Here is a 144,179-nt window from a genome sequence, read left to right as displayed (position 1 = left end):
TGTTTAGTACTCTGCATACGCTCATTTGGTTCCTCCACATGACAGAGTAGCAAAATAAAATAAATAAAAATATGAATATAAAATATTAAAAGAGATTTTTTTTATTTGAAAAACAACAACCGGAGCTCTTTTCCCTTAGTAGTATGCTGGGGGTTTTAAAAAGTTAGCTGCATGATTTTTTCATGAATTTCCATAACTGTGAAAGTTTACCTAAATGAGTGCATATCTGTTTGAGACTCCCTGTAGATATTCAAATGTCAGATTAGAGTGTAAGTGTAAGCAAATGGAATGATAGCTGAATTTCACGCAATTTGAAGACTTGTAAAGGCTATTGGTACCGTCAGAGATGGGTAATTTGGGTCCAGAGAGCAAAACTCCAGATCAAGATTTTTTTTCAACCAACTAGTTGAATGTAAAGAGTCACAGTCACAGAGCACTCAACTGGCTGGTTGAACCAAAATTTTGGTCCGGACTTTTTCTCTCTGGACCGGAACTACTCGCCTCTGGGTGCCGCTGATGTGTGTAATGATCCCAGAATCACGCAGCAACTCGTGCCCATAAGCCACCAGCTCCGCTGCCACCCCTCTGCTCCCGAGCCGTTCTGTGTTTTACCGAGTGTGATGCAATCACCGGGCGTGATAGTGTCACCGGAGCCTCTGCTGGGGCTGATTAGGAGCGGCTGATGGGGGGGGGGGGCAGCTTCATGGTGCAGTTTCTGCTAAGTAAGGCCCCCAGAGACCCCCAAGGGATGTCCTGCTCTCATCTTTTAGTGGGAACACGTTAAAAAAAAATGAACGACAGTAAAGCGCTTTGGAAGGGTAGGGATGTACGACTAGGTAACCTGACCCCTCCCTCCGTTTTGCCGTATTTTAAGCTGATCCCCCCGCGCCTTTTCTGCCACCCTTATAGGTTATACATTACAGACCGTGCTCTTCTTTTAGCCATTATGATTAATTATGACAAAGATAAAATCTGACTTTTCAGCTTTCATTTTTTTATATTGTCTACTGCACCTTTTATTCTCTATAGTTCTGTCACGCTGTCATATTTGTGTTGCATAAAATTATGTAATGTACAACATAGCATAGCCCATATTAGATGCCAGTCAGCATTGCCTAAAAATAATCCCCAGCCGAAACCTTAAAGCAGGTCAGCTGCAATGCACTGGGCATAATCCTTTTTTAACAATTTACATCAATTTAAATTATATAATATGTATACAGTTTAAGGTTATATGCAAATTTTAATTTTATAATCCTCATGACTGATTGAAAAAGTCAGCGCAGAAAGCTATGTATGGTTATTTATACTGATAATAAATTATATTTCCTCTTCTTTTAAAGTAATTCATTATAAGCTGTTTTGCATGTGATTTCTAACTGTTTGGATTTATTTATGCGTGATTGAGATCTAATTTGAATGTGATTTGGCCACGAACGTGGGCCGCATCTAGCTGCAGTGTTCTCAGCATCTGGAACACAGTTTTGCCCATCCAGCAGCAGGGAGGGGCTCCCGGGGGCCTCTGATTGGAGGGGGAGGAAACCAGGCTCCCAAGACACAACTTATTGACTTGGCAATCCATCAAGCGCTTGCATGTGCTGAGACGCGGCGTCCCCCTGCAGACGGCGGCGTCCGCATGAACACGCCGGCGTGCACAAACACACACACACACACACGGACACACGAGAGCATGCATGCTGTCATCGATGTTCCTTTGACAGCATCTCAAAACAATTGTGCTAAAATAAACACAGATGCACACACAGACATATTTTCTGTGAGAACATTTCAAAATCTGTCCCCATTACAACAGTAGTGAAAAACACAGACACACACACACGCAGACACACAGACACACACGCAGACACACACACGCAGACACACAGACACACACACAGACACACACACACGCAGACACACACACACGCAGACACACACACACACACACACACAGACACACACAGACACACACACGCAGACACACACACACACACACACGCAGACACACACACACAGACCAGCAGCCAGTCCCTGAGCTCCCGTTAAGCAGGACGCCCTGTCGGGACACCCTACCGCTGAGCCCTGTCAGTCGTCCCGTTACCCACAATGCAGTGCGCGCCCCTCAAGGGGAGCGAAAGCTGTTTTAACCCATGTCTGGGTAACTGCTTCAGCGGGATTCGGGAAGCTCCTACAATTTTTATTTTTCATTAGACGCACGGGTCATGGGTCCCAGGTCTCAGGACTCCAAGGAAGCAAATATATTCGTAGTCTGATTTTACAGTTTGCTGCACTGGGATTACACAGGTAGACAAATAGGAAAATAAACGAACAAACAAATAAATAGATGAACAAATAAATATAGATAGTGAGGTGTCTTCTTCTTTGTATTATTATTATTATTATTATTATTATTATTGTTATTGTTATTATTATTGTTATTGTTATTATTATTGTTATTGTTATTATTATTGTTATTGTTATTGTTATTATTATTGTTATTATTCTTGTTATTGTTATTAATATTTTCTATCCATCCATCCTCTATACCTTATTATCTGATGCAGTGTTCCAGGGATCCAGAGCCTATCCCGGAAGCTATGGACACAAGGCAGGGAACGTGTGCCAACCCATTGCAGGGCTATTATTATTAGTATTATCCATCCATCCATCCATCCATCCATTTATTGAAATCGCTTATTCTGATCCGGGTCATGGGGGGTCCAGAGCTATGGACACAGGGGAGGGAACAACCCAGAATTGGGCGCCAACCCATTGAAGGCATTCTTCTTCTTATACTTATTAGTAGTAGTAGTAGTAGTAGTACAGTCGTAGTAGTAGTATTGATTGATCTGTCCATATTGAATCTCATTATTATTACTCATTATTTTTATAACTATTATTATTATATTACCATCATTATTGTTATTATTATCTCTCTGCTGGATAAGTGGTTCTCTTTTCCCCACTTTTCAGTATTTACACTCTTACTTTCAGAACAAATAAAGCTTTACATGATAATTGCCGCTGGCCAATGGCTATTAAAAGCTCATTTCCATCAGCTGTGCCGCATGGGGGGGGGGGGGGGGCCCTCATGCGTGGCGCTCGCGTAACACAGATGTTGTGGAGTCAGCTGTCGGCTGCGCCTCTCCTACGGAGAGGGGAGAGCGACGCGGCCCAGCCCTGCCCCCACCCCGCCCCTCCGCGCCGGATGGGAATGCAAATATGGCGGCGTGGGCGGGGTGGCACAATGGGGGACAGGGCAAAGGCAGCCGGGCGCTGGGGTGTGACCAGACCCCAGTGGCCCTGGCCATTAGACTTGTAAATTGTCCATTCCCTGATCTCTCCCCCCCCCCCCCCACCCCTCTCACTCAGAGTTCAATTCAGTTTGCCCCACTTGACATCCCGGCCCTCTCCGCCACACCGTAGATGCCCCCTGTCTGAGACAGCCGTCCCGCCTGCTATGGCTCTGCATCCCAAGGACCGTGGAACGGGGGTGGAGCAGTTGGGGGGCGTGGAATGAATGGGTCTTTCGCCTCAAACGTGGCACAAATGGCAATCGGAGTCTGTAACCCAGCCTGGAGTCGGCCAAACACAATGGGGGTGCGGCCCAATGTGGCGGTCCCATTCAGAGCAGGGGCGGCTCCCCATACGGGCCCCGTGTCTCCCCAGAGGAAATGATTGCTGATTGAGCATGGACCCAGGCTGTTCCCGTATCACGCCGACATCAGAATAATGGATGATGAGCGAGCATCGGTCGTTTATTAATGTCTATCATCCGCAGTTTATCTAGCGTGATCCGTGGAGTAAAGCCGAGCGTGGCAGTTGTGGCGTGTGCAATTGATATGCTGATTTGTGGACAAGAGACACTTAGTTTTTAATGGTAATACTCCAACCGGGAAAAAAATGGCAGCGATAGCCTTTGATTATTCATTGCGGTTCTGCTAGTAATTTTGCATTTACACGCCAGTTAATTCAAGGATACGGTTTCATCTGTTAACTGGCCACGTCGAGCGGCATTGGTGCGGGACGCTGGCTCCCGTCTCGTAGGGGCGGAAGCAGACGAGGGCAGCCCGGTGTCCCGTTTCCATGAATGCGGTCCGGTAACATTACGCCACGCGGCAGCAGGCCGCTCCAATCTTGTTTGTCAATATCCCACACCGAGCACAGCGGGGGGGGGGGGGTGAAGGGGGGCGGTAAAACGATAGTGTGTGTAAATGGGAGTAACGGCGCAGAGTGGGGATACTTTTACTGTACGGCGGTGTCTATTAACTGAGCGTGCAGAGGGCCATTCGCCGACTGGGGCCTATTGCGCTTTTAATGGTCAGTACTGCGGTTAATAATACGCTCTACTCCGGCTTACCGCTACACTGCGTGATCTTCACTCTCTGCATTTATCAGTGAAGGCCTCACAGTCCAGGCTTCCTTGTGTGTTTCACATAAAGTTCTGCAAACCCCCCCCCCCCCCCCAACCTGCTGGCTGGGTGCTAGGGGGGTGGGATACAGACACGCGTGAGATTGATGGCCCCACGCTCTGTGGGACCGTAAATACCGCGGCCGCTGACTCAGCTTCTCCCTTGCTGTGCCACCGATTATCTCGTGCCTCGGGGCCCTCTGGATGATGGGGAGCTGGAGACAGCGTGGTTGCCGAGAAGCTGAACCTCATCCGGGGATCCAGTGGCCTGGTGCACTTGATCGGGATGAAGTGGGTTAGGGTTAGGGTTAGGTAAGCGTTTGGTTAGGGTTAGGGTTAGGTAAGCGTTAGGTTTACTTCCAATTGACTCATTTCCTCTGGCGTGTGTTATTAGGGATAGGCGAAGTGTCATTCCTAAATTGCTCCTAGCATGTTTGCCCTGCAATGGACAGCGATGGATCAGGCCTTAAGGTTCCACTGAGGATCCAACACGGTGATGTGTAGGCCTTAAGGTTACACTGAGGATCCAGCATGGTGATGTGTAGGCCTTAAGGTTCCACTGAGGATCCAGCATGGTGATGTGTAGGTCTTAAGGTTACACTGAGGATCCAGCATGGTGATGTGTAGGTCTTAAGGTTACACTGAGGATCCAGCATGGTGATGTGTAGGCCTTAAGGTTACACTGAGGATCCAGAATGGTGATGTGTAGGCCTTAAGGTTACACTTAGGATCCAGCACGGTGATGTGTAGGTCTTAAGTTTACAATGAGGAACCAGCACGGTGATGTGTAGGCCTTAAGTTTTCACTGAGGAACCAGCATGGCATGGTGTAGGCCTGAATTCCAAAGGTCATAGAGAGGACCCAACACAGTCATGTGTAGGGCAGAATTCTAAAGGTTATAGAGAGCATCCAACACGGTGATGTGTAGGCCTGAGTTTCAAAGGTCACATTGAGGACCCAACGGGCCAGAATTGCAAAGGTCATAGATAGGATCCAACAAAGTGATGTGCAGGTCTGAATTCAAATGTCACACTGAGCATTCAACATGGTGATGTGCAGGACTGAATTCCAAATGTCACACTGAGCATCGAACATGGTGATGTGTAGGTCTGAGTTCCAAAGGTCACACTAAGCATCTAATAATGTCCAAGTCTGACTCAGTACAACGATTAAAAAAAATTCTGCGGACTTTGAAACATTTTACTAAGTATATTTGATTGTTTTCATGGATGAATTTCAGTTCCAAAAACCTATAACATACACTGACTGGCCTAAAACTAGTTGCATACTTTAATCGCTGGACTGTCTTTAGCTTTGATTATGGTTACTATTTGATGCATTGTTTTCATGAGCTTAAGCAACATCTCAAGATTTTGTTCATTCAGAATTGCATTAATTTCTGGTGGAGATCTTGTATTGATGATAGGTGAATTGAACCAGTCTGTAAAGTCTTCTTCAATACATCTCAAATACTTTCAGTGGGGTTAAGATCAAGACTCTGTGGTGGCCAAATCATGTGTAAAAATGATTCCTCGTGCTCCCTGAACCACTCTTTGACAATTCGAGCCTGATGAATCTTGGCATTATCATCTCGGAATATGCCCATGCCATTAGGAAAGGAAAAATCCATTGCTGGGATAACCTGACCGTTCAGTAGATTCAGATACTCAGCTGACTTCACTTTATTGCTGCATAATGTTGCTGAACTGTAATAATGATCCAATCATTGGCTCTTAAGTACTTGCCGATTCAAATGGTGACTTTTTATTGGTCAGGTAGTATATGATGAGGAAGCCTGGCTTTAGGTCATTGGTGTCCTCATCTCAAACCCAACAAAAAAATCAACTGAGTAAATTTTTTAAAAATTTGCTCTTCATGTAAGAACAATCTGGACAGCTTGTATTACTACCTCTCGATTAGAGACTGACAGACCCCTCTCAAAGATCTTCAGCCCTGGTAAAAAAAAAAAAAAATGCAAGAACACAAAAAATGTACAAAACACTGTAGCACTGCTAACATGCTCACCTCCACTTCTAATCTCATCCATTTGTCATTTGTCATGTGACCCTAAAATTTACTTATGTATTCAAGAATAGTTTGTGAAAAGACTAATCAAAAAATTAGCCAAATGGCTGAGAAATATGTAGGTGGCTAGTGTTTGCTTGTGTTTATTTTGTAATTATGCAAAAACGTCCGTAAAGGAGTCACTGCGTTCCTCCAGTTCATGCTCAGATCCATGGAGAAAATAGCCAACAAAGGTCTCCGCGCAACAAAGGGGAGAGCATCGGCGTGGCGAGGGACGCCGGCAAAGGGAACGCACCAGCAGCCTCCGTGGGTCAAGCTCACACAATGAAAGGGTTAACACTGAGAGCTACGCTCTGACACACACACACACACACACACACAGATGCACATAGGCACAGAACAGGTTACAGCTGGGAGTGACACTGTCACGGCAGGAAGAGCTCCGGGGTCAGCAGTGTCAGGATAATAACAGGCTGGCGCGGTGTCGCCCTCCGCGAGCCTCACAGGGGGAAGCCTCAGGGGGCACTGGGGAGGGATCATTACTCTCTATTTACTCAGCAGGGTGTGAATAACAAGCCTTTATCTCAGTATTTGCTGATCCAATCAGGTAGCGGTTATTGTCATTGACTACGGAGAGCAAAGGAAGGAATATGATCCTAGATAAAGGCGAATAAGAATCAGATCTTAATCTCTAATTAGAGCGCGTACGTTTTTTGTTTTTTAATTTTATTTATGGAGTTTGCTCCTCGAGTGTGTAAACGACGGCGCGTAGCTGCACACTCGGGCTTGAGCTCTTCACGTCGTTCCGGAGAGCTTTCCTGCGTGAAAACATAAAGTGTAACGACTGGCAGGGTCATGCGTCGCAGTTACGACGACGCCGGCCCATGTCCTCCTCCTCGATTGCGCATTCTGCGGCCGAATAACCTTCTGTTCCCCGACCGAATTTCTGCTCCCCCGACCAGCGCCCTGGTGCGGAAAGGGCGTAGCCAGTGGCCGGACAGCGCTGTTAAACAGAGCAGAGCACAGATCAAGCAATTATTCACCAATTACGGTCATTATATGGTCCGAGCGGCTCAAAAATGTAACAGATGTCCTTTCGGGGAAAGAAGATGGCGACTTAGGTCTGAGGATGACCACGGCGCCGGGGAGGGAGGGTGTTTTAGACCCACTTGTTGACTCCTGATGTTAAACGCTGCTTTAATCGCAAAGTTCCCACCTCTCTAGTGTGTACCGTCACTGGGAGACCTGCTGAGGTCTCCTCTCACCGCTAAATATGGACACAGACTGGACCGCGACGCACAGAGCATTGAGGGTGATGGGGGCCCCTTTGACGTTTTTTTAGGTTGAAATCTGAGAGTCCTAGGAGCCTCCGATGCCCACTGGAGTCGTTCCGCCCGCTAATCGAAACCACGTCATTTCGGAATCTTTCTCTGCGGCAGAGGAACTTTTTTCCGTTGTGTCACGGTGGATCTGCAATTCTAGATTTGACAGTCCAGTCTTTTCTCCCCGGCTCCAGTAATCTTCCTTTCACAGTGCCTCCAGACGATTAGTTCCCCACGAGGTGATATTACACCTCTGCCGTCCGCCTGCACTCTCGGCTCATTTGTCGACCTGTTTAAAACCCCGTTTAAAACGTTTGCGGCAAAGTCCCCCAGAAACTTAACCTACAGCGCAGAAGTCAGTGTCCAGTCATAAATATTACACCCTGTGACAGGTTATGCTTTATGCACCATGATAACCTGCTAATATTGTCGATTTTTCATTTCTATTTCTACATGGCGGCATGCTAACCTAGAACTGTACATTAGCCAATCAAAAAGCTGGACATGATGTAATCAGGGTGAGGAAAACAAAACTGAAACTGAAATTAAAATCTGCTGCCTACCTTGGGCCGGACTCGAGCTGGTAGCACTGGGTGGGTGAGCAGGTTTTAACATCAGGTGCGGTCAAGGCCGGGTGTCCGTAACCCATACGGCAGAAAAAAACCCTAGTGCCTAAAGGAAAAGCAACCCCCCTGTCCCTCTCTGCAGCCATGCCTGTGTAGTGCACCCCCACAGCTCCCCCCCCCCAATCTGAAACGGTCAAGGCAGATCCTTTTTTTTGTCTGAGGTGTTCACCTGGAACAATTTCTCCACACTTGTTTTCATGTTCACCGAGATTACAGGGCCGCACAGCCGGCTTTGAAGCCGCCGTCCGCCTTTGTCTCTCGCCGGCGTGCTCCAGTAATTAACTTTGTCTTTCTTTCATTCGTTCCAGTCACTCGTGGTCGACTACGCTGAGCGTCTTCTCCCTGGAGTACCAGGTTGGAAGTTTCTCTTTTGTGGGGCCTGACAGGTGTCTAATTGAATGATGAATGTCCCTTTATTCCCCTGTAATTGAACTGCCAGATCTCTGATTGGTCGGGAGGACGCTCCCCGCGCTCCCGCTTCAAGAGGCCCGGGTGGAAGTCTGCCAATCCCCTCCATCCATCTGTCTAATAACATCTAGCCTCCGCTTATTTGGACCCGTAATGGATTATGCTAAAGCGTTATCATTCTGACAATAGTCATTTCCCCGTGTTGCGCCGGGCCGGGTGCTAAATGCCGGCTGACTCGCCGTGTCACCGGGCTCTCCGCGGCCGACATGGAGCTTGATGGATGACCGCGGCGGCCGCGGCAGCAAAGCGAACTCATTCATCACCCGGTGACACATGTCAGTCACGCCGCGCGCCTCCACCACAGCCGCCATTGTAGTTTTTTCCTTTTTTTTACTTCGCTCTCTGCCCTAGTCGCCCCCCCCCCCCCACACCGCACCCCCAACGAAATAAAAACGCCTATTGAATAGTGCAGGCGGAGGTGCAGCCGAATGGGTTACGGGCAGACCGAAAGGAGCAATGAGCTCGCCGATCCGTCGATGGGAGAGCGTTTCGCCTCCGTCCTGTCCTCCACCCCCCCGGCGAGGTCCCATCGATTCCCCCCCCCCACCACCGCTGGCTCACGCGCCAGTGTGCTAGCAGCCGCCCGGCTGGTTGACTTCATTATTCCGGGGCCCGGCCCGCTTTGCCATACCACGTGCCCGTGGGTAATTCCAAGCACACGTAACAGCTTTGTTGCAGCCGCGCCGTCCGACCTGATCGATACGGCAATCAAGGGGGACGCCTCTCCTTGCCTGCGCGTTTTGGTAATGGCCGCTTTGGAGCGAGTAGGACGATCGAATCGGGGCACTTTTATAGCAGGGCTTTGCCGGGCAGTCAGGCAGCGTGATGGCCTCTTGGTCCCCCCTACAAGATGCACCGCAGCCCCAGGGGTGTGCCTGGCGATGGACTGCGTCCCGTGATACCTTTGTGATCTTACACCTGCCAGGACTCCTTAATCTCATGCAGGAACTAACCCCAAGGCCGAATTAAGAACCCCCTCCCCTGGGTCTCACTCTGAAGGGCAGTCACCTGCTCACACCGAAGTCACACGCGTGTGACGTGTTAACGCCGGGAGACAACTGCCCCAATAGTGCCTAACTGCGCCCTCTCTGAGATAACACAAAACTCAAAATTCGGTTAATTTGAAGGACAGAAGCAATAAACCTGGGCTTCTTTGCTTATTAAAAGTGACCGTTATTATTGCTTGGAGACGTGGCTTTTGTAGAACAAAGAGAACAACCCAGCAAAGGCGGCCGCTGGCTGTTCCTGGCGCGGCCTACCGTCACGCGCGCCTCCTTCCCGTCGGCGGCTCGGCCTCGTCAGTCGCCGCCATCTTCCTGGCGACAGAGCTCGCCATCTGCCGCGCAGGGCGGAGTCGCCGGGGACGCGGACGTGCCTGGGCACGCCTCTGGCTCCATCTCACCCCGTGTCGCCTGTTGTTGTTCCCTATAATGAAGTGTATCCTTGGCTGACGGGCCCAGCCGCACTGGGCCACTGGTTCTGTCCCCCCACTCTCTCTCTTTCCATCTCCCGCTCCTTCAATCTCTCCCTCTTCCCAGCCCCGTTGAAATCCTCCCCGAAACCGTGAAATCCCCAGCCCAGTGTTTCCGCCCCGTCCCACTCTGTTAGTACTTACTGAAATTGGACGAGAGGTTCCGCCCGTTTGGGAGTGGGTCACGGCGTCAGTCCCCGCTGCCTCCAAGCAGGTGTGAAAATACTTTGTGATCCATTATCATAATTGATTTTCAGAAAAAAAGGCTCTGTAGGTCGCTAATTGTGAAATTACACACGATGATTGATGACGATGATAAATAATACAATCCGTAGCAGTCGAGTGCTTTTCATTTAAATGGATGTCACTCCGTAACTGTGGGAAGGGTGTTTATTCAAATGGGGGGGTCACATCAGAATGATTCTTAAAAAACCATAATAAACATAATGAGTAAATTAATAAATAAGGAAGGAATCTGCAGTGTTCTAAAACTGCAGTATTACAAAACTAAATAGTGACACAAAAATACTCACACACCTTGGGTGAACGTACTTAAACAGCGTAAATAGACATATTGGAATAATGCAGAAGTATGTTTTCCTTATGGCTGAGGGTGAGGTCATGCATGTGTGGGATGTAGTACGAAACTGATCCAGGTTCAGTCTGAAACTGCATGCTCCTTGCCGCCCTAATGTCATTCTAATGAGTGGCACTGAGGGTAAATTAGAGCATTAAGAATGCCCTGATGTTGCAAGTGTAATAGCCACTCAGAGTCCATATTTTATATTAATAAGAACAAATGGCACTCTCCTAGCCAGGATCTACCGCACATTTCAGCCAGTCAGCAAATGAGCCATCGTTGTCCTGTTAGGCAGTGACGCCTTAGCAAACATCAGGCCCCAGTAAACATCTGACCGATCGAGTCCTAATGTCTGGCACACGTCCTCACCACAACAGCACAGCTTAAAAAAGATCCCCCTGGCTCAACAGAGAGCAAGATCCTCTACAAACCGCTTAAAGCGCGAGAGCAGATCAGGATGCTAATAATTACAGGGGTTGCGGTCTTGGTGTGGGAAACCGCCAGGACGCTACATGCTCTTTATGGCGTGTGTAAGTGCCGCTGGTAACTGTGCACTCACCTAGCGTCTCTGCAGAAGATCACAGAAGAGATGCAACCATACAATTTAACAACAAGCTGAAGGCAAATTCATGTTACTGCCCCAATTACAGTAAGAGAAGGGGAAAGAATTGCTTTCCTGGCTTGAATCAGGCCCTCTTCCTGACAAAAGATAATAAATCAGCCACAGTGAGTTTGCTTGTTTACCGAGAGACCATTGTGTGACACCGCGGACATAACAGAGCGTAGATGATATGGAGAACCGGCTAAACACCAGTTTCCCCCCCCCCAAACTCTCCAGTGTGACCCATCAGCGCACAGCACAGCTGGCGTCCAGAGTAAACTCTTAAACAGCCCCTGTCTTTTTTTTCACCCTGGGATGAAGGGATGGGGGGGGGGTGCATTTTAAGATAAAAGGCTCCATTAAACTGGCCTTAGATGTTATACCAAATCTCATATTTACACAACTGGGTGTCAATATGGGTGATGCCTCCCAGATTGCTAATCACTGTAAATTACCATTGGGGGGGGGGGGGGGCATTTCAACCCCAGCTCTCTGCGGCCATCTCACTGCTTTTGTTTCGTCATATATATTTTGTTAGGAGTGGGGGAGCGATTTACCACTGCCCCCCATGTTATTCATAATATCAAAATGACAGCGAGAAGGTGTCATTATTCCAAGGACATGTGGTTTGATCCTCGTTCTGGTTCTGTGTACTGGTTCCAGGTGGATCCGTGTGCCTGCTTTCAAGGCCAGGCCATTGAAGACTTTTTTTTTTGGGGGCGGGGGGGGGGGGGGTGCAGTGTTTTCATTCCACCTAATGGAGCCACCCCAGACAGACCATGCAGGGCAGCCCTACTCAGCACCTGGTCCGGCTGGCAGGACCACGGATCTGCAATTAGGCCCCTGGAAGACCACCCAGCACTTAACTGTTGTTGGAGAGGGGCTGGGGAGGGGTGGGTGCCAAAGTTATTTCCAAAGCTGTTAACTTTCCTTTTTTCATCAGGAGAAACTCCCAGAGTTTGGTTTTCCTCAGACACAGAATGGAACTACAGAGGTGTTTAAAAATGGTATTTTCCTCATACATCCGAGATCTAGTTTGGTCGCTTCGAAACAAGCATAGCTGAGTGCAAAAATGCCTACTTTTAGGTACTTCTCGTTGCCCTCGACGACCGGCGGGAAGCCCTAGCCAGACCACGGGGCGCTGTGGGGTGATTCTGAGCCCCGTCTCCTTTCGCCGGCCGTAAATCCGCCCCCTCGTTTCGGTTTCTGCCGGAGCCCTGATCCCACGGAGCTGCTGCGTGAGCCTCCGGGACATGCGTGAGTGATTTAGCGCTGGCGCTGGGCGTGACATCTGCGTGACGCTGCCCCTCCGCACGCTGACCGCCGCTTCCAGCTTTATCAGTCGGCTCATAAATATTTGCTCAATTGCAAATAAAGGTAAAAGATGCCACAAAGGGGAGGGAGACAATTTCCTTTTGTTTTTTTATTGCCATCAGCTTAATGTTTGTCATCTTTGCTGGAGGATGAAATACAGAGCAGATCTCGCTTGTCAAAAACACACCATCTTTTAAAACGAAACAAATATCACAAAGGCAAGTAAAAACTAGTATAAATCCAAATAAAAACACCCAGCGGACATTTTTCTAAATTATATGTATTCATACTTTCATTTAGTTTTGAGATTTAAGCCCTGAATTACCGCACATACAGACAGATGTATGTACATACATTCATATCCCCAGAATATGTGCTACACATACAGAATACTGTCACTTTCTGCCTTAATCCATGGTGCAGTTTGTGTCACTGAGTGTGAAAATACACATTTCTGCTGTGAAATGACCTGTTCGTATGTTATAACCTATCCAACGGAATCTTTTAAAAGATTATGATTCATCTTTAGGCGATAAATATAATAACAGATAAATATTATTCCAGAAACATAAATTAATAATAAAAAAGTCAGTGCTTTGTATTTTTAGATTTTATTTATGTTTGCTATTAATTTATACTTAACTCTCTTGCTGAAATTAAAAAGAAATACAATTAAATATATATAAATATAAAATACAGTGGTACCTCGGTTCTCGAACTCACTAGAACTCGAATTTCTTGAAAGTCGAACAAACCAGTTTGACCTAGAACTGGATCTGAATATCAGAAGTCAAACCGTGAACGCTGACCTAATATAAACTGTATGCGCCAGGAAATGAGTCATACTACAATGCAATTCTGACCTGAATGCCTTCTTCACAGACTGGACGATTAACCAAATAAAGCAGCGCAACATTACAGTAACTAACAATAAATAAACCACTAACTTACGTGTACTATTAGAGCATTTATGTCATTTATTTAAACTTTATTTTACCAGGTAAATTAACTGAAAACCAGTTCTAACTGATTTACGTGATATTCGGGAGAAATAGCAAATTACGCACCGGAACTGCCTGGGATACAAACGTCATATGTGTAACTAAATTCTTAAGCCAATAAGGGCAAAGGTGTGTCGTCACGGAGGCGGTTCCAGTTTGTGCAGCCGGGTGAGAGGTCGCAATGCATCTAACCGTAATGCATTGCGTCAGGATCAGAATGCGTTTTTTTAAGCCAGCGCTGTAAGCAAGTCGAACGCACCCAATGACCGGACTGGGGAAACAAACTGAAACGCGGACTTAATACAGAGGACTAATGACAACAACCAGAAACAGCTGATCACATGGGGATCCCACACGGGGTTAACGAGGGGGCGTGGCACACGGAAGGAGCGGACGATCGGGGCAGGACAGGGGTAATGTTGGGATAAGATCTTCATCGTTTTGGAAGCCATTAAGAAAAAAATGCTCTTCTTGTTTTATCCTGTTCATTTTGTGTTTAAATGCTAAAAAAAAAAAAAAAAACATATTTAGGTGTAATTTTGGGGGGCCGGGAACCAATTAATTGGTTTTCCATTATTTCTTATGGGAAAAAAATTCGACCAGAACTCGAACTTTTTAGGATTCGATCCGGAGTCCGGAACGGATTAAGTTTGAGAACCGAGGTACTACTGTATTAAATATACTATATGTGCCTACAAATTCGTTAATTAATTATAAGGACATTTTCAGCCTACAAATTTGATTCCAAAATAATGCTCCTGTTAAGAAAAAATCTATTACTTCTTGATTTATCTACTCATTCACTTCTGATTCCACTGATGGTCACAGAGCAGAAATCACAGGGTCACGTCACCAGAGGCGCTCCTTTGTGCAGGAGTGTAGCTGCGGGTTCCGCAGCACGATGCTCATGTGCGCTTGCATTTCGGTGCAGTCACCCTAGCTATTCATTCTGTGGCTTTGGTCATGGGACTGTAACTGAGCCATGCACGGATAACGAGCTGTGATGCAGAGGGGACATTCTGGCCACGTGTCATCGATACGAGCGTCTGCCATCTGTTCCCAGGCCCTGAGACACCTACAGAGGACACTAACCCAGACTTCGCTGGCCACTGGCCTTTATGATGTCATAAACTATTGATTTTTGATCCTCCCTTCTTCACCTTTCCATTCACAAGCGCACGTCTGCACAGACAGTGGGCTGCAGGCGCGATCCCTCCGACTAGACGGGATCAATGCACAGCTTTCAAGTGGTTTTGTTTTCCAGATCCAAGGGGGGGGCGCAGAAATCCCAACAGGACGGATGCCGAGCTGTCTGGGCGGGGGCTCGTCGAAAAGGCAGCGCAGGGGGAGATGATCAGGTTTCTGCAGGTACAGGAGGTGATATCATCATTCATATCTCAAGGAGAGCGGTGGGGGGGGTGGGGGCTAGCTCGCCACGGTCACGTATCAGAGCTAAACGGTTATCGCTCACGTGCCACAATTAAATATCAGTCTCTGTTTCAGTTATTTTTTGCTGCCGTAGTGTAAAATTCCACAGTCGTGGTATCAGTCAGGCCGAGGGCATAGTGATCGAATGCTTAGCTTGAAAATATAGCACCTTTCTGGCACACATCCACGTACACACACACATTTACACACACACACACTTACACAAAGACAACACAAACACACACACACACACGTACACAAACACGCACACACACGCTCACACATACACACATAAATATATATTATATATGCATGTGTACACATGTATATTTAAATATATATTTATACTTATTTGCTTATTTGATTACTTATCATTATGTCCACAAACACTGAATGTGTATTCATGAGAATTCTGAGATGCCTCCAGGATTCTGGATTCAGAATTTCAATTGTGCGATTTATTTCCGACAGATGCAGGGAAACCGGGGTTCATGAGGCAGAGGGTTAGATGAGCAGGAAGGGACCCCCAGCGAGGAGGGTCACGCAGGGATTGGCGTTCCACGGCCGGGGCGGAGGCAAAATCGGCTCTTCTCATCTTTAGTGGGACAATTCATTTACGGGGGGATTCATTTGGAAGAAAATCGAACGGCGGCTTCCGCGGCTGCTGAGATTTGCAGAGCTGTCTGCCGCCGCTCGACGGGGCCATCCATCACGCCCTACGAGAGGTAAATCCCTCCAGCGTGTGTAAATGTTTTCAGATATTAGCCAATTTATATGCTCCGAGATTCATCATTGAATATCAGCAGCAGCGGGGGCTTGCCGTTATCTGCTCTTGTTTAATGTTCGCTTGAACTTCTACGCATGAGAGCCCCCAGCATGCAAAATAACACACACACACAGACACACACACACACACACACAAACACACAGACACAGACACACACACACAGACACCTGCAGACACACACAGACACACACACACATGCAGACATACACACACACGCAGACACTCGCATATGCACACACACACACAGACACACACAAACACATACACACCGACACATGCAGACACACACAGACACACACACACATGCAGACATACACACACACGCAGACACTCGCATATGCACACACAGGCACACACACACGCAGACACGCGCATATGCACACATACACACACACACACGCATATGCACACACACGCATATGCACACACACGCACACATATAGACACACGCGCGCACACACATACACACACACACGCACTCAAAAACAAGCCACAACCATATCAGGCCTAATTCTTTATATCTGTCCTCCTTCACAAATGTTCGCTTCAGTGCCATTTTTCCCCCTGAGATAATGACTTTTTCATCTTGGTGGTGAACAAAAGTGTTTATAAATCACATCCCTGAAGCTCCCGCCGCCGCTGCTTTACCTTCCCATTCTTTCATGAGCCCATTTTCCTTGATTTGAATATTTTAAAACACACACAGACCATCTTTCCGTTCAGCTTTCCCCTGGATATTTGACTAATTATTGGCTAATTATCATTAATGCATGAGGAATTATCATTATTGACAAGCTTATTTCCTGAACAGCCAGCCTTGCATGATGTGCCGGACACCGCTCGAACGACAGGAGGAGCAGAATCTCGGCCGGAAGGATGATGAAGACCAGGCCGCAGCCGTAATTAAGCCAGACCCACGATAGCGGGGTTTGGCGCGGTGCAGGCAAATACAGCGTCACACGTGTGCATGTCGGGATAGGTCCGGGGGGGTGGGGGGTTCAGAGAGTAGGCGTTGGCTCGCGACGCTGGCGGTAAATGCATGGCGACAACAGGATGCCAGTGCCGCTGTTATTTACTGCGGTATTTGCGGCGATGGCCGGCACCGGTGATGAACGGGCCCCGGGCCGCGGCTCATTTTAAAGCCGCCTGAGTTATTAGCAGCTCCTTCTCCATTTTCATCAGCGCCGCGCTCTACCTGCCTGCCGCAATGTCGCCCTCAAGGTCGCGCTGTTTACGCCTGTGTCAGCAAACGAAAACACGTCTGGCCGCCATTATTTATTTATTAAAAAGACGCTTTTTTTTTTTGGATGCCATTAGTGGCGACCGTGCTTTAGCGGTACGGACGGTGTAGCTTAACGGTCTTTCGTTATCACATACCGCGCGGGAGTTATGCATTTTCTTGTTTTTGGTGGTCTGTTTCTGACAGGCAGTACATTCTTGGGGTTCTGCTCCGTTATGGTATAACCACATTCCTTGATTTGGACCGGTCCAAAAGCTGACCGTGGATCACATGCTGCCTGAAGATGACAATTAGCCGCCGCGGGAGCGTGAGAGAGGAGAAGCCTTTAGCGTGTCTTGAAATGACACGTCGCAATGAAAGCTCACGACTCTGGGAGGAAAGTGACAGAAAGGCGGAGCGGGAGAAGCATGTGCCACAGGATACGGGACAGACATGTCAGCCGAGCACGCGGTTCATCAACCGGCGGTGGCTAAGCTAACCCGGACGGTGAACTCCGCCGAAGAGCGAGACAGCCTCTGGGGCAGCCACGACGGTAGAAGGGAGGCAGGAAGTCATTCCCGTGCAGAGCTTACCGGGTGGGGAGTCGAGATTTTATCCAGAAATAAAGAGTCACACCCCGAACCCAAACGCCAGGGTGGCTGACAGCCGGGCCGTAAAGATGCAGCTTGTGGCGGCTGAGGGGAACGGCAGCGGAAAGGTCCTGGTGAGACAGGAATTCGCTCGCAGCTAAAAATGGGATGACGGCAGAAGAATGAGTTCAAGCTACCTGGAGCTACGCTCGTCTGGAGTTCAGCCCGGGCTGCAGAACAAGAGGGTAACTGAGTGATGGGATGATGGCAGCTCTGCCTGCCCAAGGAGACTCAGCAGAAAAAAGAGGAACGCTCTTTCAAAATGCATGTCAAGAGTGACAACCATTTCATATTCCTGGCTACCGCAGTGTGTGTGTCCTACATAGAATCCTCATGTAAAATGCGACTAAATATTCGACAACGTTCAGCAGTTGTGTCAAATATTTACGTTATTTACACATTACTGATATTCAACATATCTTCCATAGGATTGGTAGTTATGCAATTATACAGCTCTAAAAACAAACAATGCCTTTAAAATAGGAAACACCTGATGCCTACACGAATTAGTTTCATTTGAACACATAAAACTAAGGGTGATAGTAAAATTTAAACCTGAATTATAATGTATTTAAAATGAGCCATTATAAATGGCCCCCACCACTGTTATTTGGGCTCCAGGGGTTTTGCTGAAACATGCTGAACCACAAACGAAAAACATATCTGTCACAAAAAGATGTTGTGTAAGGTGATTTGTTTAAAATCATTCGCCAAGTAACATTTACTTGCAATGGCTAAACAAGCATACTTCACAGCTTACTCCATGCATCAGGACAGGGTGGTATTTGCACGTGCAGGTCAATGAATCCACGCCCTACCAACCTCCTGCTTCTGCATTCCAGATGCTTCCATTAGGACACGAGGTACAATACAAAATCCATATACAGAGAGAGGAGTCAGCAGCAGGTATTGAGCAAAGTTGGGACTGCCTGCGTTAAGATGGGGGATAATCGCGCACAGCTAAGCTTCCGCAGTTCGCTGTGGCTCAGAACCATCTCCTCTGGGGGCCAGAAAGCCTTCGGTAAACCCACAGGATAGCCGGTGCCAGATCAGGCCTGGCGGCACCTGGGCTTTGGGTGGGTCCTGCTCCTCTCATCCCTCCCCAGAAAATCCTATGCTAGCTGGGTGAGGGAGGAGGCCTATTTCACCGCCCCCCTCCCAGCCTCACAGAGAGGTACGGGTCGTTGTCGACTCACGACCCGCGCAACGTACGACTGATCGATTTTACGACCGTTCCGAGACCACAGATATGGAGCCACGGCTGTGGCGCGTCTGCCAGCGAGAGTATATGCCGGCAGCAATGAACTAAGAAGATGGTGATAAAAAAAAGGCTAAAAAACACGAAACAAAAAATAAAATGATGATTTCATTATGCAGAATACTATCCATACGGTAATTTCTGCATATGAAAATAAAGGGTTAACTCACGACCAAATCGACTTGCGACCGATCAGTCGGAGCCAATCAGGGATGTAAGCTGACGATAACCTGTATAGGTGACAGAAAACATTCAACTTTGTGTTTCTCGCATCTCCGCTCTCCCGGAGGACATCATCCCCGGCCGGTGTGAAACACGGCCACCCCTTGGTGACTGGTTACAGTGTTTTGGCCACTGCAGACAGCACCACTGCATTTGCATGCAGACAGTGGACACTACCAGACCCCGGGCCCCTGAGCGGCACAGCACAGGGCCACACGCATACTGAGCACGGCAAGAGGAATATGCTCCAGCCTCACCTGCATATCTGCTTGGTTTTATTACTATTTTGAAACTGGGATGACGTGGCTGCCGCCCCCCCTGCAGTTAGGCTGACTGGCATTATGAAATTGCTCTGTATGATTCTGTGTGTGGAACAACAGCAACAGTCCAGGGTGTCCTCTGCCTTGTGCCCTGCGTTTCCTGAGATGGGGTTTAGACCCCATCGCTGTACTTGATAGGTGGCTGGAAGATGAATGGATGGGTGGACGACTGGATGGACAGAGTGTAAAAATGGAAGACCTGTAAGCACTTAACTTCAATGAGCTGTCTGCCCCTTTTAGACAATATATGCATAATACCTGGGAGATCTGTCATTAACCTAGACTTTTGTTACCATGTGTAGAGACACATAAATGATAAAATGTGGCTGCAGGGTGTATTCAACCCCAGTGGCAGGTCAGATGTTCCCAACACAAATACCAAGCGATTCAAGGACGAAAAAAAAAAACTGCCAAATCTTGCTGACTTGAAACTTTCACCCACCCACCTATCATTGTGTTGCCTCAGCAACCTGACTTAGGTGTCTTGTTTCCATAGCAACCTTTTTCACAGGTAAAATAGAACCTTTTGCCCCCCAAATTAGAGTTTTTGGAACAGCAGGGGGGGGGGGGGGGAACGGGGATACAAATTGAATGATGTCATTTAAATTCAAAAATCTCATTGGACACTAGAATTGCAATGTATGCCGTTGTTTCCCCCTATCGTTATGAAGACTGAAGCATATGGTAATAATTAACATGTATGCAATCATAATAAAATAACTATTTTTTCACTTGCTTTCTTTGGAAGATTTTGTCACCGGAAGCACTGCATGCTAAGGATGTGTTTTCCTGCCCTTGGTTTTTCACGTTCCTCATCTCGCCAGAGCAGCGGTAAACATCTAGGACACACGCCGGCCTTGTCCACGCCCCCTACTCCTCACTACTGATGCCATTAGCCGGGGGGTCTGTGTCTCTCTCCGGGGACTGGCTGATGGACGGAGGCCGTGCCCCCCGCCCCCCAGCCCCCGGCAGCCGTTTACCGTGGTGTTGCAGCCGGGCCAGGCGAGCAGAACATGCTCCCTCATCGATTGGGCCGACAGTGGGGCGGATACCCAATACCCCTCTGATCTTGGTATGTCCTCGTCTCCGATTAATATTTTATCACGTAAGAGCCTCACAAGGATCTGCGTATAACATTACTGTTAGATGTTCTCCGGTTTTTCCTCTTAACCTCTGCGTGTCACCGATTTGTACAGGGACATGGGTTGGCTGTCCATGGGGGAGCAGGGTTTCGCTTACAATACTACTTAGCTGAGACGCCATTTTGAATTCCTTAAGCACCATTTAAACTGGAGCGGGGCCCCCCCACACGGCAAGGGGAGTTATCCCTGAGACTCAGTTCCCCATGTGAATGAAATATTTCCTCGGGTACACGCCGTGACATTTTGGTACTACCCGGGTCAAGGTACTGAGTGGCCAGGTGTGAAATTATCAGAAACGGGGGCTCCTCTTTAATTCCCATTTGCTTGGTTGGCTGCAGAAGTATTCCCCACGTCTTGTGGGAGGGGTCATTTATTCAGGCCGGGAGCGCTGACCTTTTCGGGGGCGCCGTGGCGGAGTGTGCTAAAACTGTCACCGTTGGTACATGCGGCCTCTGGAAACGGCATCCCTGCCTAACAAATGAAGCGGAAATAAGGCGTCCCTCCATGGAAATGGGTCATTAATTTTAATCAAAGGTGGCGTGAAAAGGCACAGCAACACCAACTGCCGCACAGCCCCCCCAACCCCGACGTCCCGCCCCGCCTCGTCCGTTGGCTGCGGCTATGAAGCAGACCCTGGCACCGGGCTGAAATTGAATGACCCGACTGAACCACATCATGAAGGACATCAGCCGGAGCCGTGTCATAAAACGCAAGCCCTCCGACTGGCCGAAAATGGCTAACCGATTTCACAAAGCATCCCCCCCCCCCAATTATCTTAGCACATTCTTTCATAAGACCTCAGTTGTTCTGGTGGTCTATTAAATGGAGGGGGGTACAGCAAAGCTAACAGAAGCATGACAGATTATTGCAAAATGACTAAAAACACCCAGAAGAAAACACCACAAAATGATACCCTGACCAACATTATGCAGGACAAAATAACCATGATTAGACAGTCCGAGACTGGAGGCTTTCAGAGGGAGGGCAGCACTGTGGTCTGTATCGCTACTGGCAGGGCAAAATGACCAATGAGCTCTCAGGGCTGTGTCACATGGTAAGGAAGCAGCTGCTAGCCTTATCAATCACAGGAGCATTTCCACAACTTGCTGTTTCGCTGCCTGACATTTCATGCTTTATACACACTGATGAGCTCAAACATTAAAACCACCTTGCTAATATTGTAATAGGTTCTCCTCGTGCCACCAAAACAGCTCTGACTCATCGAGGCATGGACTCCGCAAGACCTCTGAAGGTGTCCTGTGGTATCTGGACTCCGCAAGACCTCTGAAGGTGTCCTGTGGTATCTGGCACCAAGACATTAGCAGCAGATCCTTTAAGTCCTGTAAGTTGTGAGATCTGGGGAATTTGGTGGCCAAGTCAACACCTTGAGCTCTTTTTTCATGTTCCTCAAACCTTTCCTGAGCAATTTCTGCAGTGTGGCACATTATCCTGCTAAAAGAGGCCACTGCCATTGGGGTATACCGTCACCAAGAAGAGGTGTTCTAGGTACCATTTTAAAATGACGTTAAATGAAGAATGAATTGAACTAAAATTCTAATTGATTTAGGAGCAATTTGACTTGAGTAGAGTTATTACTGAAAGCAGGTACATCTCACCTGATTTTTATATCTGAAAAAACTTGATGATCCTCAACTAAGTTTCAGTCGTGTCAATTAAATATCATCAAACTTGGCCAGTATGGCTCTGCATTACTCAGCATTACTCTGCATTACTTAGCATTACACACCATTACTCGGCATTACTCAGCATTAGCTTGAAAATTCCAGAGCAGAGTTGCCAAAGCCTCCCTTCCTTCCCTTTGACACAGTCATCCATCCTGTGGTAATCTGATGCAGGTCGTCAGCATCTACCAAACTAACACACACAAATGTGTTCTAATCTGGTGTCAGTAGTTGTTACTCAGAGATCACTATAGTACTGGTTTTCAGGCAGCCCAGGACAGAGGTATGTCTTAATGCTAAATGATGATAGGGCAATAGTAAGAGGGGATGAGTCTTCATTTGTATTAAATAGAAAAACAGTTACTGGCCTTGGTTCTATTGCCAGAAGTGTCAGATGAGTGTTTCAGGGGGTGTGGGGGTTGGTGCTCATAAAGTTGACTGCTCACTGAATACCCCCCCCCCCCCCCCAGACCACGCTCATGGCCCTGGACCATTCTCTTTCCTCTTCTGCTTCTGTGAGGGGGTCGGGGGGTCGGGGGTCAAAGGTTCACCGCTCTCGTTATAATAAAGTACTATTCTTGTAAATTGCCCTGATATCAATTTTTCCCTCACCATTCCCATTCTGTTCCTCCCTGGCTGATTTATGCTTGTGCCCTGTGTCATAACATTAACTACCCCACTACCCCCCCCACCAATTTTCTAAAATAATTACCTCAAATGTACTTTACAAGAAATGCTAAACATGTTACTTTAAGTCATTAAGCTGCAACTGTGATTGACTTTTTTCTTAACCGTTTCTGACTAATTTAACCACATAATTGAGCTAATTATACATTTTTAAAATCATTACACCCATTCAATAGGCTTGCTTTTAAAAGATGGAATGAAAATCAAACTATGTCAGACAAGAGCAATTATAATTTTTAGACTCCAAACTGTGTACAATGGCTCTCCCGCTCAGATTAAATCCGAACTAAATTTCAAACTCAGACCAAAAAAATAAAAATCAATAAGTCCCACTTTTTCCATCTATCTGTGCTCGTGGATAAGTTCACTGAATCCAAGTCACAGGGATGGGGATATTTCCCAAGAAAGGCAGGCCAAAAGACGGGAAAATCTTTAGACGGGACATGGGGTCATGGCAAGATACTCCGACATGCTAACTCTGCACTGAACAGCTGGTGTGTGGCCTGGGGAAGGGGAGCAGACCCTCTAGAGGAAGCAAAGAGGCAGGCGGGGAGACTTGGAGCCAGCGACCCGGAGCCGTGAGGATACAGCAGCATTTTAACTTCGGCCAACAGCATTTAATCCCTAATCCGCGATGCAATGAAAGTGAAACTGTACAGTCAACGCAGAAAACTTTACTCACGATAAATGATTGCGGATTTCCTCTTTAGAACAAGGCACACTGGGTCCAAAGTGACGTGACATCCGCCCGCATGCATGACGAACGGTTCCCAGCAGAGACCCCCGGGTGAAATCGCAGTGCGGTCAGGTCGCCTTAAACTCGTCTCCCTGCGCTAGGTCACGTACCACAGGCGTACGCGTGACCCATGTGACCAGGCCTGTTCCGACGCGCGAGGCTTGTTTGTCAAGGGAAATGAGTGATTTACACCCTGGGCTTGTTCTACTCCGTGTTCTGGATACCCCTTGGGCGGAAGTGACCCCTGGGTCGGGAGTGGGGGGGCATGCTCAAAGCACCCTCCTGCTCTGCCCAAGGTCATGCTGGGAAGTGTTTAATAACTCTTTAATCCTCACCGCAGCAGAAACGATAACACCTCTGTTTTTCTTGTCTATGAGTAGATTTATTTCGGGGTGACATGTGCCCAGGGGTGGGAAAGCCGCCTCTCTGTCAGGACACCAAAAAATGACAGGACCATGCTGGCCAGGCTGAAGAAAGCCTGGAATTAGGGGATATGGAACATTCCGGATAATCCTGTTCTTTGGTCATTTCCACAGTGTGACTGGAGTGAGGTGTGCTGGGCTGTGTGGGCGTATCCTTCCCATGGCCCCGCCCACCTCACACTTCAACACGCGGCATTCCAACATCCCGAAACGGCTCACTGACTGAATGCAGGGTTCGGATAGCCATCGGCAGTGAGAAGGTCGGCGCGAGGCGTGGAAAGAAATAAAACAATCAAAAACAGGAAAAAGACACCTTTGTTCACATGCCTAGGAAAGCTCGTGCTGATTAATTTAAAGGCTTCTTCGCTCTGCTTTCCGTCACGGGGCATTTGTAGATGAAATTCTCCGTATAGGTTCTGCACAGTTTGATCTCCACGAACCTGCTTTAGAAATTATGTCATAAAATATTAAGTTGATGTGACATTTTTAAATCATATCAAAAGGTCCCCCTGAGGATGTTTTTACTATCTCTCTTATTTTTACAGTGACTGCGAGGGCTGGAGGTAAAGTCACACTGGTGGCAGCCCTTAATCTTTGATGCTTATGTGAATGCAAAGATTGATTGGAATGTAAGGTAATAGAGGCAATTGGGATGAGTGGCACTGCAGCACTACATGGTAATAAAAGCCAGTAGATTAACCTAACATCTGCCATTGACAGAACCACTGCCGGCCCCCAGGAGAATGTGGAATATTCTATCTAAGCGTTTAGTCTTGGAAAGATGTGGCAGCTGAGAACTGGCCATCTCCTTTGGAGAACCCCTATTAGCATTGTGCAGCTAGTCAGAAGGTTAACCCGTGACCCATGACCCTGATGGTGCTGAATCGTGGGGTGCCCTGTTACCCAGTGTTGGCATGAGGGTATCTGTTCCCTACAGTCTCCATGGTGACAGCTGGGTCCGCATCCATCATGGGCCTGTCTGAATCCCAGGGTGACGTCCAGAAACCGCTCAACTCCCAAAGACAACCTACCCCTCCCCCTCCAGGAGGAACAATGGCGATGTTCAGAAACGGGTTTGAGAGAACAGGAGTGACATCAGCAGCAGGGGAGGGGCTACAGGGGCACTGGATCCAGCTGAAAGATGATTGGCCACTAGAGTGCCTCCTGTCCTGTCACTCACCAATTTAAAACACATCATTGGCTAATAAAAAGGTTGGCCCCTCTGAATGAGTTATGACCCCTCTTGTGCCCCCCACCTTAAAAAAAATCCTATAATCGCCCCTGATCAGCAGCCTCATGTTCCTGCCCTATTATCTCCACCCCCTTCTTGTGCTGGTCCTGGACCTGCCACTCGGCCCTCCGCCAATCATCCCAGTGAATTCTCAATGAATCATTCTAACCATGCCGTCTGGCCAATTATGCTACATCGCTTTTGACCTTTTCTGAGACTTCATTGATCTTTGTGGCTTTTCTTCCTCATATTTTTGCATATTTTCTAAGTGTTAAGCAAAGGAGAGAACCTCAGTGATTCATTCTCTGTCCTTGAGCACCATGAAAACATTACAAAGGCATAACAGTGAATCCCTCCCATCTAAACAGTAAGCTTGCCTAAACATTTACCAGGAAGTAATTGCTCTTAAACGTCCTGAGACGCGGAGAGTCTCTTCCAGAGGCTAGCATCGCTCTGCTGAGTCCCCATCGCCATCGATCTCCGCGCCTCTTGCCTTTATTATAGCCGGTAATTGGCTCAGCCGCATTCTCGGCACCGGAAGGATCCGCGTGATAATCAGTCACACGCTGATCAGCTTTGGGTGTTCATGGAGAAGGAGGGTAAGCCGAGGAACGCCACCCCAGTCCTCCACCCAGCCTCCGACACCAACATCACCTGCATCATCCATATGGACTACATGTGTGAAGAACAGGCATGGACAATAAGAAATGGCATTGGCATTTGATATGTGTATTTCACATATAAGCAATTTCTCCAGTAAAAATGAATTATTAACCTGTTGTTTTTATTGACTTATGACTGTCCGGCATCCTGCATGGGCTTGGCTCCAGGCTCCCTGCAATGGATGAATATTGTTATTATTTGCAAACTTTAAATAACTTGCATACTTTTGCGGTTTCATTTTTCTTAAAGGGCCAGCGGATGCAGCATCAGATTGCTATTGTATTACAACACAGGCAGGTAACGCTAAGAGCCTGGCTGGAGACAAGCGATGACAGACAGGCTGGGGGTGGGGGTGCTATAGGGTCAACGTCAGCCCCCTTAATGGGCACAGTTCAGAAGATCCCAGTATCCCAGCTCTACTGGGTCCCATTAGGCAGCCAGTGTCTCCCATGGGTTTCCGGGCCCTGCCAAGCTGGGGTGTCACTCTGGGAGTCACACTGGGAGTCACTCTGACCCTCGCATTCACCCCCCCTTCTCTTTTTTCGATGTGTATGGGGTCTCAGCAGAGGGATCATGCACAGTCAGTTTTTATATCAGTCCAAATACCAATAAAATAGAAATATTCTGATGGACTGTTTGCACAGTGAAGCCAATTTTGTGTTTGCGACTGTCAGCATTTTTAATTACGTGAGCCAGGGCGAGGCAGTCCGTTATTTCTAAAGAGTAGCAAATGATGAAAAGGGCAAGCTGGGAGCTAAATGATTAGACCCGAGCTGCCACCCTTTAAGACGATGAATGTCAGCCCCTAAAGACCACAGATGCTGGCTTGCCCTTGGACAGAGTTAATCAACTGTGGAATTTTTGAACTACAAATATGTCAGAGCTGAAAATCGCGGCCGTCCTAATGGACGGTTTGAAAAGGTTAAATCTGATTTTGGGGGAAAAAAATGTCAGCGGTTGCCTGAACGGCTCATTGTGATGTAATGGGGAGGAATGTCTTGTCCCGGCCTCAGCTCTCGACTTGGGTAGAGTGCAGCACGCTGTTCGCTTGACATGCCCGAGTGGTTGCCGTGGACGCAGGTATTTTTAGCCTGGTCATCGAGGGGATTCTTTTTCTCCCCGGTATTCCGCGGAACGTTTGCTTTGCGGCTCTTAACTCACTCACCTGTACCCCATAACGTTTGGCTCGTTATTGCACTTGTGCTGCAGCCAAATTTCTAAGTGGAACAGCATATGCTTAATGTGACGGGATGCGAGACTTTTCCCAACTCGCTCGTATACCGTTTAGCCATCGCCTAAAGTGAAGGGAATTTAATGCGTCCCAGTGATGGCAGCGTGCCTTATAGATCACACGCCCCACGCGGGAATCCTCCACGAGGAAGCGAGCCGATCGCCCCAATCGCAGAAGCCGTCGCCTGAGCTGCCGATTAATGCTTTCTCTTTCAAACGTTTGTGGGCCCGCGTGGCTGCGGGGGATGAAAAGAGCCTGACCCAATCATTTTTCTGCAATATAATATTTCATATTTTACTTCGGGAAAGATACGTTAATATCGGGGCAGTTTTAATTAAATAGGTCAAACTGAAATTAATTAAATTCCTTAATGGACTATATTTTCTAATGTATTCACTTTTTAATGAATATGTCCATCATATTGTTGCAAATTGAATGCAGAGCAGGCCAGAGGTACCTAATTAATAATTAATAATTAAGAGTTGGTTTATCACGGAAAGGCTTGATAGAGTTCAGCCTAGGGCATTTTGTCTGTGAAATGTAATTTAAGGTAGATCTGAGTGTGTGTGTGTGTGTGTGCGTGTGGATTAGGTTTATATTACATTGTGGGGACCAAATATTTCCCACAATGTAATAAAAATCTGATTTTTTGACATTGTGGGCACCATTTTTCAGGTCCCCACAAAGATCTGTGAATGCAATCAAAAAACTAAAAATGCCAAAAGTCTCGTATTTTGTTTGGTTACTTATAGGTAAGGTTATGGCTGAGTAGGGGTTAAGGTCGTCATGTTGGGATTAGAGTTTTCCCCATAGAGAAGAATGGAGAGTCCTCATATAATTAAAACCTGTGTGTGTGTGTGTGTGTGTGTGTGTGTGTGTGTTACAGTAGGTGTGGGGAGGGGGCGGGGTTTAAGGGAGGATCAGGCCACAGAAAGTGCCACCTGATAGGGGCCGGTGAGGAGGTCATGGCTCGCGATCACCCAATGAAGCAGGACTTTAGCGGCGGGCGGCACCCCAGCGCTTTTCCATCAGCTATCTGGGCTTCTCTGCTTTGCAAACATCTGTAAAATGATACCATGTAATGGGCCAGTTTGTGCTTAATGTCTGTCACTCACTTGCTGTTTCATTCAGCTTGTCTTACTCATCATGTAGTTACTTCATTGACTGCATTGTGCCTTCTGATGCCCATTTGCATATAGGATGGAATTTGAATTATAAATAAATTGTATACGGATATATACGCTACATATATTCATGTTGTGTAATACTTTATGTACTTTTGAGAAAAGTTTACACACACATTCAAATGTGAAAGATTCTTTCGTAATATTTGAAACAGGTTTGTGTTGAATTTATATATATATACACGACATTGACATATTATCCACTCATTTACAGTTTTTTGTCAGTTATAATTCCGGGGAAACTGAAAAATGTAAAATAAAATCCGTTTAAAAATATTATTCATACAGCATGAGTCGGTCATGATTTAAGAAAGAGGCGACCGGTGCCAAAGCCGATTGGCCGTTAAAATATTCCCATGAAGCGGCGAGAAGGACGGAGGATTGATGGATGAAGGCGCGGGGCAGGGGGGCGCCGACGTGCTCTTCAGGAGGATTCCTGCTTCTCCACAGAAGTTCAGCAAGCAGACGTGCGCTTTTTTTTGTCAGCCTTCAGGATTTATGCCGTGGAAGTCGCGGAGGAGCACGCTCTCGAGATTCTGACCTTCGGGGTGTCATTCGAGGCGGCCGGCTCTCGTCACACGGGGGACATGGGAAGAGGGGGGAAAAAAACGGCTTAGTAAAACCAGATTTAACAGCAGAATGTGACGGGAGAGGCCGTCCCCGCTCTTGACCCCAGCAAACACCCGAAACGATGTCGCAAAGCTCACGGTGGCCAGGTTGGGGGTTTGAATTATTCTCTCAACACAAAGGTAGCCTTGTGACAAAGACCGTGACTGTCTTGGACAAGACATGCCTTATATATTACAGCCGGGTGCCGATACGCACGCATATCGCTGTTTGTAATTTACTCTTACATCTTCTCTCCCTTCCAGGTGGCGAAGGTTAGTTTTAGTCTGAAGGTCTTCCTCGGCTTGTATGGCGAAATAAGTTTGTCGTGGCGCCGTAAATCGACGGCGGCCTGGAAGAGTGAGACCCCCGGCACCTCGCGGCCCTCCGCATGGTGGTGGGGGGGGGGCGTCCCGGGAAAAGGGGCCAGCCACAGGCATCCAGCACCAGTTATCCTGAAGGAGGTGTTGTCCTCCAAAGCACTGGGGGGATAATAGCACATCCCAGGTCATGCTAGATAATGGATCCCCCCCCCCCCCCCAATTCCAGCCTCTTAATTTTGTTCTAGCATGGCGGTGGGGGAGGTTGGGGTGGGCAGAGAGAAAAGATCAGAAAAAAGATCAGGAAAAAGCAGCTCTTTCTATTGACGCAGAAGGACCTTGAGCTTTGAACCCCTAAGTGGAGGGTCTCATCTACAAGGCCCTCGCTCACGGCCCAGAGTGAAGCATATTAAGGGGCTTAATTGCATGGTGAGAGGCAGCCAAAGAGTACCCAGCTCCGGGCAAATGATCCTTCAATCGTGCACCATGGGGCGAGGAGGCGCCCGGGCGGGAGTGGGGAGGGTATCCGGACCGTCCGCTGTGGCTCGGATGCGCTCGGCGGCACCGAAAACCATCCGCGCCTCCCTTTCCTGCCGTAAGGGTCTCCGGAGCACTGTGGCAGGAGAGAGGGCAGCGCAGAAGAATCCCACTCGCTTTCCGGGTCTCTCTCCGCTTCGGCGTCGTTTTCATATTTCTGAATCCCAGAGCAGCTTTTCGTTCCCTTGAGCTGTGGAACAGAGTCGCTCCTTAAGCCCTTTCATGCACGAAGCCCCCACTGGCGGACTGTGATTTGAGGCTATTTTAGGTAAATAGAAGCTACTAATCACTGGGTCCCTGGAAAAGCGCAGGTGAGGATGACTGAGTCTTAGCCGGCATTCAAGGAGTGTCAGCCAAGGCAGCCCCACCTACGGAATCTGGAAAGGCGTCGGAAAATCATCGGAGAAAATCGTGATCTTTGTTTTTCTGTATTTTCCATACATGAAAGTATTAGGACCATTTAAAATGTCTATTTTGAGAAACAATAGTTTGTACTGAACACACTTACACTGGGGCAAAATATGCATAACCTAGCATACACAAAATATGTCTACGTGCTGGGATATGTCATATCTTTTCCAAACGTGCTTCAAATGTGTAACAAACCAGACTTCAGACCATATTTTTATACCAAACATCTCTTTCCCTTGCCCTTCAGTGGGGGACTATTCATATTAATAAATCTACTTCTGTAGGAATTAGCACGTGCCAAATTGTTTTTGATAAGATGAGTCAATGCGGTGAATGCCCTTTTCTGAATGACCATGATGAAGCCCCCTTCAAACAAATCAATAATAACAGCTTTTAATGCTGGCACATTGAGTAAATACCACAGCAATTTCCCTGAGTACACGCCACACCAAACATCACAATAAACACTTGATGTTCCTGTCTCCTGTCCAGGTTACCTCACATTGTGGGGTAAAGAGTGAGTGCCCAAGAAAATCAAATGTCCCTGGAAAGGTGACATGAGTGAAAAAATGAACTGCTTCCTGGATTGGACAGCAAACCACTGACCAGCCTCAGATCTCATTCCTGATTGGCCAGGTAGCTTCTCATTGGCAGAATTTGCAGGGGGAATTCTGGGGAAATTCTGTGTGCTGTACATTTTGGTTTGGAAACACAGTCCTACATCAAAGCTGCAACCTCCGCGCCAGAAAGGTCACACCGCATTTTCACAGGGCAGCAGTGGTGGATCAGCGCAAGCCGGCCCCTCGATTTCCTCCCGTCCTGTGTTGGTGTGAATCTCAGTGATATGCTTCTGCCTCATCAGGTGCCCCAAGGTGAGGGCTGGGGCAGAGGTGTGAGGCTCCCATTAGGACACATTTCATCCCCTGTCTCGATGTGACCAGCATGGCCAGGAGCTGGCCTGGTGTCTTCCTCTACTGGCAGTTACCACCCAAAAACCCACGACCTGATATATGCCCAGGAAATTAATTCTGATCCTACTTCCTCAAAAAAATATTTATATCTGAGTTAAAATGTTGCTCAAACATAATCAATAACTGTCTTAGAGATGAGATAAAAACCCATGAGTGTGAAACAGATAAAAATAGACAAATGCCTGTATTTAGTTAAATCTATATAAATGACCTCTGCTGAAATATTCCCATGATATCCCACACACACACCTTTCGCGTATATAGGTTTATCTGTGGTCCTGAAATGCTTTTCTAGCAAATTTTCCATCAGTCTGCAAAGGCAACCTAAAGCTTTTATTTCACATAGAGTAGCAGAGAGCATTCTGGGAGGCGGCACAGAGATCAGCCTTTCTGAGACTCTGACAGCCCCCTCAGCCTTTGTCACCATGAGTGGGTGGCGGGTGGCAAGGACTAGGGGGAAAAACTAATAATTACTCTTCAATAATTGTTGTGCTTGGAAAGCTAGAAAGAAACAAACTTTCCAAGCAAGACTTTTCTCTCTCTGACAACAAAATGTCCGTCACGGCTCTCCTGGCTTTCCCGCTTGCCATTTTCTGTCCGTTCCCATTGATGGAACCTTAGCCTCCCACCCAAATGTTGTTCTGGATTTCAAGGGCAGAAATATTTTCCTTTTCCAACTGTGGCCCTTTAAATGATTGACTCTGGCTGAAACGGGGGGGGGGGGGTTTACCCAATGGCAGATTTTGATGAACTGCCCCCTCCTCTCACTCCTTTCTGAATCTGTGCTAAAAAGGAAACCTCTTCCTTTCTTCCCAGGTCCAGAGAGAGACAGCTGAAAGGGTTCTGTGAGCTTAACACTGTAATCTTTCCTGTAAGTGTTTGTTGCCTTTTCTGCTGGCCCTCCTTTCAACTTTAACCTTCCACCTCTTGCTGCATGGATCATCGTGAGTAATGCAGTGCAGCCTGTGGGGGAGGGGGGGGGGGGCTCGCTGTCCCCCATCTCAAAGTTAAACACTGACTTCTCCCAGACAGACTTCTAATGGGAGTCTGTAAACACTCGCCATATCGCTTTGCTTTTCATAATTACCGTTTTAACAGCAGAACAGAGGGGAAATACACATGGCAGATTGTGTTTGACAACCTTGATTTAGTGGCCCTGTCGTCGCGTGTCTTGGTTCATCACTTTGATTTTCTCCTTTCAGATGAAATGCTCGCTGGATATATCGCGGGCCGCGGTGAAATATACACGGGGCCTGCCTCTTATCGTCTGAGTTTATTCATGGCCAATCAGGGGCGGGAAGGCGATACGAAACTGCTCATTCGACCAAAACCTGTGTCTGTCTGAGACAAGAAGATAGTCCTTCAAGGGCCAGAGAAAATAACGGCCAGCAAACATGCTTCTAGAACAAATAAATGCCAGAAAAACACTTATGCTGACTCATTATGAAGATCATTATTGTTTTTCTATTTTGTTTTTAAAATGAAATAGATTATTACCCAAAGTATGGCTCACATGTTTAGGGAGTATTCTGATTGAGGTTAATGCCCTCTGATGCTGTAGTGAGAACAGGGTGACCAGCTATTTATGCTGATATTCTGTTCGCTTATCCATCGCCGTTTCAGGAGACGGTGCCCTGGACTCAGCGTGTACTCGCCGCTACGGACATGTGCTGTTTTATTATCCTGATGGGCCCAGTCCAAAGACAGGGGCCCTGGTCGGTGGAAGGAACGCCGTCTGCAGTCAGATTTATAACCAGAGATGTTGTGACTCCAAATACGAGCCGAGTTATTTAGTGGGAGCGTTTGCGGGGGTGTCCGTCTGTCCCGGAGTGTCTCCGCCTCGATCCCTACAGGGCGGAGTTTCTCGCAGACTTTGAGAGGAAAACGGCTGACAGACAGACTGACTGGAGGGAACGGCTTTGTCAGATGACCTCTGGGCAGACTGCAGAGGAACAAAATAATAATACCTCAAGAGGGCAGGAGAATTTGGGGATTACATCAACCAGACAAGGGAGAATGCAGATTCCTCCCAGCTGGTAGAGCGCTGGCTTTCTCGTAGATCTCAGTATGAAGCAGCTTTGAGGGAATAATTAGGTAACACACATCCAGGAAATTTCCAAGTTCAAGGTTCAAGTTTATTGTCACGTGAACTTGGTACAATGATGTACTTACTGTACACAGACGCCACACAAAGACTGCCAATTTAGAGCAAATTAAAGAGTGACAGTGGGGAACCGCATCAAACAAGAAGGACACGGGAACAGTAAGTGATGCATATCTGCGAATGACGCAAAACACTGCATCATGAAGCATGCTGCAAAACGATCAGTGGTGACAAAGTGCAAGTGTGCATGGTCAGAAGCTTCATCTTCAGGATCTAGAAGAACCTGCATCCACTGTGGCTTTTTTGCTAGTATTGTTGATGTTTTTAAATGTGCCACAACCTTCTTTTTAGGCACATGTAAAAATGTGCGGTTTGACATCTGTATTCACGCTAAAGTGCATCTGCTGAGCCTTTAAATCCCAGAGGCCGCGCCGAGTTTTCACACGCCGCTGGAAAACCACCCGCTTTCTCAACTCGCATGTCACACACATTCCCCCGCAATTAAAAGCCGCTTCGGAGCGGGACGTTCCTGGTACGAGCGGTGCCACCGCGGCCCTGTCACACGGCTGAACGCCGGCAAGCGGGCTGGCAATTAAAACATCACAGGTTTACAGCGGCACCCCATAATAAACAGAAATCCACTTCGACGGCGGGTACATAATTATCGTCGGAACACCTCGCGTGGATAATTGGAGATCCGAGTCAGAAGTCACCGTGCGGAAGCCGTGACAAGTCTGGGCATGCCCGCCACATAGATGCGACATTAACGCGCAGCCCCGCTGCAGAGCGGCACGGGTTGCAGAATAACTGTTGCATTTATCGATTATTTCCTCGTCATTCCGTGGCAGAACGTGGATCCGCATGCATCGCACAGTTAGAGGGTGATATCCCAGCATGCCGTTCTTTCTCAGTAGGTGGTAGCAGTATTAGCACAACAGGATGCCATCTTCGGAGTTGTGATGGCCATCTCTGACAGCTTGGGAGATGTTCTGGAGACTCACGGAAAGGGGAACATGAGGTGGCTCAACAGGTGGGCCTGTCCCCTTGCAGGTCCAACACTGGGAGTTTGAATATGGGCCTCCTCAATGTAATATTTGCACAAAAATGAGCAAACTGGAATTATTTCGTTTTCCCATAACTCAACTTGCTCTCCTTTGAGATGCAGTTATACGTATTCACATCGGATAACAAAGCCTGAGGTCCGAGAGCAAGGTAATCTGTTTGTCCAGCACCCCTGGAGGAGTTTAGGGAGGGTTAGAGCCTTGCTCTGGGAGGTGTGACTATTCTGCTGAGGCCGGGGGTCAAACCTGCAACCTTCCGATTCACGGGCCCTAACCTGCTGAGCCCATATGTGCCTTCGTACCTTAAGACCACTGGTACTTTCACTGGGAATCATCACTGGCGGATCCCCAATCCCGCATCTCAGGAACCTCAGCCATCTTCACCTGTCGGCCCCTGAATGGCAAAGCCACAGTATACTCATGCAGCACAAAGTATTGATAGGCCGATTACTGGAGAGGGGAAACCCAATCAGATGATGTAACTGGCAAGGAAAATAAAACTGCGAGAACTTTGTCAAGCTGTGTATCGCAAAACATTTAAGACAACAAACACTGCTGTGCATGTTAGAAAGGAATTTCCTCACAATTCTGTTTGCCATTTAAACAAAAAAAAACACTCCACAGAGTGAACAAAGAAAGGAAAATGATGGAATTGACATTGCCTCCAGCAACCTTGCACACCAAAGCTTATAATTTGATCTCTTTTCTTAGGGTTCTTTTTTTTCTAAATAGCAATTAATCTAATTTAGGCTCTATTTTCCTTCTGAAGTGAAACAGAGAGTTTCTGTTTTGTTCACATTGGCTTGGACTCCTCAGCTCTTCCTAGCCATTAAAGGCCCAATTACTGTCACCTTCAGCTGAAGAGTGCTCCTTTTTTACAGGGAATCTGCCAGTCGGCACTAAGAGGACTACCGTGTAATATGCATTAATTGCCCTGTTACACTGGTAATTACCCCTTTTTCAAACCCCTCAGTAAACTGTCATGCCCGGGCAAGACTGCCCTAAAACTGATTGCTCATTTGGGACCGACCCACGCGACGGGAGCGGAGTCGGGCCTTTGTCAATTACCCGCGGCACCGCTGACAGTCCCGGGCATCTCTAATCAACAGTCCGTCGCATCCGTAACTAACAATGAACCCATCTCCAACCAGCCCTCCTGTGGATCCATAACCAGCAATCAGACAGATTTGTAACCAACAGGCCTACTGACATGTAGTCAGTGATCCCGGAGATCTGTAGGAATCTCTCCCTTAGATCCGTCACAAACACTTAATGGATCAGTATCCGCCAAAGCCGTAGATCTTCAACCTGAAACAAATCTGTAATCAACATCACCTGAAAAGCCGAGTCAAAGTCACGAAGACCCTTGACCAGCGGTACTACAGACCCGTAAGAGATGGTCAAGCACCAGATCACTTCAGGGAGCCAAGGCTGAAGCATGAGCTGTGTGATTTACATCAAAGGCTGCATTCAGAAATCATGTCTTCTCTGCCAGCAATGGTGGACTTAAAGAAAATATCTTCTCTACTGTAAAGTCATAATCAACAAATATGAAGATCTGTAGATTTTCTCAATATTGTACAGAGCTCAACAAAATAGCTTCAGTCTCTGATTAATCAGGAGGCTGTGTAAAATGATCCAGCATAGCATTAAAAATTGCCCACTGTGGCCCTATCAAAATCTAGCCTCTTAATCATCCCTTGTATCTATCTTCTCTCCTGCCCATTCACCACCTTAGCCACTGTGTGGTGAGCGTACTGGTGCAGAATGGCTGCCGTTGCATCATTCAGGTGGGTGCTGCATAGTGCTGGTGGTTGAAGTAGCTCCTCATTGGTTCTATAAAGAGCTTTGGGTGTCTTAAGAGCGTTATATAAATGTAACATTCATTCATTCACTCATTCATTTATTCATCCATTATTTTGCCTCAATATACACGCCTCGTATAAAGGCACCCCAATTAAGTGATTTTTTTTAGAAGACACATTAGCAAACTTCCCACCTTCTCCTTGGCCAAGTATCTCTGCAAAAGAGGACAGAAAAAAAGCCGCCGTGAGCACTGTCAGGTGACAGGACAATCCCAGTAGACCATCTTCCACACTGTGATATGAGTGCGATGTACATGATGTTAGCTGAAGGTTCCCCTTAATCTTCATAGTTAAATCTGTTTTCAGGTTTTGATGATGGTGGTATCAGCCTAGACCCTGCATGAATCACCCTACTTCAGATGGCAGAGGGTGCCCTCTCAGTCAGATTTTAGCTGTTCCAACATCTGCTCCAGATGGGGTCCCATGTCAAAAACATCTCTGCTTACTCAGTGTGAGTCACCATGCGCCTCGTCTGCCGTACAGCCGCACTGGTTTGGCCCATCAGCATACTACGGTGATACTTCACGTTGAATTGCTGAGGTTTCCATAGCTCTGTGATCTGCTTTCCTCAAACATTTCCACTGATACCTCCACAATGGCCAGCCTCTAATTCTTTGCAAGCTCTGTTCAAGAGTTATGGCAGTTGGCATCAAGGTTTCCCTTTTTATGTTCTCATTCAGAAGGGATTAGAACATTAAACCAGATCAGGAATTTTGGGAGTCACACCAAAGGAACTGAGGTATGAAGTTAAAAATATCTGGCTAGAGAACTTGAACTTAAAAATATTACAAATATTAAAGAAGAAATATGTCTAAATTTCCATCGGCATGACAATGTGTAATCACATATCATAAATGTTTTAATCTATTTTTCAGTTAAACACATATATATATAAATTCCTGGCCAAACATTAATATGGGGTCTAGAGAATAACTCCTTGCTGGAAAATTAATTTGATAGCCTTATGTTTGCTAAAAAATGTGTAATAGTGACATGCTAAAATGTATCATGGTAAAGTAAAGTAATGTAAGTCAAACTAGGAAAACTGCTCTTTGGGGCTTTGGGGTTAAACTCAATCCTTTTATGATGTTAATCTTTATTTTGAATCAAATCTGTATGAATATGCTTAAGAAAAGGCTGCTTGTGCCTTGTGTGTGTGTGTGTGTGTGTGTGTGTGGTTATGTATATATTACATTGTGGGGACTATTTTTTCAGTCACCAGAAGGGGAGATTCAATTTTATAAAAATCTGTGACTGCAATCAAAAAACTAAAAATGCAAAAAGACTTGTGATAGAAGCCTGTTATTTTGATGTTCGGAGGACCATTTTTATGTCCCCCCAAGGATGCAATCAGAAGACTAAAAATGTCAAAAGTCTTGTATTTTGTTTGGTTTCTTATGGTTAAGGTTAGGGCTGGGTAGGGGTTAAGGCAGTCATGCTGGGATTAGAGTTTTCCCTATAGAAGTGAATGGATGGTCCCCACAAACATGCGTGTGTGTGTGTGTGTGTGTGTGTGTGTGTGTGTGTGTGTGTGTGTGTGTCAGACTTGTTGGCACTCCACATTGAATTTGATCTCCTTTTCGGGAATGACCCTGTTCCTACAAGAGCTCTGCATCCCTCAGTGGGACAGGAGTTCCCGGACAGAGCCCCTCCAGGTCTGCGGCCTGTTTACTGCAATGCAGACCTTCCTGCCGCCTGGTGCTGGCAGCCCGGGGGCACCAGGAACACCGGGGACCTGGAGCAAAGCCCCCACACACCCCGGATAGTGTTACAGTCAGAACTGTTGCTGATTACGGCTGGGGTTAGGCAGAACTTGTCACAAATTGGAAACATATTAGCAGCCAGGGTTAAAGGCAGGATTAGTCTAGGTTTCGCCAAGGTAGAGCAAAGAAAAATTGTAGGCAGTTTACAGGGGTATGGTTTCAGCCCCTGGAGAGTGCTTAATTATTGGCAAGCCGGCTGTGAGACCACAATATCACGTTAACAGCCCTGGTAACCCCCTGACACTGTTGTTCTGTCTGTCCTGGCCAATCCGACGGCTTCCCTTGCCAATGTCAGCTTAATTTCATGATTACGGCTCCAAGAGAGGGTAATTTATCACTGGGGAAAGCCCAGCGTTAGGGGCCGTTTACACGTTGATGGAAGAAAAACTTTATTAAGGACGGCTGGTGAGTGTGAATGTGCCTCGATGCAGATCATTTTCGTAGAATGGTACTAAGCCAGTGAAGAAAGTTACCATCTCATCACAGAAGATATCGAACAATTATACCTAGTATCCTAAAATCTGAGGTCTCGGCCTTGTTAAATCTGAAATATGTTTGAAAAGTTTTTTTATTAAAAGAAAAAAAAGGTGATACATCTTCAGTCTAACATAAAATTACCTGCCTATTTTAAGAATATGAAAAACATATTTGTAACACTTTACTTTAAGGCCATGTTTTTAGTAATATATAAACACATTCACAATGCATTATAATGCATGCATAAAGCATTATAAACATGACTATAAATATCACATGATAACCATGTGTATTATGCATTATGAATGCTTTGTGAAGCTCTCACCTATAATGCACTATAAATACCTTCATAATGCATTATAATGGACAGTATAAGCATTAATGATGCTTTTATAATGCATTATAGATGAGAGTTCCATAAGGCAGTCATAATAATAAACGTGGCTATAATGTGTTATGCCTTTTGATGAATATTTATAGTCATGTTTATAATGCTTTATGAATGCATTACAATGCATTATGAATGTGTTTATAAATGAGTTAAACCATGTCCTTAAGCAAAGTGTTATCAAAAAAGTATTTTTTCACACCCACACATTTTCCTCTGTGTAGCAGGAAGGGCAGCCTGTTGTACATACACAGGAGAGCACACAATGAATAAGGTTGGTGAACTCGGACTAAGTTCTCTGAGGGCCCTAGGCTGACATGGGTGGGGGGCGAGGGACTAAAGGGGGTCATTCGCACTCTATTTGGAGCCAAAAGACAAATGTGAGGGAATTAAAAATGATCTGTTAATCCAAGCATTTAGTGGCAGTGGTAGGACTTACGGATCAGGGTTTGGGGGGGTGGTGTTTCGGGGGAGGGGGATATCACGCCGGTGGGTCGAGCCGACAAATCGAAGAAGTTCCCTCATCTGCAATGGCCCTGTAGCCTGTGATAGCCTATGCCTTACTCTGCCACTGAAGCTAAGGTTAGTCTGGCATTTTTGCATGCATTCATTTAATTGTGTTTTCTCCAAGTGTTCAAAATTTGTCTATCACTCTAGCAGGGTAGAATCAAAGACAGGAGGTGTAATGTTAGGGTTCTAACGTTGCACCGTTTCCTTCTACTGTTGGGCTACTTTGTGTCAGTTCACTTAGCGGAACAAAAGACGGGAGCCCTCCACTAGACTCCAATGTGAAAAGAAAGATGGGCAGCCTGAAGTCTCAAAGTAAGAATAGTCCTTTAAAGCCTTTAAATAGGGTACAACTTTGTCTGTCCTGAAAACTGTCGCTAAAAATGCAAATAACAGACATGTGGCTAAAATTTAAATGATTCTATTATATTATATCCATAAATGTAGCTCCTGGAAATTCTGTCTCCATGGGGCCCCTAGTTTTTGGGGCCCCAGGTGGCTGCCTACACTTCCTTATGGTAAGTCGGCCCCTGGGTGAACTGGTGCACAGGATTATGCAGCAAACGTTCACAAACCACGAGAAGACCATGTTTGGACCACTATGAATTCTATGACCATGTGTGGTCTCTGTTTGGGAAGAGAAGGTGGTCTGGCTACAATGTTTCCCCAAGAAGTCAGACCATAAAAGACCCTTTTTTGCATCACAAACAAACCATTGCCATTCAGCACTTAGCATTAGCTCTGATTCTAAGGTTAATAAAGGGCTCATTTCCGAGCCATTGTGTGATTTTTTTCCTCCGGAGGAGATGTTTGATTTTGGTTTCGATTTGCTGTTGGACGGCTGATGCATGGGCTGCTGGACGCCAAGGACAGCCCCCCTCCTGCTGAAAACAGCCTAATCCCTTTTTTAATCTCGCAGGCTTCAGACGTTACACACAAGCGCTTGTGAATTTCCTTCCCTTACATACAGGGGGGTGAGGGGAAGGCACCACATCCTCTTTCACCATCTCACTGGGGAAACAGGGCATACAAAGTGTCAAGGAGAATCGCTGACTGCGGAGGGAGGGTTATTACCCTTTAAACGCTGTATCTCCCTGGTAATTATGGTGCCAAGTTGGTGTTCATTTAGGCTACCAGTCACTGATTATTCACTCAGCGTGTTTGTCTTTGACATACCTGAGCAGCTTCAGGCATCTCCATGGCAATTTAAAGTGCCGGTCCGCATTTAATAACTGGCTGTCTGTGCCATCCCAAGGTCCGATGGCCCGGTTCCCTTTCTCCCTGCATTATTTATGGACCGGCTTGTTTGTCTGGTTACGGTCACCGGGGTCTGGTCCAGCAGTGGGCGTCCCTGGTCACGCCCTCTCAAGTGCAGTGTGTAAATATGGAATCCGGGGGGCGCCATGTCATCAGGTCAGCGTTATAAAGCACCGAGCCAAGACGCTCGGAGGAGCCGCGCAGGTGTCATCCTGGGAACAGACCCTGAGCTGGGCCTTGAAACGGGCCGCCGTCGTAAACACCCATTAATCACCGGCCCGGGAGCACAGCCAGACGGGGTGGGGGCAGGGCACAGGCGGGGGGGGGGGGGGCGGTGACATTGGCGGGGACCTCGATGTTACAGCACAGCACACACACTCATGTACACACACACTTCATCAGTGTCGGAGAGGCAGTGTCGGCTGGCTCCCTGGTCTGGCGGGGGGGGCGGCGAGAAGTGCAAGCTAGCTAAACATTTACTGAGTCTCCCCAGCGCCGCGCTCGCTCCCCAAGAGTGGCCGGTGAGACAAGGAGCTCTCTGTCACGAGCTCGCAGACGACGCGGACGGCCTAAACGCTGCCACACGCACGGCCTCTCAGGCCGTCACCCGCCCATGTGCCTCCCAACGGCCGCCGCTGTCTTTCACTCAATCCCAGCCTCAGCCGGACAGTGGGACCAGTATGCTGCCAAACTGCACAGCCACCTCCCACCTAGCCATATCCACCCCCCCCCAGCCTAATCCAGACACACATACCCGTGTGCAGTAAGGGGAGAGTTTAACCCCTTCCCAAACGGATCCCACGTAAATGTTTAGATTTGGTTTCCATAACATTTCCATAAAAAGCGCACAGCCTCAAAGGGTCCTGATCTCCAAATGCTTTTTTTTTTTTTAACAAGGCCGAGGCCTGGCAACGCATGACTTTGGAGTGAACTTGCCCCGCGCACAGCGGGGGGAAACTGGAGGCTGTAAATCACAGCGAGAAAGAGAAAGCAGAGCTGAAACTGGGGGGGGCAGGTACCGGTTCAGTCCGGCCCACCCGACGGATGAGGGGGAGGCGGGAGATGTCTGCACTGTGTCGCTTTAGCTTCTAGTGGGTTTGGTGTTGAGTGCACAGAAGCCCGATGAACCCCCCCCCCCCCCCCAGCAATGGTTTGCCCGTAGCCCGGTGCTGCTTTTCCCCGAGGTTATGCCGGACAGCTGTGTCACATGGATTGTTCCTGGGCTGGCGGACGGAAGGGCCTTCGCTGCGGCCGCGATCTCCTACCGGTGATGGCGGTCATCGCCGCGGAGACGACACTCAGGGATATTGAGCCGTACTAAGAATAGTGTCCAGAGGAAACTTAAAAAAGGGTACGGGGGTGGGGAACATGTACGAAAATAGGAGAAGTGTCATTGTGAAGGGGAGCGTGTTTACCTTTCAGTGGGCAGGGTGGGCACGGGAGGAAGGGCGCTATAAAATTAGCTAGATGCATACAATTGTCTTTATCATTATTATGAGTGGTGGCAGTATTAGTAGCATTTGTAGTATGGGTTAGTGCTCCTGTGACTGGAAGGTCATTGGTTCAAATCACGTGTCATCAGAATGATCTCATCATCGGGTCCTTGAGCACGACCCTCAATCCCTGATTTCTCCAGAGCCTGACTGGCCCTGCTTTTCAAAAAATATATGGTGCGTTGGTTAAAAACAACAAAAAAACTGTATTATTCATATTGTCTTCTGCTTCTAGCGAACCCTCTACAACCTATGTTTATGCGTGCCCTGCTGCTGTGTGTGTGTCAGCACCCTGACCAGGAAATCCACACGGCACATGTGGGATCGCAGCTTTACTCACAGCGAGGAACGGGCTCTTCCGAAATACATCGCGGTCTAACAGGCCCCCGTCTCGACCCCCAGCTCGCGCGCGATTGGTCGGGCCACCCGTTTATGGAGGTCACAAGGTCGGACAGGTGATGATGGACATGCGGGGGCAACAGCTGCATGACCTTACGGTGCGGAGGGTAACAGACGGGAAGGAGGAAATCCAAGCTGGCCCCTTTTTACATTAATGCATCAGTATTCATTTTTAAAGACCATTATTATTTCATACTATCTATCAGATTTGGTCCAAGTGCTTAGGTACTAATCCTCCGGTGGGGTTGCCGCCGAGAGACAGCATAAGCAGGTGTTCTACTCCCCTCTTCCGGTTCCTTCCAGGCCGAGCCCTACATACATCACGCTGATCACAAGATCACTTTTTTTTCTGAAAAAAGTGATGTCAGTCCTTCTGGGACAAGACAACAATGGTCCAAGAGAAGTGATAAGCGGTGAGATGCAGAGATCCCTGAGGTCTGCCCCGGGTCTCTCCCGCCAGCGCGGGGTAATCACTGAGCCGGAAGCCGCGCTGGGCCCACTTCCCCTTTCCCGCGGCCGTAAGCTTCCCGAAACCCCTCCCACTCCCAGCTTGCAGGGGGACACCATTGTTGCGTGTCCTGGGGTCGGGCCGGAAGCAATCTGCTCGGCGGGTGCACCGTGAACTCGACATGACCCCCCGCAGGCCGAGGTCAGGCTAATTACCTTCCTGCGAATGAAACACCTTCCCCCCTGCGTGCTGGAATGGCCGGGATCCGAGCGCCGGCCTGGATCAGATCGGCCCAATAACCATGTGTGTATGCAGGCCCTCATTCCCTCACAGGGCGCAGACTCTCTGCGTTTATGTTCGTGGTCGGCGCAGTTAAAATGCGCCCCTGCAGCCAAATGCGGGTGTGTTTTTGTGATGCGACGGAGCACCCGCTCCTGTTTTATTCCCGATCCAGAGCGCGGCGTTCCTAACAGGGATCTACGGATGCAGAGCGCGGCGTTCCTAACAGGGATCTGCGGATGCAGAGCGGAGCGTTCCTAACAGGGATCTGCGGATGCAGAGCGGAGCGTTCCTAACAGGGATCTACGGATGCAGAGCGCGGCGTTCCTAACAGGGATCTGCGGATGCAGAGCGGAGCGTTCCTAACAGGGATCTCCGGAGCCAGAGCGGAGCGCTCACCCCCGCCGCCACGGTACCTCGTAAAAAGTGGACTTCACAGCCCCGCCTGGCTTTATAAGGCTGCCCCGACGCAGCCTAATGGGATAAACACAGGGGGGCTGGGGGCTGGGGGCCAGCAGCACGTTAAATGTACTCAGTGCCACTCAATGATGGGCCAACAGGGGACCGTTCCCCGAAAAGTGTATGTGGGGGGGGGGGGGGGGCACATTCCACTGGTGGAGGAAAGGAATAAAGAACAGACAGGCCATAATAAATTTCAAACGCCCCGCAAACAGGAAAGCTGTAATGATGGCTGTCTGTCTGTTGGTCCCACGCCTTCATGCCTTCATACCGGTGATTCCGTGGCAGCTGGCCGGCATGTTGTATGTTTGAATCCCTGCGGGGGTTCGGGGGGACATCACTGCAAGACACTTTTAGCTGCGTACGCAAATAGAAAAGTTTTAAACGTGCATTGTTAAAAGAGGGTGGTGGTGAACTGGGCAGCGGGGGGCAGCGGGCACAGGGCAGGGCGAGGTTGGCAGCGGGCACAGGGCAGGGCGAGGGGGGCAGCGGGCACAGGGCAGGGCGAGGTGGGCAGCGGGGGGCAGCGGGCACAGGGCAGGGCAAGGGGGGCAGCGGGGGGCAGCGGGCACAGGGCAGGGCAAGGGGGGCAGCAGGCACAGGGCAGGGCGAGCTCACGCTGACACTAACCCCCTCCCCCACTTCAACACCCAAACACAAGCCCGCTTTTTTGACTCACCTTTCTTTCTATTTTTGAGCATGACTTTCCTTCGGGGGCCAGTGTGATCCGCTCACATGTCCTGCCTCATCAGCAGTACGTGAACCTCTGATTTACCACCTTTACCACTCCTGACCTGTATTAAAAAAAGTGCAGTCGGTCACAGGTTAGTGGCGGCCCCGGTCAGGGCTAGTAATCAGAATTCGGCTAAGTACCTGCAGACTCGACAGCCTCCCCCCCCCCGATCCATGGCCCCCAAGAAGACGGGATGCCAAAAAAAGAGATGCATCGAGAAACAGCAGCAGGATGAATAAAGCAGTAAGGGTGGATTCGGAGGCTGGGACACCGCGCCTTCCTGCGATTGTTTTCCAAGATGGCTGTTACGCAAAGGTGAGCCGTGGCTGACCCCCGACCCAGGGCACCCACACAAGTGGCCAAACGTGCACGCCTGTTCTCAGAATGCTATCGGGGGGGTGGGATTTCCACGTCACCAGTAAAAATAAAAACGACTCCCCTTATTATTTCCTGGGAAGGCGGCGCATTCCTCACGCCGTGCCCCCCGTGCTGCACCCCCCGGCGCATTGTTCTTGTCACAGCGACGAGCCCACGTTCTTCCATAATAAGCCCTTGTGTCCCGAATGCTCATATCCTGCCGGTAGGATTCCCACCGCGGTCGATGCGTAACCTGATATCGCCCTCGGAAGGTTCCCTCTTGGGGTGACGGCGACTGCCGAAACAGCGCCGGTTTTCACCGGAGGGTCGCTGGCAGAATGTGCCAAAAGAGGCGGAAGGACAGTTTTGGACAAAATTAGTGAAGGTTGAAGCAAAGAACTCTGGGAAAGGCAGAGGGTCCCTGAAAGTCCTCCAATGACTTTGAAACCTGTTAGCTGTTATGCGCTGTAACAAACCCTCCATCTTGTCCACCCCTTTCCATTTGAGTCTCTTAACATTACTCAGAGCGCCCACTTTTACTGGGTTCCTGCTTATGTGCTGAACTCACTACCACTACTCTTTTCACAAATCTCACTATGAACCCCTACCCAGGATGCATGGCGCTCTCCCAGACCACCCTGTGCTCAGATCCGTCACTCCCACAGATACATAAATGGTGGAAACCTGAGCTGTGCTGGGAAGACTGTCTGCGTCCGTGCCCACAGATCACAGGCGACCTGAGTCGTCAGAGCCCAACCTCTGGGTCTCCCCGACAGAATGAGGATGAGCCATTTTTGGCAGCTGGCTCTGGCAGCAGAGACTTGGACCTGAGGAAATCTCTGTATTGAGGCAAAAGTTAAAGAAAAGCAGAAGAAAACCACATTCTGTGCTACTATTCAGGATAATGAAGGAACATGGTTTGCATGTGCAGAACTGCAGTTTCCATTATGGGAATTGCTGTTGTACCCTTAAGGGAAGTTCAGTAAGTGTTCAGCTGCATTAAGGGTATAAACTGAAGGATGCCTGTATTCTGCTGGCAGCCTGTATGGTGATGTATCGGCATGGCAACAACAAAAGAAAACAGTCACAGGTCGGGGTGTCACTGCCACAACGGTCAGACTGCGGCTGACATTTGGACCTGATGTATGCGACCCAGATTTTGGGGTGCCTGTCATCCTCGAATGCTCCCCCCCCCCCACATATACACACACAGCACCACCTCTGCCTACACTGTTGTGACACCCTTAAGATGTGATTATACTGATGAGTTAGGAGAATGTGATTTGGTTAGCTGGTGGCGGGGGGCACTAAGAAAAGCCTCACACATTGTTCTGGGGGGGGGGGGGGGACTTGGCGAGGGGTCTCCTGATGAGCTTCGTTTTTGATAGCAGAGACCTGATGTTCCCGGGACGGGTAGGGGGGGGGGGGCTCTCCTCCATACACCGGAAGGGTGGGGTCACGGCCAGGTGCCCTTCCGGCACATTCTACATGCGACGCATCCCCAGTGCTTCACGTGCCCCGGCAACAGCTGTACTCACACGATGCAGGCAGACAAAGCGACTCTCCTGTTCTAATTACTTGTCGGCTGAGCTCTCCCCTCCGTAAGGTGTGATACTCATAATGAGGACGGATCTCGCATGACTTTCCCCCTGAAAGATTTCTATTATTGTTGGTGATTGTAATTGCCTTAACGGATAACACTGTACTTAGTCTCTATGCCAGGATAAGGTCCCATGAACACTGCGTGTGTGTGTGTGTATGTGTGTGTGTGTGTGTGTGTGTGTATGTGCGTGTGTGTGTGTGCGCGCGTGTGTGTTTTTGTAATTATTACATTGTGGTGACCAGATTTCTCCACAGTGTGATTAAAAAATTGTAACTCTTCACCTTACAGGGAAATTTTTTCGGTCCCAACAAGGATAAGCTCAGTTTTATAAAAATCTAAAAATCAAAAAACACTAAAAATGCCAAAAGTCTTGTATATTGTTTGATTGCTTATGGTTAGGGGTAGTGATTAAGGTTGTCATACTTGGGTTTAGGGTAATGCCCATAATAAAGAATGGAGGGCCCCACGAATATATGAATATATGGACTGTGTGTGTGTGTATGTTGTGTGTGTGTCTATGTGTGTGAGAGAGAGACATAGAGACAGAAAGCAAACCCGACAGTACTGTAAATAACTACACTCCGCACTTTATCATGTAGTAAATGTGAAATCCCAGAGCACGGCAACAATATCCCCCATGTCACAGTCTCTCTGCTGGAGACCCCCCCCCCCCCCCCCCTTCTTGAGCAGAGCAGAAGCTCTGGGCAGGTTGCTTCGGTGACGGAGCTGAGCTGTCAGCATGGCTGGGCAGATCATTCCAGAACCCAGAGCTTGGCCACCCGTGGCCCTTGCCAGCCCAAGCCGAAGGTCAGGGTTCATTGGCATATGTCGAGCCGCGACGTGTATCGGGTCAGGAGGCCCGTCTCGGCCCGGTCAACAGGAAGTTCCAGTTCTGATGTCCGTGGTCAGATCCAGCTGGGTGTTTTCATGTGTATAACGTACCGTTCAAACAGCTGTGGAAGGTTCACCCAAAGAGTGCCAAGCACCGCGCCCCCTCCAGAGTCCCCATCCATGGCCGTTGGTAAACATGTGGCTCGTCCCATTTCATTTGGCCGATTTCATTTGCAGAATTATTCGCAGAATGCTACAATGTTATAAAATTGTACCGTTTCTTTGAACCTCACTAACTCATGTCAGTAGTTGCACTTCTGTTTTTATCAATATAAATTGAGCAAACATGTCATTTTTGTTTTATTTTTTAACATAATAGAGATCTCATTTAGAACAACTACTTGCATTCGGAAAACCAGACAGGTACTAACGCTTCACAAGCACCAAACGATCTTTCCTTTAAGTACTCCAGCAATAGGACATGCGAACAGTGTGTCGCTAATTAAATGCTTGCGTGCATCGCACAAAATGTATAAAGGTATATTTTACTTATTTAGCAGAACTGGACCCCCGCACCCGTTCTCGCGAGGAGAAATCCCCATCGACTTAACTATTTTAAATCTACAGTATTAGTTTGGGAACGATATTGGAAACTCTGCGAAAGTTTAAAAAACCCACGAAAAACGTCTATCTCCCCCAGTATAAGAACCATTAAGCTGGAAAACCGGCCGTGATATTTAATAAATGAATGTATGTTGAAATCGAAAAGCCAAGTTATTACTTTAACTAGGGCTTTCGTTTGAAATGGGCGCAGCTCTCAAGGCTAAGAAGCTAGTAAATAAACTGCGAAAATAAACACATAAATATATAATAAAACATATTTTAAAACCTCGCCCTGTGAACGGACCGGCGCTTTTTTTTTTGCAGCGGTAGTAAATTGCCTCTGACGTGTGGGGCCTTGGAAATATATTCAGAGGTAACGTCCTCTGCTTAGATACTCTTTCCCTTTCTGAAGTAAACTGACCCTTTTCCCCCCATGTCAAAACTAACAGCGCTGGAAACTGCTTCCATAATAATATTTTACTAAGGCTGTTTAACGTGAGCCTATTATTAATTAAGCAATAGCTGGATAATTTCAGCGTTACCGTATCTATATCGCTAAAACGATTAAATATAAATCCGATTTATGTCGTTTTGGTTGCCGAACAAAGTGAATCAAATAAAGACTATTATTTAGCTATTGTGTGAAATATTTGCCCGCGCTTATTAATTAGGCTAATGAGGCTACCTGTACTTGGATCGTAATAAATGTAGCGCCCAGTCAGACGGCGTGGAAGCTCGGCTTGTGGCCTCGGCGTGTGAGTAATACCCCTGGCCTCTCTGCTCCTGATGCGGGCCACAGTCACTTTCTTTGGGAAAATAAGGAGTGGTTTAACCGCCATTTGAGACGATAATGGTTAGTGATCCCATTCTTTCAGTCATAATCTTCAAGTAGTTCAAGATTAATGACAGGAGATTAATGACCATGAGTGCGCCGCTTCATTCTGAAAAAGACTTATGAGTTCAAGACAATATTGTTACCGCTCTTATGCTTTATATATATATATATATATATATATATATATATATATATATATATATGTGTGTGTGTGTGTGTGTGCGTGTGTGTGCGCGCGCGCGCGCGTGTACTTATATATATAGGCTATACATAAATAAACATGAAACATGTATTCAAAATATATATATATATATATATATATATATATATTCTTTTGGGTTGGGGGATTAATAATAATGATAAGAATAATATAATTACACTTCACTTCACATTTCACTGCAATAGGAAGACACAGTTTAAATGCAATTTGGTGAAGCAATTAAAATTCCTTAGTTCTTTTTTACTGTAACGTTTATGTAACGTAGACTTATTACATTACAATAACGTAAGTTTATGAGTAGTGTGTTACCGGGGCACGCACATCACGAAAATGCACATTTATTACGCACATTTATTTTATGCGTAAAACGCCTGACTTTTTCCAGCTAACCGTGTTTGAATCTCATTTTATATTAGCAATGTGTACAAATGTATGCAAAAAAACGTGTCAATTTTATTCGAACATAAAAAGACGAATAACTAATTCCGGTGTATTCCGTTATAATTATCTCCCAGAAGGGGTCGCCAGGGCTTTGTGCGTCGGCGCTGCGGTTCCCTGAAATTTCCTCACACGGTGCCGCTTTGCTCTTTCTCTGTCGGCCGTGGTGCTTCCTACTCACGTAGTTAGTTTCAGTGAAACGCTTCACTTTATCGCCCTAAGATACCAACACATTTGTAACATTTTGTTCGGCTAAATGAAGAATCATTATTATTGCAAATAACGTTACATTAATCAATGCTAATTGGAAAGCAGAAGGATAAACATTTTTTTTTTGCCTTTTCGTTCCGCTGATCCAAGCAGGATGTATTTGCTCGTCGCTGAGTCCTCGCTCTCTGCAGTTATCTTTTCGTAAAAGGGAAACGGTCAAATGTCTCCAACCTTTTAGCCAATCTTATACTCCCAATTAGTAGGAAATCCTAATGAGAAATTATGAAGTCCTCTAGCGCATAGGTGCTAATTAAATCTCAGCGGATTAAAATAGAAAGGCAAGGATATCTGATGCTTGACTTCGTTAACTTTTATTTGTACGTCCCTTTACATATATTTTTCATAACACGGGCACTGACCATATCAATTCTTCGTGACAAATTCTGTGCCCTTTGGGGATGTGATTAACTAATTAGAAATTTTACATCATGACGTTTTAGGCAAAAACCTGTCACTTGGGTTTAGAGAGCGCGGTACCGATGGACTGTGAAGACATCGTCCCTGATTTATAAAAGCGATCAAGCAGAAAAAAACTACTCAGAATTAGCCTCTTAGTTATGAATATGATTTTTTCCCTCCTGAACAGAAAATCACTTCGTCAGTTTAACCTTTCCAGCAACAGACCGTTTGTTTGTCTTTCCGCTCCTCCACGCATTAATCCGCTGTTCTGTCCAGGCTTCATTGTAAGACAAAATTTGTGTGTATTTAAACCAACCATGAAATGTCTGTTTTATATATCGCCCCTTTAAATTCAAGATGCCCAACTAATACACTTATTTCTTTTTTCATCTTGTTTTTCTATTGCTTTCCTGCAGCCTTGTCTAATATTCACAAACCTAAATAGACATTTTAACAAATATAAATTTTAATCGATATTATTATTATTATTATTATTATTATTATTAGCTTGAAAACTTTGAGGATGACAAAATAATTTTATAGCATTTTAATAGAAATGGAAATTGTGAAAAGTTAAAATATTGACGTAACAATTTTTTTACCGCGATCTGTACATTTGCTATGTGCAAAAACACACAGTCCTCATGCTGATATAAATTTGTGAAAAATTATAATATTAGAACATTAACTCCCGTGGGCTCAGTCATATCACCAAACATAAATACGTTCTGGCATCGAGTACTATAGGGAATTAAGAGACAGAGTTAGTAACATATCTGCGGGAAATAAGCTGTTGACATATAAAGGCGCTTATACATAGGCTACCGCGTGGTCAAACGCCGCTCATCCAGCGCTTAAAGAATAATTCGGCTTCTTTGCTGACCAAAGACGGGATGGTTATCTTTGCTAACTAATTTGCCGCGAGCGGCCGCGACACGCTTAAAGCTATACGGCTACTTCTGAATCGTGTTCTTGAAACATATTGTCCATTTTCCAAATGCTGACATGTTATTTTATTTTGAATTTGGCCTATTATTATTATTATTTTATTGTATTAAATATTTCTAAGCCAATTTACACAATTTTAATTTAAATCAGGCTGTTAGAGAACTGTTAGTTAGAACTGGTAAATCTGTTTTCGATAGCATCTATTTTGAGACATAAATTATAAATTCAAAGCCGCAATATTCTCGAATAGGACCTTAATAGAATATATCAAGAATATATTCCACAACAAAATAACCCACCAATCAAACACATGTAATTCTGCTGAATACATGTTTGGATGTTGAAAATCATTCGCTATAGACAGATATATATGCCGTTTTCCACTCTATCGTTTTAAAACGTATCTGTTTTTCTTTTTTAAAGCAGGCATGTAGAAGCTTTTTCTGGTTTGTGTAATAAAAGATTTTCCCGCTCCTTTATTGATCACTCACTCTGCGCTAATGTAATTATACTCATCAATAGGAGACTACGGTGGACTCGTTATGTGGCTGACATTGATAAATGATCACCAAAATGTGGCCTTTTCTTTCTCGGTTCCGTGCTTTGGAGCCTTTCCCATACACAGAGTAGTCATAGAAACACCTTATAGCTAGACTAATAGGGGATTGTTTAAAAAGAAAGAATTAATAAAGAAAACACTATTAAGATTAAAAAAATATATATTTTCCAGATAGCGGTCAACTAATACTCCCGCAACACACACACACACACACACATATATACTTACGCACATGCACACACACACGCACACACACACACACACACGTGAGCGCCCAGCTCCTTTCCATTCATTTCACTTATTTTTTGCTTCTGTACCACGTTTTCCTTGATAATTTATTATATTTTTATTATTTTTCAGGAGAGAAGGTTTCCAAAACAGATTAATTAACACGTTGCCTTTTTGCAACACATTTGACAAAGCGTCTGATATGGACTTGTTTGCCAATGTAAAGTGAACATCGCGTTTTTTTTCTTTTAAAAAATAGACCCTACTGAAAAGATTTAGAAAGCAACGTGTGTTCCGTAGTGCATTCCATTCTCTGTTCCTGCAGCTGGACCCAAAGTATCTTTGACAGAGAGAGGGTGAGAGGGGTGGAGCTGTTTAGCTCGCCGGCTTCATCCATCATTCCTGTCAGACCGCATCGGAAAAGAGAAGCGGCAAAGGCAATCTCCCGCCTTTCTCTACGGGGAAAACAGATAAATAAATAAATAAATAAAAATCAATTTCCCTCTACGCTATAATTCAAAGCACAGCATCATCCGTTCAACGAAGGATTTCCACATAAAGACGGGGCATCTCTACATTTTATGTAAACAAAACTAACGGTGAAAGGTGTTTAAATATGCAGAAATACACACACACATACACACACATTTTTATATTTATAACAAAAAAAAAATCGACGAACAAAATCCATATTCCTAACTGAAATCAGCAGATTTTAATATATTTCATATTAATAAGTTTCAGCTTATTTTATAGAAAACATTTTTTGAAATATATTGCTGAAATTTCGGGTTTCGTGATAATAATAATAATAAAAATAATAATAATAATAATAATAATTGTTTAAATAAGTGGAAGTTGGTTATCAAACACTCTACGCCTAGCGAGCGTGGCGATCCCCCCCCCCCCCCCGTAATTCAACACACAGAACTCCTCAGTACTATATAATAACTGCAAAGAATAGTATTTTGTATGCATTTCGTTATTTTCTATAAGGGATTCCGGGTGGATATTTTTGAACACTCGTGTATTCATCAATAAGGTTTACATAATTCCAAACGTATTACTCACTTGTAAAATGCCGTAATAAAGTAGCGACGAAATTTACGCTGTTGTACTGGAACAGTAGTAATTTGTGTCGTGCATACAGAATTAAACCAAGTATTACATACCACTTCGCTAAAATATTACGAGAAATCTTCCACAATATATTGTAAGAATTCGTACAACACTTATTTTTCTTTTAAATTGATGGGAACGAACAACTCCGCTGAATATTTTCTTATTACCAGTTTTCACTTGGAAAACAATATCCATAGTGTAAAATACTTTATTATTATGAGTAATTATACTCATAATAATTCGTTGTCAAGCGAAACATACATTTCGTTACAGAATGGCATTTGAATTGAATGGAAATGAAAGAGTACATATCATAAATCTAATGAAATATTCATATAAGCACTCGAACACTAATAATAAAATAAACAAATAAAAATAAATAATAATAAATATTGCCCGGGGCCTTGGAGAAAAGTGAAAGAAAAATGGGAAGAGTTTTGGATTTAGACTTCCAGGGCCGCGGGCAAACACGGCCAAAATGCAATCTAATGCGTTATGGGAAACCACAGCGCAAGTAAGTCTTCACCAGCAGGTGTCACTGTGGAGCGTTAGAATTCGAGGAGTGCAGGCATTTGATCATAACAGCGTTCAGTCTGAAAGTGATTAGGCTATAGTGAGCGCTGCGCTAGTCTTTTGTTTAAAATCTTTTTTTCCCCTCAAAACACAGACTCTGTAGAAAAAATAAACCGGAACGGCAGCAACACTCCATCTTTACGTCTGTGTCTTTTCACCTTAAAATATTCTTGCGTATGACACATACAATTATCAATACATATTATTTGCTTAAATTCTGGTGTATATCATGGTAAGTTATTGCCTGTGAATATTCTAGCCTTATTGTCCTTGTATTCTTCCTCACACCATTTTCGGTGTTATGGTAATGCCTCAGCAAAAACACACTCGCACACACACTAGTCAAATTATAAATCTCAACAGTTAGAACGTACGAACCCAAAATGCTGCATTTGGCTGCATGGTTGTTTGCTGCGCTGCTGAATGCACCGCTGTCATTAATTATTAAATGCGCGCATTTTGCTCTCGCGCCGCCCGTTACCTATTGTGCGCAGTGTTTGTACTTTGCCTATAACGCGATGGTCCTACGTATTAAGAACAAAGGCATGGGAGGGGCGGAACAAGTGCGCACCACCTGTCATCCTACCTGACAGTTACAAATATACATAAAAAACAGAGACACACAGAGGCACACTACTCTTAAGATTTACTACACTGTGGGCAAAAATTGCTACTCAGGTTAAACTAAATACACGTGTAAAAAAAATCGTTGCTGTTCCTTTAAAAATTTATAATCAACCTTTTACACTTGGGTAATAAATAAATATATACATGAACACAGCAATCCAATAATAATAATAATAATAATAATAATAATAATAATAATAATAATAATAATAATCTTCCACCATCGCATGGAACAGTCATATAGGGAGAAAGCAAAATTTGTAATCAATACTTAAACAGACAAACATCTAACAAATATCAAAAATGAATTATTTATTACAGCATTTGTGACTCAACATCTTTAAACATAACGTCACAGTCCTCATACAAGTATGAATGTCATATTTGACAAAGCTTACGGGAGACAGCTTTTTTTTCTTTTCTAGTGAGGAACACGTGCTGAAAAAGGAAGGATTCATAGACATACAATATCAATGTCACAGCAGATCTGAAACTAGCAAAAACATTCTTTTTTTCAATTGAGGTAAAACACATAGAATATCTAACAAGAAACAATGAATAGACTGAGCTCTGTACGAAGTTTATTACAATGCTCTCTCTGCTCATCCCTTAGCGTCGAGTTCATAATTTAAGTCCTTTTTTTTCCTTTTAGGTCTTTGGTGCATCAGCAATCAATAGTTTCCTCCATGCCAAAGAATCCAGCACCGCTCAGCGTCGTCTGTGCGGATCCAGAGGCAACAACTATCGCGCGTTGCTGCTATTCCACCGTCGAGCTTCCCGTGATCAGGCTCTATCAACCAGAGTCCCGGATGTAAAAAATAACGGGCAATGAAATATGACGAAAAGTGTAAAAATAATAAAAAATAATATCGGTGAAACCAAGTCGATCCAGTGCTTGGGAAAGTCAGAACGACAGTTTTACCAACAGAGCAATGTTCGTCGGAGGAGGAGAGGCTGGCGAACCGCTTTCAGATGGTTTTCGGGGGGGCATGGGGGCTTACATGGCAGCCGCATCCAGATGTTCCCTCAGATCCAGGTCCGGGTCTCCTACTCACTTTGTTCTGGGCAGCCAAAGTCATGCTGGGGGTTCTGTCCATTTAGCTGCACAAAGACAGTCTCTCTTCAGGGATGAACATACAGTGTGGAAAATGGGGATGGACTCTTATTCTAAAACTAGCGCAGGAAATGAGTTGAGCGATCCAAGGAAAAAAATGCACAAGTTTAAACTCTGATTCTCTATTTTACACTACAGTAGTTATAACTCTTGGAGCCTTTGAAGTTTTTTTTTCATCGTATTACGTTCGTTTAAATACATACTCCGAAGTGATTGCTGTAAAAATTATGGTGTCACTTGAGAAACGGTGTGCGTACGCGTGTGTGTCCGTGCATGCGTTTGTGTGTGCACGTGTGTAGCGTGGATGCGCCTTTGCGTCTGTAACAGAAGATGTAAGATCATCTTTTTTTTTGCAAAAGCCCAAAATTTAACAAAGTCTGATTGGTCCTCTGTTGCTGTTAAAAACAGGAACAAAAAAAAGAACGTGACAAAAATCATCACAGTTTCTCTAGATTCCCTATGTCCAATTATGATTAACTTTTTATTGTTTTTTTTTTTTCTTCGTTGTTGTTCTTTTCTTCTTGATGTGGGAACGCCATTCGGTGCCAGGGGTTGACGGGAATGAAGACAGGCTCTGTGCAGGTGTGGTGTAGGCGGGGTCCTCCTGGTGGTGGGCATTATTGGGTGGGGACGGGGCTGGGGCTGGATCAGATGGGGGGGGGGTTACTTCTGTATCATAACAGGGGAGGGGTGTATTTCGGCAGTGCCTCGTCCATACCCACAGGACCACTCTGAGGTAAAGGGTGCCCCTGACAGGCCTCGTGAACCTGCAACACACAGAGTGCGCAGATTTTACACACTGACGTGTTACGTGGATGGTCATGTGACCGGAATGAGCCATGCAGCTGTACCTTTAAGAAAGGCATCGTTTATTGCACCACCTATACCGTCTGTATTATGTTTCATTGTACATAATCGATTAATTGTTAAAACAAAATCGGTGATATAATTTGCAATTTGTAACTTTTAACATAACAATGTTAATAAATGATAAAATACATTTATATATATATATATATATATATTTCTAAATTATAGAAAGGCAAAAAACAGTGTTTCAGGTAAAACAGTTATGCAGGTAAAAACAAAGAGACGGATAATAAGCAGGCGAGAGCGGCATGCCAGTGCAGACAGCAGCACTGAGATTCGTGGCACCTCCATCAGATCAGGAAAGAGACTTCATGTGTTTCATGCCTGACGAAAGGACGCTCGCTTGCTAATGCTTAGCCTGTTGAGCTCCTGGTGATTTTAGCACGCTGCACGGAGAGAAGTTGAGCACCAGCAGGGGGCGCTTTCACATACAGTCTCGGCCCACAGGGAGCCCTGTGTTCCAGCTATCCGGCAAAACTGTGATATATCCCATGAGTTCCTCACCATCACCACCGCTCTACCCTGCTCCGACGAGCTATCACAGTAGAAGACTAATACAGAACCAATTTTTTTATTGCAGCGTTATGACCTCATTTGGTATAGATGAGAGGTCCGGAAAGTTCCAGAAATAGGCACTGGTGGGAAATACGATGGCCTCCTCAGTACAGCCAATGTAAACGTCTATCGGACAGGCCTTTCTAGAGGCGTTGGGAAGGTGGGAGTGTTACTCCAACAGAGTATGGAGGCTGAGGAGTGATGGAGCTTGGGAAGAGAGAGAGAGAGAGAGAGTCCTACAGAAAGATGAGGCCTGGGCTGTGAGGAGGGTTAGGGGTCTGGACTGCAGGCCCTGCAATATGACTCTCCTGGGGATTAGCTCAGCTTGGGGGGGGGGGGGGCATGGCGAGGTCTCTCAGAGGTAACCAGGCATGCTCAGTAGGTACACACTTCTACCTTACACCGCAATTAAGGAATTGCACAGGCATAAACAAAGACGGCCGTGAGGGCCGAGATTAATGGCCTTTATCGTGTTCTGAGAGAAGCTGCCCCCCCCCCCCCCAACTCTGCTCACAATATTCACTTTACACTTAAGTTCATTCACAACGCAAAGCGCCGTCTTAAAATCCCACTACTGCGGTCATAAAAAAGTAAATTGATCCGATGTGTGTGTACGGGGGGGACGGGGGGGGGACGCGCTCACCTCTGTTTAACCCGGGGTCGGCTGCCGGTAAAAGACCCAGCAGATGTTTGTAGCGCCGCAAGGCGGCCTGGCCTGCTGAAGGCGGCCCCTTGGCGGACAGGGGCGATAAACTTGGGGACGGGCGATAACCCGGACTGCGGTACGGCGGCCGGCTCGCCGGGCGGTAATGAAGTATCAAGCTCGCCATATTGTGCGGCTGCACAATCAAATCAGCAAAGGATTGCTCTCCTATGTATTCAGCCATTAATGTAATTGGTCATGAAGCATAAAATATGTTGTAATTAAATCGTCTTGAAATTATATGGCCTATATTAAGAATTATCCGAGCTGGGCAAATGTTGTCTCTGTGCGGCTGTTTTCGGGAACATTGCTCCCCGCGCCTCCGTCTCCATTTATCCGAAGCTGGGAGGAGAGAGGAGGCTGGGGCTCGTACCCGGGGCCGGCCGTCTGACCCCACGGAGCCCCCGCCTGCCATTTACATATAAAGGCTTCTGTTAATCAAGGTAAGTGTTTTTATATTGTGTCTCATTGAGCAGCGGCTTCTAGGTGTTAAATAAAAGCCGGTATGCCCCAGTGCCTCTGGGAGGCGATACATCTTCATTTCTGAAATGTCAGCAGCCTGTGTGTGTGTGTGTGTGTGTGTGTGTGTGTGTGTGTGCGTGACGTCGCCCCCTCCTGGCCTACCACCGGGCTGAGGCTGTTAACGGCGGAGAGCCCAGGATGATCCAGTTTTTATGCGCGGCCCCCTGGTTAACGACCCCCGCCCCGCAGCGACAGTGGCAACGTCCCTGCAAGTGAGTGTATGCATGCATCCGCCGTTGAGCTGCCGATTGGTGGATATGGCCGCCGTACCCGCGTCCTTGTGAAAGCCCCCCCCGACAGATTGATGGTGGCCGAATGGGCGCCTCCCACCCCCCCTCGGCGATGCTCCGCTGGAGCCTGAATAATTCCCCCTACCCACCGGCAGCTGCGAGATGTTATTTTCCCCTAAGTGTCCAACATTTGCATGGACCCTGCATTGGTGGGCGGGGCAGAGCAGCCATGAGGAATCCTCTCTCAGAGCCACACAAGGGCTCCACCCATATTTGCTATGTCATTAGACTAAGGTGTATCTTTAACAGGCCATGCAGCTTTGAGTTTGTGGGGGGGGGGGGGGGGGGGATAAGACGCGGAACTTACTTCCTGCTGTGTTTGTGTTGGCTTCGCAGGATGCACCCTACATGTAGTGCCATTGCCCATCCATGCCCATATTCATGCCCATTCCTCCCATTGGCCCTACAGTTGGAGAGAATATCACACATTCAGACATCAAGGATGCATTAACCAATCACAGAGTGGTAGAACCACCCAGTGAACCAATCAGAGTAGCAAAACCACCCACTGAGCAAAGGTCCCATGTCCACAGCATTTCCCTAACATTCAGGCACATTTGTCATACAGCATTTCTGTACAAAATGACCGGCAATTCACTTTGTGCATTAGAATGAACAATAACTTCACATTTGCGTACAATGTATAAATTGAGGCAAGCTTGAGGTAGCTTTGCTTTAAATAAGCTTCAGATTTTAAATGGCCTAACACAGTGAATGGAGTTAGTACTGATTCTGGAGCCCTTGTGTGTTTACAGAGCAGGAAGCAGAGGATGTACATTCTGTGCCCGGCGATTGCATATCACAGGAGCGAAACTGGCCATTCAGGATCTGAATAATAAAGTATCGCCACTTCTTAAGGGCTTGTGGATTAGTGCCATTGAAACAGACACCATCTGTTCTATAAATCTCTTCTTTTCTACATGTAACGCTTTTTTTTGTACTGTATGGGTGAAAGGAGGACAAGCCGGACTGCAGGAGAAGGGCAGTGGTGGGGGGCAGTCTGACAGGCTGGGGGAGTGGGTGGGGGGGGGGGGGTCACCTACCAGCTGGCCGGATCCCCATGTGCTGCTGGCCATCCAGCACGAAGCTGCCCATGGGTTGACCCTCGGGACTGTAGGCCGCTCCCTGGCTCACTGAAGGATCAAGAAGAAAACCTGATTGTGGTCAGAGTGCCGACGCCAGGAGAGAGAGGAGAGAAGACACAACCAGAGTGTCAGCGCCTGTCCCGACCTGATCCCAGACCAGCCCCCGTCAGTGAGAGAGGCACGCGGCAGACTCGCAGGATGCAGCAGCATGCTGCGCAGAGGGGAAGCATGCTGTGGGACACGACTCCAAATATACGCATGCAAGTAGGCAATGTGTGCATTAAATTAGTAAGTGCTGGACTTATGCTACAGATATTCAGTCCGGCACTGAGTATAAATTTTTTTTTTTAGACCTGCCACAGCATGCATCCCTTCAGTGACCAATGAAAGGCGCTGATGAGGATGGACATGCAGCACACGGTGAGGAACCAACATGATGACATCACAGGATACCTGACCAATTACCTTCAGTGACCACACAGAGCACACAAAGCATTCTGGGATGCTTTGTAAGAATGGCTGCGCTGAATATCCAGAATTAGCCCTGCCGTTATTTAAAGAAGCACTAATACTTGAATTGTTTGGCGGTGAAATAAAACTCACACTAAGCTTAAAAGAGCGTGTGTTTTTGGTCTGCAAAGAAGTGGGTTAAGACCATTTAAGACCTCCTTAAAGGCATATCAGTAGACAAGGGGCAGACTTAATAAAGCGTCTACAACAACGTGACAAAACTTCTCACCGTGACGACAGTCATTACTTCACGAGTGCTCTACTATCATTACTTTGCATAATTCCAATGCAATGCAGTATTACGAAGCCCTGTACTAATTTAGATGAGATGGGTGCAGAATTGGGGCAGCCCAGCATTGGTAATAAATGGCATATCCAAGGACTAAAGTTTATTATCCAGAATAATCTGCAAACCCAGGAGATTAAGACAAGCTGGTATCTGTGCAGCCTTTTGAAGGTCTGCAGCTCGTGAGAATTTAAAGTATGCTTTTAAACATTCAGATCACAGCCGCGTAACTGTAGCAGGAGCCCCGGCGCTCTCGGTTTCTCTCGGCGCTCCTCCTCTCAGCACTGGTTCGCTTTCATTTGCCCAGTCCCCCTCCCCCCCATCGCTCGGCCAGCTCCTCCACCGGAGTCGGACGATTAGCGGCTGGGCATTTTCTCACAAATCCTTTGGTCCACCTGCGTGGAGGACTTCCCAGAAGGTTCCAGACACGGTCGTTGACGACGAAGCTCTGGATTTCCACTAACCACATCCCAAAAACGCGTACGTGATTTGCAGCTGTTGTTCCCTTTTCGTATTGTACCTCTTTCACACGCACGCAAACACGCAGACTTTACTTACAACATCCTGCTCGCATGCAATAGTGGAACCAACAGATAGGACTAAAGAAACATGCAACTATACAGTGAGAAACGTGGAGTGAGACACAAACAGAGGTGTGGAGCATGGACTTCAAACCCAGTGATCTTTTCTTTACATTTCATAAAACACTTCATGTAGCATTCGGTTGTACGTTAATTTCTCTAACTGGCTGTTTTCTAGCAAGCATATCGCTACCGAATACCTAAAGTAATTGGACCGGATTGGATGAAAACGCAAAGCGGCGCTTCTGCGTGTCTCAGAATCGGGCCAATCGGGCCGAGGGGAGATTAAGGCAGCCGCTGAGGCGGAGGAGGCTGCGAGTTCGCACCGCCGCCAGCGGGACCGCGTGCGTGCGTCAACAATCCTGACACCCGTGCCCAATTACTGCCCCGTGGGGAATCTCTCAGAATGCGGCGCTCCAGTCACTACACTGGACGGCGTCCAATCTGGGTCAAATAGCTCCGGTGTGCTGTGATCCTGGAGCGGGGCCGAGGGGCGGCTTTAGCGCAGGCGGCGCCCTTTGGCGGGCGAGGCGGAGAGATTTGGCTGCGGTTCGGTTTTAGAGATGAGAGGCTGGGGATTACCTGCTCTGTTCGACTGATCGATCATGGGCTGTACTATCCTTCTTCTCGCGTTGATGAACCTGAAGGAAAGAGAAAGAAAATTTACATTTTTTCACCCTTTTCTTCTGCGGCCGGGGATCCATAAATGACCTCAGATGGCATCACTCACTTAACGGCACAGCGCACACAAAGAGCAGGCTGCGTTATGAATGTTACAGAACAACGAAATGCCAGAAACCGGGGGGAAAAGGTAATTATTTAAAGAAAGGGTGCCATTGGTGGCTTATTTTAATGTCCCTCGTGATCAATTCCTCTTTTCAATAAAGCTTTTACTGTCCTTTACAACCTATTCTTCTTGCTTAATAAAGCTGTTGATTACATTCAGTAACTATGGTGACCGTGGAGAAATTCCACAGCCATAAATAAATCCAGCAGCTCTTGTTCAGTCAGGGCTTGACTGCAAGGAGCCGCAACTTTTTCCCCCTCTTGGCTGGCTCTCTCTCTCTCACTCTCTCTCTCTCTTTTACTAACTCTCCCTCTTTCCACCTGCATCCCCTGGGAGGAAGAAGATAAACATGTTATTCTCTGCAGGTTATGACTCATTAGAAGCTCTCAATAATAACAATAGTACAGTGGAGGGGTGTGGTGCTGGAGGTGTTTTCTCCGGAATCTGTGGCACACTCTGGCACCCAAGACCCTAAAAGAAAGCTTCCTCTACATTCCTGTATTCTGGGACTCCTGTCAGTGTGCCCCCACTGCCCCCCCCCCTCCCGCGCCAGTTCAGCGAAGGGTAACAGGTTTATGGCAGGAAAGGGAAAGCTGTGACATAAGGCCTTCCATGTTACTCATGGCTCTATGCACCCAGATAACTGCAGAGCTTTGTGAAGAGTGCGAGTGAAAACACGACTGGGCCGTGCGAATGTTCACGAGGACACAACAGGAAAAGGCCTGGATTAAACGGCCGCCGGCGATTAAGCGCGGCACGGCTGTACCTGGGTGTCCCCGGCGGTGACCTGGCCCCCCAGATTCACAGGCATGGGTAGCCATTGTTTCAGTCTCCGAACAAGTCGCCATAGTAACAGCCAAAGTGGGGGCTCATCACTGTTTTTTTGTCCCCACTGTGTTGCTTTATCAGTTCAAGGCAACTGACATTCTCATAGGTGGGGGTTATTCCCCCAGCTACCAATGCCAGATCATTTTTATTATTTACAGCTGCTAAACCCCCATGCCCCCCCCCCCCCCACATGCCCCCCCTTCATGCCCTTGAGCATAACTCGAGCAGTCCCTTGGGCATTGGGGGGGGGGACGTTGACCGGTTTCTTTAAGCATGGGAACTCCACGCCGTACCCCCCAAAAACATGATTAAAAGCAAGGTTATGGGGTGGCAGGGAGGGGGGCTCATTCCTTTGGATATTCATCAGCATATTTACATTACTAAAGATAGGGGGGGAGAGGAAGAAAGGAAAAAAAAACATCCATGGCCCAATCAATGTACAGAGCCCACGTAGGATCACAAAAGAGTTCAGAACCTTTTACGCGCACACACACTCCCTCTGTACCTGGGAAAGCGGGGTGATGCGTGAGTGTGTGTGTGTGTGTGTGTCCAGCCTTTAGCTCCTCTAAAGCTCTCTGGCAGCTTTTTGCTTCAGCTCCCTTTATTCCAGGGACTGGGAGAGAGAGAAAGCAGGCTGGTCCCCCCCCCCAGTCCCTGTCAGTGCACGGCCTTTCCAAGCAGTTACGCGGCAGGATTTATGGCCGCTTGTTGTTCTTTACAGCGCACATAAAGTGAGGAGAGGCTGCGTTGAGTAACAGTGTGAAGCGCTGGGGCCCTGCTAGGAGCAGCCAGTGGGGGCATCAGGACCGGCCGTCCGACGCCCCCCTGCACAGGGCCCTGCAAAGAGCAGCCAGTGGGGGCATCAGGACCGGCCGTCCGACGCCCCCCTGCACAGGGCCCTGCAAAGAGCAGCCAGTGGGGGCATCAGAACCGGCCGTCTGACGCCCCCCTGCACAGGGCCCTCCTCAGAGTAGCCAGCAGTGGCACGAGGGCCGAGCGTCTGAGTCCCCTGCACGGGCCCTGCCTCTACATCCAGCGGCATCCAAGCACTAGGGAATGCGGCGCTAACTCACTAACTAGGCCCGTAATCAGGACTACCTCACCAGTCTTTCCTGTGGACACACCTGGCAGCCCAGTCCTGCTGTCAGCATTCCTGCTCAAGGGAACATTCATGCCAGACCATGCTGTCCTGGAAGCCAGCCAAGAGAGAGGGGCCCCTGAAAGAGCTCAGCCAATGAGCAGCAAGAGCTGTAGTCAGCCCATCCAATGGGAGGCCACGTCACCGGTCTGACAGGTTTCCAAACTTTGTATCTGTAGGCCCATCCTGAAATGCATGCCACCTGCGTGTCTGCCAGCCCAACCTGCACAGAAATCCCTTTTTTGAGGAAAACGTCTTTAGAAAATAGCTGAAAATCAGACTCTCCTGTTCCATTTTCACCACTGAATATACACATTAATGAGACAGATGTTGGGAGCTATTAATAGCATCGGCTTAAAGCCGGACTTTTAAACAGGAGGGCGACTCTTGGCCCCGACGCAGCACTGGGGAGGCCGAGTCCTACCACAGCGCCCACTTGATCCTGCACAGGATCGGGCCTGAACTCCGAGGAAGGGGAGCAGAGTATTGCTCCTGCTGGGCCCTGAGAGACGACAACTTCCTCTCGGAGCTGTCAGAGTGCAGGGATCATTACAGCCAGACTGTTAGGACAGACTTAATTGAGCTGTTAAAGAGCGTAACGCAGCGAGTCAGCCCCCTGGCTTGGGCGTACTCCTGTGCCGGGGGGCAGAAACAGAAACGGAGGGGGGGTGGGGGTGGCTGTCTTGAGGACACAGCCCCACCCTCAGATATCCCCTGGCTCTCATCCACTTCCTGAGCTGAGCATGCTGGGTAATGTACATTTCTCCATACGGCAGCCTGCAATCTCTTTCCTCAGATTTCCTCCCACCTCCTTGTCTCTTGCCCCTGAGGCGGTCCCCCCCCCCCACCCCCAAGCCAAGGGATGGACCGGCCTGTAAACGCCCATCAAAGTGGCGCATCAGAGAAGCAAGGAGGGGGCACCGGGGTGTCAAACTTTGATCCCACCAGGTGCCGCGTTTTCCCCACATGCCGGGACTGTGCTCCTCAGCCGCACCTGCACTCCCTGTCCTGCGGCAGGAGTGTGCGGAGAAACGGGGGTTAGGGGGAGGAAGATTTGGGGAAAAGAAGCTCTCCTCTGTTCTCTTGCAGCGTCAACAAGCTCTGACAACTGCAGCGAGTTTCTCTTGGCATCCGCAAACCTCCCGGGCATCGCCTTGGACGACTCACCCTTGTTCCCCCTCCCCCACCCCTTTCTTCCGAGAGATATGATAGTTATTGTTCCATTCAGCCTGGTATAGGGAACAGGCCGCAGCCAAGCCTGCCTGGGGCGTAAATACACCTGTGTGAAAGAAGCCTTATTGTGTAACTCGCCACACCGCTAACCCGCCTCAGCGAGGCCCGGTACGCCCTCGCTCTGATGGCACTCAATTCCTCCCCCCGAGTCTCTGCCGGACGGATGCTGCTGTTCTGGAAGGTTCTCCCAGTGCTGTTACGGTGATTAACCCCTAGCAGAGGAGCTCTGGGGGACTGGCTTATCCGGCGTGCTTCTTAGCCACGTGTCCAGGAGCCAAAGCGCGCCCTCTCACTCTCTGTCAGTGCCCCCCCCCCTTTTACACATCGGCCCTCGGAAAGCTGGGCCGGCTGTTAATGATCCGGCCGCTTCCCAGTGCTCCCACAACGGCACGCTCGTACTGGCCCTGCCGCATTGAACCTGCCAGCTTACTTCAGGTCCAGAAAGTAAAAATCCAGACCAAGATATTGTTTCAACCATCCAGTTGAGTAGTCTGTGAATGTGACTGATTGGCTGAAACAAAATCTTGGTCTGGATTTTTACTGTCTGGACCTGAACCATCCACCTCCACCTGCCAGCTATGGGGCACTAGGGAGGACCTGCTAGAGAAGGTGGGTTCAGCTGGGGATCCGCCCCCCTAAGCCAGTGCTAACGAATCCCCTCAGAGATCACAGCCTGTTCCAGTATCCCCCTCCTATGTCCTGGGGAGGACAGGCTGAGTGGCAGGTACCCTGGAACGCTGACATGTGATCTCACAGCAGGCAGTGTGTAAGGCACTGCGGGGCTCCTGCACAGCACTCAGAGTGTGAGGGGAAGTCATGTATCCTTATAGCCTGCTTCTGATTAGACTGTAATACTCCAATAGGCCCCCTGCCCCGGGGCTGCACGTCTACCCGCGTCCCAGGGGAGCCGGGCCGCGGTCAGGCCGGCCCGCCGGGTCAGGTCGGGGTATCGAATGTACCCGCGTTCGCCGGGCGACGGTCCCCGCTTCTGCTCGGCACACTGGCGCATTGTCTGGGAATCCCCAGTGCGGCGGCCTTCGGGAACGCGCCTGTGCCGAATGAAAGCAGATCCGCGCTGCGGCAGCGCCGTCCCCAGGGCGAGAGGCAGCCGGCTTTGCTGGGACTTACGGCATTAGCAGTGTGCATTACCCACCGCGCCATCCACACCTGCCTGCCGCTCTGCTAATCACCTAGGAGCTTAACCCCGCGGGCCGGGAGAGTGTAGTGCGGGGGAACCGGGGACGAAGGTCTGCGAGGATTCCACAGGCACACCGTCACCTCATCCTCATTTACTACCGTTATTATTATTATTATTAATAATAATAATAACAATAACAATAACAATAATAATAATAATAATAATAATAATAATAATGAAGACTAATCTTCTCACACAATGGACTTTTTATGGACTGAAAACTTTATCCTGTACAACAGCCTGTCCAAGAAACGTTCCAGTTCTGAGTACACGGCCTTAGGTCCAGCAGTCCAGCACAGTGCACGGTTCTAACTGGAAGACAGACGGACCCCCCCAGGAGAGATGGACGCCAGATTCTCATTAAGCCGAGTCAGTTCTAATGTACACTAATAGAGTAACCCCCCCCCCCCACACCCCCCACTGAGCCGGAAAAAGAATGTGGCCAGGAAACGTGACCGGAAATGGCAGAGTGATGCGGTGGGGGGGGGGGCTCAGCTCCTCAATGCTCCCCTACTGCGGGAGGGGTCTGGGAGCAGCGAGGGCTCCTTCCCAGGCGCTGGCTAATGAAAGCACCGCGGGGGGGCTGCAAATTAGGGAGGAACGATAATCACACTCCAATCGATACGTAGGCTGACGACTCCAGGCAGTGAGAAGAAGCACTGGGGGTGGGGGGCGGGGGGCGGGGGGCAGGGCGGGTGGAGAGCAACAATAGGTACCAGACTGTCACAGCGTCACAATGCAGACGTGCTGTAATGCGGCCGTGGGAATGCTGCTGATGGAGAGGCGTGGCTACGCGGGGGCCAGCCGTGCAGGGCTGCAGCGAAACATGCGGGGCGCTTCAGACATGCGACACACAGACAGGTTTGGCCTAGTACTGCGGCGGCCCCCTCCTGAAGAATCCCGCTGGACATGGCTTTGTTTTAGGGAGTCCCCCCCCCCCCCCCTTTGGTGGATGAGCTGTCATGAAGCTGGTGGACAGGGGGGTATTAAGTAAACTAACATGTAGTTTTGCTTAACGAGGCCATGCATGGGCAGGACTCACTGGGACCACAAGGGCGGCAAGAGAGGGACATGGGGGGGGGGGGGGGTAAGATACCTGACACCTGGGGACCAGCCTATCACACCTGGTCACGCTCTATGCTGGCTTTAGGCCCACCCCCTCCAGGAGGCCCACATTCTGTTACCGTGGTGACCTCCAGCCGCACACACATAATAAAACAACCCAGTGGCCTTTCCACCTCATCCGTTTCATCAGCTGAGCGCTCCGTCTGACTCCCCGGAGGTACATTTTGCAGAAACCTGTTGTAGCCCCGTTTCAGGTAATTAATCTTGATTGCTCTCGTAGAAACACCCCGCTGTATAAACGGCAGAAAAAAACATCTTGGCACTAGTTTTGTACGTCATTTTTGGTGAGAGCCGGGTAGGCAGCTTCAGTGTGGATTCAGGTTGCCGCTGACCCTGACAGAAGGCCTGGCTGCTACGTCGGGCGAGCAGGGCTTGCTGGACCACCACCTTTTCACAAACACACGAGGGGTTACACTAGGGGAACAGCGAAGCCCCCCTTGCCTTGAATGAAGCGTGTTTTTCACACGCCTGTGCATGGGCCACACCTCCTTCCCTTCATAAATCACTATTGGCTGCTGCGTAACAGAGCACTGTGCTTTTTTTGTAACACAAGGTGGTAGACACAGCGCGATCGCATGCTAATTACCGCTAAGTCCGCGGCTTGCATATGCATATGACCGTCATCTTCTCTGGGTTGCGTGTTGTTGCCACGTCTGTGGGGGGGATGGTGGTGGTTAAGTTTCCCCCTCCGAATGCCCACCCCCAATTGGCATCAGTGCCCCGTCAGACCAGTGCCATACCCGGCCACTGCGTGCATGCAGCTGTCCCCAAGGACAGCCCTTCCCTTTCTGGAAAGTTCCAGAAAAACGATGGATCCGCGGCAGCGGCTCCTTGCCTCCCGCACGCCTCCACCTCCACTCGCCACGTCGCAAATCTCACCGTGGTTCGTTCCGGAGCATGACACCACCGCTCGTTTGCGGCTCCTCATTAACAAACAATACTGCTGTGAAATTGGTTTAATGACAAAGTAATAAAATTGCCATTCGGCTCACAGATGGCCACGGGCGCCGGGGCCTCTCGCGCGGCTTACCGGGGCCGCTGGCGTTCCATCCGCAGCTTATTCCCGCGCACGCCGCACCTCTTTTCTTTCCTCCTTTGCAAACGAGCTCCCCCCTCCCGTCTCTGCGAATAAGAGGCTTCGCCCACGCTGCTGACAGCCGCTTGCGCTGAAATGCACGGGCCCTATAATTAAACAGGCCGGCGATAATTTGCAGTTGTGTGGGACGGAGGAGACAAAATGGAGTGAAAATAAACCGTCTGTCTTGGGTCCCCTTCAGCCCCTGCACTGGTTTGTTTCGCCCCTTCAGAACGGCTGGGGGGGGGGGGGGGGGAAGAGAAAATTGCCTGCTTTTTCCAGTTTTCGCACGATTTGCATAAGATTTACATAAGATGACCCCCCCCCCCCCCCCCCCAGAACAAAAGTTTGGGCGACCATCTTCCCGATGAAGCTCGACATCTAAAGTGGACTCTAAGGGGCATGCCCATGCCCGCCTATTATGAAATAACTCGGTATCGATTGGTCGGCCGGGTCTTGTCCAGCCAATTACCCTCTATGTTCATCCTGTCGACTCGGGGGGCAAATAATAAGTACACAAAATAAAAATCAATAACGGCTACGGTGGATTCATTAACAGTCTGCTTTATTCGTCTTCCCCTTCCAGTTTCAGGTAAAATTATGGATGCTGCTAATGTATTTCAGTCGAATCTGAAGCCCTTCCGACGTGCAGCCGGCAATTCCTGGTGTCCGTATCCGAGTAGCGCGGCACAGTTTCGGAAATACGGCTGAGAAAACAGTATTGATTATGCAGGGCTAACGGCACCGTGCCGTGAGATGAAAAATGAATGAATAAGCGTCCGCAGAAGCGCATAAATCTGGTGGATACAATAAATTAATTTTGGATGCTGGGCCTTGGGATCCATCAGCAGAATGGATCCAACCAGTTATCCGTCAATCGTAGTGGGGGGGGGGGGTGGGGTGGGGTTGCTGAGCTTGAAAATGTCGGGCAGCCCCCACAGCTGAGGTACTTGCTGGTTAGCATCGTCAGTCGTCCATCTCGTTTTAGCAATTTTGCTAACCGGTGATAGCATAGCAAGCCCTTGCTCCCCATTGCCTGCTTGTTAGGTACACAACACGACCCCCCCTCGCCATCAAAGCAAGCCCTGTGTCAAGCTAACGGGCACAGGAGGTGGCAGATGAGGGACAGGCTTTCCATGCAGCTCTGAAAAAGGCCGGGTCAGTGCTGTTTAGGCCGAGATAACAGGGTACTGCTAATTCCGTTAGCCTGTTAGCCTTTAGCCTTTGCGCCGCTAGCCAACTGAATATGGTGCACATCAGAACAGGGTTCACTTAAACAAGGGTTCACTTAAATCTACGGCATGAGCACGACATGGTCATCTGTTTATTAAGAGGGGCCTGCATGGTGTGATCCAATTGCCACAAGCCTTGGAATGCTACCGGCCACATTCCATCCTCAGATGCCCCACCCCCTGGCTGACCAGGCTCCGCCTTCCCTGCAGGCCGCTCCCTCGCCAGCCAGGTGAGGCGCGGGCTGAGCGGGCGGAGGGATGCGCCGGCCGCTGACGGTCACACAGAGAGCCCTTGTCCCTCCCCGGGGCCGACCTGTATCTCCAGACAAAGCGCCGATTCAGCGCCTCGCCCCTCTCACGGCGGGGTGGAAACTAAAGAAGGCTTCCTAGCCCTCCAACCTACTCCATGACAGGCTAATAATTCAGCTGCCTCCCCCCCCCCCCCCCCTCCACCTTCATCCGACCCGCAGGACTCAATATCTGCACCCGATGGAATGCAATCCAAAGAGTAATGTCTTATCTGTCCCATCCTGTGCCTCAAAGCGGAGCATCTCTCTTTGGCCGGGGGTGGGGGTGGGGGGTAGTCTCCCCACCCAACCTCAAAGAGTCGCTGTGTCCCAGAGCTCAGCAGAACGCATCGGCACCATGACAGATTCACGTGAGTATCTACTCCCATGGAACAAACAAGCAAACAAATCCGCCACCATATTTAACCCCCCCCCCATGACAAAAGCCACCCACAGCGCCGCATTGCGACGTTATTGTCATTTGGTGGTATAGCGCCCCCGTCGCGGCTCCGGAAGCGTTCCGGCTAAATGGACGAGATGCTAATTAAGGCATATATTAAAGGCGTAAATTAAATGTCATCAGGACAAGGATTTCCTGCGGAGAGACCCTCTCCGGCGCTGGAGCGTATTTACAGTGTTGCAGACGGGGCTGGATTTTCCACCCATGAATCGGGAGGCTGCCCCCCCCCCCCCCACCCTTCCTTGCGGGCCGAGGGTTTATTTCTGCATTAATCACCATGGCAGAGGCGAGGCAGCTCAATTTTCTGGCCCTGTTAGCGAGGCGCGACGCGCGGCGAGACTCAGAGCGGGCGAGCGGGCCCTAAGCCTTGGTTACTGCTGTAATTGAAATGCTATCCACACAGTGGGGGACAAGCGGCGGCAGATAAGGGCAGTTCCTGTGGCCAATTTAAAGAGCTTGACTTTCCCTGGGAAAGGGAGAGAAAAAAAAATAAAAAAAAATAAATAAATTTCCCCCACAGATAAGGCATGCAAACCGAGCTAATTCTCAAGACATGTCTCTCATTGTGATCCTGCAAAAATGAAAGGGGGGATGAATCGCAGCACCTACTAAAAAAAAAGAGAGAGAAAAGAAAAGAAAAAAAATCAATTGACCCTCGGGTAGCTCATCAACCAGAGTCCGATAAAACTAAACGCTTCATTAATGTCTGGCTGTCTGTAACCCTCTGATATAGCACTTGGTAAATGAATCGGCCTTGATAAATATATTAGTAAGAGCTGCATATAAAAGGCACAGGCTTCTCATCTGTGAATAACACCTCCGCTACATGGAATTAGAATGATAAAACATGGTTCCATGTAATTAAGTCTGTATAAAACCTGAAATCGGTGCAAATACCTTCCCAGAGTTTTGAAAGGAGCCTGTCAGTTCAATTAATCTGAACACTGCTCCCCGAATGTACAGAACGAAATTAAGCTAAACATAAAAGCGAGCCCGTGTTTTGATAAGTAATGCCTGTATCATCTCTTTGCTTCTGTGATCATTTTATTTAATCCGCCACCCCCAGTAATGTGTTAAGCCATCAACAAAGGGAGAGCTGGCCAGGGCGGCCATGACTTAATCCACCATATTGCAGGAGTAAAGTGCGAGGTGGGGGCGTTGGGGGGGGGGTCCTCTTTTTCCGTTTAATGTATCAAAGCAAAGGGATGTATCTCAAGCCACAGAAAGCTGCGATTTGCTGTCCAACACTTCCGTGATACATATATAAATATATATATCATATATCAAAAAAACGAGGACACCCCTACAGCCTGTATCCACTTCTCTGTATCCACCTCCAAGGGGGGGTTGGTGGAGGTGGAGCAAAGCCATATAGCCATGGGAACATGAGACGTGTCCTCTACCGGGAGGAAGCAGGCTGGCTGACAGAGATGAATCTCCTCACTCACCAGTTGTTGACTTGTAATATAGTGAGTCCCGTGTCTTGGGCGAGCTGTTTCTTCTGTTCTTCAGAAGGGTACGGGTGCTGGGGGGGGGGGGGAGGAGATAAGACCAGGGGGAAGGGCAGCATTAGCATTTCCAAATCACCAGTGGGCTCCTCCTAATGGAGATTTTTAAAAATGATTTGTGATCATTTGTGACCTTGTGTTTCACGCCCCCTCCCCCCCCCCCTCTAGGTTGGGACCTCCCACATGAACATGAGTCTGTGACACCCCTCCATGTTGCAGAGGGCCTGAGGACGGGGGGGGGTGATGGGAGCATGTACCCTATCCTGACTGGGCCCCATCATTCACCCATGCAGCCCAAAGGGGGGGAGTCACACACTGTTTTCTGTTTTTACATTTCGCACCAAAAATGGACTCATTTTGCTTCACACCTACATGGAAAACTCATGTCCCAAGCCGCCCCCCAATGCTGAGCCCACCGGGTTATTCCGGATCCCGTCATGCGGCATGCCTACAACGCGGAATACAGACGGGTTACGATGGAGTTACGTTCAAATAAACCCATCGAAAGGCAAACATATCGTAAGCCGAAAACGCATTTTAACACAGTACACCTAACATAACAAACATCACAGCCTAGCCTTTAGCCTGCCTTAAAAACACTTACATTTGCCTATAGTTGGACAAAAAAGGGCATATTTTATAATTAAATGTAAAATATCTCATGTAATTTATTGAATAATCATATCCATCGTATGATCGAAATATCGTCACACAGATCATCGTAACCCGGGGAGCATCTGGACTACAACAAAATAAACAAGCGACATTCATTTACGTTCGTTTGCCTGTTGCCGTCGAGCGTTTTGGCTGCCACTCATCTCTCCATCCCGCGACCGCAGCGCCTGGATCTACCGCGGGCCGCCTCGCCCTCGACAGTTGTACCGCACCTCATGTCAGACGTGAGAGCTCAGTAACAGATCCACAGCCCCCCCTCCCCGTGCTTCGCCAGCCCATATAATGAAAGGTCGGAAAAAGCATTTGAAGAATGTCTGCAATTAACAGGAAAATGACCCTGACACGGGACAGATAATAAGGGCAGCTGGCACGGGGGGATTATTCAGATTTGTACTTGTGTAGGCCGTGGCTTTTAATATTCCAAAATTAACAAAGGAAAACGATAACGCTTGCATACAAAGACATTTTTGATTTCCAGGCGATGACATTTCTTTGGCCAGGGAGCATCGGGTCTCCGTTCACATGCACGTGGGCGTTTGTGTGTGTGTGCGTGTGTGTGTGACACACGGGTGCCAGCGGTTCTGGTTCGTCCATAAACGCGCATGTGGGTGGGTCCCGGACCTCCTCCCGTCCTATCAGCTTTTTCTGCAAACGGCCGAGAGCCAATCGGTTTCCGGCAAGGTGAGGCAAAATGCCCGGATCGGACAGGCATTTAGCCCGCGTCGGAGCGGGCCAGAGCCTGCAGAACCTGCAGCGTCAGCCCGTTTGCTGCGGCGCCGGTGATAAATACGGAGCCCAGTGGGCTGCCTTGTCCACTGGCCACATAATGAACAGCGAGCACCAAGTGGGACATCTCATCAGGCTGGGGCGGGGGGGGGGGGGTCAAATCAACACACTCCCATCCCTCCAAGAAAAAAAATATGAAAACATTTTCAGCCCTACAATGTAAACACCAGAGTAATCTTCATCCAGTTATGAGATTTGTAACAACATGGATCCAGGTGTGAGAGCCTTTTTGAACCAGCACCCCCCCCCCCCACCCCATTATACCTGTTGGTTTATCCCTCCTTTTGCAGGTTTCCACTCCGTTATAGCTGCTCTGAAAAGGGAATTGAATTTTAAACATCTGTGCCAAATCTCAATGCTGTGTGAACACACAAAAAAAAGCCTGAGAACTATGAGCCACGAGCCCCCCCCCCCCCCAACCATCCCCGAAAATCGTTTAACCTTAAGGATGCAGAACATGTAAGCCGGCTTGTATGCAGCTGCTTACAAAATTTCCTGCCAGAGGGCATCATTACTGGATAGCCAATAGCAAACTCTCATACCCTAAACATTCACACACACACACACACACACACAACCAAGATACCAGTGCACTCACACACAGGCATGAGTACAACGGATTTGAATGGAGTCCATTTATAGACCTACAAGCACTCAGTCCCCCATCCTGACTGACCACACTATAATATAAATAGCTGACCTTCCAGGTGTAGAGATGCTGCAGACAGTGCAGGATGAAAACATGCTTTTACAGAAAATTCTAGGTGTGAGGGTGCTAAATACTTAAAGAAAATGCTCCAAGGCAGGGATGTTTGGCCAGCTGAAGATTAAACATAACAATTTTCCCACTGAGCTTCTGGCTTAAGAGGGTGCCACAAGCCGGAACACAATTCGTAATTTAAAAAAGCGTGCGAATACACACACTTGCACATACGCCCTGTGAGGAGCCACCGGTCATGTCACACAGAGAATAACCAAGCTGTCGATTACGCAGCTCTGTCAGATCACACGGCCCCCCAGGCGGACACAGGGCAGCAGCTGAGACGGGAGACGGGACGGCAAACAGAGCAGGTCATGTGACGCGGCGGAGCCCGACCCAACCCGGCTACTCGTGCTAACAAAGGCAGGGCGCTCAAAGAGAGCCGAACACACGCACTTCAACATCCCGAAACTGTGCCTCAGAGCACGGAGGACTGCAGACAGCCGACTCTGCCGGAGGCCGCGGCCAAATCACGGCTTCCCCGCGACGCCCAACCCAGCCTGGCCCGCTCGGTCCCAGACACCACACTGAGAAACTTTTCAGTTACCATTCTTTGTTTCCTTTTCATTCCCCTGCTCTAAGTGACTTGGGCCCCTTTACACTTTATGCCTTCTGCGTGTTTATGTTCCTGTCATGGAACTTGCAACTGGAATGCAAATCAAAATATATTAAGGATTAAAAACACACATTCACTAAATACAATGAACTCTGTAACATTTATCGTTATTTTGCATGACTGCCTCCAGTCTCCCTCCCCCCCCCCCCCCCCCCCAGCAACCCTGAGCAGTATATATGGATATTTTGCATAACTGAGAATGAAATATCGGCAAAAATATTACTAGCCGGATTACTACGATTTTAAAATCTCAACTTTCCTAAGACTGGTTCCTATTAGCAAATGCATTTCTTTCATATAACGAAAATGGGATTTCTCATTTTGGAACTGGGATGTGTTAAACACATTTATTACCGTCTATAACTTGCTCTCCCATTAGAAAATTACACAGCTTCATGATGCAGAGGCTCCTGTCACTCACTCCTGGCCAGAGGACTTGGCTCTTCATCCCGGCCATAGTAACACGCAGGTACCTCCACAGGCAGCTCACGGTCCATCCAGAGCAGACAGGCTCCATTAGTACAAGGACACTACCTTGGAGGTAATGGGGGTGCAGGGACGATGCCCATCCTGTTCCGAAAGCGGGCAGGGGGGCGCTGCGCCCTGGCAGGGGCCATAAATCCGACGGAGCACGCCCTCGGCGCCGAACCGACCGGGAAGCTCGATAAACGCGGCTGCTGCTCCAGCGGCCTGTGCACACATTGTTAAGCGGAAGATCCACATCCTAACGGGGAATTAATCAGCGGGGCCTCATCCGGCACGGGGGGGGCCCCAGTCGGTGGCGAAGGGCCACACCGTCCTCCCGCTCTGGGGCTCCTTACACACCTACCAGTACCTGCTGCCCCCACAGCTGCGAGCCTAAAGCGGGCCACACTGTCCTGGGGGAGCTATGGGAAAGCTGGGGGTACAGAAAGCTCATTAATCACTCTCCCAAAACACAAAGTCCCTTCTCCTTCTGACACTCCTTCTGTCTACCCAGAATGCACTGCAGCTGGCAATAGGGCGTCATGTGGTATACAATAAGACCGCGGCCCAAACCCCAAGCCGAACGTAACAACCAATCCTTACACTGACATATACATGGCTGATCTTTTCCATTTTAACACTGACACACAACTGCACCTCAATCATAGCAATCTGTGATTACTACACAGAAATACATGGATGGGACACACTCTCTACTGTCTTTCTGTTATCCCAGAGTGGTTGTCTTGCTGAAGTTGTCATTACAGATGTTGTTGTTCACCCTGTGTTTCAGGTGTCAGGCGAGAGCTAATTGAAACCTATTTTAAAGCCGGCAGGATTTGCCACAAAGCCATCCAGCCCTGACCAGCATTTATAACAAAACTATCCTAGTGGGCTACTGTCCATTAAATCCAGCTTTTTGATGCTTATGGAGGCTACAGAAAGGACACAGATGTTTACACCGTTACCTATAATTTTAATTCAGCACAAAACAGTATTTAATTAATAATAAACGCTTAACTAAAATACTTCATATTGTTCTTTGTGGTCATTTCCGACATGGTCTGTGTATGATTTCAATAAAGATACTATATTCAGCTTTCATTATACTGTCCAACTCGCTACAATTAAATACACTATCAAAATATAAACACTGCTGTTCTTCTCATTTTTCCTTTTAACTCTGAAATAACACACGGCCCAACAAAGGTCCAAGTGTTGCAGAGACAGGACGAGCCCAGCGGTGAGGAAGTCGTAATAACCGGTCCTGGTCCGGTCTCCCTGCTACCATGGAGACGCAGTAGGCTTACCCTTCATTTCCTCCGCGCTGGCCGGCAGTCTCTTCCAGAGGTCACGCATCTCGCTTTTCTTGGGATAGGAGCAGCGTGTCACCTTCCCGTCTCCGTGGGGTGGAGGCCTAAGTCTCTAAGCTCGCTTAACGTGCTTCATATATAAGTTCATAAATACGGCACGCTTAACATATCTGTCCACAGGACACGGGCCGGGATACGGCATCCAGAGGATCGATGTTTACGGGAATCCCATCCCTTCCACGACGTTTTCCCCGCTAAAACGAGCGATGAATCCGTCAGCGGGGGCAGCACTGAGCCGGCCTTTCCTGCAAACGACCTCACTGCTTTGCTTAAAGGGAATATCGGTGCTAAAACATGAAGAATGGCACTCCCCCTCGCATCTCAATTTCTTCTGTGCCTCACAGGCATCCGCACTTACGGTATCGACGGTGCGGATGGCGGATTGATCCAGGCGTCGGCCCGGCCTTTTTTCAGCCCCCTTTCCCGGACACCGCTTCTCTGTTATTAGCACGGCGCAGTTTCAGGAGTCCGCTTTATCGGTCATAACTCGCGGACAGATTAGACCGTACGCGGCGGTCGTATTCAACTCCTCCGGAGGATAAGCTGATTTTCACAACTCGAAACCACTGAGCAAGCAGTTAGAGTACTTCCGTGCTCCGCACGCGGCTTTCGGGTGCTCGGCTTCGCATACGTTAGCATATTTCCGAGCGACGACGGACTCCTGCGCCCTCAGAAATCCGGCATTACACCACGCCGTTGTTGCCAAATGACCAGGCGCCCAAAGGCCTTCAGGCTCCTGACATACTAAAAGCCAGCTGGAGGGAGATTTGAGGGTAGTGTGATTCTGGGCTTTAGGGGAGATAACAGGGAAAAGGGGGGGGGGGAGTGGCGTGGGAGGGCCCCACACATTCCTAAAGATACTCAATGCTCATCTGCCTACAGCGGATCTCTCGCTCCTTCCTGGCCCGCGGGCGTCAGGCAGCCCAGCCCAAGCAGCCTCCTCTACCACCGGCCCCACTGCGGCGCCTGGCAGAGTCAGCAAGACGCACAGGGCGGCCAGACGGGGGCTGACAGAAACCCCCACGGCCCCAAAGCAGGATCTGCACGTGTTCCAGGTCGGCCTGCGTGCGTGTCAGAGAGGAAGCCCGGAGCGTCTCCCGCCAACTGCCGCTCTCACCACTAACGACGTTTCCCCACATTCTGCCCTAAATTAGGAATCGGAGTGATCCCTCTCTTAGCTGAAGCGATTCACACGCGTGTTAGTGTACATGTGGAGGCCTGGGCTCATCCTCTCCATGCTAAACACTCAAAGACCGGGAATGTCAGCAAGTTTCCGGCGAGATTAAGCCATCCGTCTCTGCGCTACCGCACATGAGATGCGTGTTAGCGGAGATAGCAGAACCTGGCCTTGTCTCTGTGCTATCCCGTGTAAACCGGCAAGCCAAGGGCAATCCCTCCTAGTTTCCTAACGGAATAAACACGCATGTTACAATGAGGCAGGGATAGTAAATTATCCCACTGCTTGCAAATCCAACATAACATGGCTCTTAGCATGATTTAAGTAGGCTAATGTGCTTCTACACCCCCTCTAAACCAATGAATGTATTTTAGCACATCTTAAGAAGGCTAAACCTTCTTTTTTCCTTCCAGCTGAACATTTTAAGTGCGTCACCGTGAATTAGAAACCGGCAACCATCTCCCTTTTGCGTAATCCAATGTGTGAAAATCACGAAGGCTAACCCTTAGCCTGCTAACGCGAGGCGACTCTGACCCGTACCACATAACCTCAATTCACTCCGATTCAAACACGTTCACAACCCTGATCTGCATTTTCCTAGTTTAAGGAGCTGTCTACCAAGCGCACTTTCTTTCCAGGTTATAGCTAACTGAACTATATTTAGTAAAGGGCCTATAAAGTTTGCCTGTAGTTCCGTCGTTGCGCAGAAGCATTTAGCACGACGTCAGAGTGCCTCTGCTCCTTTCCCCCACAAGAACCCTTTGCAGCTCAAAGTCCTATTTTTCATGTCTCAAGAGAAACAGCGAATGTCTTTTTTTTTTTTACTCAGCAAAGTATCCTTTTGTTGTCTGAACTATTTCTCCAAAAAAATTGTTATCGGAGAAACAAACAATGCACAAAAGAGATTCAAAAATGAGACATTTGTGGGTCATTTTAGAAATTATGGAGATTCTGGGCCTTGGATTATGATCAGCGGAGGTCAGGCAATGGAGCGGGAGAGAATCTAGCGATGGGCGAAAAAGTGAGGTGTCTTCAAGAGCCTGCAAAGATCTATTTTTTAGATCCAACTGAGCTTCCATTTCAAAGATGATGTATTGCATCCTTCAAATCTGAATCGCACATGTAGTATGGCACCAGCCTAACTTTCATCTAGGGGAAACGGAACAGAAAGAACGGCAGATCTCATTATAAATGTCCCTTGCTCCATTTTAATCTCAGACTCTAGAGGAAGAGTATCTAATGCAATCGCATGGACACGCTATGGAGTGGTCTGCTGGTGCGCTTTGTGAAACGGCAGCAAATGTGTCCTATTTAGATAGCTTGCCCGTTTTACGTTTGACCTAAGACAAGGTGGAGTCATTAAACCCTAGGCTGGAACGTGACCTGAGGCTCCGAGGTTCTTGATGAGCATCTGCGTTGCTTTCAGACGCCCACAGAGGGTCCATTCGAGCGATGTAACGTGACCACAGAGCATGGGGGAGGAGGGGGGGGGGGCCCGGGACCAAGGCTTGGTGTGGACAGCTGTTCCACTGTGACCAGAAGGGCAGTTAGTGTGCAAACGCCTCCAGTAATGGAGTGGCCTTTTGTTCCATTGACTGATGGAGACAACTCTGTTCCCCTGATTCCTGACCCAGGCGTCCGACGCCAAAATAACCAGGACACAGATCTCCCCTTGGCTGCTCATCACCATACTCTTTGTACATTGTTTGTTTTAAACTCTCCTTAGAGAAGCAGGATTGTCAACAGTATGGGACGACAGAGGCCCAGAGTCCATGGGGTAAAATCAGCTCAAATTCTACCACCGAATCCAGCTACCAAAATCCTGATTCAAATCTGTCAGAACATGCCTGAGTGCAGATCAGTTTAATGGCTGCCACTGGACCATCTACTGAACATCACCAAAGCTGTTTTGAGATATTCCCCATCTGTGGGCTCTGAATAATAATAATAATAATAATAATAATAATAATAATAATAATAATAATAATAATCAGGGATGGACATAACTGACACGCAAGTATGCATTCACCTTTAAAAGCGATACATGCGAGAATCGATTATTTTATGTGCATTTGCGCTGACATGAAAACAAAATATAATGCATTTTAATCTTTATATGCTAACTCTACTTCATTTGCAGTATACAGGTTAAAATGAAAGGTATTTTCTTGTCACAGCAGCGCAAATGCACATAAAATAAGTACAAATTTGCACTTTTACAAGCAATCAATTGTCGCATTTATCGTTTTTAAAGGTGAATGCGTACTTGCGTACCAGTTATGTCCATCCGTGATGATAATAATAATAATAATAATAATAACGGGCTTTAGTAAGTAACTCCACAAATATATCAGCTGGGGTTGGAGCAACCAGAGAACCAGTCTGTTAAAGCGGATCTCTGTAACTGACGCAAATCCAGATCTAAGCAAGCCGACTGAACAGGAATTGTCTTCAGAGTACTGCAAGAAGCCGTGTGCTGATGTCTGGTGAGGGATATTGTTTAGATTATTCCATGGACCCCTAACAGCAATAAACTCAAATCTGTAGCCAGGAGACAGTGGAAGTGCCAAAAGGGACACTAAGAGTGATGGAAAACTGTAAGAGAGGGAGATTAGAGAAGAGAGAGAGAGCGAGAGAGAGAGTCAAAAGCACCTGGGATGGAAACAGCGGGGTCAGTCCCTGTCTTTGTGTGGAAGGTTGCGTGCGGTGACACAGGTCAGAGGTCAGGGGGCCCTGTAACTGGAGCCAGGCTGCAGTTAGCTCCTTCAAATAGTGGTCTAAAAAATTTGGGGGAAGGGACTGGGAATGTAGCAGGGGGGAAGATTACTATCACAGTCATTAGACATGTCTAGCGGCCACTTCGGAGTAAAGGTGAGGTCTCGCGTGCACCGAGGGATCCAGGATAACAGGCGAGTGTCCATCCTTATGTAAATCATCACCTGTACCTGCACATTCCCAGCATGCCACAGTCTGCCCTGTGGGGCACTGTCATTTCCCAGCATGCACCAGGCAGTATCATACTGCAGTACACCCATCACTGGTCAGAGAGGAAACAAGCCGTGCCTCATTGGGTGCTTATTGTATGGGTTACTACAGCCCTGAACTGCTTAGTCAGGTAACTGACGAGATTAAATAATGAGCATTATGAAGAATCATGAAAGTGTGGATTTCTCATGGTTTTTTCTCCTCTTTCTCCTTTACTGTTACAGAAGAAAATGGTTGAAATTCTTGCTGGAGGTTGTACTGAACACTAAAAATGCTTAGATAAAAATGTCATGAATATTGTTTCAAATACAAATGTGTCACTTATTTTGCAGTAATCAAACAATTAATTGCTTGTTTAATATGCATAAGAACTGTTCAACATTTAAGAATACTGTCTAAACCATTTCAGAACAGAAACCTTCATAATTACATCTTTTGTGTTAAACATAAATATTCTTACATATTAAAACACAAAGCCTGCTCATTGTGGCAAGCCAGAGCAATGAATATTCATGCAGAAATCAATATTCCCACAGCAATCAATAGTTGCAAAATTGCTATTCAAAAGCTTGTGTTATTCCCAGAGCGATTGACATTCACACTGTGATTGATCTTTGTACCACTTCACATGTGGAACTGGGTCTCTCACTATAATGATCTTCCGTTAATTAATGCTTGTTCCGGGGCCAATTGTGACACCAGCTTCCCCTACCCTGTACAGCACGGTCATTGGGCAGAAGGTGAGGCCAAGAAATTCCACAGTGAATCGGGGGGAAGGGGGGCACGACGGGACAAGGCAATGGCAGAGCGCACCCAGGGTCATGTGACCTCAAAGATAGCCCCGCCCCCCCACCTCCCATCAGGGGTGGGAGTCACCATGGGTGGCCCAGCCATGATCTACCCCAACCCAAGAAGCCATCAGTGAATTGGGCCAGCGAGGGAAGCTTTATAGCCCCCTGAAAAGGTGACACAATAAAACGCTGGAGAGGAGCCGGCTGAAAGGGGCCCGTCTTCCGACATTCCGGCACTCTCTGTCCCCTGGTCATGCCCATCTCTCCTGGCCATTCCCACTTTCCGGTGTGAGCGGAATATCAAAGAGCCGAGCTTTATGCCAGATGCGTAACGCCGTCCCAACGGGACCCTTTCAAATCCCGTACTGCCGCATGGCAACCGGTGATTAACGGCGTGTCGTATCGACAAGCCTGGCGGGGTGTCGCCAAGAGGCCCCCGCGCCTTGGCCATGGCGACGGGCGGGGAGTTTCCACGGGGGTGGGGGTCTGCCCCTGAACATTATAATGCAGCTAAGCTAACCAAATACAAACAGCACAGCAAACACACACATAGGCCCGAAGATGTCCTCTGTCCAGCCTTCCACTGCATCGTCATGGTGACGAACAAAAACTCTGAGGTGGGGGGGTGGGGATGGGGGGGGGGGGGGTCCTATTGATGAAACAGGAAGACCTGATCACCCAAGTCTTCCACAGTCCTCCTTATGTATGGAAGGCTTGAATAAAAACCTGCCACTTTCACGGACACACAGACAGACAGTGACCTCCTCAGGTCAGGAACAAGGTGGATTCCCTCTAATCACTGGCAGGAACAAACTGTGGGTCAGGTGACACACGTGGACCTTGGCAATCCCTTCACTGGGTCCTAATGACCTTCAGCTTGTGAATGCCCATTTCAAAATAGGACTTATAATTTACCCAAAGATAATCTATAGAAACAGCGTGTATGCGCTTGTAACAAATGTCTGAAAAACACTTCTGCTACTGTCGCTAAATTTTAGCAAACTGGTTCAAACCGAATGAACTGTCTTAGTTTCCCCACTGTCTCTATATGGCACCAATACTACAACTGCAGAGAGACACCTAAAAAAAGGAGTGACTAAGAACTTACTCTGTAAGAAAGGGAAGTCTTCCAAACTTGAATTTTTTTAGTCTTTTGCATTGGATTTTAAAAAGCAACATATTCTTCAAAGCTCTGTGTGTCATGCCGGCCAATATCAGCCTTCCAAATGACTTTGTTCACAAACTGCCCTTGACGACACATGGTTACTGAAGCATGCAGAGATGCACGATGCACGCACGCACACACACACACACACACACACGCGAGCGCTAGCAGGCAGATGTCACACGCAGAGCAGCGGTATGGGCCTCACAATGGCTGTGGATTAGGAGGCAGGAATAAACACAGCACAGAAAGCAGGGAGACCGTTTAGGCCGCGTAAACACAGGCTCCTTTCGGGGGCAGGGCAATTGTTTTGGGGTTAAGACAAACATCCGTTACCGGGGGAAGGGAGAGGGTTGTACAGACCCCCAACACACCCTGGAGATGGTTCTGACCCGCCGTGTCATCGCCGTGGAGACTGTCTGCACAGCCCAGTGCTGCTGCTGGTGCGACTGGCCAGGTCTATTTCTGAAAGCTGGAAAGGGGGGATCTGCCGCATTCGACTGCTGCGTTTAAGTCAATGTGGGTGACTAATTCGGCTCAAAGGATGAATGCGCATCTAAAAATAAATATGCTAATAAAAAAGATGGGGGTGCCACAGCGGGCCTGGGGAGTGAGGCTGGGATCCCCGACGCACACCCGGCCAGATCACGCCGAGCGCTCCGGGGTGAAGCATCGCACGGCAGTCTCGGTGCGATATGAATTCACAAAGCGCACCCAACCCCCCCCCCCCCCCCCCACCGACGCACAAAGGCGTCCATTCAGCGCTGGTGTCTCAGAGGTTTACGTTCGTGAAAAGATAGGCCAGGACTGAGTGGTATCTTTGTGTCTGAGTGCTTCCTGTTTTCGCTATGCGGCTGACCCTTGTCTTCAGGGGACAAACAGGGGGTGAGCGAAGGGCTCCCCGGCAGGGGGGGGGTGGTTAGGGGGGGGTGCCGAAAGGCTAATTGAGAGGACCGAGGGCTTGGCGACATTACACAGAGGGGCGAACCCCCCCCAACCCTCAGGACCCCTCAGAGGGGCGAGCCCTCCCCCCCCCCTACTTTGAAAGGCAGTGTTAATCTGTTCTAACACAGAAGTTTACCTTTGTGATAACATAATCTCCCTGGAGTATTGACAAGCTTATACCAACAATCTGGGATTTCCCCTTTTCCTACTAGGAGCGGCCGTGTGGAGGAGAAGGTAAGGAAGAGGCTTCATTCTCAGCCCTGCAGGCCCTTAAAACCACACCACCTCCACCAAAGCACCCCAGAAGAAGTTCTCTACGTATTTTTTTTTCCACGAAAGCGGGAGGGGAGATGGTAACGTACATGCCCCCCCATTATCAGTTTCCTTCCTCAGCTTCCCTGAGATTTTCTCTCATTGAATTGCAAGCCCCCATTTTGTTAAACTGAATCCAACAGTTAACAATTGCAAATGTTAGTCTGTGATTTTTTTTTCCTCTCCCTTTTTTGAAAAAGGGGTTTTGGGGGGGGTTCTTTTTTTTGGGGGGGGGGGGGAGGGTTTCTTTTGACCTTTTTCAGAATGGGCGACAAAGGACGGAGGTTGAGAACATGTGTTGGGGACCCCCACGGCTCGCGGAGAAAGCCCCGCGTTGGGGGGATGGCAGGCCGCCCCCCCCTTTTATCCATCCCCAGTTAATGAATGCGTGAATGCCAGCGAGTCGCAATTGGCCATTCAGAGGGCCGAGGTCCCCCCTGTGTCCCCCTCTGCACAAACATGTCCCGAAATGGAAAATACTTCTGCTTAACAAATTAATATGAAAAGGCGGGACGACTGCTGGCACTGCGTGTGTCCCCGTGTGTGTGCGTGACTGAGGGAGACCGAGGGGGGAGAGACAGCGGGCTGGGGGCGAGAGGGGATAATTCAATTAGTGCCCTTTTTCTCCCAAAAATAAAGGTGGGTTTAAGGGATTATTGCTTGTACGAGGTTGGTCGGGCCTTTTCACAAACAGAACAAATAAAGGTTTGAGAAAACATTTAAAAGATGGGAACTGGGTTAGGGGCTGAAAGCTGGATTTCCATGAATTAAAAATGCCGCTAACCACAGGCTACGGGGCTCTGTGACCCTTTCAATGCAATCTTAAAAACAATCGCGCACAAAACAGGAGCGAGGGCCACGAATCTGTCCCTGAATCACCCTTTTCATTCGGCTGCGAGCCTTGGAACAGGGAGGGTGGGATCGGGGGGGGGGGGGGGGTCATTGGTGGAGAAGGAAGCCTAATGGTCACCCATGAAAGGTAGGGGGTCCCTTTTTGGGGGGAGACCGGCATTAAGCAGACTGACAGAGGCGTGGGCACTGAAACGCGCCACGGTCCCTGAAAGTCTCTGCTCGCCGCAGCCATCCACTAGAAAGCAGAGGACGGAGAGGGGACGACCCCCCCCCCTCCGAAAAGGTGTGAGAATTGCCACCAGAGGTGATGCGGCAGAGAACAGCTGTGAAGTCATTTGGATAATGGGGGGTGTAATAAGCACCTTGCGGGGCCCCCCCACGGGATCAGGAGGGCGCCAATAATGGGGTACGCCGAAGCAGGGCTGGGCGATTAGGTCCGAGTGTCCTAATCCTACTGGAGGACGACCAGACCCACTGGGATAACTGGGATAAAGGGAACACTGGATGGGTGTGATCTTACCAAATCGCCTCACCCCCCCAAGATGTACACACACCTGCTTGGTGCCACACCGCTGTCCCTCACCACAGCACGGACGCCATTAATCTCAATTAGTCAACGATCTAATCACAGGTGTGTGCCGTCCAATGAGCCTCGCGGTGCGCCTGCTTCAGAGGTGCAGGACCAGACGGGGCTGCCTGGGCCATCAAAACCCCCGAAAGTCATTCAGAATCATCTTACAGATAAAGAGGCTCGCCTGCTCCAGCACAGTGACAAGCCTTCCAATGCATGCTCTTTATAAATGTAGCATGCAGACGTATGTGCTGGGGGTGTGACACCTAGTGACTCAGATGCTGCAGGCAAACAGAACCACACAAACGCAGACCTCTCTCTCTGTCACACACACACATACACACAGGTTTGCAGTTATATCTTTGTGGGGACTCTCCATTCATTCCTCTAATCCCTACATGACGACCTTAACCCCTATCCAGCCCAAACCTTAAACATAAGTAACCAAACAAAATACGAGACTTTTGGCATTTTTAGTTTTCTGACTACATTCACAGGTCTTTGTAGGGGCCTGAAAAATGGTCCCCATAACTTCAAAAAACATCTGGTCCCCACGATGTAATATCAGCCTAATGCACACACAGACACACACGCCAACAGGACAGGAAATGTCCTCAGCTGCAGTTCTCCAAGGCGCCATCAGCACGCCAAAGCAGAGCGTGAGCATCAGCACGGGGAGGGGGGGGGGCTGTTTGGGAGGGGGCACTCTCTTTGAACTGCGGCGGCCCTGGGACAGACCAGGCCAGACTGCTGGTCTCTCAGCCGTGGCTGTGGGGCAGAAACACAACAAGCGGCCCAGAAGTATGTGTGGCATGCAGATGGAGAGACCGCAACCTGAACGGGCTCTGTGTTCTGCGGATGGGCATGGTGGTCACGGGGCGGGGGGGGGGGATGCCGGCGATATGAGCGGGATGGTGGCCCGGCTGATCATGGGGAGGCATCAGCAAACACATAGCTGGGGAGGGGGTCGCCTGACCGGGTCGCGTCAGCCGCTGACAGGCGAGGGGAGGCTGATTGGCGGGTTTGTTTGCCGATGAGGAGGAGCGACAGGAGGAAGATGGAGCTGGGCCTTACTGTGAGGTGCTGGAAGAGCCATGCCCGCATGATGTTGGTGGCCACCTTGGGGAAGATGCCTCGCTTCTTCTGTCGCTTCTTGTCCTTGTCAGGGTCATCCTCGTCACCTGTCCCCGGGGAAGCCACACTGTTGTCCAAGCCGTCTCCTGGGAACAACAGGGGGGTCGTTTAGGCTGTGACATAACCTCCTCATCACCTCGTCTCCCCACCCCTTCATGACCCAAAATGTCAAACAGAACAGCGGGATTTGTTTCGACAGGGCAGCGCGGCGCAAAGCTTCCGGAAACTTCTTGCCCCACAAGTGGGGCCGAAGGCAGGGTTCTGGGGGCGAGCTGCGCGCTCAGCTCAGCACACTGTGTTGGGGCCGCGCCGGTAATTCCATTACGGCGGCTGGGCTCATGCAGGAGAAACCATTGTGAAAGCGGGGGGCACCCTGGGAAAAAAATCAAACATGCGCGGAGTGCAGAAATCAAACCCACAGAGGGAGAAAGGAAAGCCAAGGTCAGGCAGGGCCGCCAGGTCGCCGTACTTTTATTACGATCCCAGAACTGCAGAGTAATCCCCCAGCCATCACCGCCACATGCCCTCACCCCCCCCCCACTGTAATCAAGGCCCCTCCCCCAGCCCTAACATTTGCATGCCAGGCTCCCCGCCTCTGCGTCCATCATTGTTTGGTTCGGCGGGGCAGTCGGCGCACATCAAGGCAGGATGTAGCCTTTAAAGCCCAGTTTCCGCCCCTGTTCCCCTCTCTTTTCTGGGCTTTTCGCCGCCATTAATTGTGCATTAGGAGAAATGATTTACTTTTAACAATCATAGTTACTTTTCTCGCCCTCAGGGCAAGAATGCCTTGAAAGCCTGCCTTCGGGGCATCTAAATTATGTATCTGAAAAAACTCCCGCTCTTGGGCACAGAAGGACCCCTACTTTCTGAAGACTCACACTAGCACGTCTCTCTTTTTTTGGGGAGACATCAATCAGGGGCACCTATACAAGCCATATTCACGCATAAATATTTGAACTAATGACTTTGAAAGGGGGGGGAAGTTGAAAGACCCAACTGGTGACATATTCAAATGCCAGAGACAAGGACGCTGGCCTGGCTTCTTCCCAACCCCCCCAGCCCCTTTTTTTATCATTCGTTGCCCCCCCCCCACCCCATCTCTCCCTCACTTCCATACTGTGATTTTTTTTTCCCTTCCACATTAGCATGGAGCCACACCAAAGAGGAACGAGGGAGCGGACAGAGAAGTTTGCGCTCCCAGCCGGAGTTGGAGAAACTGGGGGTGGGGGGGGGGGTCCTCACAAGGACTTCTGGGAATAGGGACAGAGCCTGAGTTTTGTAATTCTAGAGCAGACATTCATTAGCAGCAAATGCCATAAATCCCTCAGTAAGTAAAACCCTTGTCTGCGAAAGCCTACAATAATAAACGGAGGCCGGACCGGGCCGACAGACCCTGGCATAGCTTCCTGACAGGCCCGACCCACACTGGGCGCTAATTCCTCTGTTTACCTTCAACCTAAAGTAGAATAACAGCGGAATGGACCTCAACGATAACAATAACGGCACGAACTGCAGTAAAACAGACAACGGGCTCAGTCTCAGAACCGGGGGAACACCTCCACAGTGGAACCGAAAAGCATGCCACGTAGAACGCGACCATATCGACAATGGTCCAGGCCTTGGAACGCCTCCGCAGAAAGGTTACAGAACCAAAAAGGCCGGCAACTAGAACACGACCATACTGACAAAGGGCCGAGCCTCGGAATGTGTCCACAGAGAGATTACAGAACCAAAAAGACCGGTGAGTAGAACATGTCAATACCAACAAAGGGCCGAGCCTCAAAATGCCTCCACAGAGAGATTACAGAACCGAAAAGGCAGATGAGGAGAACACGACGATATCCACAATGGGGCGAGTGTCGGAATGCATTCCACAGAGGTCATAGAACCGAAAAGGATGGTGAGTAGAACGCGACCTTACTGACAATGGTCCAGGCATTGGAACGCCTCCGTAGAAAGGTTACAAAACCAAAAAGGCCAGCGAGTAGAACGTGACCATATCCACAATGGGCTGAACCTTGGAATGCCTCCACAGAGAGGTCACGGAACCGAAAAGGCCGGCGAGTAGAACGTGACCATACCGACAATGGGCTGGGCCTCGGAACGCCTCCACAGAGAGGTTACGGAACCAAAATGGCCGGCGAGAAGAACGTGACCATATCAACAATGGGCTGGGCCTCGGAACGCCTCCACAGAGAGCTTATGGAACCCAAAAGGCGGCCGCGTAGAGAGTAACGATGGTGGTGACGCAAACATGGCAGGATTCCGACACCTGAGCAAAGCACGAGATAACAAAAAAGTGAGAGCGGGCCGCGGCAGACAGCGGTGGTTACGGCTCCATTAGGGAGGCGATAACAATGTGCCACAGCGACGATTATCTGCAGAAATGGCTCTCCAGGATGACAGCAAAATCAGCGCAAGCCCCGGCGACAGAGAGGACTCAGCCTCGGCCTCCACAGTAACACCAACAGGATCGGGGCCGTTAAACACTGCTGGGCTGGATGCTACCGGCAATGCGCCCCCATTCTCAGGGCCCGACTGGGGCCCCCAGCCACAGTGAGGGAGGAGGCTGTGGCCCAAAGCTGACAGATTAATATTATTGATGTTTCCATTTTCAACGCAACATAATAGCCCCCCCTCCCACAAACGACCTCTCGTATTCGTGGCTTGACAAGTCACTCGGTGATCCCCACACGCCGGCCCTCCGGCGTCCCTATGACACATGTGGGCGCACGCTCACTCTGGGGGTGCATGCACGCATGCACACCAAGCCACCGTGATTTGGGGGCGGGGGGGGGGGGGGGGGGTTACGAGAATGACATTGCTAAAAGGGTCAGATTGGAAGGACAGAGAGAGAGAAGGGGAAGTGGAGACAGAAAGCTGGAACAAAGAACTCATTACATGTGTGGAGCGCTGGTGATCCACCCCCCCCCCCCCCACCCGTACACTGCCCCCCCACCCCCCTGGCCCTCTCCTTTCTTCTGCTCCAGAGAGGGACTGCCGCAGGGCAGACCGTCCCGAACATTAATGGCTTCTGACGGTTCCCTGGCAACTCTGCCGCTGCAGCCGGCACGAATGTGCACTCTGGAGCTCGGCCTAGGGGAGGCGTCCCGTCGCCGGGCCCATGTGACACAGCTTCGGACCGGCTAAGGGGCGGGGGGGTGGGGGCAGTCGGGGAGGGCCTGGGGGAGGCCGGGGGGCTGGAGTATAGCTCGAGGCACTTTGGGAAAACAGCGCCCTCGGAGATGAAAATAATTTGGTGGGCCCCTCCCCGGTGAGGGCCTGGGAGGGGGGGGGAAATGAGAACACACGCATGTTGTTATGTGGACAGCGGGGACAACAGCAGTCAAGAGAAATTACACACCCCCCAGAAAAAAAGGCCACGCCGGTCGGGGATGGGGAATGGAGGGGGGGGGGGGGGGAGAGAAGAACCGGGAATGAAAAGGCAGAATATCAAACAATCCGGCTGGGACAGTGTTTAAGGCAACGGCTCTTGACTGGGGTGGGGGGGGGGGGCACACCACCGTCTCTGGGAGGCCCCTGAGGAGATGCCAGCCACGTAAATAATAATAATCTCATGCGGCTGGTTATGAAAAATACATTTGGATACTTATCCATCTCCAATTAAGCGCTGAGGCCAGCGTGTACACAGTGAGACCGGCCCGAATCTGCATTTCAGAAAAGAGTCATGGTGATGATGTCACCATCCATTCAGCGTGAGGGCTCTGCTGGCATGGACGTGGGGGGGGGGGCGTGGGGTCCTTTCCGCAGCGTAAAGACGCACTGGGGCAGAGCCCTTGGGCTTACGGGTTGAGGGGGGATTCGCTCAATGCAGACGAAGGGGTTCACCACAGGGAGGTGTGGTGGTGATGAGACAAGCGGAAGTTTCAGCTCACATGGGCCTTGGGTTTCATGTGAGGCAGAGTGGAGGTGGAGAGAGAGCAATTAAACTACAGTACCCATAATCCCTGTGTTCAGCAGGCCACCCCAGTAACAAGGCCTTCAGCCCTTCCTGGAGAAAAGTGATGCAATATTTTGCAAGGATAAACAGTAGCAGACGCATGTGATACATGCGATGAAACTGTAAGAAATAAAATTATAAAGTAACCTTCTGTATGCAGTCCTGCCCTGATTTGCTTTGGTAGGGCGGGAGTGCAGCATGGTGGAGATGTCCCCCCCCCAAGGCCAGTGAGCTGGAGAGCTACAGAGCGAGCCCGGCAGGGATTCTGGGGTGGGGGGGAGCAGGTTCGGTTGGGGCAAAGAGAGGACAGGACCTCCTGAGCAGGCCACCCCGCTGGGCCCAGTGAAAAGGAGCAGGACGGAGGGTAGGGGGGAGGGGGCTGCCGCTTTCAGGCGGCGTAAGCGGCGTTTAGCGCCTTAAGCCCCCAAAAGGCCCTGGATTCCACCAGGGGCGAAACGCCTTTGTGGGGGCCTCCTCTATTTACACAGGACTTAGCACGCGGCCATTGCCGGCGCTGTGGGGGCGTGTCACCGCTCGGAAACACCCCCTCTGGCCCAAGGCAGGGCTGGCGCAGGATTGGCTGGGTGAGTGGGCGGAGGGGGCGTGGCCTGCCGAGCGTGTGCCCCTCGGGCCGATGCTTCCAGCCGCCCCTGGGAAATGGGGGGGGGGGGGCTCGTCTGCAGGCACGGCGGGGGCGGGGTCCGGCAACAGGCACCCAGCAACAGGTCCGCCCCGTCGCCAAGGACACCAAGGGGGGCGCTGTGCTCGCACCACTCCCCTCTAAAGAGACGCTGGGTCTGTGTATGTCCAGCAGTCATGTGCACCAATTTCAGCCCCCACCACACCCCATGCAGACAGACGGAGAAAGAGTGTACTGCCTGACACACAACAGCGTGATGCTCCCCCCCAAAACACCACCTGTTTCATAGCACCATCCCAGCCTGTGACCCCCCCCCAGACACACACACACACACACACACACTACAAAGCCAGGAGATTCAGCAGGTGAACAATTAGCTTCTAGCCGCACTTCTGAACCATTCAGGCAGAAGAGCTACCCTCAGGGTGGTCAGCTGAATAATAATAATAATAATAATAATAATAATAATAATAATAATAATAATAAAAAAGACATACTTTGTTTGTGAGCAAATACCTCTGTGTAACAGCGTCTTGCTGGAAGGCGTAACAGCGTAACACTAAGTGGCCCTTTAATGTACAGCGGGGGGGTGTAATTAGATGCATGTGGGAGTCTGAGCTGCAGCAAAGTCCAGGGCTGGGGGGGCACCCAGAGCTCAAACCCCCCCCCCCCCAAAGGAGAAGCTATCTCTCTGTCATCCCAGGAATGCTGAAGATAAGCTGACCAATAAGAGCAAGGTGTGTGTGTGTGTGTCCGTGCGTGTGTGTGTGTGTCCGTGCGTGTGTGTGTGTCCGTGTGTCTGTGTGTGTGTGTGCGCGTGTCCATGCGTGTGTGTGTGTCCGTGTGTCTGTGTGTGTGTGTGTGTCCGTGTGTCTGTGTGTGTGTGCGTGTGCGTGCGTGTGTGTGTGTTTTAGCATTTGGGGTGTGGGGGTTGGTTGGAATCTGGGCTGGCCCTCACTTTTAACCCCAAACTAAAATCAGTGCTAACCCCCTGCCCCCACCCGAGCCCCCTCCCTCCCCTGGGTCACAGAAAAGATCCGCTGGAGGGGACAGCGGGGGCCCCCGCTCTATGTGATAATCATCTGCCAATACACCTGAAGGTCCACAGTGCCTCTGTCAGCAGCACCATCAAAGGCTCTGGGCTGGGTAATTACATGTGTAATTAACCTGATACCTGTAACAACAATTATCTCATTAAATCATAAACAGGGCCTCTGAGAGGCACACAATGTGCGCTCCCGGCCTCTCTGATTGCTCTGAAGCGTTTTTCCGCCCCCCCCCCTTTCTCGTTACCCTGCTAATCACTCCATGATGATCGTTTTGCAAGTCACTAATGTGAAGAGCTGGCCCTCGCATTCGACCCCCACCCTAAGGATCACTTCATTAAAATAATTAATACCTGCCCAGTGTTTTTTTTATTTTATTTTCTCTTAAATGTTTCTAAAAACTCAAGATGGCGGTAGGCACATTGGCCTGAACATAACAGTCTCATTCAAGAACAAGACTAAGGAAATAATCGACTATCAAAGTGACAAAGTCGAATTAAATCACAGCACACAACATAAGTTACTGCAAAGAGCGCCACTGATTCCGGCTTGAGTCGGTTTTCATAATCATGTTTCAGTTGGTCTCACCCTCGATGTGTGAGACCCGTTACGCTGCCTGTGGCAGACAGACGAGGTAGAGGAAGGTGGATACGCAGCTGTCTGAGGGGAACAGCAGCTGCTGTGGACATTGGTGGACAGGTCAGAGATACAGAGATGGGCAGTCACAGGAATACACACAATTATCAATCATGGAGCCAAATCAAACCACTCAGTTTCTGATAGATAAGGAACCATCCAATATCTCGTCTTCCTCTACAGATGTCATGGGGGCACTTTGAAATGGCGTCAAAGCATAAATTTTTGCAACACTCCTATTAAAACGACGATCCTCCCACCAAAACAGGACCCCCCCCCCCCCCCCCAAATAAAATAACGTTAAGGGACAGCAGAAAATCTCTCCCCTCTCCAAATAAAATTATCCCCTTTACAAAGGGCTTGAATTCTATTCTAAATGCAGGATCCCCACAGCTATTGACGAGGTGGAACGTGCTCTCTTTCTCTCGAAATGACAGCATGGAGTAAGTGCTCGGCCATTTTTTGATGCCCTACCAGAGAAAGGCTATTGCCTCCCCCCTCAAAATAATAATGGCTTTCGCTGAAGGCTCAAATTGGCATCAGTCCCTCTCCAGACAATAAAAAAATCCTCCTTCCACAAGTAAAACTTCACCTGAAATGAGCAGCACAAGCTCGGATAGAGACCTTAAATGGCAGCTCCTGAAATGAGCAGCACAAGCTCGGATAGAGACCTTAAATGGCAGCTCCTGAAATGAGCAGCACAAGCTCGGATAGAGACCTTAAATGGCAGCTCCCTCCCCAACCGGGGTCCCATTCTGGGGAGGGGGGGGGGGCTGCTTGACTGCCCGACCCCCCCCATTAACCTAGTCAGGCACCATAACATCCCCCCACACCTGTCCCAACTTCCAAAAGACCACAGAACCAAATCCAGGCTGGTGTTATCTTTTATGGAATGTTCACCCATGAAAAATTGCAAATGGGGAGAGAAAAATCATCTTTCTTAAAAACTATGCTTGTTTATACCAATAATTGGATGTAGAAATAAGGAGAGCCGTGGAAAGTATGTGAAAAGAGAGGAGTTAAGAAATGCAGACTGCCTTACAGCACTGTCTGCAGCCGGCAGTGTGGCTTCATTCAAATCTCTCAGGAAGATATCAAACGCTTCTCCAGAGAAGAAAAAAGGGCTCAAAATGGCCTGAAGTGCAGCCGAGTACGAACCTAATTGGCACATTATGGGAAAGTCGAGGCCTTGGCAGAGTCAGGCAGCCTTATTTAGGGGCGATTCTCTGCCCCCAATTACACCTAACATAAAACAAACACAAACATGTCCTCTTCATCCTCCTCCCCCATCTGGGACGCGTCGGAGGGTGGGGGGGGGGGCGGTATCCGACCGGAAAACGGAGCCAAGTCCACGGACGGGCAAATCAGCCGCGGGATCTGGCCGTCCCTCGGTCTCCATCCTCCACCCCGTGTGCAGGAAAAAAAAGAAAAAAGCCTCGTCCTGCACCCAGGCTGCGAGGTCCCAGCAGAGTCACTGCAAAAGTCCCAGAGGCAACAGTGGAGAGCAGAACTGATTGCGGTGGCTCTGCCTGCTCCTGCTCGCCCGCTAAACTTTGTTTGCCTTCATAATGAGCTCTCTGAGAGCCTCATTCATCAGCCGCCCCCCCCCAGCTCCCCAACCCTATCCTGGCCTCTCCGAAATTCGCCACACCGTGTCTTATCCTGTTGCGCGTGTGTGTGTGTGTGTGTGGGGGGGGGCGGGAGGGGGGCTTCATCTGTGTGGCTTCACAGGAGAACAGAGGGTTAAGAGATGTGGGGGGGGGGGGGGGGAGGAGGGTGGGCATCGTGACAATCTGGGATCAAGGTTTCCAAGTTAACACCGGTGACCCAGGGGAGCAGGCCAGCCACGGGCCAGCTGGCAGTCTAGCAGGCTACTAACCGGAATGCTGCTGGTTCCAGTCCCAGGAAGCGATCGAGAACAGTACTTAACTGAGCCGAATAAACATCGGACTACATAAACAGATAAAATGTAAGACTGTAAGCTGGGTAAGTCGCTTTAGGGAAACGCCTCTGCTTAGCAACAACCTAATAGTGACAATAATTTGGCTGGCAGCCCGAACTGCCGTTTGGGTTGACAGAACCAGGCACAACCGTGTGGAGAGGAGGAGCTTGGGAAAGGCGGGGGGTGGGGGGGGGAACCAGGATATTCGGGGTATTCAGTCAAGACGCGAGTTTTCAGCCATTGTGAATTCCTGGCCCGTCCGGCAAAGCAGGCCTGCATCCAGGGGGCTCCCAGGCCTGCATCAAGGGGGCTCCCAGGCCTGCTCATTACGCAAAGTGAGGCCGATACTCTGGGTGCCGGGGCCAGAACCAAGAGACTAGCGAGCCGACAGATCTTTGCTTTAAAATGCAGCTGTTTTATTCTGCTTCAGTAATTAATTCTTTTTCCAATACCATATTGATTAACCGTAGACCCTGATAAAGTTCAAACCGAGATGACTCTTACACACGCACACACACACACACACACACACATACTCATTTTCATACATCTCTTCTGTAAGCCTGACCACCTCACACCAGACTGTAGTTTCCAATAAATTAGCCTGGGCCCTGATACAGAGCTGTTAGCAGTTAGCAGTTAGCCGTTAGCCAACAGCTACGTCTGGCTGCATGCTCCTTCGCTGAGCTGTATTATTCTGTATGTGGGTTATCACCTACCTCTCTGCTGCCATTCATGCAGGAGCACACATGTACACACAGTCACACTCACACACATGCTCGTGTTTGCTTTCATATCTTTGTGGGGACCACCTATTTAATTTTACGAGAAAAACCCTAATCCTAACAATGACAACCTTAACCCCTACCCAGCCCTAACCTTAACCAAACATTTGGCATTTTTTAGTTTTTTTTATTGCAGATTTTTATAAAAATGAGTTTCTCCCTGTGGGTAACAAAAACTGGTCAAAATAACAGGTGTCAAAATAACAGGTTTTTACCACATTGTGGGACATTTAATCCCTACAGCATACAGTATAATCCCGTTATAGTGGACTCGCTTATAACGGAATATCGTCTATAATGAACAAGGTCCGCTGGTCCCGGCCGTGCGCCTTTACAAACATGCAGAAAAAGCATCGGATACAGCGGACTCGCATATAACAGAATTTCTCGTATAAACGGACAAACAATTCGGTCCCCAGGGCCGCTTTTAGCTGTAGATTTGTTTGGCTATAACGGACATGCAGCTCCGCCTACAAGGCGCGTGGCGTGCCGGTGATATCCAGCGCAGATACGTAGTCGGGATTATTAATAGTCACACATCTGGTCGGGTAAAGTTTGATTACTACATGTACAATATAATAATCTATACCACAAGTGTGTCTGCTGGGGTGTGGCATGAGTAAATGGTGTCCTGTAGTTGTGTTCTGGGCAAACAGCAACTCTGCATATAACGTACTTTGGATATAACGGACTGTTTTGCCAGGTCCCTTGAAATCCGTTATAAAGGGATTGTACTGCACTATAAAAATTATCCACACATACACACACACACACACACACACACACACACACACACACACACAGTACTCCAAAAGAAAAAGCCACACCCTCTCAGGGAAACCAGCGAATAAGAAGGTCTCACTGAGGCCTTCAACCAATGGGCTGCATAATTAGCCAATTGCCGCCGCCCAGAGACTTTTAAACAACACAGAAGTCAACAAGAAGCTCTAGTTGAAACACTTTTGAAAACCATGCAACTAAACAGGCACTTTTGCACGCCAGGTCACCATCGTCAGCAGTCCCCGGCCTAAGGGTCCCCGTCTTTCCATGACAGAGCAGAAAGTGACGTGAGGTTTAGGCTTCCTTTCGGGGCCTGTGGCTTCTCCCCTGGCCCGCGGCTGGTGCAAAGCTCGTTACGGTGGTGAAAAATAGCATGCGGGAGCCATGGATCGAGTTGCGGCCATGGGGGCACATTGACCTCTGCTTAGACTTGTGGGGGGGCATTCCACGCACGCCACTCCGTCGCTAATGGGTAGCCTGACATGGGCGGCCCCGGAATGCCGGCCCTCACTCCGGCCCGCGACGTTCCGAAATAGGCCAGCAGGTGGTGGCTCCCGGAATGCCGGCAGAGAATGGACGGCGTTTCTGATTTTAGGGGAATTTTTTGCACCGCTGCTTCTGGTATCATTAAGATGCAGAAGCCACTTCCAGAAGTACTTAATGGGCCCGCTCCAGGCCGCCCCAGCACGAGTTAACACGTCGGCCTCAGGTTGCCACTCCGAGCGCAGCTCTCTTTACACAGGCAAGGAGCCGTAAACGGCACTATAAAAAAGCCCATAATTGGTTTTGAACGCAAGAATTCTCCCCCGGGAGGGAAAGCTCAACTGCAGCTCCTCACAAGACCCCCGCAGGTGGATTCCAGGGCGATCCCCAAAAACGGCGAGCCAATCAGCTCACAGGGTTGCTGAGTGTGTATATGTGTGTATGTGTGTGTGTGCATGTGCGTGTCTGTGTGTGTGTGGTGGGTCACTCTTCCCTGAGTACAGGCCCTTCAGGATGGTGTCGGAGAATCACAGGTAACTTGACACAATACATCTCAATGGAGGCTCTAGGACACTCGCATGACACCAGAGAACCGGGGGCGGGTGGGGGAGGGGGGTCCACCTACGCAACAGCAGGTGTTTTCAGCGCCAGGATGCAGCAACTCATGCCAGTGCTTCTAGAGATCACTTCCATGTTGAAGTGGACCCCTTGCTCCCACCAAAGGATTAAAATATGCTTATTACTGCTTGACTCTGAAGGGGGGCGACGCCGATCTCATGAGACGGCAGCGGGTAGGACGGGCTGCGGCCCAGGAACTGGCCCAGGTGGGTCTGAAAAGCTGCGATGCGACCAGTTACCCTGCGGAGGGCGCCGCAGTGCACGTTCCCCCACCTCACGAGCATTCTGGGCGGGGTCGGGAGGCCGGCCTAATGACTTTGGCCCAGGGTGCGGGCACCGGCCAATGAACGCTGACCCATAAACAGAGGGGAGAGAGAGAGACGGTGGTCGAGCCGATTCCCTTTAACTAGCCAATCTGTTAACCCAGGTTAACGCTGGGTTTAAGAAGAACGAGTGCCGGGGAATCGCTGTGACAGTGGCGGCGGCAGGCGAAACACAGGATTCATTCATCCCATCTGTTTTTTTTTCACTCCCTCGTTCTTTCATCCTTTGAAAGCATCTCATCTTTCAAAGGTTCCTCCGATTGTTCTAATCAATGCCCCAGCCATTGTTGCCTGACTGGGGAGTGGCGGGGGGGGGGAGGAGGGGTGGTGGGTGGAGAGGAAAGTGAAAGCTAACTACTACTGCTGCAACCGTCATAAAAACAGCAGAAAGATACAGCGTCGGGGAGAGTCGCTGAGCGCAGGCAAACAGCGGTGGCTGGACCAGGAAACATTTAAGTGGCCAACAAGCAGAACAAAGACGTGGCAAGGTTCACCCGGCAAACCGCCGGCCGGCTTTGAAGGCCGGCCCGTTTCCACTGCTCGAAGGCACTAAGGAATAACGGCGCTGACAACTGGGTTGGAGTGTTGAGAATAAAATTACACAAACAAGGGTTTCAGAGGATTAATCGCGAAACAGCGGGCAAATAATCATTGTTTTCACAGCCTGTCTGTTCTCTGGCCAATATGTTCTTTTATTTCTCTGACGTGTTTTTTTTTTCCTGTGTAATTGATGACCATCTAAACAAATCTGTAATACAAAATCTTTCACAAAAAAATATATATTTTTTTCATATCGCCCAATTCCACTGCAAAGTGCGGTCTTCGTAAAGTCTGGTGGCCTGCCTCGGCCCCGCTCAGACGGCCGCTTACTCGTAGATCTTGCCAAGCCATTTACCGTACTCAGCATTTCCCGCTCGGAATGACGGGTAACGGGGTTCTAGAGACACAGGAACGTGTCAGCAGCTGCAGGGAAGGGCAGCGACGGTACCCCTCCCTCCTTTATAAGGAAGGGGACCTGTACAGCACCCATCATGCCGAGGGGGGAGGCCACTACTGAGACAGGCTTTAGCCACGACCCCCAGAGCACCAGCCGCCCCGGATGCACCATGTCTTCAGAGTAGGAACCCACAGGTATTCCTGGAAACACCCCCTCACCCCCACCCCCACGGAGAGCTCCTCCTAAGCCACCCTGGAAAACAGGTTTTAAAACCCCACGTTGTGCGCACAAGGAGCTGCCCCAGCAGGGCGGGGCTCACACAGCCCTCAAACGCAGGGTCACCAAAAGGTCAGGGCTGTTCTCGAGCGGCAGGCTCTGCCATCCAGCTGCCTTGTTCTTCCTCTTGGGAACAGAGCACTGTGTCGCCGCACCGGGCCCCCCCTAGGGGTCACTATAACGAACACGCGGTCATCAGAGGTGAACGTCGTGAGGGGTATCCCACAAGGCCTCTGTGTGGCAGCTTTCAGGTTGCCAGCGAGAGCAGGCTGGTGCGTTGTAGCAATGCCCTGGTCTCCCATCCTCTCTCCTGTGGCCTTTTCCTTCCTACGTTTAATACACAGAGTATCCAGGTTCCCAGGAAGTCAAATCTAGAAGAATATGGCCCCTCCCTCCTCCCTGCAGAGGGTGTTTTGGACAATCCCCTTCTCTGGAGTTGGGAAGGCTCTGGCTAATGCGTCCCCCATGGCGTATTCAGCGTCACCTCATGCACGAGGAAGGCCCGGTAAACGTCGCTCCCACGGCGAGGTTGCGCTGGCAGCCTGCTCACGATTACGGCTCAGAGTAACCAGCTGTGGACGTCCGGCAAACATCTGAAAGCCCTCCGAAAGTTTGAAAAAAGCAGTAGAAAGTGGGAGTGCAGCATAAAGGGAGGACTTTAATAGGTGCAGGGTGAGGGGAGTGGGGCGGGGGGCCGGGGGGGGAGGAGGTGGGGGCTGAGGAATGACGTCACTCGAACTCTGGTTGTCCTGCCGGTGAGCATTTGCCTATTCTTCGGGCGAGCTTTTATTTTTTTTAAGCGGGTGAGAAGGAGAGAGAGTGAGCGGGAGAACGAGAAAAAGAAAGAGATGATCAGTCTGTTCAATCGGCCTTTGGAGGCATGCCAGATGGTCAGAGGTGCTGGGAGAGAATGGGGGGAAGAGGAGGGAGATAAAAAAAAAAAGTCCGGGAAGGACAGGAGACGCACGTCTGTTAGTGTTATTAGCAGAGGCTCTGCGGGCTGGGCACCCTGCGAAAGGCTTCGCGGATACTTGTTTAAACTTGTCACACCAATAACGTTCATTTTGATCCAACGATTTGATGAGACTGACAGACTCCGAAAGGCTGGGGGGGGCTTGAAGTCAGCGAGCCGGGCTCTTTCCTGTAAACATCTCGGGATACATGGCCCAGAGAGTAGCTGGCCTCAGATACATTTCCAAGCTATGTGCATTAACCATACTTTCCCCCATAGATTCACCACTTGCCATGAATAATTTACCCACTGTTATGCTAATGGTCTCTCCAAAGTATCCCTTCCTGATTCTCCTGCAGAGGAACTATTCTCTGTGTTCAGCAATTATCCAGGCCCAGAAAGGGGTAAAAAAGAAACAGAGAGAGGCAACCCCGCCCACTGCCCCCTCCCCGCCATGGTTCTGCGGCGGCCAAGGCCGGCCGTTAGCATTAGCGTTAGCGTTAGCCAGGAAGCGGCGGCGGAGCCCCGCAGTCACAGCAGCCTCTCTTTAGGGTTCCGCTCCCTCTATGATGTCATTTTTCCTGACGATAAAAAAGCTGAAGCCTCACGGACATCTGCTCCCCTTCCCCGTGCATGCCGGCGCCCCCATGACCAGGACTGAGGCGGCACCGAAAGCCCACGGGTCAGCCTCTCGACGAGGAGCTAACCACGGCCAGCTCCTCGTAAACCTGACCGCAGTGGCATGTAAGTCCTTTTATAACCAGGGCTTCTCCCTAACCCCCCCCCCCACCACCCACTCCCACCCCTGCGGCTCCTTCTGTGGAGAAAGGCCGGCAACCCCCCCATCCCAAACTAAAGCCCCGCGTTGCCGTGGCAGCGTGGCCCGCTTAGGTGGCTTGCCGTGTGAAAGCGAGCTGCTCTGGGACAGCTGGGAGTGACAGCGGTGAAACAGCAGGGCCTGCGGCTGGCTGATTGTTTATCTTTTGTTTATGGGGCAGTATTCAGCTTTAATTACCCTTCTAAATTAAACTGAAGCAGCCCCCACCCCAGCCCCACCTCCACCTCCAAGACTACTACCATTCTAACAGCACATACTTCAAACCTGGGGTGTAAAACACAAAAGACCAGAACATTCCGCCGACCCACGTTTCTCTCTTCGATACCTGCTTCGACACGCCGCTCAAAATACGAGGCCCTCGCTCCGAAACAGCAGAGGATGACCAAAACCAACAGGGTCTGACCCAGCTCCCGGGGGGGGGGCTTCACTCTCCTGCATTCATCACAGTGTGCGGTTCTGGTAGGATCGCGGCAGGGGCGACTAACATATCGGTGACACCGCGAGGCTTTGCTATTGGACCTGACGCAAGGATAAGCAGAGGCTTCCGGATTCACCCCCCAGATGGGCCGCGGTCCCGCCGTTCCCAAGCTAACCTGGACGCACCGTTCGATGGCCCCTTAGATGTGTTTTCGGCTCGAACCGCACGGCCGCCAAAGTCAATATGGCTCGGTGGACGTACGCGGGGCCGCGGTTTGGCGCACGCCCCGGCCCCCCGGCCCCATGGGCGCCCTAATGAGAACCACTCCAGCTCAGCCATGACATCATCGCTACGGGAGATGAAAACAATGGCGGACGGGCCTGTCACTGCATCTCCCTGGCAGGCGGCCGGCGAGGCCGCGGCAGACGTTATGTAATCAAAGCCATTTCGGCGGCCTGTGGAAAAATGCGAGGAAGCCCAAGCCCAGCGGCAGTGGGGGCCCAGCCCCCCGTTTGAAGAAGGCGGTCGGAGTTTTCACGCCGTGCACGCACACACACGCACGTATGAGCACGCACACAAACACACACACACACATGTATAAGCATGCACACAGACACACGCACACACTCGCACGTATGAGCACGCACACAGACACACACACACACACACACATGTATAAGCATGCACACAGACACACACACACACTCGCACGTATAAGCATGCACACAGACACACACGCACTTATGAGCACGCACACCCCTCAAACATGCCATAGAGGAGTCCGATTTCCTTCGCTGATGAAATCCCACAGGCCGCAGCCCGACTTCGGTTCATGCTTGAAAACCCCCCCCCCCCCCCCACTAGCTCTTTCTGCCGAATGCTGGGGCCTGTCGAGATCCCTTCCAGCCCTGCTAATGAGTCAGGGCTTTTTTTTTTTGTGAGAGGTTTGCGGGCAGGGGGGGTTACCCCAGGTCGCGGGGTCGTCAGAGAGATCGGATAGCGGGGGTCAAGTCTGGCGTGCAGGAGGCGGGGAATCAGCCGCGCCTCTGAGCGGCAAAATGCTATGGTCGGAATTTGGGAAACTAAGAGGCTCCCAGCCCTGGCAGACAGAAGGAGAGCCCTTGACGTCTGTGCCTGACGTTGAACCGACCCCCCCAACCCCCACACCATGGGCAGGCTTCCCTGGAACACGGTCCCCCCGCGCGGCTGTTATCGGCCTGATGACCGGGGCTGCTGGGCAGCCTGGCCCTGCATTGATCAGCACTTACTCAATAGGGAGAAGACTCAATAAGTGCTCAGTGGATTACAAGTCATTTGTACTTATATGTGTAAGATAATCAATAGACTGTGCATTGCAGCCCCCCCCCACCAACTCATTCCCATATGACAAATTAGAAAACTATGGAAAACTATGGGACACAAACCAGCATTTGACCAACTTCAACCTGAGAATTCACTTAAGGCTGGGTTTCTCCAAAGGTTTGTCAGTCAAGTGACTGAACATAGTGGGACACCTCAGTCGACTCAACCATCACCCATTAGCAGTGTTTGGAGGTGGAGCTGCTGGGGGATGGGGGGGGGGGGCAGCACATTAACCGGAGAAGCTCTGCAAGGTACCGCAATAGCTGGTCTCCCAGTGGAGATCGCTTCAATTATGCACGTCCCAGGATGAGGCCCGAATCAATAGGTTTGGTTGGCTGCTGGAGGACTGAGATTAAATGTGACACTGGTCTGGCCAGCAACGCCGAATCCACACCAACATACGGCCAAGAGCTGAGTATCCCAACCTCTAATTTAGGGCCCGCGTTGCCACGACGGTGGAGATACCTCAGGGATGTTTTTTAACAAAATAAACCGCAAACACAGAAAGGCCCACCAACTGCAAACCTCCCCTTACGCCTGATGCGGTCTTCGATTACGCCGCCATGAAGCAGAGGCGTGCATTTATTAATGAGACACATCCTCATCTCCTTGCCCGCCGCGGTGATGGAACATTCCGGAAGGTTGTGCAGAAACGCACAATTTGTACATGTAACTTAGTACAAAGTCAATAGGAAGCAAGTCAATAATTTCTTAGAAAAACCACATGAGTGGCCTCATGTAGTCTTTAAAGATTTCTGCTACAGATGTTATGTGAAACCATATCAGTTGACTTTAAGGGGTGAAAAACTATTGGCAAGTCGTCTGTTCCGCAGTCGCGTTGAGCGCCGGACTATTCCCAGTGCATGGACACAGATGACTCAAAAGTCAACTGGTCAGGACACTAGTATGGAATTGTGGTGTCGAGTGGTAATTAGACTACTGGAGTCAACGAGGTTGTGGCTGAGAACTGGCCCGACTCGAGTGACTGCAGACAAACACTGACGACACTGTCAAAAGATATGGAAGCTGAGGCGGGGGTGGGCACTTACCGAGCTCGCTGCTATTGTCCCCGCTCTGAGAGGCGTGGCCACCACTGGAGGGTCCCGGCGTGCCAGCGGAGTGCGTGGAGTGGGCGTCATCGTGGTCCCTCCAGGAAACGGGGTTCTGGTACCACCGCGAAGGTGAGCCAGACCAAGAAAAGAAGGGGGGAGGAGGTGGTGGAACTGTGAGCAAGCATGGAAGAAGCAATGAGTATGAAAATACCAGGCATATGGGTGGCAACCTAACTCCAAATAAGAGTGATTGGAGGTCAGTCCTGCTCAGTAGCCTAAAGTGTTCAGAAACTTCAAGCGGTCAACAGTGTTTAGCGGTCTAAAGCAGGGGTGGGCAAACTTATCCAGAAAGGGACATTGGGTATGCGGGTTATCGCTGAAACTCCTTAATTAGATTACTAATTAGAGGACTGATTGGCTGAAGAGTCCTCACACCTGGGTTTGAACAGCTGACTGTTATCCCAAAAACCTGCATACACACCGGCCCTTTTCGGATAAGATCGTCCACTCCTGGTCTAGCATGTCCTAGACTGTTCAGCCGGCTGAAGCGTTGGAAAAGTTCGAGTCATGAAGAATTCAAAGGAGTCCAATGCCTTTGACTAAAATATACCTCCCCTTTAAAGTCACACGTGAATGAGTCAGTCTTCATTCACCAGTAGTAAAATAATTCGGATTGCAACACCCAGCCAAACGATGATCCCATTCAAAACAACATTATGAACGTAAGGTGGCGGTCCAGCGAGATTACACAACGCATTTATAACTATGCAGTATATTTCCTAAAGAGCTGATGCATGTCCCAACAAGTGGCCATACATCAGGATGCGTGATTAACTCCAAGCAATGGTTTGACAGCTGAAATTAAAGCAGGAATCAGCAGCGCCAGCCTGGCCTTGAGGAGGGGATGTCTCCCTCGCCCTGCAGCTTCCCCATCACCCATCGTATGCCTCCCCAGTGCGCACTGGGAAACCTGCAGCTTCCATATGTCACCTGTCTGGGACGTCAGAGCTCCCTCGGATAGGGTCCAAACGATGGCAACAAAGCAAACAGCAAACCTCAGCTGCCTGCCCCCCCAACCCCACACCGCCACCCCCCCCCCCTTTATAACCAGACAAACAACAAATTACACACCCGGCTAAGGCATGCAAATCCGGTTACCATTTTCTGCGGGCTTCTGGCGCGACCCCGAAAACGAGCCCGACGGGGGCCCCTTCCGTGCGGCTCGCCGGGGCCGTTTGAAGGGGGGGGGCGGGTTAAACGTGTGGAGCAGAGGGGCCACGGAAGTGCCCCGGCTCTGGGGAGCGCCTCCCTTTCATCCGCCCCGCCGGCGAAAGCACTCGAGCGGCGGCGATCGAGACGGCAGAAACGCCTCTTCAGCCTCTTAGTGTCAGCTGTTTGCCGGATGGCAGCCAGATAAAGAGTGACCAGAACAAGAGGCGAGACAAAGGCGCTGCGTGAGGCGGGCCTACGGCGGCCCCCCCGCGCCCCCTCTGCCGCGCGTCCGCGTCTCACATGCGGATCAGAGGTGCGAGAATCACCTTAATCATCCCTTAACACCTCTATTGTGTTTCAAAGCGGCCACAAGAGAATGAAGAGAAGGTCTGAAGAGGACACAGAAAGCTCGAACGGGGTTTATGGAGAACAGATATCCTCAACTTCATTCTTCTGAAACCATTCCTGGGCCCTACATGGATCTGAATGGAGAAAACTCAGAAAGAAGCAGAGTATACCCTGAGCAGTATGGACCCAGAGGACAACGGAACTCTACTTAACAACACTGAAATCCACAAACAAGGCATCGCTGCTCCTACCAAAACACAAAACGTTCAGGTAATCATCCATAATGTCAAAAAGAAAGTTCGAAAGCGTTTCCCTGCGCTTCTCCAGGTCTTCCACAGGAAATGCGCTCTACCTCGCAGCAAACATAGGTGTTTACACCGGCTGTCTACAGGAAAAGTTCAGCTGAATTGCCCCTCCTGTTTTCACGGTGAAAAATGCAGCCTCGCCATGCGCAAAAGGTCACGCGCTGGACTCGCACACGAAAACAGTTGTCAGCACTCCCAGGAGGCCATTAAAGTTCAAACGTGTCGTAAAGCAGCGTCATCCGGCGTCCCCTGCCAATCGGGCCAGGAGCCCCAGGACCACACCGGCCACGCATGGTTGCTCCTTGGGGCTGGGATAATGAGGAGTCAAACGCAGCGCACTCCGGGCTCGTCCCTAATTGTGCTAGAGATCGCTGTCACCAGGAGAGCTCAGAGAAGGTGGGGGGGGGGGGGGGGGACACGGGGGAACAGACAGCAGGCGCAGGGGGAGAGGACAGAGACAAGGGGGGCTCGGTCCCCGGAGGGGGTGGTCTATTCTATCGCGCCCCGGTTACAGACTCACAGCCGATAATGCGAGCTGTAATTAATATGGAAGCAGGGGAGAACACGGGGCCAGGCTTGGGGTGGTTGTGTGTGTGTGTGTGTGTGTGTGTGTGTGTGGGGGGGGGGGGTCACAGAACGACCTGCTCGCTACGCTCGGCCCTCGAGCAAGCCGCTCCACGCGGGCTTCTGCCTCCCCCGGAATCCAACATCAAAAATGATTTAGCGCCATTATTTGATTTCGGTCCAATTCCCAGGAAAGAACGGAGACAGGCCAGCAGTCTCTTATTACATGACGGAAACCTTTCGTGTCTTAATATACAGAATGCCTAGCTAAGACTGCACGTTTCGGCTATTCATCGCCGGCTGCCGGAGAGAGAGGCCAGCGCTGGAAACACGCTGGACAATAAATCTTCCCGGGATGACAGTCGGGAATGCGCCATGTCACACTGCACAACCAGTAAAACTTCTTATACCATTAAAAAAAAAATTATAATAATTTAAGTGCCCTCACACGGCAGCCTCAGAAAGACCCTTTTCCTTTCACCTTTTTTTTTCTTTCAAACTGAAACATATTTGCAACACCATCAATTACCCAGTGAGAATGAAAGTGGAACATTAATTGAATGGTTGCAATTTACATTTGAATGGTTTAAGGAGCGTTATTGAATGCATAGTCAAGTATCGCCATGAAGTTAAGAGAGAAATCCAAGCTCGCATTATTAAAATGCTCTGATATAAGAATGACTGACTTTCTATGAAGCATTTATTCCATTACTATTTTTTTAATATTTTAAATGAAACACACACATCATTATGCTCAATTTCTGCCCCGGAATTTATGTAAAAGGTCAATTTTATTTTAGTTCCACATAAACAGTTGAGTTCTGTGTGAAAAATACAAACACTAAAGCAGAGTTACGTTGCTGCTGTTAGAATATTATACGAGCTTTTGAGACATACCATTCCCAAACTTTTCATAATGTGAAAAAATGTCAAAACACAGTATCTATCACACAGCGACTGAAAATCAAGAATCCCTTTGGTCTTAATATTTTTAAATTAAAGGTATCTATTATTCATTCTTAAAAGTGGATATTGACGTATATATTGGGACTGACTCATTTTTAGCTCTTTTTCTTTATATTCTCCTCCGGTCGCTCGCTTTAATCTCAGAGACCTGAATTTCTCCTTCGAAAAAAAACAGAAACAGTCTCCACACCAGCAACACTGAAGTGTCCCACATCCTCCATCACTGATTGCTTCGCAATATGATATATTACTATTGATCACTGACTCCAAGGCTCAGGCCTGATGGCGTCCCTGTCCGAGGTAACGGACTCAGCAACAAGTATGCCTCACCGCTGCATGGCGGCTAACCAGAGACCGACCTGTCAAGCTAACCGCTAACGCTGCCGCTATCGCTGACCCGCCGGCAGCCACGCCCCTTTTCAAACACTGATGCCGATCAGCAGCAGGGAAGAAGACCAGGCTCCTACGTGAATACTGGGAGAAAGAGGGAACTTGGAGCATATGGCAGAGATGGGGCGTGGGGGGGGGGGAGGGAGGGGGCACGGTAAACCCAAGCAGCAGAGAGGTTTGGTTTTAAACAAGCAAGCTTTGAAAATCCACGGCTGGTTTCTAGCTTGTCCACATTCAAACGGTTAAAAACTTCTGATCAGGCAGTTCCTGTTCTCCTATAAATACCGATATAACTATGTCACTTGCATGCCCTGGATGACGTGGAAAATACTTTCGCACAAACAGTCGGCTACTCTCTGAAAAAAAAGGGGAAATAGAAATGTACAGTAGTAATTTCTCGGCTTTCACCCACCGGTGTTATTTACTCTGTAAACAGAGCGGCGAGGAGAGAAGCAGCGGAAAGGCAGCCCAGCTGACAGGACAGGTGTGTCACACAATTCCTGGCTAATATCAGCCACAGCCAGCGTGTTAACAGCCTATTAACAGAGCATTCACGCGAGCTGCACGGCCGCGGCTAGTATCATCCCCATGTCACGCACAGGTGACGGCACAGGCACGACAGGAACTCGCGCTTCACATAGCTGAGCAACACTAGTACTGCTCTCATAACACAGCACAGTCTCACAGGCTAATAAAGCAGATCAATTGAAAGGGTCACCCCCGGTGGATTTTTAATTACTCATTATTCTCAGGCTCCATTTTGCCAGGTATGATCTACCAGGTATTTCCCATTATCATTATTATTATTATTATTATTATCCAGGTAATAGAGGGGAGGAACCAAAGATGAGCAACAGGAAGAGACTGCAAGGAACGGACAGTGAAACACAGCGGTAACAAAAGGCCGCAGTCCATTGACAATCTGATAACCCTCTCAGTTCAAAGACAAAGCATCATTCAAGTGCAAATAAAACACTGATTATCAGGGCCTCCCATCAGCTGGAGGAGGGAAAGAGAGAGAGAGAGATGGAGGGAGGGAGGGAAGGAAGGAGGGGTGAAAAAGAACACAAGCGACTGTCTCCTACATTGTGAAGACCTTCATCATAGCCGCTGCACCAGCTCCCACCAAATGAGATGCAGCCTCAGGCTCTGTATTAAAAATGCATATCAAAGCTAAGGAAAATGGACAAGAGAAGTTGTAACTAAATAAATTAGCATATCTAACTACTAAATTGCCATTCACACTCTGGCTTAAGTAACCATAATGCATAATACAAAGGAGTCAAATAAAAATAAATACATAAAAATACAATAAAAATATCAGCTGGAAAAAAAGCCCCGTGTTTACTTGATCAGCGCCTAGCTTTCGGTGTTAAGTTCATCCATAAACTACAAAGGCATTGACTTTGTGCTGTTTTAACAACTATCAAAAAAATCTTATGGAAAGATCCATGTATTTTTGATTGGTGCCACATCTCTGTAGCTTTACAGTCTAATTACCTTCTTAAATCCTGGAACATGCCTGCGGTCCCTGGAGGGCTAATTTAAGCTCCTGTCTTCCATTCTAGTGTACATTTAACATGAGATGCTAAACTACGCGGCTGTTTATATCCCGCGCTGACATTTTCTTGCAATTTAAGTCAAATTATCAATACTGAAAAGTACTGTAATATCAGCAATCTGAAAAATGCAATGTAAACAAGTACTTGATTCTTTCAGCGTCTGTTGCCCAATAAATTCAGGCAGGTATCTGGTTCTTTTAACAGCCGTTAGTCATCGATGAGAGACTAAATTAAACTATACAAATAAAGCGTAAAGTTCTTTTACAAATAAATTATGGTAATAATTAATTACTCATTACGATATTTATATATATGAAATTTTGAAACTCGATATATGAAATATTCAATCGGGATGAACTGTAATACGTCATTAAACGACTTGATAGCCACGCCTGACTCTGTCAGCCATCTGCCACGAAATTAACCAGGCTCGTTTATCTAATCTCTTCAATATTTCCACAGCGGGCCACGATTCTCCACTTAGACGTGAAACGAGGTTTGCCACGCTGGGCTCTCAAGCAGCGCCCGCCGCGCCGCGATTAGCGATCGAGCCTCCGGAGCGCACATGCACGTAGCCGGCCGCGCACCCCGGCGAGCGCGGACGCGCTTTCAGCCTGACATAACAGATGCCCGGAAGTGTTTCTGCCTAACACTTAAATCTGCTCAAATTCCTAATAGGCTTCAGTCCCCGCTGCTGATCTATTAACTAGCCTCCAAATACACTTGTCACTTGCCAGCCAATAAGCGGGAAAACTTTCGAAATAGGTCTATCAATTGTAGGCCATCGAAAATAAGAACAACACGGTACTTGATCTGAATTCCGTTTCCTCACATCATGACAGCAAATTTTACAGGCATATACAAAAGCATCACTACTAAAAACGTTACTACTAGGCTATGGTTAAGAAACAGGACAGCAACATTATAACAATAAATTATGAACATGTGGTGTCTTGTATTACAATGACAGCTCACTTTGAATTTATCATGAAAAAATGTTTTCTTCACTGCGCATTTTGCCTCATATTCAAATCCTTCAGTTAAGCAAGTTGGTGTCTTCTTAGCGATCATACCCCTTTGCTCGTAATAGATCGCAGGGATCGATATTTTGGGCAAGGTTCAACACAAAATACGTGGACACTGACAAGAGTATAAATACTCCAAAATAATCTGGAATTAACAGATGAAAAGCATGCTTTCTAACCAACATAATTTACAACAAGCCCAAAGGTTGGAAATCTGCAGATGCTTCAAAGCAATAAGATCTCATATGTGTTCTTTTCGGGACGGCGAATAAAGGAAACATAGGTGGTGCAGTATCTAGCAAAATCTACCAAAACAGCATTAACAGAAGTAACAATAACCCCCATAAAAGCGGCTTATAACTAACTCGTTAATTATTAATAACAGTTATATAGTTATTGTCACTTAGAGGGGCTTTTTTAGAAAGCGGAAAAAGAACCGAATTCGTCTCCTTGACCTAACCGTTTGTTTAATTACACTACACATTAATTTTAATTAGATTATAAATACAACGAGTGTATGTACGATTAATAATGCATTTATGCGCACCATTTATTTTTAAATAGACAACAGTATCAGTAGGCGACGCACACCGCACTCCTTTAAAAAATAAAAACTAATTGTACTTACATGATCAGCTAAATTAGTTGAAGATCCTGAGAGGTCATCAAGGTCGGACTTGGAGCTGCCATCACGGTCATCAATGACAAGATCAATGGGCATTTTTCCTTTTAGACAGCTAATGTACCGGTGGCAGAAATTATCGCAGAGTTCGTGCACCTTGGAGGGGAGACGGAAGATACGTTTGACAGCTGCAAATTTCAGCGAACCAATTTTAAAATGCGCCTATTTCAAAGACTGCAATATTCAAAGCATAAAATTGCTAGAACAAGAAATAATTAATCACATGGCACTGGAGCAACAGGTTAAAACGTAGGAGAATATAGAATTAGATCATAAGTGAATATAGTTGTATGTTACACCATAATCTCCAGAAAAAAAATCATGATCCAACACCGACAACAGCAGCACAACAATAACAAAACAATAACACTAATAAAATAATTATTTAACATGAGATTTAACATAAAAAGTCAAGATTACATATACAGATACTTGATGTATCAGATTATTTAAATAAAAGTAGCTTTCGATAGACTAAGCCCAAATAGGCCCAATATTACCGTTAAACAAATATTAACCTGAACATCGATTATCATTAGGCCTTCTGTACAATAGCAAATTGTGTGTGTGTATATATATATATATATATATATATATATATATATATATATATATATATATATATACCTTAAATGTAAAGCACAAGATAGGTGTTTTCAGCTTTTCATAAGCATGTGCAGGTACATGTTATGTCACGCATCGAGCATTGCGTCACATATTTGCATTACAGTTTACCTTTTCCAGTTCTAAAAGATGGAATCGCAATACTTGTATGGCTTGTATCATCTGAAACGAGAATTAACAAGTTACTTTCATCCTCCTTATCACAGACGATCCCTTCACAAGACAAATGTTAAACTTTATATTTTTTTATTTATAATTTTCTCCCCCACCAAATATATATATATATATATATATATATATATATATATATATATATATATATATATATATTTAAAAAGATATATCAATTGTGAATACAAAGGGGATGAATGTAGATTCGAGCAGAGTACATGTTATTGGATAGCGAGAAGGATTATAACACATTAGATCACGTCCCGTGACATTCAAAGAGGACCCTTTTTTCATTTAAATGGTTAGCATTAGCAAAGAAACGCTTCCAAGAAGAGTCACTACGGTTAGCCTTCCCTAATCAGTGACTTCCCCCGCGACCTCCTATGGCAGAGCACCGCTTTGCCACTCGACAGTTTCCCCCCTTGTTCACTTCAAAGAAAACTGCCAAAGAAACATTTGTTTTGTGCTTTCGTTTTGGATAACAAAAGTGCAGCTTTCAACCTCAAAACAAGACGCACTGAAAAGAGCCTCCCTGCCACTTGAGAATTAAAACGTAAAATGAGAACATGCAACACGCTTACCAAATTGTCCAACTCTGGATTTGAAGAAAATAAAGGTTTTTCTGCCCGAATCTAAAATAAGAGAATGTTATTTGGCATCATTAATACTATTATAATCACAGCGCGCACATATATTTTTTTAAACTTATGAAAACACGCGCTGAAAAACTTACGAAAACAGCACCCCTGCATACAATTTCAGTATAAACATGATCAGAGAATTAAATGAAAAGTGTTACAGGCATTACTGGGCGCATCATCTTTCCCCGCATATGTACACGTTTAAAGGACAGTGTCAGATATTAAAAAGTGACCTGTTTGGCAAACACTGCAATATCCTCGTTGAACGAGTCCGAAGAACAGACATCGCCGCCTGCTACGCCAGGCTCCCGCGGCGTGCACGTCGCCAGCTCGCACTTCTCAAACACCAGGGCGAGCAGGGGGAATAACGGGTGACTACAACAGGAAAACACCACAACAGTCTTTGCTCAGCTTCAATGGTAATAAACAGAGAATTAACTGGTGGAAGAAATTGATAAAACGGCTTTATTTAGCCAAAACAATAGCGGCATTTCATTCTTCCGGTTTAATTTAAATCCTAAATATTAATGCATTTTATCTATCGTATTATTTTTCAGCAAGGAGAGTGGCCAAATTAATCCCTGAACTACTTTAATCAGAATCGGTTTACACGGGCCGTGTGCCTGTCATTAAAATCTTCTAAATATATAAAACCATCAGCAAAGCCTACTTTAAAACACTTGTGTATCATACTGATGGGCCTGTAATTTCAGATATGAGTACTTCTAAATAATGTTTTGTAATTATATTTTAAACACACACGCACGCGCACAATATAAAACCTTGAAATTAAATCTGAGACCAACGGGTTTGCTGGCAAAGTATACATATCTGCAACTCCTATGTTGTTGTTTTTTTTTCTTTTATTTCCATGTTAAATATGATTTATCGCTGTATTTATACATCGTTTATAGTGTTCAAAAAACAAAACAAAAAAAACGTAAATTAATTGGGGTATATTTCACGGAACGTTGATTTTAAGTTCCTAATCAGAGCTAAGCAGCAAATTATGCCAATATTTTTTTTTACACACCAGCGTGCATCCGAGGTATTTAAAAATAGTTGAAAGTCACTATTAGACGTGCCTACTAATATTTAGCAATATATTCTGATCACAGACAAACATTTTCAGAATGATACAAAATATATTTTTAAAAACCTACCCGTAAATCTGATCTTTATCCCTCTTTAAAACATCGTTGACAGCCGATCCCATGCTAGTGGGCATTACGTTGTGCGGTGCATGTGCCCCATAATGCTGGCTGGCATGGAGTGGAGGTCCATGATTCAAGTGATGGACTTGGGGTAGCGGCCGAGGAGCATGCGGGTCCCCGTACATTGATGTCGGGACTCCGACTCCGTCCATCCCACCGTAATGGGCCAGTTCATCGTACTAGAAAGAAACACAGCGGAGAGTGAACGACCCAAACGAGTAGCGCTGATCACAAAGAAACAACTTATTTTAACTAAAACAACAGCTTCCGAAACATAAGCGCGGGTAGGTGGAAGAAATACAACGCGAGTCTAAATCGTAAGTCTTGATCATAATGTCGATAATTTAGGCTTCCTCCACAGTAACTGAGAGTGGTAGTCGTGAAATTACCAAAAACATCTTAAAATGCGATTCCCAAGGAGTAAGCCACTTTCGTGAAGTCGCCAAATTATTTAGTAGCTCCTTTAAAAACAGCGTAATATCAACTGCAGCAAAGATCGCCGGCTAACCAAACGCTGTCACAAAGATTGACGAGTATATGTACTGTAAGAATGTTTAGTTATAAATATTTTAAGTATTAGTCGATATCAGCTGAAGCTGGCGATCGCAGAGGCCACCCTACAGTGGATGTGTAAACGCGAGTGTTGGATATTTTAAACGCACCCTTTGCGCCATCAGGCTGCTCTCCAATAAACTCCGGTATGTGCCGTCTATTCAATATCCCAGTCCGCTCAGAAAGTGGTATAATCGTAGGATCCCTTTTGCAGCCAACTTAGAGAATTCTCATATTATCCGCTTTGGTTAAGAACAATCAACACCAAGAGTTTCGCTGGGGTTTTCGGGGGTGTTTTTTCCGCTTCTCCCCCAAAAAAAAAGAAATTAAAAAACAATGTAAAAGCACAAAACACCAAAGGTCACAATCGGCCCATCAACAACCGGCATGTAACTAAACTGTCGTGTCCCATGGCTTTTTGCCACTCCAGCTGTCAATCTGAACCAGGGGTTGTCAATGTAATGAATGAATGATGGTTCGTGATGATGTTCATGAGAGGATGAATCTTTAAGCCCGATTTTCTTCCAACAGCTCCCGTTTCTCCCTCTGCCTTTAGGTCGCTATCTTATAATTAATACCGTGGAAAAAAAGAAAAGACAATTTAAATGAAGACTCGGCCGTTGTGATCTTCTCTTTTCCTTGTGGGTAGCTCGTCTGTCTGGCGGTCTGATGTGAGTGAGTGTCAGCGAGTGTTGTCAGGTTGACTGCTGGCTTGCTTATAGAACCGAGTCAGTTCGCAGCGCTGATCGGCGGGAGAATGAAATGACGGAACCCGGAAGTACTGGTGGCCATAGCCAGTCCTACAACAGCTCTTGAAAGAGAGGAGAGACCAAAAGCTTGTGATCTGCAGTCTATACACGAGGGCTGCTTCAACTCTGCACGGGGGGAGCCAAAACACCGCATCTCCTCTCACAGCCGCAACTCGTATAAAGAGTAAAAGCTAATCCGAAAAGCATGCGTCTAAAATCTCGCTTCGCTATCCCTATTCGTATTATAAGCCTGTCTTTTTTTTAAATATTACTGTTATCACTGTTTTTATGCGACATCGTACGGCGATAAGCACTCACTTAATTTTGGTACTATAGTGTTTGTAAAAGTGATACTTTCTTGCATTACGGTTTTCTTTCTATGACCGAAAGAGATGGAGCAGAGGCGAATCAGTTCTAAGCAACAAACACGGGATTTACAGTTAGAGTTAAGCCGCCTTATGACTTTGCGCTTTAACGTTGTCGTTATATATATATATATATATATATATATATATATATATATATATATATATATATATATACTAAATAATGAATAATGAACGAGTTAAAGTCCCCCACACGTATTTAGTATATAATATATTTTGCCATGTTTTTTAGATATTTCTCAAGCAAGGTATTTGATCTGAAATGAGGTTCGATATTATCTTTGTTGTGATTGTAGCCTGTGTGTTTACTGCTCCTACCACAATGTTTGCTAATTGTGCCTCTAATTACGAAGGGTTTTTTGGCAAATAATGTGATATGACTTTAGGCTTTGCGTTTCCATAAGAACATAAATAGGCCAGTATAATCAGAATTTGAATGATAAAAATACGAAAACAATTACTATTGATAAGAAAAGAGGACAATTATTTTTTGGGGGTTTCATCCAATCTCTTGTCACGATACATATCCATTCCTTACCTCAGAGTAGTCAATTATCAGAGGTCCCCAAGATCATCAATCATGAGGAGCGCCTAGAGTTTAGAGGAGGAGCAACGTTTGAGTCATCGATACCTTTAGCGCTGGGCCCGTCTGCATGTTGTTCACAATCTTTGCGCATAAAACAAGCAATGTATGTCCTTTACTTTTTAGTTTAACTAGTAATATACCTTTTCGATCACATTACACCATCGTGTGGGGAGATATTTTCATATAAATGGTAAAATGTACGTCCGCATTGCACTCTTGACGTCGGGAATTAAATCAGCGATTAGTCTCCTGTACTCGGGAAACGCGAATAAAGGGAGGCAGCAAGGTCAATGAGCGCCCTAAAAGATTGCCGTGCCAATGCTCGAGTTTATCACTGTGTTAGCAATTAAAGCGTCTGATTAAATAAGACATCGTATCAACAATTATGTTTGTTAGACATAAGGGGCGGTAGGCACCCCTGTACGGAAAAAAAGTGGAAGTGTAATAGTTGACAAACGGCTTTGGGCATCGCAGCGTGATCGCTGGAGTTGGAACCGCGGAGCGGCATGACATTCGCTCCAGACACAGTTCTGGATAAGATTCACCTTCTGTGTAGAAAAACACCGCAGCACGCAGAATTTACACTGTGTTACTGTGCTTTAAAAATGTCATCTTTTTATGATGAGGTTGATAATAATACGTGAATTTTACCGGACAAAAAAGGTGAGTAAATTCAGTTTCTTCTTAAAAAAAAAAAGAAATAACGGAACAACTGTACTTTTACTTATATCCATTGCTGTGAAACAGAATTAAAGTGTAATCAAAGTGAAATGTTAGGCTGGTGGTTAGATTAGTAAATTGGGATGTAGTTTTTGCAATCTGAGGATGGAGTCGGAATAAATAAATAGACATAACAACTGATTGTTGGTTTTCTGTACCGTAAGTTAAATTGTCTGTATGTTTTGTAGTGAATCTCTGGAGATATCTCCAAATAAATCCATATATTCAGCTGTTGTAAAATTCATGTTACGGCTCTCATAATCTTGTTTAACTTTTGGGAAATAGAATGATTATCGCTTCAGTCAGCTCGATGTTTGTTTTCTGTGAACTGTTTTGTTGTACATTTTAATCATTGTAAACATACAAAAAAAAAACACTTTGACAGGAAAACTAAGGTGTCCGTTTCGTTTTTATTGCTTGATACTTTTTAAATCCTTTTCTTAAAAAGTAAAAACTGAAGGCGTTGTCCACAGCCGGTTTCAATAATAAATAAATATAATGAGGTGATTCTTCTTTATTAATAATATTCCACTACCCACGCAAAACATTTACGTGCTTTATGGTTATCATTCTCATTTTATATGTTATGTTTTATTTAAAATATATTGGAATTGTTAAATAATTTGTATTTTGTATGACTTTGATACTTTACCAAAATATCTCCGTGTAGATAAGAGACCTTATGATCCAGCCTGTATAATACAATTTACATTATATCCGATATCCCGTATTGTGTAACTGCTTTTGCATGCCTTCTTGTAGAAATATATTTTACCTATCAACGACAACGTTTGCCGTGAAACTGTACATTTTGTACATTTTGCACATTATATTTAAGAGGCATAAAAAGCGGATAGATAGATAGATAGATAGATAGATAGATAGATAGATAGATAGATAGATAGATAGATAGAGAGTGCCTCGGGCTGTTTTTAAGGACGCTATAACTTCTTCGGCATCGTCAACACCGACAAAGGAATGCATTTGCAATCAAATTTTACCACTTCTGTCAAATAGGGGTCATTAAAATTTTGGGCTCTCAAGGGGATTCCTGAAACAACAAAGTGGCGATTCGCTTTTCCTTACACTTTATGAAGTATATTTCGAACGCACAGAAAAGGAGGCTTCATTACAGGTGTCTTACAACATAGTAGCCAAATGATGTAATTGATCATTGATAAAGAATTTCCGTGCCTTCTGTTGTATGTAGACAAAGAAGGCTAATAGAGACTGGCCTAAAATCGCTTTAGACATGCTTACTGTGTGAGCACTCATTAGGGGCAACGCGTCCGTTTCACGAGAAATACCCCTAAGAGTCAATCACAAAGCCGAAATACCGTCCTCTGTCGCACAAATGCGACACACGGAGATGACGAGCGTTTCCCTGTCCAAATGTTTTCAAAAGTCTGTCTTATATCTACAACATATTAATAATAGACTTTAATAAAAGAATATATAAAAAGATATATTTGCATACCAGAACACCCGAACGTATGTTAATATACGTGTAAATATATGTGTAAATATTGTAATGTATTTTTAGACCTTTTCATTTCTTGTATCATCGCACCGTTTTAAAGTTAATTTTACTGGGTTATGAATTTATTTATTAAAACGTTCAAAAAGTATATCACGGTATTGCCGACTTCATTTATATTTAATAGCTTGTTTAGGTAGCTCTAATACTTTGAATCACCGAACTGTTTTTTAAATTATTATTTGTTTTACAACAATCTGTCAGACGGCCAAAATTCTATATACCTTTGATAGATTTGTCTTCTCTTTCTAATTCTCTTCTCTATACATTGAGTTTGATAAATTATTAAAATATTAATTTTATCATGCTTAGTAACGTTCTTGAGATAGCCAAAATTACCTCATCAAGTTGAACTCTTATTGACCTCATCTTAAATGAGAAAGGGGGCTGGAATGAGTCACTCAAATACTTGTAAAAGTTTGGCGACCGACTGTAAATCAGTATTTCCACGACTCTCGATGTCTATGGAACGGGGAGTCATAAGGAGCTTTAAAATGTAACTGTGCCCCCCTACTCACCCCTTTTTTTCTTAAAAGAAGAAGAAGAACAAGAAGAAGAAGAAGAAGAAGAGGAGGAGGAGGATTTTTGAGTGGCTCGATAAGGTTTTGTTTACTTAAATATGCAGCCCTATACCGCCATCTGGCGAATTATTTCTAGTTTTATGGAAGAAAAAGCCTGTGATATATCGCAATGTCGATATCCTCTTATATGTAAGGCGAGTCGTAATTAATTACCTTTGATGCTCCGATTGAATTATTCATACCATTAATATAGATAACATAACATAACACGGAAACCGCTTTTTCCCACTGTCCCAAATGTCGGCCTATGACCGTTTCTCAAAAGACAGTGATGGAGGGTGCATTTGATACATCTGTACAAATCAGAAGAATCAGAATCAAGTGTTTTATTATTTATCATCTGTATTAAAAATTACAGAAAGTAAATGTGCGTGTGGCATCTATTTTAAAGAGTACATAATCTTTGGGCACGTGTGTAATCTGTTAACAAATTGGATGTCAGGCCGTAAGAAATGAGTCCAACAAGTTTTGCATTACTTGAGCGGGGCCGATTTGCAGATCAGAAGAAACTTTGATAACATTTTCGTTTCAGGTCGCATATGAACTTTTTATGGCAAAGTATACAGTCTCAAGAAGCAGTCCGTTTATCATTCCTCATGCTTGTTTTTGGAAGACAAGACGTCCAGTAGTTCGTAGTAGTAATTAGAATTATGCGTCGATTTATTACAAAAGATTACATTTCTTAACGCGCAAGGTGTATGATTTTTAAGAAAGTAAATGGCAGGGGATATGTTTCAAAAAGTAAGAAAATCAGCCATAACGCAATAGAGATTATTGTTATTGTTAATATCTATGACGATCACACATTAATCCGGATTTTGAAGATTACTTAAACATGCTAGCCGTTTTTTCTTAATCTTAATTGTAACATATTTACATGCATTTATGCAATTATTAAATAAACCATATAATAATAATAATAATGATGATAATAAAAATAATATAATAATCATTATTATTATTATTATTATTGAATTACGGCATTGACGTTCTTGTTTAATTTTCAGAAAAGTAAACACAGGTAGTTTAATACATTTGTTAGTGACTGAATTGTTAATGCATTCTGTTATTGCCATTACTGGGCTGATACTACAACGTATATCTTCTTTGCACGACCATTTTTAATTTGTTTTTGCTTCATCGAAATAAATGTTTGTATTTCTGAGTGATTCTCGGTGATTACGTGCATTAAGATATTTCGGACCGTTATTGTTGCCGCCTTTCTCCCGTTCTGAATGACACACACAGAAGTCCACTTCTAACGCGATGACGGAACTACAACAGTACGGAGAGATATGCAGCGCAGTTAAAGCTGTAATGAGCAAATCTCATCTGTATGCATTGAACTACCTTGAATCGAGGACAGTGCGGTTTCAGAAGCTCCTATGGTTTCCTTTTACATTGACGTATTTTTATTTACTTTTTTTTAATCAAGATATCGAGGGATATCAGTTTCAGAGAATGTAGAAAGCTATGAAATTGAAAGAAGTTAAAATGCAGATACCACGTCAAAAATTTAATATCAGATGCCCTCGCAACTGATGACAATTCAATATCAATGATTTAAAGTGTCAACAAAGTATTGCGAGCCTCCGACAACCAAACATTCCGTCAGTCCTGGGAGACAAGCATGTTTCACCCCGCTTGTTTTCTGTAGAGTTTAATATTTTGTGTAATAATATTATCCTCTCATGGCAATTCGCTTCGTCTTGTTTTTCAATAATGCATTCGTTTTCCTCCCCTTAGGTTAATCCAACAAATGCTCATTGGGATCGTAAAAATTCTATACAAATTTTGACACTAATTGTGTCGTTCACTGTGTCAACCCCAAACTGAGCTATTGCTCTCAGAAGAGCATCTTCATGGCGCGAACCTAAACGCGTGTAATTTTGTTGCAAGTTGTTGTTCCATAATTGTATATAATGAAATTGCACGGGTGTGTTGCATTGAGACGTTCATATGTTTCACAACTCAGCAAAACGCAAAAACAAAGCCTTACATAGAATAGATAGTCAACTCTCAACACCTGGGCGTGTTTATTATTATTATAATAATAATTATTATTATTATTACATGATACAAATATACATTGCTTTAAACTTCAAATAATAAAATGCATTTTTTTATTATTACTATTAAAAAAAAATAATTAATAGTCATACACGGTTCAAAAATTAATGTTTAAAAAAATGTTTTGGGTTTGTAAATAACAGTATTATAATTTTTATACTTGGTTTAATTTGTTTGCACATATTCCTTTCCTAGATCAGTTCAGTCTTGGTCATCATGGTAATCATGGAGTAAGACGTAATAAAAAGCAGGTAAATGTAGACCGGGTGTGTCGTCAGGCCGCTCAGGCCCCTCTACAGCCCAGATACGGTGTGGATGACGACTTGGAGGGGTCCGCGGATCGGCACTGGGGACGGTAGCAGACGCAGAATGCGCGTCACCTGTGGAAGCTGCCAGATGAGGGCTACCTTTGCTGATATTTTGTCTGCTGCACGTCACGCCCTGTGCTCCCCGCTCTGCACACGCAGGCTCATTGTGACCCAGAAACCCTCAGTTTTTAATCGCCAGCTGTTTACTGATGGTGTCTTCATGCTATGGAATTGTTTACTAATTATTTCTATATGTTTAGTGCCGCAAAGTGTCCTCTTTGTAACACTGGTATCACGTGCATTGCCGCTATAAAAAACAAACATGCAGATGCACTTAGAAACACATCCTAAGCAAGGTTTCATGCTGAAATGGGTAGTGAGACATTGTCCAAGCATTTAATATCGAACGACAGTTTAACGAAACACATGCACAAACACACTCAGCTGGGAAGGCGCAGGTTCTGGCCGCAAGAAGGACAGCTAATGTTGCAAGATGCACGAGTTGAACTGCGCTGGTAAATCATCTGAGAATAAATGGAAAATTGCAGCGGTGCACACTGTTAAAACATCGCCCTGGATGAAGATATGCGTCCATGTATCTGTTTTACTGGAGACTCCGAGGGATCATTTGCATGTAAATATTAATGCACATGAATTATTAAGCCTGAGGAGGAAGTACAGATCTTCGACGTATAACATATTTCACCGTATATTCCATTATCAGATCAGCAGCAGAGCGAACAAGAAGAGCAGAGGCTGCTTGCGACTCTTCTCGCTGGAAGCCCAAGAAGAACATTAGACAGGAAACACAGACAGGCAGGCAAATGTCTTCAGGTCATGTTAATGGGACTCAAATACAATTAAGGTCGGTCAGTAGTCTCGATCGCGCATTGCTGCCAACCGAACGCTGAGCGAGGCCTCTCGTTCGTCGGCCGTCGCATATAACTGAGGAGCAAGGCTGGCAAATTTAATCCTCGCGTAACCTGGTTAATGGTGGGAATGGGCGGCGCAGCCCAGCAGAAGGTGAGGCGACTGGGGCCTGCTAGCTGGGAGCGGGGAGCCTGCTGCAGCTGCCACTGGCTAACAGGACCGGCATCAATTTCACACTCGCGGCTGTCGTGTCTGGCGTAGGTGTGCTCGCCACCCAATCGGCACAATGGGAGTCACTTCTACAGAAAAGCAGCGGACTTAGAGTACACGTCGAATATGCAGAGAGTGTGGGATTCGGATGTTCCTGGAAGTGGCCCGGGAGGGTGACGACGTCACAGAGGATGCTGTCGGCAGGGGTGACGGTGACACATGGTGGATTGATGAGATCTGGGATCCATAACAGAGCCTTAATAAACAGCATGTGCTCCTGCAGCACATTGCATCAAAACCAGCCTCGTCTTCGTGTCGTGCTTCTAAATACTGCTGTGTTTCGAAAGGGCACATTGGGTCTGTCAGGAAAATCAGATTACAAATAATAATAATAATAATAAATAACGGCACATAGCTAATCTAGGACCACCAGCAGGCTGGGCCGCCTGCCGCTCATTTTGATGATGCGGCGTCTGGCATTTGTTATTGAGAACTGAAGTCATAACAACATAAACAGTCACGGGGTGTGACTCCGTGAAAAGGCCAGTCTGACACATGGTGCAGTTTACATTGAAATCAGCACAGGGTGACGGTTTGACGGATCCGTGTAAGTATATGCAGCCAAACTGAACAAAGAACGACATTTTTAAATGATCATTGTTATTATTATTGGTAGCTAAAGTAAGCATAAAAGTGACACTCTGTAGCATAGTACAAAAAGTTTATAAACCCCAAATTAGCACTCAGGCACTATTTAGAGTCGCCACAACGCCAGCATCATATTGGTTTTGAACTGCGCAAAGAGAAACCGCCATGTATGTTGGATCACGTGACCTGTGTCACATGACACAGGAAGAGCTGGGAGCAGATCCGAGTCGGCAGCCCTCGAGGGGCCAGGTGACATCAGTGCCGCTCTGCTCAGCGAGTTCACAGAAATAGGGCACGCAGGACTCCCCCAGGTCCGGCCGCACGCCATAACAACACTGGGATCATTCAGGACGTGCTCACAGTGCCGTTAATGTACCAGTCTCATACTCATGCCAAAAATAAAGTATGATCAAGCTGGAATAATGCACCTGTGCCACTACTCAGGTTTTCATTAGAAGTGAAGCATCTTTTTTTGACCAGCCTCTCAATTACCTTAATTTGCCCATAATTTCCAGCCAACGGCTGCACTGATTGCTGGCTTCATCACCTCGCTGCCCGGACCTGCTTTATATGCTGGGCAAACGCCACGCAGGCTACTGCAAGTCGCTGCCATTACCTTGAATCCCCTCTTGCTCAATTATTCTCTTTCCGCCCTGTTATTGCCCTCTTTGTTTTACCGAGGACATTCTTAGCACCATATTCCTCGCTCCCCTTTCAGGAAAACAGAAGAGGAATTAATTACTTTCACCCTTCGTATTTTCTAGAGTTGCACAAAATAAATTAGCCGGCAAAAAAAAAATGTTTATGGGGCTAACTACCTGTTAGATTAGCGTTTCAGATTAGCCATTTATGGATTCATTTATTTACGTTAAATTTTGAAAGTGTTAATAATGCACGCCGCCGCTGGTTCTGCCCGTACGTGGGCTACGTCATGCACGCCTGTACTGGGCCACTTCCAGTCCATTATCCCGTGTTTGTTTTCATCTTCCCAGACAGATTAGCAGCTATGGCGGATGCTGTTTAGCCATATCTTTATCTACGCTTCACCGATCATCCCGCTTCGCGCCAGAACATAAATGTCATGTAAATTTCGCGTTGATTTATGGGCAGTATCTGAAAAGTATCTGAGAATCAGCTGCGCCCCCCTTTAACAAGCACCCCTGCGGATGCCCCAGGAAGCCTACGGGAGGCGTGCTCCCTGGGCTAGTGCGTCAAGGCGGCCTAGCTGGGCAGTTATTAAAAACAACAAATACACTACACTGATCATACCTTCTCCGACTTATATTGGGAGCGGATATCTCGGTGTGTTACCCAGTTTCTCTTCACTGGCATCATGTTGCAGTATAACAGGCATCCCAAACAATATGGCGTCTTGCTAATAGCTGGGCGGGCGCAGAAATAACAAGATATTCGTGTCTCGCCGATGAGGGGTTGAGGAGCCTGGGAGCCTCGAAATCACCGGGGGGCTGATCAGGTGGCTGGGGCCCATCCCTGCACACGGACGCATCCGGCTTGCCACCGTGGCTCAAGACTCCTTGCCATTACACCGGAGACTGTTTTTTGTTTTTGTCAGAAATGCCAAAAACGCAGCTGTGGAATACGATAAATAAACAGATAAAAATAAATGAAACAGTAGACACGGGAGAGCCAGTTCGGTCTAAGTCCCCGTCTGTCGGCTGGATCGGGCAGATCGGCGCGGACTGTCGGTAAACAGAAGCCACCTCTTTAGCATTCGCCGGTAGTTGATTATGAAAGGCATGAATTTGAATTATGAATATGGTGGTTATATGGAGGTAGGCAAAGCAGGCACATAGCCCGGGGCTAAATTGTTCCATTCCCCATTATCTGCCTGCCTCTGCCCCCATTTCCATGTCTCCAATCTGTATGTCATCTCCCCTAAAATTGGAGGCCCTCCTTTGTAGCTACCTAGCCTTCCTGCAGCATCCACAAAGAAACTCCCCTTCCTTCTGTGTGGGGGCTGCTGCCTTGAAGTAGGATGTCACACTTGTCTTAAATGTGATGAATTGCTATCTTCAAGGCGTCTCTGCATCCCAAACACCCCCCCCCCCCTCCGCTACCCCCCCACCGCCGCCACCGCTGCTGCCGTCCCCATCCTGCCTCACTCCTCTCCCAACCCCCCATCCAGCCGTCCGATGTGTCACCAATCATCTCGCGCACCGTGCATCACTGTAGATCATTAACATTGTCAGACATGACTAGGCCAAGAAAGGAGGCCAAGGAGGACACGCGGTGGGAGACAGGGCTGCTCCGCGCCCGCAGCCGCTGAATGCAGAGGTAAACAAAGGAGTCGCCACTCACAGAGGGAGCGCGAAGGCAGCGGCTAAGCTGGCGCGGAGCATCAGCCATCCACAAAGGGGACCAACGGTAAACACAGGGTCCAGCTACACATGGGGCTAATTAAAAAAAAAATGAAAATGCGTTCATTCACATGCATCTGCTGCGATATGCAGGAGGGGATAAAGAATATATACAGTAGGTATATGGGGTTTCAACTACGGATCAAAAAACACAAATAGCAGTAACCATACTTAGAAAATATGGGAGGAAAACAGGGACGTTTCGGTAATAAAGAACAATAATAAACCACAATTGTTGAACGTGGAAGAGTAAAGAGCACTGGACTCTGCTGGAGGCTGCTGGTGTGATAGCGGAGCTGAGACCATAGCGATGTGTGGAACTGGCAGCTGTAAGTCACAACTTCTTACGTTTTAAAATTTAAGTATACAGATAAAAGTGAAAGTAGAAGCAATGATACACGAAAAGTGTCAAATATTATATTTGGCTCAATTTCACTCCCAAATTTACACTCCTGGGTGACGGAAGTGTCGCATCCGAAACTGAAATTTTACTCACAAATAAAGTAACGGTACTTTCTCTCCAAGGCAGGTGAATAAAAATTTCTGATATATATATAGTGTTAAAGATATAAGCTGTGAAATTATTATAAATTATGATGTTTATTTATAAATAAGTTTTTTAAAAAGAATTTAATCATTGTTTTAGTAATGATAAAAGAAGATACAATTTGGAAATGCTCAGGAATCCTGGACTTCCATACGTTGTGTTATTTAGAGAAGTGGCACGCACTGGTTGGTCACTGCAAACCACCTGACACGTGACATCACCATGGCAGACACTGGCACCAGGCTGTCATTTTTAAGCGCCGGGCTCTCATCATCGTCTATTTAGCAAGTGACATTTTCCATGTCACAGTATTCAATTACTAAAACAATGGTAAGATAAATTGAATGAAGTAATAATTATATAACACAAACCTCCTGACAACTCTGTCCACCCACATGCAGATTCCTACAGGAACGCTGCTCTTTTAGGAAGAACAAGAAAACTGAAAGTCAGAAAATGATTGATGGCATGTACAGGACATGCTTGGCCACTCTGTTTTTAATTGCTCAAGCCATTAATCTGCTTTATGCTCGTGAAGGTGATAGAAAACCCAATAAAATGGTCATTATAGCACCGGTCAGTTAGCCATCTTGGCTGACCTAGAACTAGGAGCTCCCTTCTTTATTGATGTCAGGTACATTCTGAAATTGACTTCATAAAACAGATAGTTCCCCTTCTGGATGGTGATTGGACGAAATGTGCTGAAAATCATCCTTTCTTCGGCATGAAGCAGCATTTGTGTCAGCAGACTGTGTCAGCCGCTTGTGCCAGGTACAGCCCTTAAAAAATTTTTTGGCGAGTCAGTGCTGTTTCGAGTCAAAGCCACACGGCGCTGAATGGAGCAGCTTTCAGTGGCAAAGTCCAAGTGAAGGGGAATTAAATTAAATGCACGTCACATTAGCTAGCTGGAACAAAGTTCTTGTTTAGTTCTTGTTCTAACAATCAGCACATTACCTCTCCCTCTAACAATAACCTTTAGATGTAGCAGGTCACACAGATAGTTTTGGAAATAGATTTAACAAAAGAGATTGTGATCGTATCGTTGAACCCTTAAGCAACATAGATACATCTCCAGCTTCATAAATGGATAATGGATCTCCTAAGAAGTTAATTAATAGAACCAAATTAATATTTACATGGCATAAATTCTTAACATGAATGCCTAACCACAATCCACAAATGGTTGACTGCCATTTAAGGGTCAAGATACTCACTTATGTCTAATGACACTGCCTGGTTTCAGAGAGCAGATGTTGTGCGCTGGGTAGCAGATTAGTTTGTCTCCAGTGCTTTTGGCTTCCAACATGCCACACAGCTGCACGCAGTAGCTAAGCCGGCATCTCTTGAAGAACGGCCCTCGGCCAAGGACCACTGCGATGGACCCGGAGCTACCGGCAGGAAAGGCAGAGAGGGGTGGAAACTCACTTTGTGAAAAGAGCAAGCCAGACCTGGCTGGGAGGGGGGGGCTGGGGCCGACTCCTCCAGGACTGACCTTTCCGTTCAGCTCCATTCCACGGTTGACCACTTTCAGCCACCTTCTGTTACTGCGACGCCTTTGCCATTACCGTCACGTCAGGCAGGCCGCGTTTATTACACAGCAGGCCTGCTGGCCGTGGTTCCGGCCTGCCGCTGCGTGAGACCCCGCTGGACACTGGGGGATGTTCAGCCAGCAATTCCAAATTCAATTAAGTTGAGAAGAGCAGAGTGAGAAGCAGGTCAAGCCGCCGTCCTGATGACATTAAGGCGGTGATGCTCACTCAGTCGCCGCTCTGAGCTTGCTGGCTGAATGTGAAGTTTCCTATGGCTTATACTACAGTTATGAATGTAATAGCTTATAATGCACAGGGAGTCACTTAATTAAACAAGCAGTAAAAAATGCTGCAGATATATAATCCACCAAACAGCACTGCGACTTAAGGGGGAGGGACAAACTTAGCTGGAGGATGATTTCGACACACACTCATTGTCTAGGAGTTCATTTAAATACATGAATGGAAGACTATCTATGTGTTGAAGATACTTTTTTTCCAAGCAAAAATGATCATTCACAAGAATGAAGCCAAAATGAATTGACCTGATGTGTCTTCTGGAGTCAAATATAAGAGAAAGCATTTGTATCAAAATGGTACAAATCGAATTCACTGATTTCAGCCCAATAGCTTTACTGCACCTGTATAAGTTAAATATAAATCTTTGGATGGGAAGGTCGGTTATTAACAAAACATCAATGAAACGAATACATTTGCTAACAACAGTCTGCATGACCAGCTGCCACTTCTTCGGATTTATCAACGAATGAAGTTTCTGCCTAGTTTGACTTCGCATCCGAATGACTGTAGTTAGACGCGGTCCTGCTGCCGCGCTGCAGATTCAGGTTCCCCTCCACTTTGTGTGACACACACGACACTCCCTAGGACCAGGCCTCAGGTGCAGGGAGTACAGCTGAGGAACAATACCGACATTGTGTTCCAGGTCATTTCTGTCCTGAAGGACACCATCTGCAGAAAGAACTAAAGACTGGATCGTCAGCGCCAAACGACTGGCCAAAACGCTAATACAGTTCACAGTGTCTGCTCTGTCTGCATGACAGGCTCATCAGACCAATACAGATTTAAGCCGATCAGATTATATACTTAGTGGTAAAAAAGAGCATACTGTTGATACTTAAAAGTCTGAAAGACAAAGCCTTGATGCTAGCTGTGGACGTGAAGCTCTCGCTGAGCTAATTACCTCTCCGTAGTTAAAGATGACGTGCGATATCACCCACTTTCATCTACCCACTTCTCATTTCTCTTTTAATATATGAACATATGAATTTCTCAAAGCGTCGATTGAATATGCACCATTCCTCAAATGAGTGACATTGCTTATGGAAAAGATCTGTTTCCGTTGTTGGGGATGATTAATGTGCCCTGACAGTGTCTCTCTCCTCGGGGTGCTGTACGTATTAGTTACGGCAGCCGTATGATGTAACATACTCGCCGAGCCGCCACTCTGAAGGGCACTGGCTATCCCTTGGGAAGGTGATTTGTTTCAGAATTTCCTTTGTTTCGCCTCCCGAAATCACTCAGCCAGGCGGCCGCCTGAAAAGTCTTAATCCCCCCCCCCCCACAAAAAAAATGGCGGCAATTTTTTGTTTTAAATAAAGAAGGTGGGTATTTCCGATTTTTTTCCGAAGAACTTCAATGCGCACTTGGAGATCAACGCAAGGCCACAGTTAAGTAGACCTCTCATCTGTTCAGCCACCCCAGATGCCATTATCATTCATTCCAGGGGGGTGATTAGTGGTGAGTGATTGCCTATTGCCTCATGAAAAACCATCAATAATGCCTAAATAATACTCCATTACCATATTACTCATTTGGCACCATTTGCATACTTAATGTCTAAAACCATTGGCCGATTGCTGTAGAAAGAACCCATGTGAATTGGCTCAAAGGAAGGAACATGCTTTGAAAGGTTCGGAGTGGTACGTCATTGTGGGACAGTCGGGGTGTAGGGACCGATAAACACACTTAAATCCTTAAACAATGACAAGGAGTAGCCATCCTTCCATACCCCAACTTTGTAGCAGTGAAGGAAGCCTGTGACATCAGCAGAGGTAAGGGAAGTATTCTGCATGTGCCGGTTCTTGACATTGCCTGTTCAGATTCTTCATTTCTCCATCCATTTCCTTCAAGATCAGCCTGAATCCTATGTCTCTCCCGCCGGAAAACATGCAAGATGTCCGCGAGGGTGCCAGAGGGCTTCATGTCTGCGGTCTCAGTGTATCAGGCCAGCAGATACAGTGTCAGTTCTCACTGCTGGTCCGCCATGACAAAAGAAGGTGTTGCTGTAACAAGCTGAGTGGTTTTCAAGTAAATTGTATTTTGTCGTTGTGTTTGCATGTAACCGGGAAAGAAATGTGGCCAATTCCATCTACACAAACCCAACATCTTTTAAAAGAAATTAGGAAAGCAACGTTAGGGCAGCTCACGGGTCTGGTAGATGTAGTCGATATGCTTTTAATAAGAACAACTAGAGTTTAAAATCCAGAGTATAGTAAGTGGAAACTGTAGTTCAAACAAGAGCCACCTGGTCTAATTCAAATTATAATTGAATGTGATTTTTATACACAAATTAACGAATACAGATTCTACTCCGTACAGTCCCTTCTGCAAAAAAATGATTAATGTCACTTCCCGCAATGTCCTGCTCTTTGAGGAAAGGTAATTGAGTTTAAACTGCATTAATTTCATTCCCAAGATAACTTCAGCAAGCTGAAAACCCGAATGCAGTCGACCGACGTGTTTATTTTTCATCCCGTTCGCGAGATATACTCCGGCACATTAAACCGCTCGCCGAGGATGTCATTCCGCGCGGGATGAGTTTAGTTCGGAGCGAGAGCGGAAGGGAAGGTGGCAAATGTGTAATAAAGGGTGCATTATCGCGGGCGCGCGCTCCAGCTCGCCGATAGCCGTCAGTCATAACCCGAGAGTCTCCGGAGCTTCTTATAATGTTAATTTCCTCCAGAGAACAGGCTGGTCCTTTTCAGCGGAGGAGAGCGACAGACTAAATGACAGCTTTTGTCTGGGCGCCTCCGAGGCATATTAGGCTTAAGAAACCGCTATGAACCGATGAAAAATTATTTTGTCAAAATCGAGTCGGTCGCCCATCACTGTCCTCGTTGATTAATTGCAAGAGCAGATCACCATTATGCTTCTCCGTGGCGTCGCTTAGTAACTGCCCTCTTGGCGTGATGGAGGGGCACCCGGGTTCCCCGTAGCGTGCGCCTCGATGTTCCTCAGCCCAAAGCCCTGCCTCCAGCTGAGGGCTTACCCAGGAAGAAGAGCCGGCACCCCGTCAGTGCCCGGAACCTTCCGCGGCTCCCGGGCCAGTGAGCTCATGACGAGCGCCCTGTTAGTATTCATGAATGCAGATTCTGCCCGGCGCACGGAGACTCTGCGGCTGCTCATTTTAACGAGATTTACAGTGGGCGGTCTAACTCGCGACTCCGGAGTGACTCTAATCTTTAATAAAAGAGATGAGGAGATCCATCAGGCATGTCTGCAGGCCTGGTGGGGACACTGAGGGAGGACGAGTGAGGCGCCACCCTTTGGACACCATGGCACTTGGCTGGGTGTAATAGTAATGAGTCCTGGGGGGGGCTGCCCCAGGTAGGACAGGGCATCAGGCAGGAGATATGGATGGATGGACGGACGGATTGATGGATGGATTTGGCATAATTTTAGTTAGTGTGAAACATTTATATTTGCTTTGCTTAGCAGATGCTTTAGCTCAAAGTGACATACTAGTGAAGCAACCTGCATATTATAAGCATCTGGCTGTCTTGAAGTCGCCTTCTAATACTCATTTACAAGTGTATTGGTGCAGTACTGGAGCCAGAGCTACACAACATCTACCAAATAAAGGAATAACCCAATAAGACAACTATTCAAATGAGCAGACAGATACACATCAAATGTAGAACACATGGCCCAATAATCAGCCATAGACCATATATACTGTAAATCCACAAGTTTGACAGTAGCTAATTCAAACAGGTGATTACGTCTTGGTGCCATGAGGAGGAAGACCGAAAACTCAAGCTGCCCAAGGCATCTGAACGATCTGTAGCACCATCATTCTCTAACATGTGCTTCTGGAGGGACCACAGTACTGTTAGGAAACTCTACAAACACCTACAAGCCCCAAAAGCAGTTTCACAGAGCCGGGAACTCCAAGTGACAAACGTGTGATGAACTCCTCTTTGAGTCCCTTAAGCACCGAGACCCACCCACCGAGACCGGCATCTAAATTTTGTTCCGTCGGGCAGCCGGAGCTCAGCTACCAAGGCACGCTAATAAGATCATTAGGACCTATTTCAGGTGCCGTGTTATCGTGGCAGGAAAACAAAGGCTCGCAGCGACCTCACCCTTCCTTAATAACTGCCAGCTGTGGGTGTGAAGCCTCCTACGACTTTAACTTTGGTCCCATTAGCGCAGGATTTCGCCACACAAGGCTGCGCATTATCATGCGATTTCACAGGCCACGTGACGCCCACGATTCGCCGGCACACTGACATTATCATATTAAGTAAATGAGTACCTTTATCGGTCAGGCAGGTACATGGGCTCCTGAGTGTGTGAGAGAGCAATCACAGAGCGCAAACAGATACAGAAAAGGATCCTGATAATAAAGGGTCTGCAGCCAGCAGAACTGATTTCCTGCTACATTTACATTAGACAGCTGAGGGCATCGCCCATGAATGCCCATTTATGCTTTTTAACAAAACGATACCAGACTGATCACGGATCACTCATTGCATGGGTGCTGGGTAGAAAATAGCTGCATGTTTAGCTCCAGTGTTGCCTTACACTGGTTTTAATACCAAGAAGACCTGCGTTTCACTTTACTTTTTATGTGACTTAAAAATTTTTTGAGACCTTACCAATAGGGATAGGAATTTCGCTGTTTTTATTTTGTTCTGTTTTGGCCGGTTTCTTTTAGTCCAATTGGCTGCAATAATCACATGGCACAGAGGTGGCCTGTAGCTAAACTCTGCCTATAAAACAGTTAAGATGCCACCGCTGTGATTTCCAAGCTGGCCATTTTGGGCGCCTTTGTCTGGTCACACCGTTGCCCTCGATCGACACCCTGTGCATCGTGCTTTAAGCTCCCAAGTCCAATTATTACAAAATACGGTAACGGTTAATTTTAAAGCTCTAAAGTGAGTTCAGCGGAGTGATTTACTTAAGAAATATTGAAAGTGTACCTAATGGTGTCATTTTTATTGCAAATGGATAGTATGCAATGATTTATAAAGAATGAGGTTACTTTCAATATCTCTTCTGTAGCATAATGTGCTGGATCGTAAATGGCTCAGATTGAATATGATGCTCTAAGTTGGTTTAATTGAAATTTAATTGCCACTCGGTGCGGAAGGTTTACATCTGATTAATAAAATATTGAAGATTCAGACCTTTCGGGTTTAACAGTCTGTCGTCGGGTTGCAGGTGGTGGCCGCAGCCGTGGCGATAGACCGTGCTAAGAATGCGCCAGCGCAGCTGAACACGCTAATACGGAGATGCGTGTCAAAAACAAATGCAGATGAGTCGTGCTATTGTGGTGGAGAAGAGGAGGAGGTGGAGGTGATCACCTTCAGAAAAATGTCATCAGTGTGACAGTGTTATAAATATCCCTAAATGTCATACCTACCGAAGATGGAGTCACACCATGGCCGGCGTGTAAATCAAAACCCGAGGTGGACTATGAAAGAATAGATGGCTCTTTAGCATTTTAAAAGTAATTACTACTAAAAATTGTAATGAATAATGCTATAATGGACGTGGAAATTGCCACTTCGGGAATAATGGTTTATAAAACATAATGATGATCTTTGGAAATCGCACCCACTAGAATATTACCCATATTTTTGCAGCCATATGCTGCAGAACAGAGAGATAATATTGAGAAAAAAGAAACATTTCATTAAAATGAATCCACCGATATACTTGCTGCTTGCTCTTAAGACCAATAAACATACGCTAGTTTGGTCTGACCCCCCCCCAAACCTCATACACGCACACGTAGAGCCCGGCACATCAAAAGCTGTGCTGTCTTCGGTGTGTACTGCAGGGATCCACTTGTTGTTTGCTTGGTCATTATGTGTTTTTGTGTTTAAAGAAAACCACGGTGAATTTACCCAGGGTGGCTAAGCGAGTGACTATCAAAGTTAAAATCTGGGGCCGGGAGAGAAAACACAATGAGTCAGGCATTCCGCCTCACCACACCCCCGGCTATCAATGCACACGAAATCTGCAAGATGTGACTCATTCAGCCAGGGCTTATCTACACAGGTACCTTAAAGTTTGTTCTGGCTTAGCTTTCAATAGGGCCTGATTCTCACATAAATGCTGATCAATCACCCAGCCCTTACACTCAGGGCCAAAAGGAAAACAGAGAAACAAAGAAGATGCAGGCAGGATATTTCACCTGCTTGTCAGAACTGGCAACCTGACTCGGCACTTTCTGAACAAGTGGAAGGGCAGGCTTGTTAATATGAAAAGATTCAAAGATTTATCTCTGTGTCCCTTTTAGGTACCATAGACGGAGCAGCCCAGGTTCATAGGAAGTGCACATATTATGAATATAACACTTTGAAAAACACCTTCGAGATAGTATCAGAAAAGACATCTCCAGGCCTTAATCTCTGGAGTGTAACTGGCATGTCAAAGGGAGTCTGTGATTGGGTCATACTCTGGATCTACCATAAACGGTCCTGTTACACCACCATGTATGGGGAGGGGGGGGGGGGGGGGGTCAATGCTTACAAACTCTAATACCTCATTAGCTGTGCTCATTCTCTTTTATACCTGCTCACTTTGAACCTGCTCCCCCAGTGGCAGGAGGAAGAATTGCAAAGGTTAAATAAAAGGGAGTTTGTTACAACTGTTACTTATTTAAGTGCTCCGGAATCTCACAGATATCGCTTCCATTCCACTAATGCATGTGTAAGCCTACAATTCCTGATTGAATGTGTTAGCGATGCAGCTATCTTAATGGGATAAAAAGCTATGCGTGTCTGTGTTTGAAAGAAGAAAAAAAATCCCATTTCAGCTCAAGGAGAGGTTAGCTGAGATGCAGTGGAAGACTTCTGTATTACAGATGAAAACATACTTAGAAGAATTTATGAGCCAAAACTCCTAGGATAAGGGATAATTTACTCTCTTGCTGGGATATGTAGCGCTCAGGGACGAAAATTGTTGCTACATTTGTTCCATAACTAGCAAGAGCGATTTGCAGCACTCAGTCAGATGTCTGACAAGACAGCTCAGACAAATCCCCAGTCTTGATGCAGAACAACAAGAAGATTGTGCTGTCTGGTGACTCTAGGAATCCTAATATATCCTTAGTCTGCCTGCCTGTTTACAAATAACAATCAAATCTTCTGCAATCTTCAGTTTTCCTGCTCTAAGACATAAACAAAGAGAAACAAGAGAAGCTCCTGTATGTGGTATAATTAGTGAACAAGACTGAAGGACTAAATCTCTAAACTTAATGACATATAATTCGCATAAACAATAACTGTGGCTGATTATAGGATGCTGCTAATCCAAGACCCTTACTGGTCTATGAATTCAGATTCGGCGTTATGTTCTGGGTCTAGGTACCGTTCCACAGATCCCGGGCTCTCTCGTGTTAAGGGGGCATTATGCACATACCACAGTCCTCAGAAGGTGCCGGAATGTGGGATGTCAGACGTGATAAACTGCCCGGGAGAGAGAGCGTACACCCGAAGGTCACTGTAAGGTCATTATTAGCTGGAGTTAGAGTGATGTTCTGGGGGCTAATGATGAGGTTCAAACCCAAGGGTAGCTGACGAGCCAATACTGCAGTCCCATGAAGGAGGACCTTGATTGGATGGACAAAGGTCTCGGCGCCTGAGCCAACTTCTGTCCAACCTTTTAAAGCAAGTAAAAGAAGAAAGGAGTACTTTGGAAAAATAATATCACTGAGTGGTTTTTTTTTTCCCCCAAGGTCACCGTGATGTATGCGTTCATAATTACAGGGTGAAAGGATGGTAGCCAATCCGGAGAGAGGAGCTGTGGGTGGGCGTGGCTATCCCACAATACGCCAAGGCCACAGAGGACTTGCTTTATGGTCTATACATTTTCTGGACAAAAAATTCTCTGTTAAAGATAACAAATGCTAACAAAAACAGTAATATATATGACTAAAACGTGTAAACCTGTAAGATCTGAAATTACAACGAGATTTGTGCTTGATATTCCATCCTAGATGCATATCTTGATGTAAATATCTTGATATTTATCATAGATAGTAAAAGACATAAAGGTATTAAATGATCAAATAAGTTATTCATGTTCACAGTGACCCTGTTTGCACTGATTTGGCTATTGTGACCCAAGTGAGAAGGACCCAGGCCATCTTCATCAGAGCCTGTGTGTTTTTGCCACCTCAGTGGTTTTCTAGCTGCCCTCCATCATTTCCATAAGGCAGACATCTCCCGCGGTGGGTCGCACACAAAAGGTCTTCTGGGCTTTTGCTCCTGGAGTCATCGGCAAGTTTTTAATGCGATTCAGCAGTGGAAGGCCGCAATAAAAAAAAATGCCGCTCTGAAAGGCACAGAATATTAAAGGCAGAGAGGGCGTGATTTTTAAGTGGGGAACTGAGTTTGGCTCGAACGCATACACACTGAGACACAGGCTGCTCAAACGTATGTTGTGTCTGCAAACACCAGGAGGACCTTGCATGGTGAGGGACAGGGAAGACAGCCACATTGCCCACGGCGCACACCCTCTGCCTCGCGACGGTATGACGGAGATCGACTCCCATTCCGCCCTGCCCACAGTCAGGGGGCGTCACGGCAAGGGGAGATCAGTGACTGTACAATGGACCTGCCCCCTCCAAAAATGGGGGAATGCTCTATAGGTGATCTCGTACATGTGTATCAGCTGCTTGGGTTTCCACGCATGATTCTCCACCTGCAGGGGTCTCCAGCTGCGGGCGATGGGGGAGGTACCACTCATGAATCAGTTCAGCTCATCTCGCTCCACTTTGTTTTTATGCACTAGAGGGACAAAAATTCAGCTAATATCATATTGTAGTCAGCGTCAAGTAGAGTTGCAAGTAGGGAATTTTCCATTAATTCCCATATATTCTCAGTGATTCCCATGGAAAGTTTCCAACCTGGAATATTTCCTAAATTCTGTAGCTTACCTTCCCATGTAATGGAAAGTTTCTGGAAATTTCCAGAAATTTACCGCCCCTTTGCAACCCTAGTTTCAACATGGAAAGGAAATCCCATAGGACAACAGGTGAGAGGAAATTGAAACTCAAGAAATATTTTTCGGGGTCTAAAACCCATATAAAAGTCATGTTGAAGGTACACAAGCAGAATCAAGGATATAATGCTATCAACCAGACTTTCTGTGTATTCAGACGACGTCATCTTTGTCTTATGGGTCAAACTGTATAAAATCCCTGGGTGCTTGCTTGATCCTTTTGGCCAAATCAGCATCACCACTGTATATTTGGATTCAGTAACTTTGTCTGGGTTAGTATCAGCTGTTGGTTGTAGGTTACTCCTCAGAACAGGACACCACAACATGGAGCCTCGACCTACATTCATTCCGGTGCTTTGGATGAACTGGGGTCAGTTTATACACGCAGTTAAAGGGCTCCCATGTATCATAATGTGCTCACAGAGCAGAAGCGTCCACCCCATAACTGAATCCTGCTTCGCACGGATATGAATTTTGACATCACTCAAAGGATAATGTGGCATAGCCTGTACTTTTAGCTATAAAGAAGGACTTTTTTTAAAAAGCTCTAGGTACCTGGAGGTCTGGCCTGATATACCAAATGTATTTTAGCCCCCTGGCCTGAAACAGATTGACAGAATATTGTGTCATAATTAATTAGGGGAAAGGCCACATTCAGCCCAAAGTGGATAATAATGTCCACTACTGTATGTAAAAAATAGCATCTTTATGATTAACTTCCTCTGATTGCTGCACCGCAACGTACAATTACGGTGCCCTGCTTTGAATTATTGTAAATGGATGCCGTAATATAGATTTAATTGCTACTCTAGAGCAATATAACTCTAGCAAAATCACCGGCAAGTCAAAGGGAAGCATTCTTTGGGCGTCCCTATTAAAAAACACGACTGTTTGAGACCGTTGTCTCTCTTGTCCCTGTTCTTGTGTTTGGTGCCACCAATCCAGGTGGACAACGGGGACACGGGGGCCCTCATGGTGGAGAGACCCCCACGAAATGAGATCAAGTCCCAGGAGAAGACGGGGCTCACGGGCGCACGCATTCCCCCCCAAACCCCGCATGGCATGCTGGGGGACACTGCCCCCCCCACCCGGAACACGTGGCAGCGCAGTCCTGCTGCTAATGACTCGCGTAGCCTCAGGCTTGGGTACATCTGCGTGCTCTTGTCCCTCCGTCATCCTCTCTCTTGCACCCCCCGAACCCCCCCCGCCCGCCGACACCCACCATGTTTGACAGAAAGGCTCGGTTGTTAATAATACTACTAATAATACTCCCTCTCCGCAGAGTCTCTCTATCATCCCGCTGTATTGACAGGTCACCATATATAACCCAACCCACTTTCCCTGCCTGCCTGGCAGTCCTGAGCTCACCTGCAGCCCCTTTTTGGGCATCATTAGCTCACCCCCGTCCTATAGCCTACTTTTAAGACGATGACAGGAATTGGATCTTTTTTTTTCCCACAGGCATTCCCCGGGAAAAAAAAAGAAGAAGGAAAAGAGCAGCGAAATGTGTCAAACATTGAAAAGGCGTTATGAAAACGTTCCCCCAATTAGCAGCTCAAATCGAATCAAGCACCATCCCTCCTTAGAATGGCTCCATAATTCTGCTTCTTGGTATAATTTCGCAGAGTGCAAATGATCTCATCAGAGGAGATTCGCTTAATTTCCCCATCGCTTCTAATTATACGAGCAGACTACAAAACGCAGGGACCCCTCAGCCGAGCGGATAAATTGATACCAGCTCAGCCAAAGCATACGTCCCGCTTATCATTTTAACTTTTTTCTACATTGGCTTTTTTTTTTTGCCTTTTCTCTGTGTTTTTTTCTAAGAAAGGCAAAAAACTGTGGCTGTGGCTGTGCTAGGAGAAATGATTAGATTCGAGGGAGATAAAATAAAGACAGATTTGATGGTATCTATGTCTGTTAATTTAACTACTGGCTTGGGCCTTTGTTGGAACATGAGTTAGTTCCAGTGTTTAACCCTACAGCACTAATTAATGCTTTCTGACATACACACTCCATCATCCACTCTTTGGGAAGACGGTAATATCATTAGCCAGCGTTTAATGAAATGCAAGAATACCCTTCCTAATTTTTTCCCCCCTTTTACTTTTGATTTTGCCACTGGAGCAGAAAACAAGGATAAATCTCTGAATCTCTTGCATCCTCATAAATTGCTGGGTGGGGGGCACGGTTTATTCTGAGTGGTGCATTGTGGGAAAAGTGCTTTAGTTCCATCAATGCCCAGACATCTCCCTCGCAGTCACAGACACCACGATAGCGAGACCGGCCCTTTCAGCAGCTGCGGTATGCACTTTTAAAACAAATTTCCCAAACGTCAAGCCGCAAATAGTGCTGCTGGACGTGCCACAGGAAGTGTGACAATGCGAGACAATGAGCTGCTACAGCTGTGTGGGTTTTATCGCAATCGTCACACTTGGCCTGTTCATTTTTTCTTTTCTTTTACCAGAATGGCGGCAAACTGCAGATAAATGCCTTAGCTGCAGCCCTAGCCACAGCCGCAGCCCTAGCCTTAACCTTAGCTGCAGCCTTAGCCTAAACAACAGCATTAGCCTTAGCCTTAACCTTAGCTGCAACCTTAGCCTAAGCCACAGCATTAGCCTTAGCCTTAACATTAGCTGCAACCTTAGCCTAAGCCACAGCATTAGCCTTAGCCGCAGCCTTAACCTTAGCTGCAGCCTTAGCCTAAGCCACAGCATTAGCCTTAGCCGCAGCCTTAGCCTTAACCTTAGCTGCAGCCTTAGCCTAAGCCACAGCATTAGCCTTAGCCTTAACCTTAGCTGCAGCCTTAGCCTAAGCCACAGCATTAGCCTTAGCCTTAACATTAGCTGCAACCTTAGCCTAAGCCACAGCATTAGCCTTAGCCTTAACATTAGCTGCAACCTTAGCCTAAGCCACAGCATTAGCCTTAGCCGCAGCCTTAACCTTAGCTGCAGCCTTAGCCTAAGCCACAGCATTAGCCTTAGCCGCAGCCTTAGCCTTAACCTTAGCTGCAACCTTAGCCTAAGCCACAGCATTAGCCTTAGCCGCAGCCTTAACCTTAGCTGCAGCCTTAGCCTAAGCCACAGCATTAGCCTTAGCCTTAACCTTAGCTGCAGCCTTAGCCTAAGCCACAGCATTAGCCTTAGCCTTAACATTAGCTGCAACCTTAGCCTAAGCCACAGCATTAGCCTTAGCTGCAGCCTTAACCTTAGCTGCAGCCTTAGCCTAAGCCACAGCATTAGCCTTAGCCTTAACCTTAACCTTAGCTGCAGCCTTAGCCTAAGCCACAGCATTAGCCTTAGCCTTAAACATAGCTGCAGCCTTAGCCTAAGCCACAGCATTAGCCTTAGCCACAGCCTTAACCTTGGCTGCAGCCTTAGCCTAAGCCACAGCATTAGCCTTAGCCTTAACCTTAGCTGCAGCCTTAGCCTAAGCCACAGCATTAGCCTTAGCCTTAACCTTAGCTGCAGCCTTAGCCTAAGCCACAGCATTAGCCTTAGCCTTAACCTAAACCTTAGCTGCAGCCTTAACCGCTGCCTTAGCCGTAGCCTTAGCCTTAGTCATTGCTGCAGCCTACATCTCACCTCTCTAACCAGCACCCTGTGCATCTGAGGACCGGAGCAGGAGGCATCCACGACATGGCCGTGCTTCTGGATGGGCGGCTGCGTTAATGCTGTAATGTCGCCCACGCCCTCTTACAATGATGTGTGTGACGTGCACCCAAGCTTGTCAAACCTTGACGGTAAAACAATAGATGCGAGAGGATGGATCTTAAGCGGACCCAGACTGAGCCTGGCCTGTGATTGGGGAGGGAAGGGTGGCGGCAGCTTGGAGTTACCCACCCCGCTTCCTACACGATGGGCCCTTTCTTTCCGCTGAGCTTGCGGAGATGAGCTCACGCCGGCGCCCCTCTGATCTGACAGCAGAGGGAGACGCACGTGGTCCTTCATGTTTATACCATGTGACAGAGCTCATTATGGCCCCGCTGACATCTTCCCTCGCGCTCACCTGCCCGCCGCCCTCCTAAGTGTGTACGCACATTAAAATGCTTAATGGATCCAGGGAGCGTCTGTGTCCATTGTTTGTTTCGCTCTGAAGGTGGGATATACTGCAGAAAAACAAACATACAAACAAAACGCTCCATTTGACTGTACAAATATATGTTTGCAGTTTCCACTTATTTGTCCATAATGATATTTATTCCTTCATTTTTAGGTTATTATCGTAAAGGTTGCTTGAAAAAGAGCAGATACACATTTTGAGAATATTCAGATTAGTCCAAGTTATGCCAGGACTGGTTTGGTTTATTTCTTGTTTTATGTAGGTTTTTTCTTGTTGGATTTGCAATCATCCTTCTAGCACTATGCTAAGAAGGCTGAGCAATCTTGCTACAAATGGAAACAATCCAATCTGGGTCTGAGAAAAGACGACAGATTAGAACTTTAGATTAGATCTTCTGAAAACAAAACAAAAGTCTAAACAAACAGATCTTTTTACCATCTTTCTGACATATCGATATGCGCTGTCTCTAGACAGTATTTTAACAATGTTTGTTTAATACCTGGAAATGTAGTGAAATATCTGGGATGATTCAAAAACAAGTTTTAAGGATACAGTATAGCGTAAGAACAACCCAACACAGACACACACATACATACACCCGGACACATACAATCCCCTGGTGACTATACAAACTAGCATTGTGTAACTAACCAACATCTCAATAAGGAACCAAATGAAAACGAGGTATAATCCAGAGCCATCGTTAGGCCAGTGAAACTGGTGTGAGCACACTGGGTCCCACTCTCTGGGGCCACCCGCACAATTGGGAAACTTGTCTAGATAAGCCAGGAGTAGGCCACCCTGATGAGTGCAGGTATGCAGCAGGTTTTCTATCTGCCTGAGATCAGGTGTGGTTCATCAGAGACCAGGTAGGATGGAAAACTTGCTGAATACTGGTAACTCTGAGATCAGAGTTGCCTACCCCTGGACTAAGTAACAATTTTATTCATTAATTTTTTTTTTCATTGATTGAATGCATCCACATTTCATTTGAATATCTCATTTTAGCCAAATATTAGAGCTATGACAGTACACATATTTGGTACGTCATTTTCAGTTCAATATGCACAATGAAACAAATGAGAACATTTCTTGAAATGGGCGGAACCTAAATTCACAAGCACACTTTCAACACGGCAAACATTATGCTAATTGTGGCTGCGAGTTGGTGATGGCTAATGCTGGTCAGTCTTAATCAGTGGTTTGGGAACATTTTGGTTTCTCAATAAATTACACCAGCACAGTTGATAAGACCGAGACTGTCCGTCGGCTCTGTTATACCGAACTCAGAGATGTTGCTGGAAACACATCCAGCGTGCTAGTTCATTTGAGACGAAATCATCCTAGGGTATGTCCAACCAGAGCAGAAAACACCTCACTGACTGTCTAGCAGGTAGTCTCTCTGTGGCATTTAAGGTGCTTTTGCCAGGAAATTCAGACGGGGGCTAAAATAAAATCGTTACAGCTATAATAGAGTTTATTGCTACAGATCTGCAAGTATTTTTGGTGGCGGAGAATACCTGATTCAGTTCATTATGATCGTTACAATATATATGTCATTATAATATATATGTACTGTACTGAACTGTGAATTTTGTTTGCTGTTACACCCCTGCTATATATACATTGGAAATGCACTTAATATAATGATTTTCATTTATTAATCTTAGCTGGCCCCAGGGCCCGCCCCCCCTCCAAGATGGCCCTGATATAAACATGATAAACAAAAGTAGCTGGGGAGGGAGACCGCAGTCCTCAGAAAGTGTCCCTGGCAGAGCACCTTCACTTCAAAATAATTGACTTATCATTTTAGCAACATCTTGAACATCTTTTGATCAAACACTAGTGAACCAGCATGACATAACACCACTACAGAGGGCAACACACTGAAGTAACATAATGAATGGCATGTTCATTGACATTTAAACAGGCTTAAATTGGGATAATCACTATCAAAGAAGGTTACATCCTAAATTTTATTTTAATTTCTGGCCAAAGTCTTGTGATCAGATGCTGAATAAAAAATGTCAAGGCCCAGGCTGAGCCAAACCCTGTCGATTAAAAATAACAAGCCACAGGCAGAAAAGCAGGAAATGTGCATCGCTGATTAGTGCTTTACTGTCATTTATCTATTTTTTTTCCACGTGGGAAGAGAAATGCGTGGGAGAGCACGGCACGAAACGACGGCGCGTCCCTCTGGTCTCCCGTAATTATAGTCATGGCCACATTTCACAGGAAGGAAGAAAGGGGAAAGGACAACGAGCTTTTAACTGATCCTCTCTCACGTTGTGAATTTTCTGTATGACTGTATCACAGCAGGATGTGTCTATCGCACCAACGCCCTTCAAAACATAACCGATAAAAGACTGAGCTTGCAAAGCGTGCAGATAATTAGCACGCAGCGGCCGAGGTCAGGGTCTTTGTAAATGGTGGATAGCTGAAGCCCATGTACAGCCTTTAATTGGGGTTTTAATTTCCCGTCTCCCATCCGACAATATCAGACATCCCCCCCGAGACGGGTCTGTTGGCACGGCGACAAGGCAGTGAGGGAGCGTTGCCGCACGGGGAGGATATCTCGGAGGGAAGGAAGGAAGCAGGCCGGGAGGAGAGGAGGAGAGACATTTGTCTTCATAATCCCTTATCCCCATGGCATTTGGGGTGACACGGAGAGGAACAGCTATGGTGGATGTGACAGTGTCACCCGGAGCAGAGTGGGGGGACGGCGTACCAGGGACAGTGAGGCGGCTCTGGCTGCTTAGCGACAACGAGAGTCATCGAGTCGAAAAGTTACTCTTATTTGTATGCGGAACTTGTATATGAACACAAATCTGTTACAAACATCTGTTACACGTCATATCAACCAGCTGCGACGTGACCAATGGAACACGGCACGCATTCATGTCACGCAAAGCACGACTGCGTGGGCGAGGTGACACGTCTGCGAAGCAATGTCGGCCGAAATCTGCTTCCTGATCCCTCCCGTATCTTCCCGAGTCCCGTTCAGTGGCTTCTCGCCAGGGCAGGCGTTTCTGACACTGACTGTAAAAGACGCAGCTTTGACGTGTAACTGCAAACCCCATTGACTGCAGAGCTGCCAAATGCAAGATAATGCATATGATGTCGCAGGCAGTGGGATAGAACTGGGAGAATCCCAGGCAGACACCATCACTCAGCGTCCTCGCCGATGAGGTCCTATACCACATCTAGAGGAACTTCAAATCAATGTGACTCTCCAGTTGCTATCTCCAGCTACATGCAATCCAAATGATTATTGGTGATACCAAAAAACCAATTAGTTTCTGAATGCATGGCATTCTAACAGGAAAATTCTTCAGATCCAAACTGTAACCACCCTCTTCCCTAAGAATTAATCAACATTCAAAATGTATATACTGTCCTATACTGTCTAAATATGGCACATCATTAGAACACATGCATCGTAACTTTTAAAACTGTTAATTCATTAATTAACCGACTCGTTACATACTTTATATTTAAACCCATTATTCCATTGATTCCAGTGAGTCTGATATTATAACCCATAAACACCAGAGTATGATTAATATACAAAACAATGCATTATAAATTCTGCTAGTCTTAAATAATCTTAAATAATTATTTTAAGACACAGTCTAGCTTTATTTATATTATTTGCATGTTCAGTGAAACTAGGAGGAGCTCCTGAGCTATATCACATTTATACATAGTTATCAAGAATCGAGACATTTTTTGTGTTCCCCAACCAAAGAAGTGAATGGAATAAATAAGCACTTTACTTATGTCTAGGAAACCTAAAGGTATTACCATGACAATGAGACAAAAATAAAAAATAGGTTGGGTGAAAGGGAGGGCCGTCTTGGTGATGGATGGGTGCAGGTATGGATTTATTCATGTTCCTGTCAAATATCTACGCGCAATCTATTGAGATGAAGAAGCAGCGGTAATAGCATCATCTGTCATACAGATCTTAAAGAATCAGAACTTTTCACCCTGGTTCTGAAAGCCCAGGAATTCATGAGGCTGAATTATGGATTTCCCACCTCCATTATGAAGTCAAAGGGAATGACCT

At 47.4% G+C, this 144,179-nt stretch overlaps 1 protein-coding gene across 3 annotated transcripts; it reads right to left on the bottom strand.

Annotated features, from left to right (window-relative positions):
- Positions 1 to 54,667: 54,667 nt before the first annotated feature.
- On the bottom strand, positions 54,668 to 114,457 carry LOC111841763 (homeobox protein Meis2). Of its 3 annotated transcripts, none has more exons than XM_023807740.2 (13): positions 113,782 to 114,457; positions 113,069 to 113,298; positions 112,139 to 112,280; positions 111,846 to 111,896; positions 111,205 to 111,255; positions 110,416 to 110,565; positions 103,413 to 103,527; positions 86,307 to 86,452; positions 71,700 to 71,776; positions 61,471 to 61,529; positions 59,470 to 59,580; positions 58,734 to 58,829; positions 54,668 to 56,253 (listed from the first exon to the last, which is right to left on the bottom strand). In XM_023807740.2, exons 1-12 carry the CDS (start codon positions 113,791 to 113,793, stop codon positions 58,771 to 58,773), a joined length of 1,203 nt encoding a protein of 400 aa, XP_023663508.1. In that variant the 5' UTR covers positions 113,794 to 114,457; the 3' UTR covers positions 54,668 to 56,253; positions 58,734 to 58,770. The 3 variants fall into 3 exon arrangements, with proteins under 3 accessions (XP_023663508.1, XP_023663510.1, XP_023663509.1); XM_023807742.2 differs by having other exon boundaries at positions 59,470 to 59,559; positions 113,782 to 114,455; XM_023807741.2 differs by lacking the exon at positions 113,782 to 114,457 and adding an exon at positions 113,509 to 113,744.
- Positions 114,458 to 144,179: the final 29,722 nt, after the last annotated feature.

This window comes from Paramormyrops kingsleyae, chromosome 19 (assembly GCF_048594095.1).
Source record: "Paramormyrops kingsleyae isolate MSU_618 chromosome 19, PKINGS_0.4, whole genome shotgun sequence".
NCBI lineage: Eukaryota > Metazoa > Chordata > Actinopteri > Osteoglossiformes > Mormyridae > Paramormyrops > Paramormyrops kingsleyae.
The sequence above is the reverse complement of the archived record's forward strand: the minus strand, read 5'-3'. Positions and strand labels throughout refer to the sequence as shown.

What these genes read in the sequence shown, in the direction of transcription:
- LOC111841763 (XM_023807740.2), bottom strand. An exon ending in GGCTCTTCCAGCACCTCACA is followed by an intron (nt 71,777 to 86,306) that starts GTAAGGCCCAGC and finishes CCCCCCCCCCAG; the next exon opens with CACCCGTACCCTTCTGAAGA. An exon ending in ATATTACAAGTCAACAACTG is followed by an intron (nt 61,530 to 71,699) that starts GTGAGTGAGGAG and finishes TCTTTCCTTCAG; the next exon opens with GTTCATCAACGCGAGAAGAA.